The following is a 144,179-nucleotide window of genomic DNA, read 5'->3' as shown; positions in this document are numbered from 1 at the left end:
TTGTTAATATGTAAACAAATAGGGCAAAAAAAAAATGAGCACCACTCCTGGATAACTAGTGACTTAAACTAAACCAGCCAAATCTACCAAATTCTGTAAAAAAGAAAAAGGTTTGTATTTTAAACATCCAATGTACTCAAAAACAAAAAAGAAATACTAAAAACTATTATGATCCCATATGCCATCATAAGAAACATATAGAAGATAGTTTCCAGAAGTGGGCTAGATCAGAAACCAAAACAGAGACACGGACAACATCTTCAGTTGACCATATCACCAAATGCCGCAGATTCTTGCCCTGAGCTTTCTATAACCTAAATTGAATCTCAACATTAACCTCCATTAAGAAAAGCGTGGAAAGAGCTAATCATGAACCTCCACGTAACTATGAGCTAATCTCAACATTAACCTAGATTGTTGATTTTTTCATTATAAACCTCCACGTATGAAACCCGAATTCTAAACTCACCATCTGTTGTCTAGTTTCAGAAATACAAGCAAACATCAGAAGAGAGACACCAGTCTACCATTTTAAAGGTTGGTCTTCACAGCATTCTAGCAGTTATTCGTGTGAAAAAACAACATGACTACCAACTGAATATGCCGAAAGACTTTCTTGGACAGCCAGATGGATAACTCCTGGATTGTTTGAAGAACCTTACCTTGTGAAAGTTTTCCCATTGCTGGTCTGCCCATAAGCGAAAAGAGTTCCTGCAAGAATTGGGTACCACTTTTTAGAACAGTCAAACAACGAAGCTCTCAGGCATGAGACTTCCTAAATAACCAAAACTAGTGTCGTTTGCGCTCGCAGCAGTTCAAACAATGATTTAGATCACAACGATGTTACAAAGGAAACGCGGATGTGAACATGACCAAAATCGTCCAATCCTTGAAAATACTAAAAGAACAAAAACTAATTCAAGAGGTACCATTGAATCCCTTGACTGCCGGTTGGTTGACATCCTCAAGTTCGTGCAAGTCTCGTCGAACACGTGATCTGCACAGTCGGACCAAGAGCCCCGCTCAACGCTTTTTGCACTGTAAGAGGGAACCGCAGAGAAGAAAAGAACCTGCAGGACGGGAGGGCAAAAGGAGTTTACCGAAAGCGAAGGAGACGCCTGAAATGGGACCAGAACAGTGCGATCGTTAAACGTACTTGTAAGGTTCTGTACAATCTAAGAAAAAGATTGACCGATCGATCGATCACTAAGTGTTGAAATCGCGAACAATGAGGGACGGTGAACTCTCTCTGGAAACCTCCCTATTGCCCTCGATCTCCGAACGCTCTTCTGTTTGTCGGCTTTCGATGGATCGATAGATCGACGAGCGAGGGCCAAGGCCGATCGAACTCTTCTCGACTTCGTTCCTCTGTCTCTCGACCTTTTAGATGCCCCCTTCCCTTCCAAGCAGTGGACCTAGCGATCGAGCAACATTGTTCTTGTGGGTCAAAAAATACCCTAATGAGAACAGAAAAAACAGAAAGAGCTAATGGAGAAGGGAGGAAACGTAGTCTTACTCTGCCACCAGAGGCAAGTGGAGAATCTGGTCCAGCGGGAGGATGATGGATAGGAGCTGCTGCTTGCAATTCCTAATGATGAACTGCGGCAACCCACGCCCGCAGTCTGCATCCTCCTTCCATCGTCGGCGCCATCGAGGATCCAGCCTCGCTGCCCGAGAGAGAGAGAGGGTGCTTTCCCTCCCTAGAACTCGGCGGGAAAAAGGAAAGCCTTTCTCGAAACATAACGGTTGAGAAGTTGCGTTTCTTGAATTTATAACTGAAGATTTAAAGGGTCGGCAAACACAAAATTCCCAAGCCGCAAATACAAAATGTTAAAAAAAAAAAAAAAAAAATCATTGCCGCCTTATTTTTCATTCATCCATTAATGAGTCACCGATAATTAGTATCAAAATATCAACGGATCAGATTTGAAGATGATGTATCTTTACACACTTGTTTAAATTCCACTTCGAAATCAAACCTGAATGCATATATTATATTTGAGTCCAACTTTTAATTTCACAATTAAACCCGAGCTGGGATCCACTTTTAAATTCATAACCACATCTATTTAAAATGATGATATGCTCGGAGCTAGTTCCAAGTTATATTTAAAATTGAATCAAAAACCCATATTTTTCTGATCGAATGTATTTTTTTCTCTTATTCGGTAGATTTAAAGCAGTGTAGCCGGATATCAGATCCAAATTCAAATGTCGATCATAAGATTCGGGTCATTATTGTTTGGAATGACGCGTGAGCATATTCTAGTAATCCTTGTTGCTTAGATCATAATGTATGGGCTGATTCCCTCCATTTTTTATTTTTAAATCAATTTAAAATATTTTAAACTATTTTTTAATTTAAACAAGAAGTTAGCCCATCTCGATCTATATTGGATTCCCATATTCAGAAATAATTTGAGAAAATTAATATGTTTGAATGGTGTTAATGTTCCTATGAAAAATTAATTTTCTGACTAATTGATTTCCTAATGGACCCGCTTTTTTTACCTACATTTCACACTAAAAGCTAAAAACGACATGCAAATCAAGAATCTTTGTTCCGGAGAGTCGTAGTTTACTTTCTCAAACTTGCCAAAATGAGAGGAGTAATTTCTTTTTATAGGGATCGCATCTTTTCCCAACCATGGGTAATAAAAGTATGTTTTGTGGGTATGCCAAACTTTTAAAAAAATGGAATTGCATGTTATAATGCTCTATTCTGATTTTGTCTTATTATAGATCTCCTATAAATTAATCAGTATTACCTTGAAAATGTTTTGGTTGTGTAACAAAGTACACCAAAGTCCGAACTTGAACTCTAGAGCTCCATTTGTGTTTGAGGGAATGTTCGATTACCAACTATCTTAAAGTCACAAAAGATGGATCGTGGTGCATCAAGCTAAGGATCTGTTGGCTAAAAGTGATTATTTTATATTGGCATACTTAATGTAAGGTAGAAAAAGAAGAGTCTTATCTCAAATTCATTTATCTCACATCTAAATCATGGGGTTCCAATTAGATGTAAGTTTGATTTAACATGTTTCTGATTGGGGTTTCTTGAATAATCCTAGTTTAAAGTTGTGTGTCAATTTCCTGAGGTGGACTTGATTTTGTAAAATGATATTTATACGGCAGCTGCCTCCAGTTGTGTGTCATCTTATAAATTGTTGTTACATATATATTTGTGTGTGTTTGTGCGCGCTTGCTCATTTTTATAATCGAACAGCATAAGGAAGGTAAATCAAAAGAATTTTTGTTTTCATTCTTTGCTAGATGGATGGTCATTGATATGTGAACACTTGCTAGATTGTGAACTCTTTTTATTGCCAAATTGACAAGGTGATATAAGGCGTCATTTGCAGGACTGACTAAATGGGTAAGCTTGAAATGGAAGATAATTTCTATAAGTTGAACAATGTTTTCCGGTTTCTTTCCTTCTTTTCCCCATAGAAGAGTTGAGAAAGGTACAAAGCTTTATATTGTCACAAGAATTGGGTGCTTTTGTCAACTTCCCTCGCCGCCTATGTGACTCCACTTACTGCGGCTGATAACAAAAATCATTCGCGGTTAGATTAATGGCCCAAGTGTTGCAACTTGATATTGTTATTCGAGGGTGTATGGCAACAGTAAAACTATGTTTCATTGATTCAATGAACACATTAAAAAAGTATTTTACAAATTCTGCCTATTTTTTAGTGCAGGTGCGCACAGAATGATAATGTAAGAATAGTAATATAATGTCACTTTTTCCAAACAGCCTCCCAAGCGAGTAAACTTAGCTGCCAACCCAATAGACTTGATTAAAAGGTTACCATTTAACTTGAAAGAGGAAGATCGATAGGTCAATATCCAATGGCGCATCTTTTAGCATGACCATGGATCTATCGAGCAGCGAAACTGATGGGAAAGGAAAAAACCAAAGTGAAATTAAGATAACATCCAAGGTGATGTAAGGTTTTGGCATGATATGTTTTAAAACTTTAAACCTGTTATCGTTAACAAGAATGTCAGAGGACATCTATATGAAAGGTGTGCGGACTACCATGTGCTTTTGCTGTCGAGCAGAAATTAGACGACATGTCGGCCAAAAGAACGGCGTCCCCGGGTTTGCAAGACTGATATTGACTCATAACTAGACCCAAGTCTGACCACCGATCTATACTCACAACCAAATCCAAAGCCAACAATTTTTGAATCATCCTACAATTTTTGAATCATCCAACAATTTATGGCCCACAAAAAACCATCTCAAACTATTGGCCAACCAACAATGATCATTGATTGAGACTCACAACCAAATTCAAATCCAATAATTTTTGAATCAGTTAAGACCACTGGTCTAGGCTGACGAGTAGGTCCAAATCCAACAATTTCTGGCCCAGAAAAAACCACTGATCTTACCTACAACGAGATTATGTCAGACTGTTGACTGTTAAAGTCCAATAATTTTTAGATCAGATTAGACCACTGATCTATAGCCAAATCCAACAATTTTTGGATAAGATAAAATGTCTGATCTAAAATCCATGGCAAGATCCAAATTCAACGCAATGAAAGTCTGATATTTTTTGGATCAGATAAGATCACTAATCCAAACTCACAAACAAATCCAAATCGAACAATTTTTGGATCAGATAAGACCGTTGTTGTAAAGTCATGTCTAGATCCAAATCCAACAATATTTTGCTTAGAGAAGACCACTGATCCAAACCTTCAGCGAGATTATCAAGTTATTGGTCAACCTAGACCGATATTGATGTCCAATAATTTCTAGATCAGATACGACCACTGATTTGCAGCCACATCCAATAATTTTTGGATTAAATGGGACCACACATCTAAATCCATGGCTAGATCTAAATCCAACAAGATTGAAGTCCAATAATTTTTTAATCAGATAAAACCATTAATCTAGATTCACAACAAAAATCCAACAATTTTTATATGAGATAAGGCCGCTGATCTAAAATCATGAGTAGATCCAAATCCAATAATTTCTTGCTCAGGAAGATCACTCATGGAGACCTATAATGAGATTATATCCGACTATTGGCTGCCCTACAACGATACTGAAGTCCAAAAATTTCTAGATCAAATGAGACCACAGATCTATATCCAAATTCAACAATTTATTCACCAGATAAGACCACTTATCTATTCCCATGGCTAGATCCAAATCCAATGAGATTGAAGTCAAATATTTTTTGGTTAAGATAAGACTACTAATCTAGACTCACATCCAAATCCAAATCCAACAATCTTTGGATTAGGTAAGATCATTGATCTTAATCCATGGCTAGATCCGAATCCAACGTGATTGAAGTACAATATTTTCTGGATCAGATACGACCACGACCACTGATCCAGACTCACAACAAAATCCAACAATTTTTTGGATCAGATAAGACCACTGATCTAAACTCAAGACTAGATCCAAATCCAAAAATTTATAGCTCAGGAAAGAACACTTACCAGACTTACAACGAGGTTGAAGTCCAATATTTTTTTAATCAGATAAGACCATTGAAGTCCAATAATTTTTTAATCGGATAAGACCATTGATCCAGACTAACAATCAAATCCAAATCCAACAGCTTTTAGGTTAGATAAGACGACAGATTAAGCTCATGACTAGATCCAAATCGAACAATTTCTTGCTTGGAAAAGATCACTCATCTAGACCTACAATGAGATTATATGAGACAATCGGCTGGCCTATTTAAATCATCATATCCGACCAAACTGTTGTCTCATTAATTTATGTATGCAAGTGTCTCCAAGTATATGCATCCTATGTTGGTTTAATCTAAGATCTCAACTATTGTTGTCAAAAATCAATTTTAATCGGACGGTATTTCAATTGGATAAGACATTGAGGGCATTAGATTCATCGAGTGTACCTATTGCCAAACACCCATTCAAAATCATCAGCCTTTGGATTTCATTTAAAGTGGAATTCAATTGTGCTAAGTGTCATTTTATATATTCATTAGTTTTTAAGGAATTCCTTTTGTTTCTTTATTGAATTTTATATAAATATTTTATCATAATCCACAAAAGATACAGTTGAATCACTCTATAACATTGTTTGATACAATTCAATCGCTCTATTAGAGACAAAACTATCTCACAAAGACTAGGTCGGTAAAGTTTTGTCAGTCTACTTTAAGACTTTCCTTTTCCCACAATTGTCGGTTTCCATTTCTCTGACGAGGTCAAAGTTCAAATGTTTTAATTCAAATAAATTGTTATTCCAGTTCTTGATCAGATAGCGGGTAATTCAAGAAAGAGATCTCCCCACGCCGCTTCCCTCACATCATCATTTTCGTTCGAGAGAGAAAGAAAGAGAGAGAGGGAGAGGAAACGCGTGATCGGAGATGAGAGGAAGGGAGCGGGGTCGGTCTGCCGTCTGCACACCCACCACCGGTAGGGTCCGGCAAGGTTTCGATTGCCGGTCGTCGGACAGGGATGGAGATCGTGCATGACCCTGGGAAGGGTGCGCTGTTCGCTAGGGTGACCTTTCATTACGACCATCCGAGGGAGCTAATGATCACCACCGGATGTCGACAGGTCGGGTCATCTACTGCGACAAGAAGGCTACCATCTCTGTGGCAATGTCCTCCCGCTCCAATCCATTCCTGAGGAAGCCGTCGTGCGCAACATCGAGCGCCATGTAGCCAACCATGGTGTTTTCGCTCGATCCTTCGGGAACTACGCACCTTTCGAAACGCATGATCAGAGATGAGAGGAAAGGTGCGGGATCGGTCTTCCGTCTGCACACCCACCACCGGTTTTGCGGTTTATTAGTATTGCTGTTTCTTCTTTTATTTGGTTATATTGATTGCATATTGGTTGTTTTTCATCATTTGATTAGTGTAGTGAGCCCAATATGTTCTTCATTGATGTTGTGATGGATCTGATCTAGGATATTGAATTGGTGTTTTTGATCTGATCTCGTCTTTGGTGTTTTTTTTTTTTTGTTTTGTGATCTTGGTTAAAGAAATCAAAGTTTACGAAGTTAAGAGACATAATATCCCAATTGATTGAGTTGTAAGGTTTTTATGCTAGTTAAGTATATGGTATATGCTTGGTAACTTTAAATGCTATTTGGTTTTAACTGCATAGTCACAGAAACGAGGGAGACGCCATACTTGTGGGAAATCTTGTTGGTCATTGAAATTTGGTGAAAAAAATATACTGTAGTGGTATAAAAGAAGTGCAGTTTCTTTTTTCAGGAGAAGAAGTCGATGTTGTTGATACTTGATATGATACAGATATTTGAAAAGAATTAAAAATGTTTTAGAGAGAGCTAAGTTAATCCGATACGTACTAAGCATCAAATGGTCTTGTTAATACCAACCTTATCATACTCGGCTTCATCCGACCGATACAAATTGAAATACTGGCAAATGGATTTGAATCAGCAATTTCAAGAGTACCGAGTGTCGCCTTTTGACTATTTTTAAATATTTTAAGAATTTTCATTAATTATAAACATTTTCATTTATTCTTTAAGATTGTTTTTTAAAATTTCTTTTACAAAACTCTGGTAAAAACTGGAGATTTGATGAGAGTCCTCAAAATGTCAATGGATCTGGATCTTGTCCAGTTTTGGATCACGTGTGTTGCGGCGAGGGTGTATGCTCACATCTGAATTCAGAATAAAGCAATTCAAAAACTGAAGAAAAATAAGCGCGATATCTGTGACGATCATGGGCATAATTGTCTTTTCAGAGAAAAACCGTCACATGAAGCCAGCGTTGAGGAGGCAACTTGTCCAATCATCCCATTGTCGAAAAGTGATGCGTGGGACCCCATCCCATTTGAAAACACTAGAAAAACCGTGGGGAATTGCAGTTAAAACAGAAAATCAAGAATCCGGATAGCACTAACCAAGGATGCGCTGAGGAGGTTCCCCAAGAAGCAATTCGCCAGGACTCGACATTCCACCCTTCAGTGGTATGCCGTTTCCCCTGCTTCTTGCTGCCATCCTTTTGTTTGTTTCCTCTCGCTGCGGTAGTGATCGTGAAATCTCGATTTGCTGGTCCTTTTCCTCTCGCTGCGGTAGTGATCGTGAAGTCTCGATTTGCTGGTCCTTCTTCTGACTTGGCGCGTCTTTTTTATCGTTGCCACGGACGTGATTGTAGGTATTCTTGGATTTCTCGGTTTTGGTTAGGTTGACGCTTCGTTTTGTGGTGATTCTTCGAATTTGGTCTTGGTGGTTGCGTTGTTTGGGTCAGGAAGAACGATGCGAGAAGTTGATCACAACGGATCTTGATTTCATGTGCCTGTTCCTGTTCTATTTGTAGTCGTTCTGTTTGCTGCATCTTGATGCAGTATTGTCGTATCTCGTTCCTTTTCCCACGCTGATTGCTTGGAGATGGTCCTTTTAGTTCTTTTGATTTCAGAGAAAATTGCGGTTGTTTTGATTGATTGTTTGTCTAGACCTGTCTATTCAATTTCAATTTGTCGGATGGTAGTTTCTGGACTTTACTTTTGGTGGCAGTTCTGGATTTTCTCCTTTCTTTGCTCAATTATGGTCTCCTGTCTTCCTTGATTGAATTTGGTTGGGAAATAAAGTAACTCGAGGTCGATTGTCCATGCCTTCATAAGAATCTGTTTCACCAGATGGGAGGCTTCTTTTACAGGACGGCGTTTGTGCAAGGCAACATAAGCAGCACCTTTCTCTTCTTGAAATGCTTGAAGGAACATCCCAAACTGTTGATTTGGGTGAACAATAATAGAAAGCAGTCTCAGAACGAGCATCATTCTGTGTGCATGCTTTGGCGAGCAGTTCAAATTTGAGGAGGTGGAGCCTCCTCTGTCACCAGAATCTTTCGCGACGAGAGATTTTTCGGCTGGTGGCATTTCCTCCAGGACTTTGGATTGGGATGCCAAGTGTTGCAGCGGAGAAGAAGAGAGTGAGAGAGAGAAGCTGCCGTGAGATTGAACCTTGAGAACCTTTTCTTACGATAACCCTCATCTCTCTTATAAAAGAGATTAGGGTAAAAAGGGATTTACAAAATAACTCAATGGAAAATAAGAAAAATATTAAAGAGATCTTATAACTCTTTAATATTACAAAGAACCTCCTAAAACATAAAACTTTTCTTGTTTAACACTCCCCCTCAAGCTGGAGCATACATATTAAACATGCTCAGCTTGTCACAACATCTAGAGAAATCACCAATAGGAAGAGCTTTGGTGAAGATATCTGCAGCTTGATCTTCTGAAGGAACATGAGCAGTGGCAATGGTTCCTGCTTGAACGAGATCTCGAATGTAATGGCAATCCACCTCAATATGTTTAGTTCTTTCATGGAAAACTGGATTGTTTGCAATGTGTGTGGCTGCTTGATTGTCACAATACATCTTCATGGGAAGTGTGATTGACACACTTAAGCTGGATAGCATGGATCTAGCCCACGTCATTTCTGCTGCTGTTTGAGCCATAGCTCTGTATTCGGATTCTGCACTAGATCTTGACACCACACCTTGTTTTTTGCTTCTCCACGATATGAGGTTTCCTCCCACAAATACACAAAATCCTGTGGTAGATTTTCTGTCATCTACTGAGCCAGCATAATCAGCATCACTATAGGCTTCCACTTCCAGAGTCTTGCCTTTTGTGAACAAAAGGCCTTTGCCAGGAGAAGATTTCAGATATTTAACCACCATCAAAGCAGCATCCCAATGAACTTTCCTTGGTTTTTCCATAAATTGACTTAGTTTTCCCACTGCAAAACTAATGTCTGGTCTTGTCACGGTAACATAGAGAAGTTTTCCAATAAGGGATCTGTAAGATCTAGAATCCACTAATTCTGTTTGGTCATCATGAAGATGTATACGTGGATTCATAGGTAAATTTGCCGGTTTAGCTCCTAGCATCCCTGTGTCCTGCAATAAATCAAGAACATATTTCCGTTGAGAGAGAACAACACCCTCACCATTGCGAGCAACTTCTATTCCCAAGAAGTATCGTAGAGGACCTAGATCTTTCGTCACAAAGTGTTTTTGAAGAAACAACTTTGCATCAGAAATTTCTTGATCAGAATCACCTGTCAGGATAATATCATCAACATAAACCACGAGAACAGTTATACCTCGGGAAGCCTTCTTGATAAACAAGGAATGATCAAGAGGAGATCTCACAAAGCCACACTGTGAGACTACCTCGGAAAACTTGTGAAACCACGCACGAGGACTCTGTTTGAGTCCATAAATAGCTTTCTTCAGCTTGCACACTTTTCCACACTCCCCCTGTCGTTCAAATCCCGGTGGTTGTTGCATATAGACAGTCTCATCAAGATCACCATACAAAAAGGCGTTTTTGACATCCAGTTGATACATGTGCCAGTCATGGTGGACAGCCACAGAAATAATAAGACGAATGGTTCCCAACCGAGCAACTGGAGAGAAGGTCTCAAAGAAATCCACACCGTAGGTCTGCGTGTAGCCCTTAGCAACCAATCGAGCTTTGTATCGTTCCAAAGAACCATCAGAATTATACTTAACTGTGAATACCCACTTTGAGCCAACAATATCACATCGAGGAGGAGGATCAACAAGTTCCCAAGTGCCCCTCTGCACTAAGGCATCCATCTCATCTTGCATAGCCCGTCGCCATTGGGTGTCTAATAAGGCCTGCTGGTGACACGTAGGAACTGTATGAGCAGCCAAAGCATGAATGAATTGTTGCATATTTTTACTAACCCCATCAGTAGACACAAAATGAGATATAGGATGTAAAGTACATTGTCGTCTGCCTTTGCGAAGAGCAATAGGTAAGTCTTGACAAGGATCAGAATGAGTAGGGCTATGCGCTTCAGATGTACTTACCTCCTGAGAAACGGTTGGCAAAAGATTATGAGAAGGGTCCTGTCGACGTGTGTAGACCAGCGGTGGATCACGAAACTTGGACACAACAGACGAAGGAGATTCAACAGGGAACGACTCCAAAGGAATAGGAGGAATAGGCAGTGGGTCTGGAGACCGTAGCATCTCAGTAGACATAGGAGTGAGGCTATAATAAGGTTGAGACTCAAAGAAAGTGACATCCGCACTGATATACTCTTTTTGGGTCAAGGGATCAAAGCATTTGTAGCCTTTATGGTTTCTGGAGTAGCCAATGAAAATGCATTTAATGGCTTGGGCTCCCAATTTGTCACGTGTGGGTCCAAGAATGTGAACAAAGCATGTGCAACCAAATACTTTGGGAGCCACTGGAAACAAAGATCTTTGTGGGTGCACAAGTTTAATGGGGATCTGGTTATCAATGGAGGATGATGGTAAACGATTGGTTAAGTAGCAAGCAGTAAGAATAGCATCTCCCCAAAAATATGCAGGGAGATTAGTATGAAGCATAAGGGAACGAGCCACATTTAAAAGTTGACGATGTTTTCGCTCAACTATTCCATTTTGCTGGGAAGTATGGGGACATGTAAACTGAGGAGAAATGCCATTATCTGAGTAAAACTTCATTAAGGTAGATGCCTTAAACTCAAGAGCATTATCAGTGCGAATGTTTTTAACAAGAATACCAAATTGGGTCTTTATTTCAATAATAAGGTTTTTGAGAGTACATACGACTTCAGACCTTTCCTTCAAAAGGAAAACCCAGGTGACTCGAGAATAATCATCTACGATGACAAGAAAATAACGAAATCTTGACCTACTAGCAACTCTGCTAGGACCCCACACATCAACATGAAGAAGATCAAATAGTCCACAACTGGACGTACTAAGACTCGATGAATAACTACTACGAGTGTGTTTGCCAAGTTGACAAGCTTCACACTGGAACGACTCTGGTAAGGAGAGATGTGGAAGGAGATGACGGAGCTTGGAGACAGATGGATGACCAAGTCTGAGATGCCACTGGAACGAGGAGGACAACGATGTGATCGATGATGCTGCAATACCCACGGGATCCGACAGGAAGTAGATGCCCCCTTTCTCATAGCCTCCACCAATCGTCTTCCCAGTAGGCAAGTCCTGAAATGAACATAAACCAGAGTCAAACGTAACACGACAATGTAAATCATTAACCAATTGTCCGACAGATAACAAATTTGTGGGAAACTTAGGAGCATATAACACATTGGGAATAGTCATAGATTGAGAGATCTTGATATCTCCATATCCCATAATGGGTGACAATCTACCATCTGCAAGTCTCACATGACGTATCTGAGGTAGTGAGTGTAGCACAGTAAACATAGAAGGCGTACTACAAAAGTGCCTCGATGCCCCAGAATCAATAATCCAAGTAGTACCTGTATCATGTGAGATAGTGTCAACAGACATAGCGCTGTCAGTCATAACTGTGGAGGCCGATGGCTGAGTAGATCTGTGTGCTAGAAAGTCCTCATACTCTGACTTATTGATACTCACAGTCATTGTCTCAGACTGAGAAGAAGATAAAGACCCATCTACTACTGATGACGCTGCTTGGGCCGCTCCAATAGAAGACTGTAAAGAGTTCTTCCCTAGCTTTGATGTAACATTTCTGCCTAAGGATGGCGCTGCAGTAGGACGACCATGTTTATCCCAACATCTGTCTTCCAAATGACCTATTTTCCCACAATAAGTGCACTGAAATCTCCCCCGACCTCCTCCTGACCCACGGCCCATGCCTCTTCCCCTGAATAAACCGCGTCCACGTCCTCCTGAAGCTGCTAAGGCAGAGGCATGGATATCACTGGCAGGTGAAGAGAGGGTCACAGCAAGACGACTAAGCCTGTTGTAGGCTTCAGCTAGATCAGGGATTTCTGCTCCAGTCAGCATCTGAGCCTTTGCTACTGCATATTCAGAGGAGAGACCCTGTAGGAATTTCGCAACCATAGACTGTTCACCATGGGTCTTATAACATGTTGGACATGGAGGACGTAATGCTTTAAGTCGCTCAGAGATGGACTTAAGGGAAGCGAAGTACTGAGCAAGACTTTGGTCACCTTGTTGCAGATTAAGTAGTTCCTCCTCTACCTGCAATATTTTGCTAATATTCCTGTCATTCGAGTAAGTCTGTTTCAAGAAATCCCACATTTGCTTAGCCGAGGTGTAGTATGCAATAGTTGATGCAATTTGGGGTTGCACACTATTCATGATCCATGACATGACAATATTATTATCTCCCTTCCATGAACTATATTTTCCACTCTTTTCAACAGGTTCGTTTTCTTCTATAACATGCTCCTTTTGATGTCCAATCACAGACATCATAAACACACGAGACCAAATCTCATAGTTAGATCCATCTAACTTTACAGTAGAACCATACGAAAATGGATTTCCTCCACTTTTAACTTCATGAGAAAAATCAGATTTATTACTTTCAGCCATCATAAATCTGTCCACAAGAGATCAACCACCAATAGCGAGAGAATATATATATATATATATATATATATATATATATATATATATATATTTCTATTGAGAAAGAAACTGATCAACAAGAACCGACGTCCCACACGGCAACGTTAGATGCGCAGAAACAATCAACCTGCTGTCCAACTGTTGACAGCAGTACCACAACAAAGAAGACTGCAATCTGAAGACAGAAAAACGCTGCTACCAGCAAGCCCACAACTGAAAACGAATCCCCACTGTTTGTATTGTTTGCGCTGACCAACGACTTATCTATTTATGCATCTAACGCTGTTGTACCACAGTTTATCCTTCACAGATCATGAATAATGACAGCAAATAAAACAATCAACATAAACTTGCCATAGACGTCATAGATAGCAGTCCTCCACTTGGCTGCGTTGATCATATAACATATCAAACCATAGGCGATTAATCAGCGCAGACTCCCACACAGCTGCAATACTATATATACTTCTGAAAAAATCCACGGCTGGAGTCTATTCACGCATCTGTCCTAACGTGAATAGACTCCTCCACACTGTTCCGTTGCTGGAAAACAGCAACTAGAACAGGCGAGAGATGAAGGAGAAAGAAGACGGAGGAAGTAGAAGAGATCAAGCCTGAAAGGAGACGGAGGATCGCCGATGGTGTGCGTCACGTCCGCGCGCTGGCTGTGTGCTTCAAGTCTCCAGTCACGTCCGTAGCTCTGATACCATGTTGCAGCGGAGAAGAAGAGAGTGAGAGAGAGAAGCTGCCGTGAGATTGAACCTTGAGAACCTTTTCTTACGATAACCCTCATCTCTCTTATAAAAGAGATTAGGGTAAAAAGGGATTTACAAAATAACTCAATGGAAAATAAGAAAAATATTAAAGAGATCTTATAACTCTTTAATATTACAAAGAACCTCCTAAAACATAAAACTTTTCTTGTTTAACACCAAGTTTGAGGATAATCATGTCGAAGAGGTTGAAACTACTCTGATGGATGCCCTCTCACTGAACTATGTGGTGCCTTTCTTCCCCTTTTTGGTTCTTTATTTTCCTCTTGACGGCTCCGTAGATGGTTGTTTTTAATATTCGTCAATCTCGTTTTCCTGCGCAGGAAGCGCGTGCTTTATTGGGACGGCTGGAGTACCAGAGAGGTAACTATGCTGCTGCTCTCCAGGTGTTCCGTGGGATTGATATACAGAGTTTGATGCCTAAGATGACTAAATCTGTCATTGAACTAGAATTTCAGCAGGAGCGAGATGTGCAGGTAGACTTCAACGCCAACTGCTAAGGAGGCTTTTTTCCTTTTTTGCGGCCTTCTTCTCTTTCCATATCTTTTCCTCTTTATTGCATTTTTTTATACTGACGCTTCAAATAAATGCTTTTCTCCTTCTTTTCATGTAATCTTTTACGGTCTGGACAGTTTCAACTTTCTGAGGTGCTCAAGTTCATTGACATGAATTCTGCGTTTGTTCACTTCTTCAGAATATTCGATCTTGCTTTTTTGTATGACATTTTAACTTACTTCTGTTGTAAAAGAACGTTACTATTAGAGTTAAATGAACAAATTGATTATATATTGCCTAACTTCAAAATTTCATGTGGTAATAAATATGTTGACAATTCCTATGAATGCTTGTGACATGTTTTTGTTCTCTTTCTGAGTTTTTATTTTCTCAAGACTTCTTCGCATGTTTGTTTGTTCTTTTTTTTCTTTTCTTTTGGGTGAATTGATTTAAGAATTCAATGAAATGTGAACCATAGAAGACTCACCTTCTGTTTGTGATTTGACAGAGGCTGCCAAAGAGTGCAATGCTATCCTGGACACAGTCAAAGATGCATTACCTAAAGGCTTGCCTGTTGGTGTTTTTGGAGACTGCAAATTCCAGGAGATGTTCCATATGGCACTGGAATCTTTTCCTGTATTGTGGAAGAAGGCTGGCTGTCTTGAAGAGGCCATGATTGAGAGAGAGAACCCAGAAGTGGCTTTTAGTCTTGGGTTGGCTGCTGCAGTATCAAGGGACATTAATAATTTAATGCAGCTTTGGAGAGTTCAAGAGATTACTTGCATATGACAATGGGAAGTTCTGTTGAAGGACGGAGGCTTTTGGCCCTTGTTGTGTCTGCTGGGCCATCTCTTACTGAAGCTGAGACAGTTGTAAATCTTGCTTTGGACGAGACCGTAGAGTTGGACCATATTTGTCTCTTGAGATTAAAGTGCAAACTTCAAATAGCTCAAAGGACGGCCCACACAGGCAATTGAGACGTATACATTTTTGTTTACTCTTATTCAAGCGCAAACAAGATCTCAAACTATGAAATCTGTATCTGAGGTACTCCATTGTGTGATAAAACTTAACTGCATATTCTTTCCCAAAGGAATAAATCTTCTTTGTTTTCTCTTTCCTGGTATTAATTGTTCATTTATTTTCAAAAGCTTGGTCAGATTGTTATCTTTCAAATGTTTGACAAGTGATGCTGCGTAAAAGATTAGAAGCAGAGGCGTTATCTCAAACTATGAAATCTGTATCTGTCCATTGTGTGATAAAACTTAACTGCATATTCTTTCCCAAAGGAATAAATCTTCTTTGTTTTCTCTTTTGTGGTAATAATTGTTCATTTATTTTCAAAAGCTTGGTCAGATCGTTATCTTTCAAATGTTTGACAAGTGATGCTGCGTAAAAGATTAGAAGTAGAGGCATGGCAAGATTTATCATACATATATACAGGACTTCGTTTATGGTCTGATGCAAGTATCTGTGTCAATAAAGCAATGTCATTTGGTGCACATCTCAAACTATGAAATCTGTATCTGTTCATTGTGTGATAAAACTTAACTGCATATTCTTTCCCAAAGGAATAAATCTTCTTTGTTTTCTCTTTTGTGGTAATAATTGTTCATTTATTTTCAAAAGCTTGGTCAGATTTTTCAAATGTTTGACAAGTGATGCTGCGTAAAAGATTAGAAGCAGAGGCGTGGCAAGATTTATCATACATATATGCAGGACTTCGTTTATGGTCTGATGCAAGTATCTGTGTCAATAAAGCAATGTCATTTGGTGCATATTCTCCTACCAATTGGCATGCAGCAGGTTGGTGCTTTTTCATTTGTGGCTACTTTCATATGTATTTGTTCACTTCTCTAATATGCAACTGTGCCTTCCCTTGTTATCAGACTTCTTCAATTTTTTTGCGAAGGTGAGAATGTCTTAGGTCTCATAGCTTCCATTCAGATCCTTATGCTTCTGCTTTTTTCTTTCCCCCTTCATAGTTTCTTCTACTCCTAATTATATACCTCAACAGGTGAAACGTATGGGCGTGCGCCTGCAGCTCCAACAGGCTTCAACAGCAGCAGTACCACCACCACCATCAAACGGAAAAGGGGAAAGGTAAGAACATAATTATTAGGGGGTTGACACAAGGCATACACGGATCTTTATTAGGTGACATATTAGGGGGCCCACTTAAGGCATAGGTGTATTTATGAAAGGCTGTGGTTGACGGCCTCGTAAGTCATAATATGTGTTGCTGCGGTATGTGTGGTAGTGCTTTGTTGGCAAAGATATTGCATGGTTTGCTGGTAGGCTTTTATGCATGTTATACAGTTTAGAGTCCTGTTCTTGTTGATTTTTAACGGAGATTATGTTGCCATGCTTGATGCTTGTCTGACTTCAAAGCACTTAACACTAACAGGATCAGGCAGTTTCTATTGTGACGGAGTTACTTGAGAGCGAAGGGGTACCCCAGATGTTCAGACTATGTGTCTTTTGCTGCTACAGATATCTTGAACTTTGTGTCTCAGAATTATAGGATGAGACCAGTTTCTGGGGTTGAAGATTTCTTCTTGTAGTTTAAAGGTTTGTGTTATTTTTCAAACTTCCATATGCACATGCATGCTTTTGCAATTGAATAACTTAAGTTTCACATGTAGCATATTCAACTACTTTTTTCATCGACGATTGCGACCACAAACCATCCTTATTTCAGAAGATGAAGGGCATAAATTATTAGAACCAGAAATTTTTGGCTAAGGAATAGTGACAACGTTTTTCACAGCTGACCAACTGCTGAAGAAGCCAGTGCCCTGCCTTTGATTCTCTCGGTACCAAACCTCCTTTTTCCTGAAGTACAAGGTAAAGAAAAAGAGTGAGTAGCTTTTTTGAGTGACCTGTATTATTTTTCTTTTTTCCCTTTCCGTCAAGAGTGTACCATTTTGTAATGTATCTGGCTTCTGTATAAAAGAAGATGATTTTTTTAGTTCAGAACGGCCAATTTTTCTTTTTGTCTACGTTGTTAAAAGCGGTACATGTAATTAAATGCTTCTCGTGTCTTGCTTTTGAAAACTTCAAAATGTAGTGTGGGATGAAGGCGTCCATGTTTGTCACACATTTGAAATATTTTGTAGAAATATTTTCTGGACTTTCCAAACTCAATCTGAGTCAGTTGAAAAAAAAATTCTTCCATATTATTTCATAAGTTTTTTTACATGGAACAAGATTTTTCTTCCCCATGCATCAAACCTACACTCTATATCCAGGAAACATTCCATGGATTTTTCCGGATGCATTTAATCCACTATTTTTTTTTCTTCTATGGTGAAAAATTGGTGCATGCATCGGTTGTTATCTCCTAAACCAAGAGAAGTTTTTTTCAATGGCGAAATCCATGGATTTTCTATCAAATGTTTCCACGATTTTTTTTTATAACTTGACTAAATCCACGAAATTTTTTCCTTGACTAAATTCACGAAATTTTTTCCTTGACTAAATTCACGAAATTTTTTCCTTGACTAATCCGCGAAATATTTTCCATGAAATCCACGTCCAAGAATTTTTTTCCATGACTAGAAATCTGAGAATTTTATTTCCATAACTAAAAACCCGAGAATTTTTTTCCATGACTAGGAATCCGAGAAAATTTTTTCCATGACTTTTTATCCATGACTAAAATCCACCAATTTTTTTTCAATGATCTTTCATGACTAAAAATCCAAGAAAATTTTATCCATGACTAAAAAATCCAAGAAAATGTTTTCCATGACTACAAATCCATTCCATAACTACAAATCCATGAAATATTTTTCCATGATTACAAATCCACGAATCTTTTTCCATGACTAGAAATTCACAAAAACTTTTTCCATGACTAGAAATCCACAAACCTTTTTCCATGACTTTTTCATCCATGAGATTTTTTTACCCATGACTTTTTATCCTAAGATTTTTTACCCTGACTTTTTATCCATGACTATTTTTCTCCATGAGATTTTTTTTACCCATGACTTTTTATCCATGACTAAAAATCCACTAATTTTTTATGATTAGAAATCCAAGATATTTTTTACCATGATTAGTAATCCTTTCCATGATTAGAAATCCATGAAATCTTGACTAGAAATCCATGAAAACTTTTTCCATCCGAAAAATTTAAGTGTGTTTTCTGTTTTACTGCCTTTGAAGCCATACCCATGTGTCTTCTGCCTGCTCTCTAAAACGAGGCATATCTGCCTGCTCTCTAAAACGAGGCATAAGTAAAACGAGGCATAAGGCTCATACAACCATGAGTATACCTGAAACGGTGCTTGCAATCAATCGATGATCACAATTCTTCCCAAACTTTTTCGGAAAGGTGATTATTTTGCTCCCAAATTTAAAAAACATTGATGGTCTTAATCTTACCGAACAACAAAGTGGTTGACTTGGAAATCATATCCATATGTGCAACTAGCTACTTAATGACACTTGCAATACATGAAGAAGATTTTACATTTTATTTATTTAAGTATCCTGTACCATGAAAATGTCTTTGCCTTCCCCTTGACGGAGTAACTCAAGCACCCTTAATTTACATGGACGAATCGAGGCGAAGGGAGGATTTCAGGATTGATTAAAGTACGCAGAAGGGAAGAGAGTCAAGCCTAATAGATGGAACTAATAATTTAAAAATCGCTACTATTTTTAATCAACCTGCACGGTCTTTTTTTGCATTGTCAAGACACCAACTCACCTCTCTGATCACTGATCCCACTCAAACCTATCCCAAATTATTAGTTTTCGTAAATTTATTATTAGTTTACCGTCTCTTTCTCTTTTATCTCCTTAGATCAGCACTTGTTAGCTCAATAAACATATGGTTCAACTATGAATCATGATAAATATGCATACTTTAGCTTTATATCACGAATTCATAATTGCATGTGCTAGTTTAATTGCAATTGTTTGATTGATTAATTATAGTAATAACGATTTGAAAAATGAAATAGAACACATTTTATGTTATTGTGATAAATTTATGAATTTGTTTTCAAGCTTCCGCTTCATTCCACCTCGACAAGCTCATCGCTTTGCTTCGCCTCATCACATTTCACAACACTGATGGGCTTCATCACTAGCTAGCCAGCAACAATAAGGGAGCAAAGAAAATTCTTAAAATGGATACAGAGGCACTTAAGTGTTGGATCCACACACAAGTCTGAACTTCAATATCACCTAAAAGATTTAAGTGAAACCAGGAATGATCCACGATTATTCATTGAATTCACTGTCTGGAACCAGGAATGATGGCGGCAACCTTGGATGTCAACTGTTGGAACATCTGAGAAGTGAGCAAGGGTGTCCACCCCTATATCATGTTCTCAGAAGAAAGGTAAAATTTGGCAAAAGCAGATAAATTTCAGAAATTATGAGTTTCTGCAACTCGAGAGCAGAAAACAAAATCTAATAAAAAATTCTATAGCTTCCATTCTACACGTCCAAGATTCTGAAATTTTGAAAGCACAAAGTTGAATTCAATCCCTAACTTTGAACAACCAAATGAAAAGTCCGCCCCTATCCTGTTCAAAATCGGTCTGCAACCTTCTGTCCACAACTAGCAGTATAGGAAAATAAATTAGAAGTTGAAAATTTGAAACAGAAAGACCCCCCATTTTACATACATTGAAGAAGTTCCAGATAAAAAAGCAGAAATTTGGAAGGCGGTTTTATATATATATTTATTCTTCCATGTGCTTTTAGTTCAAGAACAAGAATTCAAACAAAAAGAAAAACAATAAAAACAACTAGGAATATAAAAACATCAAGAAAATAAATAAGTAGGACTCAACTTTGTTTATGTTTATAATCACACACATCGTGATTACTACAGTAATTAATATATTCTGGACTTTCCTTTTTTTTTTTTTCTGATTCCCATATTTTTTATGTTGATTAACATAAAAACTAACTTTAAAAATTGAATGGCCAGATTCCTATGTTGTTATGTGGGTAAACCATAACAACCAGGTGCAGCTTGGATGGTGCCTGGACAAGACCTTATTCAAAATGTAATACTTTTAGAACGTTTAAGCTTAAAAAAGGACAGTCATTTTACCCTGCATCTATTCAGGTAAGTGAGCAAACGTGTGCACATGTTAATAGCATAAAAACAATGAAGAAAAGAGCATGGAATGGATTGGCTGCCATATCTGCCAGGCTGCAATGCATCTTCAAGTTCTTAGATTTGTAGACAAATTATGTAACGAGAAGAGGACAAAAAGAATAATATTGCTTGGAGAAACAGAGGTAAAACAACACCAAGATACATCATTTAAATGCAAGGAAATGAATAAGCAAAATAATCACCTCCATGGTGCTGTAAGTAGTAAGAGATATCACCAACAGGAATAAACATGCCACCTACATATTCAGATTCCTTCCATTTCCCAAGAAATTTCAAAGGTACCTGCAACAAAAAAATACACAGGAAGAAATGATAAAATGCTCCGAATTCCATTTCTTCAAAACCTCTTGGTTGAGCTTCATTGGCTAGTAATTTTCCTCAGTATGAAAACACAATGCATATAAAATGTAAGACATATCCATATGTCACACAAGATACATGATTAATGGCTCATGTTGGCTTCCAATAAAAACATGTCCTTTTTCACGCTAATCCCTTTCTTCACAACTTTTCATGTTTGGTTGAGCTTCACCAGCAAGAAATTTTCCTCGGTATAAAAATCCAACAAAAACTATAAAATTTCACAAAACATTCAGAAAAAGTAGAATTGAAAAATCTCATTAATAGATAGAATTAAAAAGACGAGAACTGAGCTTGGTTTTCAGAATTTTAGTTCATGAGAAACAAAAACAGGGAATAGCTTAAAAATCTATCAAAAATAACTGGAAGTTCAAAAAATCCTGAAATTTTTGGGCTAATTTTCAAACAACACCAAGAATTGAAGAAAGAAAGAAGAAAGAGATCATTGTGATGGTGCTGGTATCTTGAAGGCCTCATCGAGGCTCTATATTGGCATACAACTAGTGCTTCCAAGTGTTTGAGGACAGAGCTAAGCATACACCTTAGCAGCAAGGAAGGCTAAGCATGAACAGAGAGAAAAAAAAAAAAGAGAAAGATGATTGTGATGGTACAGATGCACGTACCTTGAAGGTCTCAAAGCAGTGTTTGAAGACAGAGCTAGACATACACCTTGGCAGCAGGTAGAATATAAAGCATTTTGCCAACAACACTATTACCTGTGTATATGTGAATGGTGAAACACACAAATCTTGTCTACCAAACAGAACAAAATGAAATTTATGATGATCCCAAACAATATTGAAAAGAGGACTACGTTTGCACCCATGGTTGGACCCTTTAGGCGTAAAACCTTTTTCAGGGTTTTCTTGAAATGATTATATATTCTAGATTTACCTAGATCCCATGGTGTTCTAATATTTATTTTTTCATTGTCAATCGAGGGAAGCCCAGCAATTAACGTTGCCTCAATATTAAACAAGTGGAAATGCAAACTAGCTGAACAATATGTGGACATGATAACAAAGAATACTCACCACCTTAAGAACCAGCACCCATATGCTGAAAAGAAGAGAATTTTTTATTGGAAGGAGACAAAGAGAGATGAACATGGCAAGTAAGGAGAAGAAGCATGAATGCACTTCAAAAAAATAATTAAGATGAGAAAACTTTCCAAAGAGAAGAAAAAGACAATTGAATATGACAAGAGAACAATACTCACCTAAAGAGGGAAATCAATACCATGGTGAAACACAGAGAGAGAGAGAGAGAGAGAGAGACCCAAACTTGAGAAGTTTTTGGCAGCTAACCCTCTACGTAAACCATGCAGACCCTTCACAAACAAAAAATGGAGAAATCATCCAAGAAAATTCCCTTTTCCAACAAACCCCATACAAACACAGAAAAGTCAAAGCCAAGCATGGCCTAAATTTAATTCCAAACTAAACCAAACTCAACTAATTTCAGTCTGCCATAAGAGAAGTTAAAAAGAGGAAGGGAAGTCACCAAAAAAAAAAAGGTTCCTTCCTGCACCAAGGTGTCATGCCAAACTACTTGGCCATCTCTTTTCCATTCCCCTTAACACATGGTTGCTTCTCATCAAGGAACCCTTCAAGCATCAGGGTGTTGTCATTGATTCAAATGAAGGTTATGATTTAATATTCTAATAAAAAATCCTCCTTTGGTGAGACAGCAGGGATTAATTGTGAGGAAGATAGTTCGATGCAACAATAATACTAGGGGGATGAATTTTGTTTGAAAACTTTGTTTACACTTTTTCATGAGCAAAAGGTGAGCAATATATCAATCAGATCACAACCTTATTTGCCATAATCTCTAAGAATTTCAACTTGAGCTTTGTGAGTGCAAGTGTTTGTGTGCAGGAGATATATTCTTTTTTACCCAAAATATTTCATGAGTATTAAGATGTACCTCATAGCAATGCTATCAAGCTTCTTGAATGGAACTCTTTACATCTCTAGGATATGAACATAGAGGAGTAATTCTCAGCCTCATAGAAAAGCACAAAAAAGGAGAAAACATTGACTTGGAATCTCGCATGTGCAAAAGATTTTTGCAATTGATACTTGAGATTTTGGGCCCATAACTTTATAATTCCTGATCCTTTTTTTCCCTTTTCTTTTTTTTTTTAGCACTTATGAGGTTTGCTTGGAGGAAAGACCATGCCATCACCTTCAGCTTAGTGACAGTACAGAAATTCCCCCCCTCTTGATGCCTTTTTTTTTAAGCACTTTTGAGGTTTGCTAGGAAAAAGCCCATTCCATCACCTTCAGCTCAGTGATAGTACAGGAATCCTCCCTCTTGGTGCCCCATATTTTTTTTTTCTTTTTTTTTTATAAGCACTTTTGAGGTTCGCTAAGAGGAAACTCATTCCATAACCTTCAGCTCAGTGACAGTAGAGAAATTCCCCCGTGAGGAAGCCCATTCCATCACCTTCAGCTCAGTGATAGTACAGAAATCCCCCCTCCCACTCTTGGTGCTTCCTTTTCTTTCTTCTTTTTCATTTTAGCACTTTGGAGGTTGGTCTGAAAAAAACTCATTCCATCACCTTAGCTCAATGACAGTAGAGAAATCCCCCAGCCCCCCTCCTCTAGGTGCTTTTTTTTTTTTGATATCTTGTCAGAATCTTATAGAATATGAGGGTTTCTTCTCATAATATTTCATTGTTGAACCCTTGCAAATGCGTAATTGCCAAAGTCAATGTAATATCCTTTCCCAAGCTTTCTCAACTTCATCGAACTTCTCCTCATTGCTCATATCGAAGGTCTTCCAAAATTCCTTTCAGCCAACTGATAGCAAGAACATGAAATTTCTCCTCTTCCTCAAGGAAATATCAAAGGTAAATAAAGATATATCTTGATGTAGACATGGCACAGTGATGAAGCTAGAGTAGAATTCTTAGAGATTCCTAACAAAAGAAAAGCTCTCGACCATAGATTGGTATACTGCTCAAGAGATTATCTCTGCTCGTGAAATTAGAACTTTATAAAATCAAGATTTCGATGGCAACCAAAAAAGAAATTTAAGAAACCTTATTGGAAAGTGGGTTCCAAAATATTGAAACCGACCAATTTTGAGAAAATTCACTCATTAGTCGGACTTCAAATTATATAATATATACAAACTTTCTCAAGGCAAGCTACATCGATGCAGAAACTCTCCGCCTCAAGGCGGAGGGTTTTTCTGAAAAATCATCCACCCGAAGAGAAAGTTTCAAAGAAACTCTCTCAACGCCTCCGCGTTTGCTGGTCAGAAACCCTCGCCTCGAAGCAGAGGGTTTTCTCTGAACTCTGAAACCTCCGTTTGAGAGTGTTTCAGAGGAAACCCTCTGCCTCGAGGCAGAGGGTTTCCGCTGGTTTCAGAAACCCTCCGCCTCGAAGCAGAGGGTGGAGGAATAGGGCTTCGATATTGATGTCACACAGGCATCCATGCAACATATTAAGAGGAAAAGGGAAAGGACAAAACCTACCAGATAATGCTCGAGGAAGCCCATGCCTCCCAGCTCCTTGAATTGGTGACCGTAACAGACCTGTAAGGCCCTGAAGAGAGATAATTCATCAACATTTAACTTTCAATCAACATTTAACTTTCAACAAACTAAGCAGCACTGGGAGACGATGCATATGTTAGAAACTAAGAAACTTGAGAAATCTTTTCATTTCTCACTTGCAACCTCAATTTGTCATGCACGTTTGCAGCGTTCATAGCACATCAGCAAAGAGGATCTCACATCAGTATCATCTCTAGGACTGAAAACCTAGTATCGACTAATAATAAATTGAGAATTCCAGAATTCTAGTTTTGAATTTAGACCACCGGTAAAAAAAGCTGCACACAAAAATTCATCTAAGAAATATAATAGAACTATATAAATATATATATATATATATATATATATATATATATGTATATACATATATATTATTATATATGCATGTCATTACTTCATTTTATGCGGCTTCTTATGCATGGATTGAAAAAGAACCTGTGCTACATTCCAAAAAGAAAATGCAATACAAATCAACTATGAAGGACCATCAGAAAATGATAAGAATCTGTGTCCTGAAAAAAGGTAGAACTTCAAGGAGAATAAGATGATGGTTAAAACATTTTAAGTTAAACTAATAGAGGACAGATGCAAAACTAATGATTGTTAATTTTCAAACTTTGTTTATGCTTATAGTCACAAGCTTTATCTTGATTACTTTAGTAATTCTATATTCTGGATTTTCCTTTTTCCTATTTTTTTATTCCCTGATTTTTTTATATTTATTAACTTAAAAATTAACTTTCCAAATTTTTACATTACATTCTAAGTCACAACAGTAAGCAATAATGGCCAGATACCTGTGTTGTTACGTGGGTACGCCATAACAACCAGGTACAGCAAGACCTTATTCAAACTGTAAAGCTTTTAAAACGTTTAAACTTTAAAAAAAGGCAATCATTTTTCCCTGCATCTGTTCAGGTAAGTGAGCAAAAGTGTGCAAGAGAGAAAGAGAGAGAGAGAGAGCGAGATGAAGAGAGAGAAAGTTTTGGGGCAAGAGAGTATCAACAAGGAAAAAAGCCAAGAGCAAGTTCATCATCATTCATCACCTACTTCTTCCTCTTTTTGCTTTGTTTTTTTAATCATTTTTTCTTTGCTTTATATTTTTTGTTCTTGGGAGCGCCTTTTCCCAGCAGTTTGCATCGAGGAATCCCCACCCTTATTTGATTAAGTTGCTTCTTTTTTTTTCTGTCTTGAAGTGTTGAAGATTTTTGTTATGTTTTCTTAATAGGGTAAAGGCTTGGTATATAGACTTCTATTTGGCATCAAATACCTATTAATTAGTTTATCACATATGGTGTGTTTATGTATAGACTCTTATGTGGTATCAAATACTTGACTTATAGCCCTATCATGCCTTTAATTCAAATTAAATGAACAAAAAGGGAAAGACGTACAGTAAGATGAAAATTATTAGTCAAAAGCAGCAAAAAAGCAATAGTCACAAGACAAGCACATACATGTCCATTAAGTCCTAGGAAACCACACAAGTGAGTATTATCACAACTATAAAAGTCAAAGAATCATATCACATGCAGGCTCAGCATAGTGCTGAAAGAGGACACAATCACAGGTGTGCAAAACAAGACCACACAAGTGAGCATTAGTGAAAGAAATTTCATATAAATTCTGATCTTTCGGATACATGCACAGCATAATGGCGAAAGAGGACACAATCATATATGTGCAAAACAAGACCCATTCTCCTCAATAAATGTAAAATTGACATTCTACTATCCTTCATGTTTTAACTATGGAGGGCAATACCAGCAGCAAGCAATAAGAGATATTGATCATACCATAACTCCTAAGGTTCACATGCATTCCAGCACATATGTTGACTAGCACTCCATAGAAAATGGGTGCTGCCGGCACATCAGTTATTCATACTGAATAAGCAAAAGCTGCAACTTACAACCATAACCTCCATTCTCATGAGCACAGATAACTGAAAACCAATCGCATTACTGATCAAAAAGTTTCTAAAAATGGTTACAATAACAAAACAACCATAGAAGGAGAAAAAATACAAACAAAGATCACATATAAATCTGAATAATTTTTATAACCAACCAATAAAACGAAATCAATAAAATGTTATATTTACAACAAATGGCTGACTCCATCCCAAAATACCATATATACATTACTGATCACAGAGAATTTCATTTGCTATAATCTTCCCTTGTGCGTACAAAAACCATTTCTCAGGATCAATGTACTCAGCGGCATCTAAAATAGAGGTGAATTTTACACGAACATTATTTTCTCTTTTGATTTATGGTTAACGAAATCAGTTGTGGTAATAGTTTAGCATCTAAAATGATAGGTCCATGTAAAACGACAGGTAAAGTTTCCCAAAGACAATAAGTGAGGAATATGAATTACAACAGTACATCACTAACACATTCAGATCCTGGAAATGGCAGACAATTCCCTCAAATAAACTTATGCATATAACCTGCAAAGAATTTTAAATATGTCCCACCTATTAAAACTTATTTAAAATCCAAAACATGAGACTGGAAACACATACAATAAGTAAGCACATCTGCAATATATTGTAATGGGCATCCACACAAAAAAAAAAAAAGAGAGAGAAAAAAGAAACACACACACACACACACCCCATAGATAACACGACATGCAAACTTATTTCTCTATGTGTGAGTATTGCTATCACTAGGCCAAGTGCAAAGGAATTACATTAAGACCAAAGAGATGTGGTGTGCTTCACAAGATAGCAAGTTCTATAAACAAATACCATTTAGTCTATACAAATTACAGCCTTGCTTCACATCCATCACTACCTTAAACTAAAATATGCCAAAACAAGCAACAAAGGATATCAATATGTATAAATTATGCATCTGCCCATCCAAGAAGTTTTTTTTTTTTTTGTAAATCTTAATGGTATAAAATTAAGAAAAATCAAAACAAAACAACACTACGATCAAGAAATGTGAAGGCAGGATGTGAAAGACAAAAGAAATGCGTATTGATGAACCAAAAAAAGGTTTCAGAGAAGCCCACATTAAGTGGGACGGTGGGACAACCTGTCCCTTATTTATAGTACAAGTCATGTAAAAGAAAGGCATGATGGGCAGCTGTAAATAGAGCCGTTTGAGCCTATGTGTGTGTCTAAATATATATATATATATACATATATATATATATATATACACACACACACATACACACAACACACAATATATATATATATATATATACACATACACACAACACACAATTAATTAACTGTTGTATAATTTTTTAAAAAACATTGTAAGTACACCTTAGCCCTTGTGTCATTTTTAAACCTGGTCACCTCTTTCAAAAGGAAGACCTGGATGTCGTCCCTTTTCTAGGATGACCAGGGTTTTCATTCAAAAGGGAAACCCTGGTGGCCCTTTGGAAAAAGGATTGTCCTTTGCATGACTCGATTGAAAAAGGAGGAGGGATAGGAGGGAAAAAGGGAGGGATAACAGAAACAAAGAGAGAAGATGGAGAAAAGAAAAAAAGATAGTGGGCATGCATATTGGACACTTCATGTTTCAAAAATGAAAGGCCAAAGGACTGTCAATGTGCGTAGGCGTCATGTATGTAGGTGTCGGGCCATCCAACACTGACAGTTCATGTTTTCAGAAGTGTCCATGCAACAGAGTTTGCATTCTTTTGCCTTCTCTGCATGGATTCCTCTAATTCACACTCACTTGGTAAATTTTTGTGTAAAAAATTTTGTAAAATCAAAAAACGATGTTATGTTCTGCAAAATTTCAAATTATGCACATATTTCACCAAAACATATAAAGAAATGCAATTTCGACAGAATTTTTTTAAAATGCCACCATTCATAATCAACTGGTGCTTTTCGAAAGAAATACCCCAAGTCGGGGTTATGCAGGTTGAAGATACTCGATGAGATAACGCGCCAGGTTTAATCTTCTATCCCAAATGGTTCGTCCTATTTTGAGACAGAGGAAACGATGGAATTCACACTCAATATGAGCATACTATGTTTGAGGGGTTTCATCTATTCTATGAATGGACTAGTATTTTGGTAATGAAATGGGCAAACATCTTTCAAGACCAAAGGGGGATTGGTTAGTTCCTCCTATGCTTACAAAGCCTAAAAACATAACAAGAGATGTCAAGTTTTTACACTGAAATAGTTCAAAAATGATCAACTTAACTCATACGCTTGTGTGCTCGTGTTGTACAAATAATATGACCTTAATTTACCCATAGTACCATACAAGCATCAGGCTTCATTTCGCATCAATGTTGTCAAATCATAAAAGAGGATGTCTTTCAATTTCCAAAATATGAACACAAAGGAATCATCCTCGACATCCTAGATAATAAAAAAAGGAGCTGATATTGACCCCAGAACCAAACAGCCGCGAAAGATAGTCGCATTCAATTCCTGAGAGTTTAGCCTTCGTGTCTTTCATCTCTTGGCAAGCATTTTTTGCTTTTTTTTTCCTTTTTTTCTTTTTTCTTTCTTTGGCATTCGGCTTTTTGCCTTTTTTTCATTTGATTTTTTTTCTTTTCAGGCCGACCTTCACCTTTGAGGGAACACCTCACCACCTCAAAGGCTACTACGAAGCTCCACCGCTTTGGTGGTTATGCATAGCTTTGTCACGTGTCCAACCCGCTTCACCTTACGAGTTTTCGACGATCCAAAGGTTCATAAGTCATTTATCTTCGCGAAATAGACATAAATCAACTTTATGCCTACCCGGTACTCTCGATTACTGACTCAGAGGAACGACTACACAAGCCCCGAGCCCATCCCTCAACTCTCATTTTTTTACCTGTCAAGATCTTATAGAGCATTGTGGCTTCTCTCTCAGGATATTTTCATGCTAAATCCTTGCAAATGCTTGAACACCAAAGTCAATACATTTCCTAGTCTTGACTTTCTTAGCTTCATAGGATTTTTCCTCACTGTTCATATCTAAGATTTTTTCAGCTTCCCTCTTCCATTGATTGACAAACAAAAAATTGAAATTTTCTCCCGCTACATGGTGAGATACCAAAAGTAAAGAAAAGACATATCATTGTGTGAGAAAACATTTTTAAAATGTTTGTAAACAAAAAATTAAAAATTTTATCCAAAAGTCCTTGACATCAAATGGTATATCATTAGGAGGCAAAAACAATAAAACCTAAAGAGATGAGTGAATGCAAAACAAGATGGTTTGGCTGGGTAGAGGAATGAACTTCACCAACTCTATCCTAGAAATAGGATATTTTACATGCACGATTGGTTTAAGGGTGACGAGTTCTCATAAGTGTTGGGTCAGCAACTAATTGAAAGTTTTGCAAAAGGTTTGGGTTAAGCACTTTTCTTTTCCCGAACAAAGCCCAAGACAAACAGTCCTATGTGTTGGCTTTTGTAAAATCAAATGGTAAATGTTAACGACAACTATGGGATTGGACTTTGTTAGACTCTGGATGTAAGACTGTCCACCAAAATTTAACTAGTACTGTGTCCCGATCACATGAGAACTTTGTGAAATTCTGATTTTGCAAAAGGATAACAACACAGGGGACAAGTTCATCTTGAACTTTCTCATAAAAATATAACCTTGTGGCAAGCAAACTTCCACAAATTCTCTTATTGTAAGGTATTCTTTGAAGAGGGTTGGATGATGGATCATTTATTAATAAAGGAAAATTGCTACTTCCATAGCTCATTTTCCTACATAGCTAAAAGACCATTTCCAGGACTAAGTTGGATTGGCTTTAATGGATTAAGATGATTTTAATCACAAGCTTAGGTCTAAGATCAAATGCAACAAGAGGCTGCAAGGATTTCTTCACTCGTGCATATACTTACAAAGGTCCTAAATATACGACTCAAATTGTGGTTTTCATATCTAAAATACAGCTAAAGGGCATACTAAACCAGAGGCCACACCTCTAGATAGCACAAACAAAACTTGATAAGAGACAATCCTCTTAGCATTAATACACAAAAACAATACGCAGACATCAAAACAAAAACACCATACATGTCCTAAGGAGCCTTCATCTCCCTAAGTGGAAATTCTTTAACCTGTAAACAGGTTCAGAATTTTACTCTATTTGTTAGATCTACAAAGGCCTAAAAGTTAAAGAAAAATCAGAAATAGGAACTAGAAAGATTGAAAAAACACTAAAAAAAGGTACAATTGATAATATCTTTTCTACAGGGCATTAATAATCTGAGAATGGAGCAGAAAATTCTGGTTTTCAGAATCATAGTTCCCAAGAAACAGAAACGAGGAACAGGATAGAAATCTGTCAAAACCACTAAAAGCTCAAAAAGTCCTAAATTTTGTGGGATGACATCAGAGATAGTAGAGAAATATCATACCAAAAATCAGACCCACATTCAGACTTTAATTCATAAAACGAAAGTAAAAAAATGTTCCACCTAAAACAGGGGCAGACTTTTCCAGTTCTGATAGGTTCACATACCCAGGTTAATAAAAAACATTATATTGTAAAGAGTTTATACCAAAACTAAGTGCTTTTTACCTCTACAGAAAAAGAGGATATCAGAAAACCAAAATTCAAATTTTTTTGAACAATTTGGGTATTTATTTCGGGTTTTTCAATTTAGCATAGTTTCTATACAAAAGTAGAACATGTTCACAAAAACATTTTTTTTTTCACAAGAAAGAAAATCAAAACATAAAATATTTATACTCTATTAAGTTTGCAACCAAGATGAACATGCAACGCTCAAGCACAAAGGGCAGAATAACACAAATAACAAGAAAAACAAATGTAAAGTACTTATTGGAAAAATCAAAACATGTTCGTCTAAAACTTACCTGTGTATTCGCTCCCCACCAGTGCAAATTCAAGAAAAAGTTAGACAAGTGAGCCGAGAACAACATGCAAGTGAATCCTATGCATACTAACTATGTTAAAAACCTATATTTTCTAACTAAAGGAAAGCGATTAAATTAAAATCATAAGTCATGTGCAGACGACCCCCACAAAGCATGACTATTAAACTAAATAGACCAACAAAGGGGTTGTCTTTCATTTTACCCAACGGATTGAAACTTTTAGTGCTGCCAAGATGAAGATCCAGAGAAACCAGGCTTGAGAGGGTTTCCTCTGGTTTCAGAAACCCTCTGCCTCGAAGCAGAGGGTTTGTAGCTTAAGAGAGAAAGAGAGAGAGAGAGAGAGAGAGAGAGAGATAGAAACCCCTTACCATGGTGGGTGGTCGTCGGCGATGCTCCGGTGCGTCGTTGCTTGCCGGAGCCACCCCAAACAGTTGTAGCTCTCGGCAGAATCGAGAGATGAGAGAGGCCTCGAAAGATCGAGAGGTGAGAGAGAAATTGACGTTGAAATGAGAAAAGAAAGAGATGAAAGTATTTATCAAAGGAGATTACCGCTGCGATGCTTTTTTTTGGTTTCCAAATTTAACTCATCAATTAAATGGAAAAACCATAAAAAGAAAGTAAAAGACTCCCATAAGTATATATAACATCAGTGTGAGCGCAACGATTTAACCACGCTTTTCATTTGTTTTTTCACTGAAAATTAATGAAAATGGGTTAGAGGTCCAACGGCAAATTAAGAACAAGATTCCAGTTTTGTTTATTGTACATAGAGGAACTGAACCTGAATCAATATTTATCTACCACGTACAAACGGGAAGAACATGGGTTTTCTTACTCTCCCTTTAAAGATTGATGATCTGAATCTAATGCTCCTTCATCACAGCCTGATCTGAGTCTGGATCACCAATTTACCAATTTTGGTGACACAATTATTTTTATTTATCCTTAAACGATGTTTTGACCAATTGTAAATGAAAGAACTGATTTCTCTCATCCACTGATTTCTCTCATCGAGACCAAGTGATTACACATAAGGCTAGGCATCCAGCCAGGCACCCATGCCCAGCCCAATGGGGCGCAGGTTTGGGCCAGAAAAATGCATACCAGGCCGGCCCAATAACGGGCTCAGTCTAGCCCAGGTTGGTTCGGTGGGACTCGGTTTGATATGATTTTTTTTTATATTATTTTGTATTTAAATATATATTTATAAATTATTTTATATTTAAAAACATATGTTTTTTAACTGAGCTGAGCTTAAGCTTGGGTTTAGGGTGTTGGGCCGAGCCAGCCCGATCCTTGGCCTGATTGCCTTCTTTAAAATAATAACGATGATGCTTATAAAATACTAGATACGAGACGAGAGGACATAATTCAATAGTTTATCTAGTAAAAACTGGAGGTATTTTATTTAGCATGGCAATTCCTATATTTTTCATTTGGGTTACATAGATGTGATGTCGTTTCCATTTTTCCCACTATGATAACTCCAGATTTTGGTAGTACTCTATCTTTATTAGATCTACATGCCAAGTGTCTTTGCCTTACTGTTTTACTGCTTTGAAGACATAAGAAATGTGAACTTTTAGAAACTGAAAACAAACCATCCAAAACCATTAGCAACTCTAAAAAAAAAAAGGCAACAGTCCCATCATGCCCAAGAACATGTAAGATTTGAAAAATTCAAAAAACTTGAATGCTTACAAATTTTATGAGTCCAAAACAATATTTACAAATTTAAAAGATTTGTAAAGTTTGTAAAAAACTATATAAAACTTTTATAGGTGCAATTCGATCTTATAGGTGTGATCTCTATAGTAGTTTGTTAGGGAACATATTTTAATCTAATCTTCCTCAATCTAGATGTGCTTTTAAATTATAAAATGTTAACGGTCAAAGCTAAAAAGTAAAAATGACCAACATTCCCAGTTTTACAAACCGAGTTGGGGCGGTGTCTCAGTTTTATGAGTGGGCAGGAAAGGCGTCTCGGTTTAGCGAACTGAGTAGGAGAGGCGTTTTTAAGTTAAACTAATAGAGGCCAGATGCAAAAACTAATGATTGTTAATTTTCAAACTTTGTTTATGCTTATAGTCACAAGCTTTATCTTGATTACTTTAGTAATTCTATATTCTGGATTTTCCTTTTTTCTATTTTTTAAAAATTAACTTTCCAAATTTTTACATTACATTCTAAGTCACAACAGTAAGCAATAATGGCCAGATACCTGTGTTGTTACGTGGGTACACCATAACAACCAGGTACAGCTTGGATGGTACCTGGGCAAGACCTTATTCAAACTGTAAAGCTTTTAAAACGTTTAAACTTTAAAAAAAGGCAATCATTTTTCCCTGCATCTGTTCAGGTAAGTGAGCAAAAGTGTGCAAGAGACAGAGAGAGAGAAAGAGATGAAGAGAGAGAAAGTTTTGGGGCAAGAGAGTATCAACTAGGAAAAAAGCCAAGAGCAAGTTCATCATCATTCATCACCCAAGAGAGAGAGAGAGAGTTGGAGCAAAAGGTTTTGTCCCTTTCACTGCTTTTTAAACACAACATGTAAATTTGCAATGTTTTTTGTTTTTTAAAAGCATGCAAATCAATGGTAGCCATACTTACAATTTTTTACTTGTTTTTTGCTTTTGCACTTTTCTTTGTAGTTGATAAGGGGTAGAGTGGTCATTATAGGATGGTCACACACCTACTTGCTGTCCTGAAAATAGAAAAAATCATGCAAACGGAAGCAAATACCATCTTTGTTCACAGTCTGCCATCGCCGGTCGCAGTCTGCCGTCGCCGTCTGCCCTCGCCGATCGCCGCCGTTCGTCCACCCAAGTCGTGAGTGAAATGCATCCAAGGAAGTCGTCGCAGGGGTTTAGGGTTTTCGAGCATTTTAACGTGATAAGTTAGATGATGTTTAAAACGTTAAAAACTTAAAAAGTTAAAATAAAAAACTGAACAACTTTGGACTCAGGTCAAAGTTGACCGATTCAGAAAATGGACGAAATTGATCACGGGTATGTTGACCATACTCGGTGCTGTGGACCGCACCACAGCCGCACCCAGGGCCGTACTGGTACCATACCGGTATCGTTCGGTACTCCTCCTTAACAGGAGTACTCATGTGACATAGCTTGCCACCTTTCCATCTCCCCAACAAATTGCTCATCACATGCAAACGCAACAACACCTTGTGCAGAGAACAACTTATTTTAGTAAGCAAGTGTGAAAGTTTTAACGGTTAAAGATCATCTTCATAGCAGACCACAAACCTACCTTGCAGGCAGCACTGCTGAACTGTGTTGTAGCATTACTGATTGCATAAATGGTGTTGCCAAGCAGACTCTGAGTACCATACAGAACTCCTTGAAATAGTCCACCAGGACTCTGAAGGACTGATATAAACAGTAAAGCAGATGAAGAAAACCTCAGGATCATATTAAGCATACCACATAAGTGCATGAACGTTGAACAACAAAAAAAAGTTACAAGTAATGGCACTTTCTTGAAAACTTATACACTTTTCAATAATCAATATAATGCTAACGAAGAAGCGAAATCATGAGGGCATTGAAAACAAAATTTGAAAATAAAATTTGCACTTTCCTTGTGAAAAGTAGCTGCCTTTCTGAGAAGTCTGTTGGCTCCACCAAAGTCATTGGGGCAACTCAACTGCCCGGCAGGCAACTTTGGTAAGCTAAGTTTTTTTGTTTAGATTAAGACAAATAAATGATCAAAAACTTAATTCATCATACGTGACCTTGGAAATTAGAATGTAAATGAGTCGTAATTATACAAACTATGCACACACATCGTTTCACTTTTTAGAATATGAGTAAATATAAAATATGAATACTAGTGTAGAATACCATAGGCACTGGCGATTCCATGAGACTCGTAATTACAAGCAGTAGCTGCTGAATTAAGAAGCCAGTCAAAGAGAAATGGCCCGCCCAGAACTAGTACGAACAATTTTCACCCTCTCAAACGCACTGCCACATATATTTGGATGTGCTCAATCCACTGTTTTCTGTGGAATGCACACAAGAACCTATAACTGCAGTAAAAAAGCAACATCCTCCTCACACAGTGCACCATCAATTACAGCAAGCTGGGGCTTCTGCAGATACGTTTCTAAAAGTTGTTGACTACGTACATTATGAAACTTAAGCCAATGATACATGAAAATTTAAAACCTACATAACATTCGCTCTTTCCAACAGTTGCAACATCTGTTGCCCTATCAGTTTTCTTAGACAACAGGCCTTTTTAAGTTTTAATCTATACACATCCAAACATGCAATTTCCCACACTATAAATTCTTGAATTTTGTTGTTAACCAGGACACAGCACAAAGATGTCGGCTTGCTCCTTTATCTAGCATGACAGTGATCTTCATGTTAATTTCACATAACAATATGTGTGCACCCGTGTGCGTGTGTGCATGCATGAGCAAGTATTTGTGTGCCTGAAGTGTGTTGATAAAGCTTTGTCTACTTTCAAACCTTGTATGTCACTTGATAGGGAAAGTGTATATTGTAATCCAGAAGATTGGAGACAAATCTCAAGTGGTTAGAGGAGGAGAAATTAAAGGCAAGAGATAATGTGAAACCAAAAGCAGAGGACATGTAACTCTTGTTTGGGAAAATGACCAGTTTCTATTGGTTGTGGTTCATATCCGTTTATTGTACTTATGCATTACTCATGTACATTATCTGCGTATATCATGCTTTAGAAGGCAAATGTGAACAATGATAATCCATTGAAGCCCATTGAGCTTCTCTTATGATTATGTTTGCACATCCACATCTTTGCAGTCAAATCTTCACTAGTGGGTTGTATTCATATATCAACTAGTATTCATGCAACAATCAGCCTGACCCTTAAGTCAGGGACTAGCTTCCAATTAGCCATCTAATTGACTGGTTTGCCTTCAAAAGACCATAATAGAACAAAATTGTAGGTGTTCAATTCAATCATTTTCTCTTTCTCCCTCCCAACCAACAGGCATATTTCCTTCTTGATTCCATTTTCCCCTTCATTTCCAGTCATCCTCTTGCAACTACATTATAGTTCTCTCATCCAGCTTTCTTTGCTTTATATTTTTTGTTCTTGGGAGCGCCTTTTCCCAGCAGTTTGCATCGAGGAATCCCCACCCTTATTTGATTAAGTTGCTTCTTTTTTTTTCTGTCTTGAAGTGTTGAAGATTTTTGTTATGTTTTCTTAATAGGGTAAAGGCTTGGTATATAGACTTCTATTTGGCATCAAATACCTATTAATTAGTTTATCACATATGGTGTGTTTATGTATAGACTCTTATGTGGTATCAAATACTTGACTTATAGCCCTATCATGCCTTTAATTCAAATTAAATGAACAAAAAGGGAAAGACGTACAGTAAGATGAAAATTATTAGTCAAAAGCAGCAAAAAAGCAATAGTCACAAGACAAGCACATACATGTCCATTAAGTCCTAGGAAACCACACAAGTGAGTATTATCACAACTATAAAAGTCAAAGAATTTTCATATCACATGCATGCTCAGCATAGTGCTGAAAGAGGACACAATCAAGGTGTGCAAAACAAGACCACACAAGTGAGCATTAGTGAAAGAAATTTCATATAAATTCTGATCTTTCGGATACATGCACAGCATAATGGTGAAAGAGGACACAATCATATATGTGCAAAACAAGACCCATTCTCCTCAATAAATGTAAAATTGACATTCTACTATCCTTCATGTTTTAACTATGGAGGGCAATACCAGCAGCAAGCAATAAGAGATATTGATCATACCATAACTCCTAAGGTTCACATGCATTCCAGCACATATGTTGACTAGCACTCCATAGAAAATGGGTGCTGCCGGCACATCAGTTATTCATACTGAATAAGCAAAAGCCGCAACTTACAACCATAACCTCCATTCTCATGAGCACAGATAACTGAAAACCAATCGCATTACTGATAAAAAAGTTTCTAAAAATGGTTACAATAACAAAACAACCATAGAAGGAGAAAAAATACAAACAAAGATCACATATAAATCTGAATAATTTTTATAACCAACCAATAAAACGAAATCAATAAAATGTTATATTTACCACAAATGGCTGACTCCATCCCAAAATACCATATATACATTACTGATCACAGAGAATTTCATTTGCTATAATCTTCCCTTGTGCGTACAAAAACCATTTCTCAGGATCAATGTACTCAGTGGCATCTAAAATAGAGGTGAATTTTACACGAACATTATTTTCTCTTTTGATTTATGGTTAACGAAAGCAGTTGTGGTAATAGTTTAGCATCTAAAATGATAGGTCCACGTAAAACGACAGGTAAAGTTTCCCAAAGACAATAAGTGAGGAATATGAATTACAACAATACATCACTAACACATCAGATCCTGGAAATGGCAGACAATTCCCTCAAATAAACTTATGCATATAACCTGCAAAGAATTTTAAATATGTCCCACCTATTAAAACTTATTTTAAAATCCAAAACATGAGACTGGAAACACATACAATAAGTAAGCACATCTGCAATATATTGTAATGGGTATCCACACAAAAAAAAAAGAGAGAGAGAAAAAAGAAACACACACACACACACCCCATAGATAAGACGACATGCAAACTTATTTCTCTATGTGTGAGTATTGTTATCACTAGGCCAAGTGCAAAGGAATTACATTAAGACCAAAGAGATGTGGTGTGCTTCACAAGATAGCAAGTTCTATAAACAAATACCATTTAGTCTATACAAATACAGCCTCGCTTCACATCCATCACTACCTTAAACTAAAATATGCCAAAACAAGCAACAAAGGATATCAATATGCATAAATTATGCATCTGCCCATCTAAGAAGTTTTTTTTTTTTTTTGTAAATCTTCATGGTATAAAATTAAGAAAAATCAAAACAAAACAACACTACGATCAAGAAATGTGAAGGCAGGATGTGAAAGACAAAAGAAATGCGTATTGATGAACCAAAAAAAGGTTTCAGAGAAGCCCACATTAAGTGGGACGGTGGGACAACCTGTCCCTTATTTATAGTACAAGTCATGTAAAAGAAAGGCATGATGGGCAGCTGTAAATAGAGCCGTTTGAGCCTATGTGTGTGTCTAAATATATATATATATACATATATATATATATATACACACACACATACACACAACACACAATATATATATATATATATATATATATACACATACACACAACACACAATTAATTAACTGTTGTATAATTTTTTAAAAAACATTGTAAGTACACCTTAGCCCTTGTGTCATTTTTAAACCTGGTCACCTCTTTCAAAAGGAAGACCTGGATGTCGTCCCTTTTCTAGGATGACCAGGGTTTTCATTCAAAAGGGAAACCCTGGTGGCCCTTTGGAAAAAGGATTGTCCTTTGCATGACTCGATTGAAAAAGGAGGAGGGATAGGAGGGAAAAAGGGAGGGATAACAGAAACAAAGAGAGAAGATGGAGAAAAGAAAAAAAGATAGTGGGCATGCATATTGGACACTTCATGTTTCAAAAATGAAAGGCCAAAGGACTGTCAATGTGCGTAGGCGTCATGTATGTAGGTGTCGGGCCATCCAACACTGACAGTTCATGTTTTCAGAAGTGTCCATGCAACAGAGCTTGCATTCTTTTGCCTTCTCTGCATGGATTCCTCTAATTCGCACTCACTTGGTAAATTTTTGTGTAAAAAATTTTGTAAAATCAAAAAACGATGTTATGTTCTGCAAAATTTCAAATTATGCACATATTTCACCAAAACATATAAAGAAATGCAATTTCGACAGAATTTTTTTAAAATGCCACCATTCATAATCAACTGGTGCTTTTCGAAAGAAATACCCCAAGTCGGGGGTTATGCAGGTTGAAGATACTCGATGAGATAACGCGCCAGGTTTAATCTTCTATCCCAAATGGTTCGTCCTATTTTGAGACAGAGGAAACGATGGAATTCACACTCAATATGAGCATACTATGTTTGAGGGGTTTCATCTATTCTATGAATGGACTAGTATTTTGGTAATGAAATGGGCAAACATCTTTCAAGACCAAAGGGGGATTGGTTAGTTCCTCCTATGCTTACAAAGCCTAAAAACATAACAAGAGATGTCAAGTTTTTACACTGAAATAGTTCAAAAATGATCAACTTAACTCATACGCTTGTGTGCTCGTGTTGTACAAATAATATGACCTTAATTTACCCATAGTACCATACAAGCATCAGGCTTCATTTCGCATCAATGTTGTCAAATCATAAAAGAGGATGTCTTTCAATTTCCAAAATATGAACACAAAGGAATCATCCTCGACATCCTAGATAATCAAAAAAAGGAGCTGATATTGACCCCAGAACCAAACAGCCGCGAAAGATAGTCGCATTCAATTCCTGAGAGTTTAGCCTTCGTGTCTTTCATCTCTTGGCAAGCATTTTTTGCTTTTTTTTTCCTTTTTTTCTTTTTTCTTTCTTTGGCATTCGGCTTTTTGCCTTTTTTTTCATTTGATTTTTTTTCTTTTCAGGCCGACCTTCACCTTTGAGGGAACACCTCACCACCTCAAAGGCTACTACGAAGCTCCACCGCTTTGGTGGTTATGCATAGCTTTGTCACGTGTCCAACCCGCTTCACCTTACGAGTTTTCGACGATCCAAAGGTTCATAAGTCATTTATCTTCGCGAAATAGACATAAATCAACTTTATGCCTACCCGGTACTCTCGATTACTGACTCAGAGGAACGACTACACAAGCCCCGAGCCCATCCCTCAACTCTCATTTTTTTACCTGTCAAGATCTTATAGAGCATTGTGGCTTCTCTCTCAGGATATTTTCATGCTAAATCCTTGCAAATGCTTGAACACCAAAGTCAATACATTTCCTAGTCTTGACTTTCTTAGCTTCATAGGATTTTTCCTCACTGTTCATATCTAAGATTTTTTCAGCTTCCCTCTTCCATTGATTGACAAACAAAAAATTGAAATTTTCTCCCGCTACATGGTGAGATACCAAAAGTAAAGAAAAGACATATCATTGTGTGAGAAAACATTTTTAAAATGTTTGTAAACAAAAAATTAAAAATTTTATCCAAAAGTCCTTGACATCAAATGGTATATCATTAGGAGGCAAAAACAATAAAACCTAAAGAGATGAGTGAATGCAAAACAAGATGGTTTGGCTGGGTAGAGGAATGAACTTCACCAACTCTATCCTAGAAATAGGATATTTTACATGCACGATTGGTTTAAGGGTGACGAGTTCTCATAAGTGTTGGGTCAGCAACTAATTGAAAGTTTTGCAAAAGGTTTGGGTTAAGCACTTTTCTTTTCCCGAACAAAGCCCAAGACAAACAGTCCTATGTGTTGGCTTTTGTAAAATCAAATGGTAAATGTTAACGACAACTATGGGATTGGACTTTGTTAGACTCTGGATGTAAGACTGTCCACCAAAATTTAACTAGTACTGTGTCCCGATCACATGAGAACTTTGTGAAATTCTGATTTTGCAAAAGGATAACAACACAGGGGACAAGTTCATCTTGAACTTTCTCATAAAAATATAACCTTGTGGCAAGCAAACTTCCACAAATTCTCTTATTGTAAGGTATTCTTTGAAGAGGGTTGGATGATGGATCATTTATTAATAAAGGAAAATTGCTACTTCCATAGCTCATTTTCCTACATAGCTAAAAGACCATTTCCAGGACTAAGTTGGATTGGCTTTAATGGATTAAGATGATTTTAATCACAAGCTCAGGTCTAAGATCAAATGCAACAAGAGGCTCGCAAGGATTTCTTCACTCGTGCATATACTTACAAAGGTCCTAAATATACGACTCAAATTGTGGTTTTCATATCTAAAATACAGCTAAAGGGCATACTAAACCAGAGGCCACACCTCTAGATAGCACAAACAAAACTTGATAAGAGACAATCCTCTTAGCATTAATACACAAAAACAATACGCAGACATCAAAACAAAAACACCATACATGTCCTAAGGAGCCTTCATCTCCCTAAGTGGAAATTCTTTAACCTGTAAACAGGTTCAGAATTTTACTCTATTTGTTAGATATACAAAGGCCTAAAAGTTAAAGAAAAATCAGAAATAGGAACTAGAAAGATTGAAAAAACACTAAAAAAAGGTACAATTGATAATATCTTTTCTACAGGGCATTAATAATCTGAGAATGGAGCAGAAAATTCTGGTTTTCAGAATCATAGTTCCCAAGAAACAGAAACGAGGAACAGTATAGAAATCTGTCAAAACCACTAAAAGCTCAAAAAGTCCTAAATTTTGTGGGATGACATCAGAGATAGTAGAGAAATATCATACCAAAAATCAGACCCACATTCAGACTTTAATTCATAAAACGAAAGTAAAAAAATGTTCTACCTAAAACAGGGGCAGACTTTTCCAGTTCTGATAGGTTCACATACCCAGGTTAATAAAAAACATTATATTGTAAAGAGTTTATACCAAAACTAAGTGCTTTTTACCTCTACAGAAAAAGAGGATATCAGAAAACCAAAATTCAAATTTTTTTGAACAATTTGGGTATTTATTTCGGGTTTTTCAATTTAGCATAGTTTCTATACAAAAGTAGAACATGTTCACAAAATCATTTTTTTTTCACAAGAAAGAAAATCAAAACATAAAATATTTATACTCTATTAAGTTTGCAACCAAGATGAACATGCAACGCTCAAGCACAAAGGGCAGAATAACACAAATAACAAGAAAAACAAATGTAAAGTACTTATTGGAAAAATCAAAACATGTTCGTCTAAAACTTACCTGTGTATTCGCTCCCCACCAGTGCAAATTCAAGAAAAAGTTAGACAAGTGAGCCGAGAACAACATGCAAGTGAATCCTATGCATACTAACTATGTTAAAAACCTATATTTTCTAACTAAAGGAAAGCGATTAAATTAAAATCATAAGTCATGTGCAGACGACCCCCACAAAGCATGACTATTAAACTAAATAGACCAACAAAGGGGTTGTCTTTTCATTTTACCCAACGGATTGAAACTTTTAGTGCTGCCAAGATGAAGATCCAGAGAAAATTTTACCAACCTGCCTTAGTATCACCATAAAAAACAAGAAGATTAGGAATCTTTTTTTTTGGAAATAACTGAATATCATCATAAGTACCACAACGGAAACATCATCATACAATAAGTATCACAAAATATCAAAAGTTCTAAAATCAATACCAGTACATCCACAGATTTTTTTGTTTTTTTTTTTTTTGACAAATTCTAAAATCAATACCGGTCCATCTACAACCATTCCCATCTTCGGTCGATTGCCTCTCTCTTCTTCTTCCTCCTCCTGAGCCGCCTTATGCTTCCATCGATCCTTCCCTGCGACCACCGGCGGTAGAAGAAGCGGAGGCTGCGTCTTCCGCCAAAGCATTTAGCAGATCCAAGCCCAAATGGGCTTTCTATTTCGTCCCACCCCCGTTGTTTCCTAAAATATGTTTACAGAAACAGAACCAACGGATATTTTTTTTTAATGTAACGTTTGATGGGCAGGAAAAAATTTTATTCCCATTGCTGCAAGGAATTTCCTACCGATCAAACATGGTACAAAAGGAAATCACATTGGTTTTACATTGCAACGGAATTTATGCTTACCACCCGAATCGGATTTATATTTAAATAAATAAAGTAAGCAAAGTCCGCTTACCACCCGAATCGGATTTATATTTAAATAAATAAAGTAAGCAAAGTCCATACATATTGAAAGTCTGTTGTTAACATATTGGTTTGGATTTGGATTGAGATTTAGCATAGGGTTCACATTACGAATGGAATTCAGATATGGTATGTACGTATATATATGAAAACCTTTTTTTTCCATTGCACTTGAATTAGAGCCTATTTTTAATTTAAATTATAAACCAAATATCTGAATCCCGTAAATGAGGTTGGGGAATAAGATTTGTTGACATCGCTACCAATAATTAGTTTGTTCGTTTTAACAAGGAGAGAATTCAATACCAAATAAATGCCCGTTCGTATCCAACTCATTTTGGCCACCCACCAAAATCGATCTATTATATGACAGATGGGATGCTTTAAGGTGATTCTTTTGTTTCCTTTGAGCTCTGAACTTTCTTTTCTGCATTCATCACCATGCTTCCTGTTGTTCTTGACTGTCTATCTTGTCTGGGGTTTTGGAATTTTGTGGTTCACACTTCAAGCTTAGCTGTGAACTCAGCGACTAGTAGGTCCGTCTAATTGCCTAGTTGTCGTAGGTGCTGGTGAACAGATTAATCTCAAGGTATCAGTTGGTTCGGCCCATCACCAGTGATAGGGACTAGTTTTTGACCAACTAGTTTCCAAAGTGCATTTTCTTGTAAAAGATATGTTTAGAACCATGAACCATCAGACATAAAAATTTAGGAAGTTTCTTCTTTTCCTTATAGTTTCCCTTTAGCCTACCCCCGAGGCTCCAACCCTTTCTTTAGTGCCCTATCAATATTATTTTAGTGAACCATCTTAGACTTGACTCAGATCAACTACCCCTGACGAGTCTTTTGAGGGCCTTGACCAACCTGACCAACCTGAGTTCGACTTCTGATCTTGATAACTAAGGTTCAAAATAGGATGGTCCCCTGGCCATCCAAAGCTTAGTCAAGCTATTGAAAGTATTATTAGTTTTTTTTTTCAAAGCAAATTTTATAATGTTTTTAATAAAGAAACCTTTATAATTAAAAAAAAAATATTTCATAACAATTTATTCATGTGGTCTTGCGCGTTGTCTTGAGTTCCTAATGTAATCGATATGTTGCTTTTTGCTTGCAGGGAAGCATTGTTGGACCCTCTACTATCTAAGTATTCAGTTGTCATTGTTGATGAAGCTCATGAGAGGACAGTCCACACAGATGTGGTATTAGGCATTTTGAAAGGTGTTCAAAAATCAAGGTCACAGCAAGTCATGAACAAGGACAATGTCAAGAAAATCGATAATATAGACTCCAATGAAGACACATCAATTGGAAGTGGAAGTGGTTGGAAGGGCCAAGCATCTCCCTCAGGTTGCCCTTTAAAGTTGATTGTCATGTCTGCTAGTCTTGATGCAAGGGGATTCTCTGAGTGCCTTGGTGGTGCAAAAGCTGTCCATATCCAAGGACGGAAATACCCTGTGGACATCCTGTATACTTACACTCCTCAGCAGGACTACATAGATGCAGCCTTGATTACCCTATTTCAGGTACTTATGGATTGAAATTTATTTGTACTTATTTTTTTATTTCTTTTGTTTGAAATTCAAGGAATTTTTTTTTGAAGGCGTTTATAGTACAACCTCTTATGAAGTCTTCTTCCATAACTAAATTCTGTTTCCTGTCTGCGGCAAAACAAAGTGGTATCAGTATAATATACACAAAAAGTATTCTTTCCAATGGACAAGTCTTACCTCCCGTTGAAGTAAATTACATTCACATTTGGGTCCATTTTTACAGAGAAGCGGTTTTCCATTTGTATGGTTCAGCTTCAAATTTTCCTCTAATGGGATTCCAGCCATCAATTTTGTTTCTTCAGGAAATGGACACAAACTGAAGACTGCAAGAGAAGCAAAAACAAATTTTAGTTGAAAATCGTCTTGCTACTTTCTTGCAAATGCTTTTGTTGATATTTTGTGGGTGTAAGAAGTTGGCATAATGGGTTTATACTCCCTGAGTTTCTAATTGGGAAGTGTGAACCACAAAATTTTTCAACAACGAAATGGTGTTTTTCTAAGAATTTGATGTCTGTAGTGCAAAAGGTGCACGGTAAGTTGGCAACATGCTTCATAAAGCTGAGCCTTTCTTGAAGCCTTCGTATACGTTATTTCTTCCTGCTTATGTGATTACACCCTTTTCTTTACTCAAAACTCAAAAGGCAGCTTTCTGTGCCTGCATAAACTAAGGGATGGGATCCAGTAATGTGAGACTTGTCGTTTTGAAGGCTGACATAGTAAGCATATTTCAGCAACAAGAGATTTTTTTTTTTTTTTTGGTTTTGGTAGTAATTCTTTTATATGTTGTGCAGTATGGTTGTGTCCTGTGTCTTTCGACATTTTCTCCTTTTGAAAACTAGGTTTTGATAAAATTGGGTTTTTCTTTTTCTCAAACTCATTTTTTAATGTCACCTGAAAACTATAAGAACTCCACTTTGAAAAGAGTGCTAATCGAAACACGTTGTTAGGGGTGGGCAGATTTCTTTTAGGTGTATTGTTGCCATCAAAGTACTCTCGTCTCATTTGAGTAGAAACAATCACTTTAAAAGGGAGCGATAAGATCATGCACAACCAAACAAAAGAGAGAGAGAGAGAGAGAGAGAGAGAGAGAGAGAGAGAGAGAGAGAGAGAGAGCAACATGAGTTTGAGATTACCTTCATCCAGATTGGATAGTACACCTGACCTGCACTTGATGACATCTTCACCACCATCAGCATGAGCAGCACTTGATCACAACTTCACCACCACCAGCACTACCACTCTTGCTCTATCCACTGCATCAATTGCAGGGAAGCGTCTTCTAAAAACATGAGCAATGGTTACAGGGGCATTATAAAAGTTTGTAGTCATTATAAAAATATATAAAAAATCATGTAAAACAAAAACAATTGCTATCATGTTTAGAAAAAATAATGCAAAAAATAAACTCAAGATAATGGTAGCTTTAAACAGGCTGAAATAATTGCCAAAAGGTCTATGAAAGACAAAAATTTTACAAGTTGAAACCATACTTCCAAAATTTTCAAAAATTGTAAAATGTGTTAAGCTCATTAAATCCTATTATTTTACTTGTAAAATGTTAGAGTTTACAAAAACTTGTGAAAGTTGTAAATTTTGTAAATTAAAAACAATTTGCAATGTATGAGCTTTGTAAACTAGAAAAACTGATGATGAACTTGAAGGTCGCCTTACCAAAATTGTTCATCTGAATGATGAAACAAATGTCGAAGAACTCATCAAAGTGTTCATAATGATCCTCATGAGACAACCCATCAAATGATGGTAACATTTGAATCAAATGGGGTTCAACCTCAAAGTTGTATGTTGCAATCTTAGGTCTTCTGATTGCAGAAATTTGTTGCAGGATGCATGAACAAAATATTCTATGACAGGATGGATCTAGGGTCCTGGATTTTGTGTGAATCTCAACGTCACATTGTTCCCATTATTAGCAACACCTTCTTCACTTTAAATTGGAAGGCCTTTTGAGTGTCCTTGTCTTATCAGGACACTTTTTGCTTCCGATTCAAATTGATGAAGAATCGTTCCTAAAGTTTTTTGCCATAGCGTACATTACGAATACCCTTGGTGAATGAACCAGTTCCTACTTATGGCTTCTAGCCTAGCCTACCTCCTGTGAAAGGACAAGCCATAGTCCTAAGTCCTAACTCAGCGGGTTCACAACAAAATAACTTTTGCTAGGCATGAACAGTGCAAACAATACTACAAACAAAAAATGCACCAAAAGCAAGCAAACAAGAAATAAACAGAGTAAATATTTTCACCCTTGGCCACCCTGCACTTTCATGAGGTACAATTCATGACAAGTTCTGTAATGCAAAAAAATTACAAAGATACAGACGTCCAAATATCCACCATTAATATGAAATAAAAGATAATTCTCCTAAAGAAAACAATAGAATAAAAAAACCAACAGAAAATTAAAAATCAAGGAATTTGATTTAGAAAACAGGGAAAACATAATTCTGTTTTCACAGAGAAGAAACATGGATTTTGCCAGAAATTCAATCTCTCTCTTTCTGCAACTCCAAAATTTCCGAACTTTTTGGCACACTTCCCAGAAGTATTTAGAAAGTTACTGACCAAAAATGAGCCCAGAGTGCTAACTTCAACCTTCTAAACTGTGTTCAAAAAGCCTCTATTCTGTTACATCGACAAGCTTTCTTTGTTTTTGATAGTTTGAAATCAACATGTTAAAATGGGGATTCTTCTGAAAATATTTTACTTAAGTAGCCTTTGGTCTTTCTTTTAAACACATAAGATATGCCCAAACCAAAAATTAGAAATTTTCAACCAGATTCAATATTTTTAAATGAATTTAAATTTCAAACAACCTTCTGTTGAAGAATAAAACATGTAGGTTGGAAACCAGAGCTTTTCTTTTCTGTTTTTTATGGCTAGAAAGATGCACAAGGTACTCTAAAACATGCAAGCACTCAGGAACAACAAAAAACATACAAATAAACTTTAACAAAATGAAAGCTCAAAAAATTTAAAACAGAACTAGCACTTACCTGTCCACTCGCCCATTTTCATGCAATCACCATAACAACTTAAGAAAAGTGAGCCTAGAAACGTAATGCATATGAATCTACATGTAACTGACTATATTCAAAACCTATATGTAACTAACTAACTAATCTAACCTTAGAAAGCAATAAAAATATCAATAAAGTCATTCTAATACTTGGAAGTCCAAATACAACAAGCTTCATATATGATCAAAACAGCTTTAAAAAAAAATCAGATCCAAACAACTTCACAACAATCAATATTGAGGCATCAACAAATTCAAAACCCTATAGACAGGGACCAGACAACTTCATATATGGTCTGAGATTCTGAATGTTTCCACAAAAAAAAAAGATTGAACACTTCACCTTCCAACAACATGATCTTCTACAACACTTACGATCAGACCCACAATAGATCTCCCTCTCCACACACACAATCAGACACACTTTTGATTTCTATTCCACCACGAATGCTCTGATCCCCATCTGATTTTTCCAACAGCAATGCATCAGATATGTGCCCATATACACGATGTCCACAAGTTTTAGATTTACCTGGGCAATCAAGAGAAAGAGGCATTGCTGCATTGCGGTTGCAACTGATCAGATCCAAGATCACCAGATCTCCTAGATTATCGGTAGATTTTGGTGATTAACACATCCAGGAAGGAGACTACGACAATTAAGAAAACACCCACAATCGAGATATGTTAGATCACATCTGGAGATGGTGTCAGATGGCCTTCGATTCAAGCTACAGTTGATTCCATGTTGACAATGAAGGAGGAGAATCAGAAAAAATGTCCTTTATTAACTCTAAGACTATTAGTTCATTCTAATCTGGTTCCACATCAAGAAGTAGCATACTCCTCGTCCAGCTTGAGGCACGAACCATGTGCCTCATATGCAATCAAATTAAAATTTGAATAACTTAAAAAACAGTCACTTTAAAATAGAACTTTGGGGATGAAAAAAATAAAAATGGATGAGAACCAACATAATTTAGAGACAAAGCAATTCAACTTCTAGACATTCGATAGAAAAATCATACAAAAAAAGCCATCACCTTATAACAATCAAAGCCACTGCAGATACGAAACCCAAGCACGAATTCAGTGAACGAACGCATACACACTCAAAAGGGGTAAAAGGAAACCTTAGGAGAGTGTGGTTTTCAGCAACATTCAACTAACATTTTATGTCATTCATGGAAAAGCTCTCAACATAATAACATAATAGAGGAAGACTATGAACATAACATTGGATGAAAGTTGCGAAACAAATGAGAAATACACGACAAACAAAGGAAATCAAATACAAATCAGCCAAGCGAATCATCGATTTGTGGGTTCACGGAAGGAACTTAACAGAGCACAAAAGGCTATACTGCAACTACAGAGAATCGAGCAAAATGATGCATCCGCAGGAAAAATTTTACTCTGATGAGACGAAAGAAAAAGGTTCAAGAGAAAAAATGGCAAACAACATGAATAAGATGGAAATGTGAGAGAGAAAAAGAGAGTAGTTCATTTAATGGGCAGTGGTTTGGGTATGAAGGAAAGAAGGAAGAAACAAACGATACCTCAAAACCAGACCCTCCGATGGCTGCCAAGGAGGGGAGTAGGCGGCGAAGGGGTTCATTTGAGAAGGTTTAGGGCTGCCGATCAGCCGATCTTCGACGGCCTTTGCCGGCTGCGAGCGATTCAAAATTAGGTTCGTCGGATTCGCAAACCCAAGGAACCTGAGAAAAGGGTCGCCGAAGCCGGAAAAGCTCGTTGCATTCAACCGGCTCTACCTCTGCTTGAAACCACAAGCCCCACCCACGACAACGACCAGTGCGGGCTCTCTCTCTCTCTCTCCCTCTCTCTGCATTATCTCCCTCTCCCACACTATCGGCTTTCAAGAAAGAGATCTTCTGCTCTCCCTTTCCCGCAGCATTGGCTTTCAAGAAAGAGGCCTTCTGCGCTCTCTCTCCCGCGGCATTGGCTTTCAATAAAGCGGTCTTCTGCTCTCTCTCTCCCGCGGCAATGGCTTTACCCGCGAAACATTCAAGATGGCCGTTAAACTTCGAAGTCGGTAAATAAAATAAAAGGATAACATTACAGCTGTCCGTCTAAAAAAGGGAACTTCCTAAGTAGCGGAACGGAAAGGCGGTTAAGTCCAAACTAGCCTGCTCTAAAGAATATAAAAATGGAACCGAAATAACTCGCTTTCCATCCATTGGCACAAAGATCAAAGTGCATCTTGCAAGTGTCCTAATTAACAACAAAATATACTCGCACATACCACCATCTTCAATCTCATTGATAAATTAAGACGGCCACATTAAAAAATGAAGGACTCTGGTCGTGTATCGTCCCCATGTACTTGGAAGAAAAAAGATTGAAGTTTCTCAATTTATGAGGACAAAAAGAATTCACTTATTTTTTTTTAGATTTCGTATGTGCGGTGCGCCTCTTGTAAGCTGCAAATTAAAGTATCAAAATAAGCTTAGCAAAGGAAGCCTCTTGGAGCTGCACTATGAATCTTTGCCTCTTAAATGCCGTTTGAGTGTGTCAATAAAGATCAGCTGGGAGCAATTTCTTATTATCGCCAATGATGCCAACAAATCTAATTTAGATCTGATCTCCAGGCAACCAAGCGGCTTCAAATACATCATATATGGGAGACAAGAAAACAAATTGAAATTCGAATAAGAAATCTGATCAAATTCAGATTGGATTAGGGTTCAAATTCATATTTAAATAATGCCTGGCTGGATTCAAACTTGGATACACATCAAATTTAGTTTTAGATAAATATCATATATTGATGTCAACTGGATTGGGCAAATCTCCCCATTTCCCATGTAAGTGAAAATCCTCAAAGTGGTAAGCAAGTTTTGCCTATTTGGCTCTTGATATTAGCATAAAGAAAATGACATTCTTATTGTCATTTGTTTATAACTTAACAAAGACTACATTTAAACTTAGATGACTATGATGAAGTAGAAGCTCTTTCAAGATACCATCATTCAAACTGGAGAGTTCTTTTAGTCCCATCATCTCTTGAAATTATGGCCAAAAGTTAGCCCCTTACATGATACTTCCTTTTTATCTTTTCTTTAATTTGACAAGTTAACTTCAGTATATCAGTAGTAAGATTGTGCCAAGGGATTCACTGTTTTTATCGGGCGATTGAAGGAGACGTTCAAACTGAATCGCACGACGGATGGTTCATGGACAACTGAGATGTACGTTTCTTGTCGCAAAGGGTACTCGACGAGGGTCCGAACTCGGAAGCAGAATTCGGTTAGCATTTTGCATTTGAGGTTGGATTGTAAATCAGTGTTTCTATCGTCTCATCAAAAACTTTGGGTTGGAGAACGGAGAAGGTACTCCGTCTGATCAGGTTTTTATGCAATTAGATTGAAAGAATCATGATTTTGGGATTACTTGGGTGTAAAGATTTGTGTTCTTCTTGTTCGGAATCGTTCCGATTAGGCTAGGGTTTAGGTATTGCCAGGAAGATGGGCGGCCAGGGTCAGAGGCTTAACGTCGTTCCGAATGCTCGGGGTCATGAAGGCCCGCCTAATCGGTGCCATGAGGGGCCACGCCCTACTCAAAATGAAGAGCGACGCCCTGACCGTTCAGGTCCGGCAGATCCTGAAGAAGATCGTCTCGGCCAAGGAGTCGATGGGCGACATCGTGAAGACATCCGCTTTCGACCTCACGGAGGCCAAGTATGTCGCCGGCGATAATGTCAAGCACGTCGTCCTCGAGAACGTCCGATCTGCGACGCTGAAGGTTCGTTCCCGTCAGGAGAACGTCGCCGGCGTCAAGCTCCCGCGGTTCGAGTATTTCAGCGACGGTGAGACCAAGAATGATCTGACCGGGCTAGCGAGGAGCGGGCAGCAGATCCAGCTCTGCCGCGCAGCCTACATCAAGGCCATCGAGGTCGTATCGAGCTCGCTTCTCTGCAGACGTCGTTCCTGACGCTCGATGAGGCGATAAAAACGACGAATCGGAGGGTCAACGCTCCCGAGAACGTGGTGAAGCCGAGGCTCGGGAACACAATCAATTACATCAAGGGTGAGCTCGATGAGCTAGAGGGGGAGGATTTCTTTCGGCTTAAGAAGATTCAGGGGTACAAGAAGAGGGAAATCGAGCGGCAAATGCTAGAGGCCAAGCAGTGCGCGGAGGAGCAGGAGGCGGAGAAGATTTCTCTCAAGAAGGGGATCTCAATCAATGCCGCGCACCATCTGCTGGCAGTGGAGAAGGATGAAGACATTATCTTCTAAGAGGTTCTGTTTGATCCTGTGCTATATTTCTTTCCAGGATATTGTTTTCGAGTAATGTTGGAATCAGTAGCTTTCCTGGGCTGGAAACGAGGCCTTCCTTTTTCTACTTGAAGGGTGTTCATTTTGGTTCTTCCAGCACGTGATGAAAATAAATTAAACTTTGAGTTAGCATAATGTAGCATATGAGAGATTTCGATGTGTTGTATTAGAGCGTATCTTATGGAATAAGCTATAGTTTTGAAGATGATATCTTGCCCGATGCAAAATCTTTCTTCCTAATTTTCTTGGCCAATTTCCCCGTTTTCCCTTTTCAGGTGAACTTGTTCATTCTTCGTTTTGCTTTTCGATGTTTACTTTTCTCAGTCCAGCTGTTCTCCTTGCTGTGCTTTGGATTATTTTATAGCCTAAAGCATTGCTCTACAAATTTGTCATTTAATCTATATAGATCGGTCTGAAATCTGATTTAAATATAATGTAGTACCTACAACTCTGTATCAAATCTAGCAACAAAGACTTGGTAATTCTACTTCCAATCACGGTTCATTATTGTCGACTCCTTGTGTAGCTGCAGTTCCTTCATGGCACTTGTTCTGAAGGTGTTTAATATTAAAAAATTTTCTAATCCAGCTATTTCTGAAGTGATGGGGCAAAGGCATCTAGTGAATGAATCGCGACAATAGGTGCAATTTGTTTGACAAGCGAATGCAAAGCTAATATATAAGCAATTGATAAAATTTTTGTGGGCTGCTCGAATGTCAATTGATCTTGGTCACGAATTTTTAATTCTTTGGTCATTCATATGCCTTGCTGTCTTTACAATGATTGCATATTTTGAAATTGGGGAAGAGAGGAAGCGTCACATGAGAAACTTGTGCCTTCTACTATGAAGGCACAGCAAATGAACTGTTGCAAACAAATTCAGGTATTATTTAGCAATGGTCTTTGAACAAAATTTTCCTGCTAAAAATAGCAGGTTGGCTTGAATTTGGGTCAGGTTTCTGTTGTATGTGATGTGTGTACTTGCTTGGCTTTAACTCTGCACCTTAGCTTTGAGTGTATGTATGTCATCTAAACATGCTTACCATGTTGGTTGCTGTCTTTTTTGGTGCCACCTTAGTTGTAAAAATGCGCCTACGAGTGGCTATGCCCTACACTGCCACCTTCTCGACTAGGCTGGGTCACTTGGGCACTCAAGTGAAAAAGATATCTTAGAGTTCCTTTTCCCCCACTGTTCTTCTTCCAGTTTCACTTTTCTTTATTATTTTGCTTCATTTTATTTTTATTTTTTTCTCCTTCTTCCTTTTTTTTTTTTCATTTTCTGTTTTTGGCCTTCACCAAGGCTATCTTAGCACTTGTAACTACTAAGGATACCACATGCACATCTCATTAGGTCTATAGCATTGAAGGACTCGCATCCACAGGGAAGGAAGCTAGTCTTCTACCCAGATGTGTTATTGGGTCTATAGCATTGACTGACAGACATCCAGATGGAATGAACTTAGTTTTCACCCAGATGATATCTAGATGATCCCTGACTTCAGAAAATCTAGCAAGAAGCCGTGTCCTGTCTCCCAGTTATCCGTCCTTTCCAATACTTTCTGCGAGATGTAACAGAGATCCTGCTGCTGATTGAGCTCAATCCTCTGGCAGCTCCTCAATGAGTTCCTGGCCGTAACAGCTTGGTACCATCCTTCCAAATAATCCCCTTGAAAACTTGCCCAGTTGAATCAACTAACATCTTAGTTACAAACAAAGCCTTGGTCTGGATTCTTGCTGCGACATTGATTTGATGACACGCATGCCTCCTTCAGTGCTAGTGCTGCTAAGCCAAAATCCCACGTACACCCAAATCTTAACCTTCAATTGGAGCACATCATCCATCTTTTGTTTAAATAACAATTAACAATTTTACGGGATGTCTGATGTCACTCGTGATCTGTTAGAAAAGAAAACCAACAAGGTTTCAGAGAGAGGAAATTGAGGGAAGTCACAAGTTGAAGCCGCATTCCAACTTGTCTGAAAGACATCAAGTTACCAATATGTAGCAGCCTTTCCAAATGTTTGTAAGGATGTTATGAGATATTTAAGTGTTGAAGATTACTGGTACCTCAGATACAAGCTGGGGGCATAGCACCTATGCTATTTCTGTCAAGGTCGAGGTATCAGCTTCTTCAACCTATGTACCTTTTCTGAATATCTGCTGATTTAGATGAATTAAATTGCAGAGCTGTAACTGAATGAGAATGCCCTGGTTACTTGCACCCAGACAACCCTAGTGTTTAACCTTCTACAGGTAACATTTAACCTGAGCACTTTCTTCAGCTTCATGAAGACACCTGTTAATGGTCTTTTCCAGAAAATACCTGTTAATTGTGGTGTTTGAGATTGTTCAAGGGTAGTGCAATAAGTTTTGAATTTCGAGAGAAAGCTAATGCTGAAAGGTAATTTCTTGAGTGTCTAGATAAGAGCCTGCCTCAGTTATAGGGAACAACGACTAGGTTGTATTTTGTTCATCAGTTTCGCTGGAAGATTCAAGCGTTTTATGTATCACATTATTGCAAGATAAAGCAATCTGCACAGTGATGCACGTAAGAACCATTGGAACCAAGCAGCTGAGGCCGTTGACTTACATGTTTGTGATCTGCGAGTAGAGGAGGTCGAGAGCAGCAAAGGGACTGAACCGGCGAAAGTTAGTCATGCAGTGCTACACACCCTTTCGCACAAGGTTTCTAACTAAATCTAGAAGGCTGCCCTTTAGCTTGGTGGGGAAGATTCTAATGCAAAGAAATCCCACGTTCTCTCCTACGTCAAAGAAGATGTCTGTTTTGCAACCTGTGCCTGTTTAAATTTAAGCCTGTGCAAGTATGTATTTCAAGAACCATCAGAAAAGATAGGTAAAGAGTAATTTACTGGCAAATGGGGAACTATAGTTCAGCTAATGAAGCGAAACTGAAATTCATAGTCTATAGCGTACAAGAGCCAGTCAATTAGGCTGCAAGAACGATTGAATAAACTGCAGACAATAATAATAAAATAATCATCATCGTCAACATCAACTGCTGCTGCTGCTACTACTATATGGTTCTCAGTAGTTCTCGTCGTTGAGTTATTGAACAAAATCCAGAATTGAGGATGGCGTTGGAGAGCATCTGAGATCATGCCTCCAATGCTCCACATTTGATCATGATTCTTGATCCTGTGGTCCCTTTGTAACTCAAAAGCTCTGCTAAATTGCATGCCCATGATTCTAGCAGAACTCAGAAGGCATATTACTTTGATAAATTCCAGCTCATTTTAAGTGGTATTTGCAAAGCAAGAACAGGGAAGACTCAGACGAGACAAATAATTCCCATATCGACCGAAATTGCTCCCCTACATACAAGATATAACATTCCTTTTTAGAACCTTTTGAGACCATGAAAGACTACTTACACAAAGCTCGTTTGAGAAGCATGAGATAACAGGGTTCAAAGCTTATTGACAAACTCGCTTCGACTGGAGTTTTTCCTTCTTGGTGAAAGATGGCTTCTTTCACAACAGGGCAGCCCTTCCCGTGGCAAAATCATGGCAGCTTTTTCCTAAATTCTTGCTCCTGGACACAAGTCTGTTGCCGAGAACCCATATACGTGACACAGGTATGAAGGTAAAAGAACTTGAAATCCTTCTTAAAACAAAATGAACACATTTTAATTTCTTTTTGGCAGTAATTTGTCCCCACAGGCATTTGTTGTCCTGACTACTGCCTACGTGCTTTTACAAGTTTCCCGCTGCTTGCAAGTAATTTTTTAATAATTCGCCTCCTAGAATAGTCTTCATCATGGTGTGACCACACACCAAACACTTAATAGGATGATTCTACAACATTAAAAACAATAATGGAAAAGAAAAGCGAAACCAACAGAACCACCATGTAACCACTATCATCCTCTTGCCCAAAAAGCTGTAAAACCATCATTCTTTTGCCTTTCAAAGGGCTAAAGAATCACAACTTGTGCTTCATCAGCATATGGAGATCACGCATGTCATTGAGAATCACAAGTTTCAGTATCACAGTCTGTTTTTTCATATTCTGTGACGTCTGTGACATAATAACAACGGCCTGTCAAAGTTGAGGAATCTTCTTGGTTCTGTGAGATTTAACAAGAAATCAAGCACACAAATTACTGTCCAGGATAGCATTGCACACCTTGGCAGCCTCTGTCAAATCACAAACAGAAGGTGAGTCTTCTATGGTTCACATTCATTGAATTCTGAAATCAACTCACCCAAAAGAAAAAAGAAAAAGCAAACATGTGAAGTTTATAGAAAACAAAAACTGAGAGAGAACAAAAACATGCTCACAAGCATTCATAGGAATTGTCAACATATTTATTACCACATGAAATTTTGAAGTTAGGAAATATATAATCAATTTTGTTCTTTTAACTCCAATAGTAACGCTCTTTTACAACAGAAGTAGTTAAATGTCATAAAAAAAAAAGCAAGATCGAATATTCTGAATAAGTGAACAAACACAGAATTCATGTCGACGAACTTAAGCATTTCAGAAAGTTGAAACTGTCCAGACCGTAAAAAATTACATGAAAAGAAGGAGAAAAAGCATTTATTTGAAGCGTCAGTATAAAAAATGCAATAAAGAGGAAAAGATATGGAAAGAGAAGCAAGCCACAAAAAAAGAAAAAAAGCCTCCTTAGCAGTTGAAGTTGAAGTCTACCTGTCAATGACAGTCCCAACATTATTCCCTTGGTGTTATAGTGCTGTTACTGCTGTATAAACTGTGTAATTGGATAATAGTTCCAATCCACCAAGGAAAGAGAATGTTCAAAGTTCTTGATCAAGTTCTGTCTGCTTTCAGAAAACTTGACTGCATGTCGGGTTGCAAATACGATATGGTAAAAGAAAATTGATTAGTATATCTACACATCGTAAATACCATTAAACATAGTGTTACTAATCATGCGCAGCATGCTAAATGATTAAGACATACAAACAAAGTAAGACAGTCAAACAAATCCAGACATGTCTGCTAGAAGACTAAGAACTCCATTTTCAAACAGAAAGGTGATTACACAACTAGATACTGTACCTTTTCTTAAACCAAGCTGTTCCAGTGATCTTGCTTTAAGTAAAATAGCTTCAAGCAAGAGACTCACAGAATGCATAGACATTGTATTTTTTTTGCACCTTCTGGCTTTTAAATCGAGCTTTTTGACGCTGGACCTTATCAGCTATAGATTTAGTCATCTTGGGTATCAAATATCAATCCCACGGAACACCTGGAGAGGAGCAGCATAGTTACCTCTGGTACTCAGCCATCCCAATAAAGCACGCGCTTCCTGCACAGGAAAATGAGATTAACGAATATTAAAAACAACCATCTATAGAGCCGTCAAGAGGAAAATAGAACACCAAAAAGGGGAAGAAAAGCACGTGCTTCCTGCACAGAAAAATGAGATTAACGAATATTAAAAACAACCATCTATAGAGCCGTCAAGAGGAAAATAGAACACCAAAAACGGGAAGAAAGGCATCTCATCCATATGTGCAACTAGCTACTTTTATCAAATGACACTTACAATACATGAAGAAGATTTTACATTTTAGTATCCAAAATGTCTTTGCCTGCCTTCCCCTTGACGGAGTAGCTCAAGCACCCTTAATTTACATGGACGAATCGAGGCGAAGGGAGGATTTCAGGATTGATTAAAGTACGCAGAAGGGAAGAGAGCCAAGCCTAATAGATGGAACTAATAATTTAAAAATCTTACTCAATATAATTACTGGCTACTATCTTTAATCAACCTGCACGGTCTTTTTTTGCATTGTCAAGACACCAACTCGCGCAACCTCTCTGATCACTGATCCCACTCAAACCTATCCCAATAATTTATTATTAGTTTTCGTAAATTTTCAACAGAGCTGCTGCCCAACTGAAATAAATTTGATAGGTGCAATCTGATCTTATAAGTGTGATCTCATAATAGTTTGATAGGAATCTTCCTCAATCTAGACGTGTTTGTAAACAATCATATATTTTGAATTAGACACTTATGTGTCAGACAGATAAAAATAATCTCAAACCGGCTCTTGATTGAGACAAAAGCAAAAAGAAAAAGGACATTAAACTTGATCTGCAAGGGAACAAAAAATGCAGAAAAATGAACTAATCATGAAGGGTTTGCCATGTAAAATGTCATGATGCAGTTGAAACATGAAGTGAGTATTTTTCACCATTGCCTTTTCTTTCTTTTTTGCACTTTTGAAGATTTAAGATATTTCCTTGTTATAATGTATTATATATCTATATGGATGGTTCTATTGCCTTCCCCTTGACGAAGTAACTCAAGCACCCTTAATTTACATGGACGAATCGAGGCGAAGGGAGGATTTCAGGATTGATTAAAGTACGCAGAAGGGAAGAGAGTCAAGCCTAATAGATGGAACTAATAATTTAAAAATCGCTACTATTTTTAATCAACCTGCACGGTCTTTTTTTGCATTGTCAAGACACCAACTCGCGCAACCTCTCTTTCTCTTTTATCTCTTTAGATCAGCACTTGTTAGCTCAATAAACATATGGTTCAACTATGAATCATGATAAATATGCATACTTTAGCTTTATATCACGAATTCATAATTGCATGTGCTAGCTTAATTGCAATTGTTTGATTGATTAATTATAGTAATAACGATTTGAAAAATGAAATAGAACACATTTTATGTTATTGTGATAAATTTATGAATTTGTCTTCAAGCTTCCGCTTCATTCCACCTCGACAAGCTCATCGCTTTGCTTCGCCTCATCACATTTCACAACACTGATGGGCTTCATCACTAGCGATTACTAGCTAGCGAGCAACAATAAGGGAGCAAAGAAAATTCTTAAAATGGATACAGAGGCACTTAAGTGTTGGATCCACACACAAGTCTTGGATCCACACACAAGTCTGAACTTGAATATCACCTAAAAGATTTAAGTGAAACCAGGAATGATCCACGATTATTCATTGAATAACATGGGAGAGAGAAAAACTTTACCCTGCACGATTATTCACTGAATTCACTGTCTGGAACCAGGAATGATGGCGGCAACCTTGGATGTCAACTAAGTGAGCAAGGGTGTCCAACAGTTGCATTTTTCCTTGCCCACACTCTCTTTGTGTATTCTGTCTTTGTTTTCGAGAAAGCGTTCAAGTGATCTGCGCCCACTTGAACGAAACGAAGGCTTGCGGCTTACTGGCGAGAGCTTGACGCGCCGCGCAGTCCGGAGTAGTCGGGCCGTGACAGTGCAAGTCGCTTCATCAACATCCTAAAGTCACCCACACGTCTCACAAGACTACTTTCTCTTTTGTTGTATGGGGTTCATCGTATCTTATGCGCTCAAAATGAGACGATCACATATAATTCACATCACATGCCTTGAGCGCACTTGTCTAGTATTGCATGCTTTTTATGTATTTTCCTCTCGTCAAACGAGTAACCACCTAAAACTGACCATCATACCAATGCATCTAGTTGGCCATGCATTGGTCGTGTCAACTAGTCAGCCATTTATTTCAATTGCATCTAACTGACATTTTTGTTGCTTCATCAATATCCTAGAGGAATTCCTAGGTCTCACAGGACTGCTTTCCCTTTTGTTGTATGGGGTTCATTGTATCTTTTGCGCTCAAAATGAAACGATCACATATCATTCACATCACATCCCTTGAGCGAACTTGTATAGTATTGCATGCTTTTCATTGACTTCCTTTTGTCTAACGAGTAAACCTCGTAAAACTGACCATTATACCAATGCATCTAGTTGGTCATGCATTGGTCGTGTCAACCAGTCAACCATTTATTTCAGTTGCATCTAACTGACATTTTTAACTTGATGGTGTGCATGTTGCTTCATCAAGATCCTAGAGCAGTCCTCATGTCTCACAGGACTGCTTTCCCTTTTGTTGTAGGTTCATCGTATCTTTTTCCCTCAAAATGACACGATCACAGATCATTTACATAACATCCCTTGAGCGCACTGGTCATGTATTGCATGTTTTTCATTGACTTTCCTTGTGCCATACGCATAAGCTCCTGAAACTGACCATTATACCAATGCATCTAGTTGGTCATGCATTAGTCGTGTCAACCAGTCAGCCATTTATTTCAATTGCATCTAACCAACATTTTTAACTTGATGGTGCGCATGTTGCTTCATCAAGATCCTAGAACAGTTTCCACGTCTCACAGGACTGCTTTCCCTTTTGTTGTAAGGGGGTTCATCGTATCTTTTGCACTCAAAATGAGACGATCACATATCATTCACATCACATCCCTTTAATGCACTTGTCTAGTATTGCATGCTTTTCATTGAGTTTCCTTATGTCTAACGAGTAACCTCGTAAAATTGACCATTATACCAATCAATCTAGTTGGCCGTGCATTGGTCGTTTCAACCAGTCAGCCATTTATTTCAATTGCATCTAATTGACATTTTTAACTTGATGGTGCCCATGTTGCTTCATCAAGATCCTAGAGCAGTTACCAGGTATCACAGGACTGCTTTCCCTTTTGTTGTATGGGGTTCATTGTATCTTTTGCGCTCAAAATGAAACGATCACATATCATTCACATCACATCCCTTGAGCGAACTTGTATAGTATTGCATGCTTTTCATTGACTTCCTTTTGTCTAACGAGTAACCTCCTAAAACTGACCATTATACCAATGCATCTAGTTGGTCGTGCATTGGTCGTGTCAACCAGTCAACCATTTATTTTTTTATTTTAATTGCATCTAACTGACATTTTTAACTTGATGGTGCGCATGTTGTTTCATCAAGATCCTATAGCAGTCCTCATGTCTCACAGGACTGCTTTCCCTTTTGTTGTAAGGGGGTTTCATCGTATCTTTTTCGCTCAAAATGACACGATCACATATCATTTACATAACATCTCTTGAGCGCACTTGTCAGGTATTGCATGCTTTTCGTTGACTTTCCTTGTGTCATACGCATAAGCTCCTGAAACTGACCATTATACCAATGCATCTAGTTGGCATGCATTAGTCGTGTCAACCAGTCAGCCATTTATTTCAATTGCATTTAACCAACATTTTTAACTTGATGGTGCGCATGTTGCTTCATCAAGATCCTAGAGCAGTTTCCACGTCTCATAGGACTGCTTTCCCTTTTGTTGTAAGGGGGTTCATCGTATCTTTTGCGCTCAAAATGAGACGATCACATATCATTCACATCACATCCCTTTAGTGCACTTGTCTACTATTGCATGCTTTCCATTGACTTTCCTTATGTCTAACGAGTAACCTCGTAAAACTGACCATTATATCAATGCATCTAGTTGGTCATGCATTGGTCGTCTTAACCAGCCATTTATTTCAATTGCATCTAACTCACATTTTTAACATGATGGTATGCATGTTGCTTCATCAAGATCCCATATCAGTCCTCATGTATCACAGGACTGCTTTCCCTTTTGTTGTAAGGGGGTTCATTGTATCTTTTTTCGCTCAAAATGACACGACTACATATCATTTACATAACATCCCTTGAGGGTCCTTGTCAAGTATTGCATGCTTTTCATTGACTTTCCTTTTGTCTAACAAGTAACCTCCTAAAACTGACCATTATACCAATGCATCTAGTTGGCCATGCATTGGTCATCTCAACCAGTCAGCCATTTATTTCAATAACATCTAACTGACATTTTTAACTTGATGGTGCACATGTTGCTTCATCAAGATCCTAGAGCAGTCCTCATGTCTCACAGAACTGCTTTCCCTTTTGTTGTAAGGGGGTTCATCGTATCTTTTTTCGCTCAAAATGACACGATCACATATCATTTACATAACATCCCTTGAGTGTCCTTGTCAAGTATTGCATGCTTTTCATTGACTTTCCTTTTGTCTAACAAGTAATCTCTTAAAACTGACCATTATACCAATGCATCTAGTTGGCCATGCATTAGTCGTATCAACGAGTCAGCCATTTATTTCAATTGCATCTAACCAACATTTTTAACTTGATGGTGCACATGTTGCTTTATCAAGATCCTAAAGCAGTTTCCACGTCTCACACGACTGCTTTCCCTTTTGTTGTAAGGGGGTTCATCGTATCTTTTGCGCTCAAAATAAGACGATCACATATCATTCACATCACATCCCTTTAGCGCACTTGTCTAGTATTGCTTGCTTTTCATTGACTTTCCTTATGTCCAACGAGTAACCTCGTAAAACTGACCATATTACCAATGCATCTAGTTGGTCGTGCATTGGTCGTGTCAACCAGTCAGCCTTTTATTTCAATTGCACCTAATTGACATTTTTAACTTGATGGTGCCCATGTTGCTTCATCGAGATCCTAGACCAGTTCTCAGGTCTCTTCCCTTTTGTTGTATGAGGTTCATCATATCTTTTGCGCTCAAAATGAAATGATCACATATCATTCACATCACAACCCTTGAGCGTGCATGCTTTTCATTGACTTCCTTTTGTCTAACGTGTAACCTCCTAAAACTGACCATCATACCAAAGCATCTAGTTGGTCATGCATTGGTCGTGTCAACCAGTCAGCGATTTATTTCATTTATTTCAGAGTTGCATCTAACTGACATTTTTAACTTGATGGTGCACATGTTGCTTCATCAAGATCCTAGAGCAGTCCTCATGCCTTTTGTTGTAAGAGGGTTGATCGTATCTTTTTCGCTCAAAATGACACGATCGCGTATCATTTACATAAGGTCCCTTGAGTGCACTTGTCAAGTATTCCATGCTTTTGATTGACTTTCCTTGTGCAATACGCATAAGCTCCTAAAAATGACCATTATACCAATGCATCTAGTTGGCCATGCATTAGTCGTGTCAACCAGTAAGCCATTTATTTCAATTGCATCTAACCAATATTTTTAACTTGATGGTGCGCATGTTGCTTCATCAAAATCCTAGAGCAGTTTCCACGTCTCACAGGACTGCTTTCCAACAAGGGGGTTAATCGTATCTTTTGCGCTCAAAATGAGACGATCACATCACATCGCCAATGCATCTAGTTGGCCACGCATTGATCGTGTCAACCAGTCAGCCATTTATTTCAATTGCATCTAATTGACATTTTTAGCTTGATGGTGCGCAACAAGATCCTAGAGCAATTCCCAGGTCTCACAAGACTGCTTTCCTTTTTGTTGTACCGGGTTCATCGTATGTTTTGCACTCAAAATGAGACGATCACATATCATTCACATCACATATTTGGGAAGAATGAAAAAGATCACAAAGCTAGTAAAACTTTCAAAACAATTTATAAGTGTCTAAAAATTTCAAATTAGTAAGTACGAGAGAACAGTTTGAAACCATTTGCAATTGTAAAAAGAAAGCCAAAAAAATCATCAAATCGTAAAACTGATAAGAGCCGTATGCCTTGGAAATTTTGAATGTTTCTTACAAAGTAATTAGAGATTTTCAGAATATTTGTACCACACCATTGATTCATCCTTTACAGACATATATGTTCCACAAGTTTCCTTCGTCAAAAAGCTCATGTCTAGTCAAGGGAGCATAAATGATATTTCCCAAGGCCAATTCTAATCTTCCTCCCTGACAGCTGATCATGTACAATACAATCTGCAGGAGAAAATGTGTATATAATTTTATATGTAATTTGACCAATGAAAACTAGATTTACGACAAGAGAGGGAACATGGTAAACATAATCAATACGTCACCTACCACCAAGACAAGAGTTGGAAGTAATCTAACCATATTTAGTTATGTACATAGAAGAACAATTTGCCGTTTTAAAAAATCCAATACAAGAATAGCAATTAGTTAAGATAGTCTTATTTGCAGTCTATGTAACACGGGTACTGCTCCAAAGTACCAGCACCCTACCGGTATGACACCGATACGGGTGCGGCGTTGACCATGTCGAGTATGATCAACATACCCGAGGTCGAATCCGACCATTTTCGGACTCGATCAAAGTTCACCGAGTCCAAAATGGTCCATCGCATGTTTTTAAAAAACCATTTTTTCCCTCTCTCGCACGATGTCTTCGCCCTCTCGCCTCCCCCTGTCCTCGCCGCTCTCGTCCCTTGCCCATTCGCCCTTCTTGTCCTGTGTGTGTGGTTGTACCCCCACACCCAAGTTTTTGGAAAATGGTTCGTATCCATACCCGCACTGGCACCCATACATGTACCTATGTGACATAGTTTGCAGTCATATGAAAAGAGGCACCAGGAGAATGGAAGCTACCAAAGTACTATGACCAAAAAGCTTTTGAATGCTTTAAAGGATGTTACCACAAAACTATGACCAAAAAGCTTTTGAATGCTTTAAAGGATGTTACCACAAAACTGATTGTCTCCAGTTGAGGAGATTTCTTTTACTTGCACTCATGTTAGGTGTCTTCCATCTCATTTTCATCCCCACAAGAGCTAGCAACATACATTCCTTTTATTTTTCTTTAGCACTAAGCAATTGAATTTCATGTGTCACAGTTCTTTAATTACAATAGTTGCACCGAATATCGTTCATCCCTTCTCATTTCAAATGATTTCCCACTAGGGGTGGGTATCGGGCCGGGCCAGGCCGGGTACCGGGCCTGGCCACCAAAAATTAGGCCCGGCCCGCCGACCGCCCTCCTCCAGCCGCCGACCGACCTCCTCCTGCCCTCCTCCTGCCCGCCGACCTCCCTCCTCGCTCGTCGTTCTCCTTCTTGCAGAGACCGTGCGGCGTTTTCCCCTCCCAAAGCCCTAAACCCTCTTCCTTCTGCGCCTTGTCGACGTTGTTGTGCAAATCCCTCACACCGTGGTCGCCTGATTCCGGAGATGAAGTCGGATACTTCGTGTGAAGTCGGTTACAGCAAGGGCGTCGTGTGAAGAACAAAGATGGAGTGCAGGCTGAGCGGAGGCAATGGAATGGGGGGGGGGGGGGAAGATGGGCTGCCCAGTTGAGGTTTTGGTGAATCAGAAAACGAGAAAGAGAGAGACGATCGAGGTGCAGGTGGGTTGGGGCCTTCGAAAATGGGGACAGTGATAATCTGGGTTCCAATTAAAGCCGGAGGAGGGTGGTGATGTTTCAAATGGCAGCGATTGAAGGAATGACCTAAAATCGATGTCGATAGGAAGGGGAGTCGATCATCCGAATGAAATTGGTGGCGATGAAGACATCTGACGACTTGTGCTGCTAGTAAGAGCTCGAGCAGGTGGCGATGCTATTGAAGTAGAACAAAGATCAGCAAGTAGGTGGCATTGACGAGCTTTGATGATCCGCGGATGGCCAAACCAGAGGGTGAAGCATGTTGGAGCTGGGTTGCTGTGCGGGTCGCCGGGAAGGGGAACTGGGAAGGGGAAAGAGAGACGAGAAGGGGGAGGGAGACGGGAAGGGGAACTGGCCAACTGGGAAGGGGAAGGGGGAGGGAGACGGGAAGGGGAACTGGCCAACTGGGAAGGGGAAGGGGGAGGGAGACGGGAAGGGGGAAGGAGAGACGGGAAGGGGGACAGGAAGGGGGGAAGCAGGAAAGGGGGAGGGAGACGGGCCGGCCCGAGTCGGGATTTTCCCGGCCCAAACCGGGCCAGGCCGGGGCGCGGCCCGGCCCGACGCCCAGCCTTATTTCCCACTACCTCATCTTCTACCAAATGATTTAGACAGCGCAAGCGCAGAGTCTTCTACACAATTTCCTCCCAATGACTTATTTTTAACGTATTCTGCCATAAGTTTGGAAACAATTTGAACTAAAGAACACAAGCTTTTGGCAACGAATTCAGATCTGAAGGCCATCAAAAATTCTATGACATATTCTTGTTCCCTTGCTTCTATTTCCATCTTTTTACACTCAGGATACTCGTTAGTCCTTACATCTTGTGCATCTCAAAGGAGTGGATAGATTAATTTCCTTAACTTAAACCTCTCAAATCTTGAGCTAGTTGGTATCGTCTTGTCCAATTTGACTGAGCATACATTAATCTTAGATACTTTAAAATGCCTTCAGCACTTTTAAATTTAACTATACTTAGCTATATTTGGTTCATAGCTCGAAGCAACCAACTTCACCTTAGAGTTATTTTTATCCCATTCCCCAAAGGAAGTTACAAAAACTACATCATCTTGCCCAGGTTCTCCCTTAGAACTGTCAACATATTGTCAATATCCAAGAAGCCCCTTTAAGACAGCCTTCATGTCAGTTCTAGACCATAATTGTATGTCTCAACAAGCAACACACAACATTCTTAACTTAGCTTAATAATAAAAAGTTAAGACTTACAAGAACTGACATAAATAGAGTGCATTAACAAACCAAGCAGCTTCAACAATAACAAGCCACAAACCATAAGCATACAGCTTTCCAATGGTAGACTATTCTGCAGCATTTCCAATGTAAGATAGTACAATCTCCACAATGTCATAGTCTGTGACTTATGTCTGTCATATAACTACCATACCAGCAGTTCAAAAGGTTTTCTCAGCATCAAAGATTGCTAGTGGAAATAATCATTCACCAGTAAAGCCAATCATGCTTTACAAGAGTGCAAAAGTATCAGCCTACTGTACAACAAGAAGTGCCTTAAGCAGAACGATGTTGTTGTGACTATTGTGTCTCAACAACACAACTATGATTGATACATAAATGACCTTAACTATCCCATGATAACATGCAGCAACACTTAGAAAGCAAGATTAAGTCATTAAACCCTTAAACAAACTTCAACAACAACATATTTCTTTCAAAACAAACCTGAACAAAGACGTCCAACCAAACAACACAGCCACTGAAAGAGTACAAACAGTCTTATTTAGGAAAAACACTGTGATCGACCCCCTCCTACGTCAACAAAAGGTTCAATAGTGTTTCAACCATAAAAGAAGAGCTATGCCGAATATAAAGTTCAAAATCCACAAGAGTAGTAAATTTTACAAACTTTGAATGCTATTTTCAAAGTAATCAGAAACTTTCCATAGACTTAGCCTAACCAGATGTTAAATTTTGTAAAAATTTTGTGAAGTCCATAAAAGGTCAAAATAAAGAGGGATCTACTAACCGCACCCTTGCGTGTAGGTCTGCCCAATCTGATGTTGTATTGCAGATTCTAGATGGCTAGAGTATCAACAAAACGAATTCTCTTCTCAATGACACAATATGCTTATATAGATGTTTTACCAGCCTGATTATAAAAGGCATAGTTAGGGATGTGGCAGCTATTCCAGGTTGTTGAGATCTGATAGAGACCCTGATTATATTCTTGACATAGCCCACTACACTTGACATAGACAAGATAGGCTCAATAGTATTAGCCAATGATTTCACTTGTAACATATTAATTATAGAAAATTATTAACATTGATGAGTGTATAGGACATTAAGCACTTATATGGGTCGGACTGCTGCTGCTAGAAACAATGAAAAATGACAGGCGACACTAAGGTTCCAGAGTCTTTTCAAATACTTACCGCACAATACGCCAAATAATAAAACTATTGAAAAAAGATTAAATCAAATGATTTACCATGCACCCAATGAACTACCCTTATTTTTTCAATACGCCAAATAATAAAACTATTGAAAAAAGATTAAATCAAATGATTTACCATGCACCCAATGAACTACCCTTATTTTTTTCCTTCCTTGATATACAGAAACATAGAATTTTAGAACAAGGAATTTTCTTTTTCTTGCTTCCTTTGCAAACAGGAAGAGTGCATCATTGTGGGTGTCCAACTGCGAACATGCATGTGAGTGAGCAAGCAATCAAAACAAGGGAGGGAGAGAGAGAGAGTAAGGGTAGGTATGGGGCGTTATGTTGGGATACCTTAAGTAATGAATATTGTGGTGACCATTTGAGCTGTAGCCCTCGCATAATCACGAAGAACTTCCAAAACAGCATATGGCTTTTGAGATGTAGCTGCATTGTCTAAATACACCAAGCTGGAACCATTTACCTCATATAAAATTTATGTAGTCAGTCTCAAATCCAAAATGAGAAATCAAGCCTCCACCATGTAGAGGCCTCTTGGAAATAAAAGACAACCAAAAGACAATTCAGGATCATGTCCAGTCACATATAAATTAAAATAAAGGGACCACCCAAGCTAGAGGAATAAAAAAAATTCAAGCCCTAGATTGATGACATAAAAATGCATGGATACGAACATGGGTGGAGCGAGAAATTAGTAAGGTGGGGAAAGAGGGAGGGGGCACAAACCAAAGGGCTGAATGCCTCAACTGATCCTTTTATTAAAGAGCTATAACTACATAAAAGATTTTAACAGCAGCTAGAATGAAACAAAGGATAAAGATCAAACACATGAAATTTATACAACTCACAAAAACAAGATTAGGTGGACATATACCACTATGCAACTTCGATAGAACTTTTGAAAAATATCACCTAGAGTCAGCTTAATCACTTGTCCCACCAAAGACAAAAGGAAAGGATGGATAATTCATCATGCTCAGCATAGTTGAACTAGGTTTGAGGGGTTTCATCTATTTCACAGAAGGACTAACAATTTGGTAACGAAATGGTCAAACATTTTCAAGACTAAAGGGGATTGGTTAGTTATTGCTATGCCTAGGAATCCTGGAAACATACAAGAGACGTCAAGTTTTTACATTGAATTTTGAAATAGTTCAAAAATAATCAATTCAACTCATAAACTTGAGTGCTCGTGTTGTGAAAATAATATAACCTTCATGTACCGTTAGTACCATACAAGCATTTGGTTTTATTTCGCATCAATGTTGTCGAATCTTTAAAAGGAATGTCCTTCAATTTCCAGAATATGAACAGAAAGGAACCATCCTCGACATCCTAGATAATCAAAACAAGGAGCAGATATTGACCCCAAAATCGTACATCCACGAAAGATTGTCGCATTCAATTCTTGCGAGTTCAGCCTTCATGTCTTTCATCTCTTGGCAGACACCTTTTGCTTTTTTCTTGTTTTTTCTTCATTTTTTTTCTTTTCCATTCAGCTTTTTGCCTTTCAATTTTTTTTCTTGTGCTTTTCTTTTTTTTTTTTTTGGGCCGACCTTCACCTTTGAGGGAATACCTCACCACCCCAAAGGCTACTACGAAGCTCCACCACTTTGGTAGTTATGTGTAGCTTTGTCACGTGTCCAACCCGCTTCACCTTACGGGTTTTCAACGAGTCAAAAGTTCATAAATCATTATCTTCGCGAAATAGACATAAATCACCTTTATGCCTACCCGGTACTCTCGATTACTAACTCAGAGGAACGACTACACAAGCTCCGAGCCCATCTCTCAACTCTCATTTTACTACCTGCCAAGATCTTATAGAGCATTTTGGCTTCTCCCTCAATATATTTTCCTGCTAAATCCTTGCAAATGCTTAATCGCCAGAGTCAATAGCATTTCCTAGTCTTGACTTTCTCAACTTCATAGGATTTTTCTTCACTGCTCATATCCAGGATTTTTTCGATTTTCCTCTTCCATTGATGGACAACAAGAATTTGAAATTTCCACCTTCCACTTGGAAAGGTACTAAGAATAAAGCAAGGCACATCATTGTGTGAGAAAACACTTTAAAAATGTTTTTAAGCAAAACTGAAAAGTTCCTCTTTTACAAAAGTTCTTGACATCAAATGGTATATCACCAGGAGAAAGGAACTGTACTCCCTAAATAGATGGGTGAATGTAAAACTTGGCTGGTTAAAAGAACGAACTTCACCAAATCTCCCATAAAAGTAGGGTCTTCTGTACAAAAGATTGGTTTAAGGGTGAGGAGTTCCCAAAAAAGTTGGGTATTCAACTGATTGAAAGTTTCACAAATGGTTTGGGTTAGGTTCTTCTATCAAAAAACACTAAAAATTCAAAAAGAAGGATAAAACTTTAGTACGTAAAAAAAGAGGCATCGTAAGCTAAGGTCTCATTTTTATGATACAAAAATCCAATGCCGTAAACAACCCCAAGCATCATAACGTTGTTGTTTACGACCAGTTATGAACTTAAATCAAATTAGACATTGACCCACTAATCAGCTTACATGTGAATAACCAAAGCTAATGCTTCTACAATCAACTCGTTTTTTAGCATTGAAAAAGGGAAGAAAGAAACATCTCCAAGTCAAACTAATTATGTAGCTTTAAGTCCTGAACACTAGAAAACCAATTACACATGCAAATACATGAACAAAAACAAGGGTACTTACACAGATGTTTTTTGTTAATTTTACTATACTCTTTAGTATGCTTTCTTCAATGAGAGAAGAAACTACAACTATACCAGCAATTGATGCCAGCATGACATCAAGATCCAAATCAAGGCCAAACATGAGCAAATATAAAAGCATGAATCGTATGGCAGAAGCATAGAGATGCTAGGGCTTTTTAAACGATATCCAAGTTTAATAGGAGCAGCACAGAAACATGGAACAAGTGATGACAGAACATATTCATAGAAATTTTGAGTTGGACATGCCTGGACTCGAGAAACATTTGTGGAGTTAGAAGTGCCTCCAAAAGAGTCCACATTGTCATCAGGACGGGGTCCACAAAATTGTGTGACATTGAACTGGTTGGCACTTGAACACAAAGGATTCCTTGTAGCCTGAGCAATTCAAACAAATGCAATCCAATAAGACATATTGTATGCTAAATGTGAAATTTATCTAAATGAAGAACAAGAAAACTGATCCCGTAAATTGAAAAGTAAACACACTGTAATCAGCGCATTGTTGAATACACCAATTTGCTAGGCATTTAAACATGGTTTCAAATAATTCACTTGTAAAAGTAAAGTTGCATTTTTGGTTAGTATTAATTTTAATCAATCATCCTTTGTTACATGCGATAAAAAGCTAGTAACTTTCTAATACTTTCCGCATAGTTAACGACATCACAATTCTTATGGCATAGTTAGCAAGAAACGTGAAAGTTTATATTTTAGTTATTGTCATTTTAACGATAAAAAAGAACGAATTTTAATGCTTCCTTCCAAGTAATTAACAAATTTTTAGAAATTATAAGAATTTTTGAAATTATGTTTCACTGGCAAAATGTATTTGACATTAAATATTTGAAAAGTATAAAAACTCTGGGAAGTACGAAAAAGATCACAAAGCTAGTAAAACTTTCAAAACAGTTTATAAGTGTCTAAAAAAGTTCAAATTAGTAAATATGAGAAATATTTAACATTTAGAAAAGGTAAAGAGTCATAATCGAAACAATATAGTCTTTCCAAAAGATGTGAAAAAGTGCAGCAATTTTGTAAAATTAGAAAAAAATGAGCAATGGTTACAGGGGCATTATAAACGTTTGTAGTCATTATAAAAATATGTAAAAAATCTTGTAAAACAAAAACAATTGCTATCATGTTTAGAAAAAATAATGCAAAAAACAAACTCAAGAGAATGGTAGCTTTAAACAGGCTGAAATAATTGCCAAAAAGTCTATGAAATTGACATAAATAGAGTGCATTAACAAACCAAGCAGCTTCAACAATAACAAGCCACAAACCATAAGCATACAGCTTTCCAATGGTAGACTATTCTGCAGCATTTCCAATGTAAGATAGTACAATCTCCACAATGTCATAGTCTGTGACTTATGTCTCATATAACTACCATACCAGCAGTTCAAAAGGTTTTCTCAGCATCAAAGATTGCTAGTGGAAATAATCATTCACCAGTAAAGCCAATCATGCTTTACAAGAGTGCAAAAGTATCAGCCTACTGTACAACAAGAAGTGCCTTAAGCAGAACGCTGTTGTTGTGACTATTGTGTCTCAACAACACAACTATGATTGATACATAAATGACCTTAACTATCCCATGATAACATGCAGCAACACTTAGAAAGCAAGATTAAGTCATTAAACCCTTAAACAAACTTCAACAACAACATATTTCTTTCAAAACAAACCTGAACAAAGACGTCCAACCAAACAACACAGCCACTGAAAGAGTACAAACAGTCTTATTTAGGAAAAACACTGTGATCGACCCCCTCCTACGTCAACAAAAGGTTCAATAGTGTTTCAACCATAAAAGAAGAGCTATGCCTAATATAAAGTTCAAAATCCACAAGAGTAGTAAATTTTACAAACTTTGAATGCTATTTTCAAAGTAATTAGAAACTTTCCATAGACTTAGTCTAACCAGATGTTAAATTTTGTAAAAATTTTGTGAAGTCCATAAAAGGTCAAAAACCAAGTAAAACATTTAACATGTTTATAAGTGTACATAAACGTTACAACTAGTTTTTGACATTTTGCAGAAAACGTGAAGAGTCATAAATTTTCGAGAAGTAATAGTGTTCACAAAACATGTGCAAAAGAGCAAGAATTTTGTAAAACTAGAAAAAAATTGATAAAGTTTACCAATACTTCAAATTACGCACATATTTCACCAAAATGCATAAAAAAGGGTTAACTTTTAGAAATCCAAAAAAAAGTCCAAAACCATTAGCAACTGTAAAAAAAAAGGCAAAAGTTTCATCACGTCCAAAAACTTGCAAGTGTTGACAATTAAGAAAAACACCAATACTTACATATTTTATCAGTTCAAAACAATACTTACAAATTTAAAAGATTTGTAAAATTTGCAAAAAGCTATATAAAACTTCTAAACAATTTATAAGAGATCAATACTGCTTTTGCAAATTTAAAGAGACATAAACTTAACAAAACAATAGTCCTTCCAACATATGAAAAAGTGCAACCATTTTGCAAAACCAGAACAGCTTTTGATTAAGTTTTGCAAAATTTCAAATAGCACATGAATTTGACAAAAACCCATAAAAATGTCATCTTTCCAAAACCAAAACAATGTAAAGCTTTCTCAAACATTCAAAAATTTTATGGGATCAAAGCAACATTTGCAAAAGATTAAAAGAGTTCAAAAGTGCTTCAACCGTAAAAGAAAAGATATGCCAAATATAAAGTTTTAAAACCCATAAAAGTAGTAAATTAACAAAGTTTGAATGATACTTTTAAAGTAATTAGAAACTTTCCATAGATTTAGTGTAGCAAGATGTTAAATTTTGGAAAAGTTCAAAAATTTTGTGAAGTTCATTAAACGTCAAAAACCAAGCAAAACCATTAAAAAGTTTATAAGTACATCAACGATGGTCGTAGTCTTTGACATTTTGTAGAAAACGTGAAAAGTCATGGTTTTCAAGAAGTAAAAGTGTTTGCAAAACATGTGCAAAATAGCAATAATTTTGTAAAACTAGAAAAAAATTGATAAGCAGCTAGAACTGAGGTCTCCTCTCTAAGGTCTAGATCAGAGCTCTCATCTAATCCGGTCTAGGATGTTGGATTGCGGATTTTGGAGGTCTCATTTTATCCGGTCTAGGACGTCGAATGAATATTTTTTTGAAAATGGATGTGAATTTTAAAAAATTAAACCCAAGTCTAGACCATGTTTAAAATCATTTTGAAAAATTATACAATCCAATGGTATTTAGAAACTTGAAACTTGAAAGTATGAAGGTGCATTTACAAGTTTGAGAATTTAGCACAGATTTAAGAAAAGTACGAAATCAAATCCAAAACAATTGAAGATCTCAAAATAAATTGAGAAAATTCACAAAAAAATGAATCATAAGAATTTGAATTCAATTTACAAAATTTTGGAAAACTTAGAGAGTGGTTTCAAAAATGTATATAGACAAAGTAAAACACTGGAAATGATTTCAAATACTCATAAGGGATTTGAATCTGTTCAATGATGTTTGATTTAGGATTTGGATGCAAGAAATAGATCAGAGGTCTAATCTCATCTGGTATGGGATTCATACCTACGGTTTGGATAAGAGGTCAGCTCTCATCTGGTCTAGGATGTTGTAGGTGGGAATTAGACCAAAGCACTAGAATAGATGTCCAAACTTATACCGTCTCAGAAGTTGGATTGGTAATTCGAAATTGGATTTCAAATTTAAAAAATCTGAACCCGAGAGTTCAGACCATGTTTAAAATCGTTTTACAAATTCGGACAACCTAGTGTAATTTAGAAACTCTAGAATAGAAAAGTGCAATTAAAAACTTGAGAATTTAACATGCATTTAGAAAATGTCGCACATCAAATACAAGAAATTTAAAGATACAACAAGAAATTGAGATGATTCTAAGAAAATTAAAAGAATTTGAAGCCAAATTGCACAACTCTGGAAGATTTGACAATGATTTCAAAGACTTATATACACAAACTAATATTCTTCAAGTGATTTCAAAAATTCCTAAAGGATGTGAAAAGAATTTGCAACAAATCAGAAAATCACTCATTTTTTTATGTGATCAAGTATATGATGTTGGATTTGGGATTTTGATCTTGGAAATAGATCATAGGTCTGATCTAGTCCCCTACGCGAAAATTGAAGTTGGTGATTCTACCCTAAGATTTCAATTATAAGTCTCATCTTATCCGACTTGGGATGTTGGATTTGGGATTTTGACCTAAGGTATGGATTAGAGATCTCATCCAATCTGGTCTAGGATGTTGGATTGCGTTTTCAACAAGCATCTAGAACGGAGGTCTCGTCTCTAAGGTCCAGATCAGAGGTCACATCTAATCCGGTCTAGGATGTTGGATTGCGGGTTTTGAACTAGCATTAAGAACGGAGGTCTCATTTTATCCGGTCTAGGACGTCGAATGAATATTTTTTTGAAAATGGATGTGAATTTTAAAACATTAAACCCAAGTCTAGACCATGTTTAAAATCATTTTGAAAAATTATACAATCCAATGGTATTTAGAAACTTGAAAGTATAAAGGTGCATTAACAAGTTTGAGAATTTAGCACAGATTTTAGAAAAGTACGAAATCAAATCCAAAAAATCTGAAGAACTCAAAAGAAATTGAGAAAATTCACAGAAAATGAATCATAAGAATTTGAATTCAAGTTACAAAATTTTGGAAAACTTAGAGAGTCGTTTCAAAGATGTATATAGACAAAGTAAAACACGGGAAATGATTCCAAATACTCAAAAGGGATTTGAATCTGTTCAATGATGTTTGATTTAGGATTTGGATGCAAGAAATAGATCAGAGGTCTGACCTGATCCGGTATGGGGTGTTGAAATAGGGATTCATAACTATGTTTTGGATCAAAGGTCAGCTCTGATCTGGTCTAGGATGTTGTATGCAGGAATCAAACCAAAGCTCTAGAGTAGAGGTCCAATCTTATACGGTCTCTTGGATTGGTAATTCGAAATTGGATTTCGAATTTTAAAATCTGAACCAGAGAGTTCAGACCATGTTTAAAATTGTTTTACAAATTTGAAAAACTCGAGAGTAAAAAGTGCAATTAAAAACTTGAGAATTTAACAAGCATTTAGGAAATGTCACACATCAAATACAAGAAATTTAAAGATACAACGAGAAATTGAGAAGATTCTACAAAAATGAAAAGAATTTGAAGCCAACTTGCACAATTTTGGAAGACTTGACAATGATTTCAAAGACTTATATAGACAAACTAATATTCTTCAAATGATTTCAAAAATTCCTAAAGGATTTGAAAAGAATTTACAACAAATCAGAAAATCACTCATTTTTTTATGTGATCAAGTATATGATGTTGGATTAGGGATTTTGATCTAAGAAATAGATCATAGGTCTGATCTAGTCCCCTACGCGATCAAAGGTCTCATCTAATCGGGTCTAGGATGTTGGATTGCGGATTTTGAGCAAGCAAGTAGAACTGAGGTGTCATTTTATCCGGTCTAGGATGCCGAATGCATACATGTTTTTGAATGCAGATGTGATTTTTAAAATATACAAAAGTCTAGACCATGTTTAAAATCATTTTGAAAATTTATAAAATCCAATGGACTTTAGAAACTTGAAAGTTTAAAGTTGTCATTACTTTGTATACATGAATGACTCCATTAAACTCTGGGACTAGGCTAACTTGGCCAAAACTATGCTGTCACGGCCAAAACTTGGATCACTCAGCCTGGTCATTCGAAGCCAAGTCTTCCCATTTCCTGATTCTTCCATTTTATTGACCAGATTGGAGACTAAGCTAACAGGTCTTAGACAACTCAGTTGGTTCGATCAAGCTATTAAACATGCATAAAAAAATCAAGACAAAGGTAAATGACTATCCTGCACAATTAAAACAAGACAAGGAAGAGATAACCTCATTCACTTGAACACAATTTGTGATGCGCTTAGCTCTACCAGTGAACTGCAAAGTCCCCTTTGTTTCATCAACATGAACCTATATATAGATAATTGATTGCATGTAACTATGAGGTTTAATGGAATTGATTGAAAGAAAATACCTAGAAAAACCAGATTTAAGTTTGACCTCTTCATGTGCAACAGTACAGATAATCATTGCCACCAAGAGCAGCATGAAGAATTGCGGTGAGCTTGCTATCACGGTAAGGAATATGTCCTCTGCAAAGATGATATACCAGTGAGAAATTAGAATCCTAATAATTATACTGCTAACAATAAAAATTTAAGAGGACAAACGGCTACCTATGCCAGACCTTTGCCTAACACCACTATCACTAATTCTGTTGATAACATTTCCAATGGGCTATTCAGCTTTTATTTATGTATTTCCCTTCCTTCAAACGTATGCCACCAGCACCAGTCTTGGATCAGAAATCATAACTTATGCATAATGGTTTTGACACAGATGATGCTGGTGGCAGCAAGAATGATCCGATAAACGAAGAGAACAAACAGTCCCCCCTCTATTATTCCCCAAACCATGCACTTAAACTTGAAAATAAAAGTGCTAAGCAAGCATAAAATTTGTGTATTTTTATATCAACAAATGAGGTTCCAGGTTTTGTCATGTATACATATCTCATGAAAGTGACAAGTTCTCACAAAAAGCCAAACAGAAGAAAGGGGAAAGTGGAAGAGTAACATTGCAAAGAACAAGTGAAGCTTACCATTTTCTGATGCAGCTCTGATAGCAATCATAGCATTAATATTTGCAGTTCCATTGACTTTATACATATGAGAGTTTGAGCCAAAGCCTCCAACACAAGATACCTAAAAATGGTCAGAATAACATATCTCATCTCTCTTGAATAATGAAGGTGAAATCATTGCCAAAAAACACATTATTCAAGCTTAATCTTCCAGGAACACAATAATAAAAAAAAAAACACTAGCAACTGGATGAAATACATCAGCAACCCTTTGAATTTTACTCATTCACTAACTTTTATATGAGATGATCCAGAAACTCCAAAGACACAACTCAGCAGGTCTCATCTTCCATATATCAAATAACAGCTTTTTACCTGTGACTTATTTGTGCAGTCTATAAATTTATGACTGATTAACAGTACAGCCTGCATAAATAGTTTGCCATCAAACAAATCTTAGCAGCTGGGATGCCGAAGGAAGTCCAACCTATTTTTTATCTATGATAGTCATGCATACGCTGTTTAAAGTTTAAACATTAACCAGGTCTTCCTAGATACTGGATCAGGTTCTTATCTTGCAAACATAACAACTTTTTATCCACAGCTTGTGCGTACACTTTATAAATGGTTAACTAACTAATAATAAGGTACAGTGGTACACCACTCATTTTGCCGTTAAATAGTCTTAGCTGTACAATGTCATGAAGGACCGATCTCTTTTTTCATTCAAAAATGCTTTCTTACCTAAGTTGACCATAAATACCTTGTTTATTTAGCAATTGTGTCTTCCTAGAAACTAGCAATAAGATTCTGAAATTATATATAGCCTTTCTCAATAGTCCAATTTCACCAGAAAGAACCATCAAATGTGGTATAAATAAATAGGCAGAAATTTTGAGAAAATACTTCCAAAAAGTAAACATTCTCAATAACAGTAAAAATTTCTTCAACCAAGGAAAGGAAGCAATGTTATCTTAAGTGACATCAATAAATGACATTTCAAATGAAGAATGATAAGTGTGGATTCACATACCACAGCAGTAACTCCATCAAAGGCATCCTTAAGTGAGTCGGGTACAAGCAGGTCTCCTGAGAAAAGGATATCATTATACTTGGACCATAGTTGAAAGTTTGAAACATAGAGGATATGTATTAATTACCAACCTTTACCTTTGAACCATGTCATATTGTCTGCCCACGCACCACGTACAGATGTCTTTCCAGTCCTAAAGATAAAAAGTAAAAGACAAATCAAGCAGATAGAAAGATGCTTTTACACTGCACTTGCCATTAACCAAATGCAACCAACCACTATATAGCAACTTTGTGTAAGATAATCCAAAACCTGGATTATATTGCAATAGAACATGGAATTTTTAGCATAATAGGTGATATTGCTAAAGCATATCCTAGCTCATGCAAAACATTATGGGAAAGGGCTAAGGAGAGAGCTTCATAGAACAAATATTGTCCAGTCACTAGAATCTAAATTCTAAATATCATCAAGGTCTCCATATTGTATCATATTGTGTACTTTTAAAACTCAACATGCAAGTTTAGAAACATCGAACTGCACCAATGGCCTCAGTAACCATATATGCCGACAGACGTATCATTGGCACATCCTTGGACCCGGCATTGGCTGGATATTGGCATCATTAGGATAAGAGAATATCCTAAATTGTCCAGTTAATATTCAACTGCCAATTAGGGCATCACTTAAAAGGGCAATGGAATAGGTCCCCAATCTTTTATTTGCCAAGAAAGGACTTCAATAAACTGTTGTCCTAGTTAAGCATACTTCAAAGTTTATCCTCCTAGATACTATGATTATGTGATCTATTAATAGGCTTGTGAATAATCGCTTTTACTTGCACATATGGAATTTGAAATTTACTTTAGGACCATTATGGGATTTCTCATATATTATTTTTTCTTCGATTTCTAAATATTTATGGATATATATATACATATATATATGTGTGTGTGTGTGTGTGTGTGTGTGTGTGTGTGTGTGTGTCTATATGTGGGGGTGGGGGGGCAGGGGGATATGTGTGGGTGTGTATTTATTTAGATAATCGTGTACGTATTGGCAAGATTGCCACAAGAAGAATACAGAAAAATAACAAAATATCCTAGGGAAATTTTATAACAAAATATACTTGGACATATTATTCATATAGGTTTTGATTTTCACTAAGAGATATTCCACAGACGAATCTAAACCAGAACAAAAAGAGGGAGGTCTAGTTGAAGTACCCTTAATGACACCATGGCCTGGCAATCTAGCATAAATAGTTCTCTGGAAATAAGAATATTTAAGGACTTAGTGGTTTCAATATATGGGAATCTGAGAGTCTATGCACCTACATGTGTGTGTGTCCTATAATACATACAATAGTGAATAGACAATATATATGGCGTATACACTTGAATTTGTAATATTATTTTGTTAATATGTAAACAAATAGGGCAAAAAAAAAAATGAGCACCACTCCTGGATAACTAGTGACTTAAACTAAACCAGCCAAATCTACCAAATTCTGTAAAAAAGAAAAAGGTTTGTATTTTAAACATCCAATGTACTCAAAAACAAAAAAGAAATACTAAAAACTATTATGATCCCATATGCCATCATAAGAAACATATAGAAGATAGTTTCCAGAAGTGTGCTAGATCAGAAACCAAAACAGAGACACGGACAGCATCTTCAGTTGACCATATCACCAAATGCCGCAGATTCTTGCCCTGAGCTTTCTATAACCTAAATTGAATCTCAACATTAACCTCCATTAAGAAAAGCGTGGAAAGAGCTAATCATGAACCTCCACGTAACTATGAGCTAATCTCAACATTAACCTAGATTGTTGATTTTTTCATTATAAACCTCCACGTATGAAACCCCAATTCTAAACTCACCATCTGTTGTCTAGTTTCAGAAATACAAGCAAACATCAGAAGAGAGACACCAGTCTACCATTTTAAAGGTTGGTCTTCACAGCATTCTAGCAGTTATTCGTGTGAAAAAACAACATGACTACCAACTGAATATGCCGAAAGACTTTCTTGGACAGCCAGATGGATAACTCTTGGATTGTTTGAAGAACCTTACCTTGTGAAAGTTTTCCCACTGCTGGTCTGCCCATAAGCGAAAAGAGTTCCTGCAAGAATTGGGTACCACTTTTTAGAACAGTCAAACAACGAAGCTCTCAGGCATGAGACTTCCTAAATAACCAAAACTAGTGTCGTTTGCGCTCGCAGCAGTTCAAACAATGATTTAGATCACAACGATGTTACAAAGGAAACGCTGATGTGAACATGACCAAAATCGTCCAATCCTTGAAAATACTAAAAGAACAAAAACTAATTCAAGAGGTACCATTGAATCCCTTGACTGCCGGTTGGTGACATCCTCAAGTTCGTGCAAGTCTCGTCGAACACGTGATCTGCACAGTCGGACCAAGAGCCCCGCTCAACGCTTTTTGCACTGTAAGAGGGAACCGCAGAGAAGAAAAGAACCTGCAGGACGGGAGGGCAAAAGGAGTTTACCGAAAGCGAAGGAGACGCCTGAAATGGGACCAGAACAGTGCGATCGTTAAACGTACTTGTAAGGTTCTGTACAATCTAAGAAAAAGATTGACCGATCGATCGATCACTAAGTGTTGAAATCGCTAACAATGAGGGACGGTGAACTCTCTCTGGAAACCTCCCTATTGCCCTCGATCTCCGAACGCTCTTCTGTTTGTCGGCTTTCGATGGATCGATAGATCGACGAGCGAGGGCCAAGGCCGATCGAACTCTTCTCGACTTCGTTCCTCTGTCTGTCTCTCGACCTTTTAGATGCCCCCTTCCCTTCCAAGCAGTGGACCTAGCGAAGCAGCATTGTTCTTGTGGGTCAAAAAATACCCTAATGAGAACAAAAAAAACAGAAAGAGCTAATGGAGAAGGGAGGAAACGTAGTCTTACTCTGCCACCAGAGGCAAGTGGAGAATCTGGTCCAGCGGGAGGATGATGGATAGGAGCTGCTGCTTGCAATTCCTAATGATGAACTGCGGCAACCCACGCCCGCAGTCTGCATCCTCCTTCCATCGTCGGCGCCATCGAGGATCCAGCCTCGCTGCCTGAGAGAGAGAGAGAGGGTGCTTTCCCTCCCTGGAACTCGGCGGGAAAAAGGAAAGAAACAGAATGGTTGAGAAGTTGCGTTTCTTGAATTTATAACTGAAGATTTAAAGGGTCTGCAAACACAAAATTCTCAAGCCGCAAATACAAAATGTTAAAGCAAAGGAGCCTGGAGGCAGAGGATTTGCAGTCTGCAGAGGGAGCCCCTTTTGCCTCGAAGCAAAGGGTTTTCTCTCAGCTCTGAAACCCTCCGCTTGAGAGGGTTTCCTCTGGTTTCAGAAACCCTCTCCCTCGAAGCAGAGAGTTTGTAGCTTAAGGGAGAGAGAGAGAGACCCCTTACCACGGTGGGTGGTCGTCGGCGATGCTCCGGTGCCGTCCCAAAACAGCTGTACATCTGGCAGAATCGAAAGATGAGAGAGCTTCGTTGAGAGAGAAATTGACGTTGAAACGAGAAAAGAAAGAGATGAAAGTATTTACGTAAGCTTTTTTTAGTTTCCAAATTTAACTCATCAATTAAATGGAAAAACCATAAAAAGAAAGTAAAAGACTCCCATATTGAGCGCAACTATTTAACCACGCTTTTCATTTGTTTTTTCACTGAACATTAATGAAAATGGATTAGACGGCAAATTAAGAACAAGAAACGTGAAGAATCATAATTTTCGAGACATAATAGTTTTTGCAAAGCGTGTTCCAAACAGCTAGAATTTTAATATAACTACAAAAAAAATTATGAAGTTTAGCAAAATTTCAAACTCTACACACATTTCACCAAAATACATAAAAAGGGTTAACTTTTAGAAACCGAAAAAAATACATTCCAAAACCATTGGCAATTGTAAAAAAAAAAAGGCAAAAGTTTCATCACGTCCAAGAAGTTCTAAGATTTGAAAATTTTGAAAAACTTGAATGCTTACAAATTTTATGAGTTGGAAACAATACTTACAAATTTAAAGGAATTTTAAAGTTTGTAAAAAGCTATATAAAACTTTTAAACAATTTATAACTGCTTTTGCAAATTTAAATAGTCATCAACTTAACAAAACAATAGTTTTTCTAACATATGAAAAAATGCAGCCTATAAAACCCGAACACCTTTTACAAGCTCGTACTGAACACATCAAATTTCCTCATGCCCGTATATCATAGCTTTAAGTAACTATTCCAGCTTATGAAATAACAAGAATTTTTATCAACCCCAAGTCGATTTCAAATTTACAATAGTCCAACAGGCCAACTTGAAGGAGTTACTTACTGGCTAGTACAACATCTTGTTGTTTCTTGGTAGGGAGTAAAATCTGCTTATTCCTCTGAATTTGAATGCCCACAAAGAAGTAAAATCTCTGTAATCAAATGATAGGATGGATTGGGATAATCACTTACTTCTGAACAAATTCCATGATACATGCAGTCAAGGTCAACTTGGGATCTTGCACTAAATGCATCGTTACAACCATAAACCAATATACTGGTATACATCACATGGAGACCTTGCCATTCTAAAGTGCAGCTTGAAAAAGAGCTTCAGAAAAAAAATTCAATTGCCTTTGGCGGCAGCAGATGCAGCCCAGAAATCACAATGAAAGACATTTTGAAGTCTGTTATCCACAAGAAACTAGGACATGAACATGAATTAGAAACACTGAGCACGGCAACAATGGGGAACCAAAAAAGACAAACAAAAACATAATATTGGCTCGGTGAATGGGTAAAGAAGCCCAGCCATGGAGAAAATGCCAAAAGGAGGATGGCAATAACACAAACATGACAAAAATTGAGCAATTTTAGTACAAATTGATGCAAACAGAAAAAGAAGAAAGCTGCAAAGCGTAAAATTATATCTTCAGACTTTATATGGCCTTTCCCAACATGTTCGGCAGATAATGAAGATTGGATTTAAGGGTCTGGACTTGTATATAAATACCTTGAAAATGTATGAGTAGGAAAATACTTAGGGCCGGCTGACTCCCAAATCAGCACATTTTCAACACCCATCAGTAACTTAGAAAGAAAGAAGACAACCGGACAAGAGGAACATTAACAAGAAGGACACACTGACAAATAAATGGGACAAGGGAAAGGGAGAAGGAGACAGAAAGATTAACGCTCCATAAACCAGTCCTAACCAATGCCTGACCCATCCCCTTGAAACCCCTCAACCTCGCCATACTCAACAGCCTCTCTCCCCAAGTACTAAATCAAAACCAAAACTAGCAAGACCGACAGACCCCCATCCCCCATCCACTAACATAATGTGGGTACATTTGAATGAGCGATGTCTGTACTGTCTGTACATCCCATCAAGTGCTTTCAAACCTTTGCTAGTCGGAATGGTCATCCTTCATGAAGTGAGACTCACCTATTAATCAAAGGAAAGCAAATCTTGCTAACCGTCATCATCATCCTATTAGGTCTACATGTTGCACATGACCTTCCAACAACATCAATATGCTTAGTATAGCTGCCATGAAGTACTTGAAGCTATACAAAACCAAGTCATAAGGCAAAACAGCCTGCAGCTATAATCAAACTTTGGAGGGAAAATTCTAAGCGATTGAAACAGACACTGAAGACTAGTATCCAACTAAATTTAAAGCAAGACCATTTCAGCTATGATTTTCAAGTGTCAAAACTGATGTTGTGATCAGCACGGGCAACTGAACAACCATAATGATCTGTTATATTAAGACGGGTTGCAGCTGACAAATTATCACAACAAAACTTATCTTGATGTTGACATGCCATCTCTTTGAATTCTCCAAATTAATCCAACAATCCAAGTAGTTGTGCTTCTTCAGCAATTCTCGTGTTGTACCTCAACGTATTGGGTATTCTTGTTTGAAGAGGCATCTTATTTCCATTCTCATTTTGTCTCAGAAGACCACGTAGTCAACGTCAACCCCGAAATCGTCAGCATCTTCTCATACTCCCCCCATATAAACATGGGGCTTGAGCAGACCTGCAAAATCATAAAATTTCTTCCTTGTCTTGATCTTCCTCATTTCTCCTTCTCGTTACTCCTTAGACAGCAGCTTTCAGGAAAAGGTAAAAGCTCACAATCTAAGACCTTTTCGCCTGAATTCAGCGGGCAACAGTTTATGTTGGACTTTCTAGCTTATGCCATTCAAGATCTAATGCTCATAATTGAGGATAAAAATTAGGCAGTCATAAACCATGTGGCTTCAAATTTTGCCAGAAACCAACAGCCAACCCTTAAAAAACACCCACTAACCTACGAACTGCAATTCTCAATATATTAACCACTTACTTCTGAAAAAATTCCATGATACCTGCAGTCAAGGTCAACTTGGGATATTGCATTAAATGCATCGTTACAACCATTTTCATAAACCAATATACTGGTATACATCACATGGTGACCTTGCCATTCTAAAGTGCAGTTTGAAAACGATCTTCCAAAAAAATATTGAATTTCCTTTGGTTATTGGCTCGGTGAATGGGTAAAGAAGCCCAGCCATGGAGAAAATAACAAAAGGAGGATGGCAATAACACAAACATGCCAAAAATTGAGCAACAGTAGTACAAATTGATGCATACAGAAAAAGAAAAGAAGAAAGCTGCAAAGCCTAGCATTATATCTTCAGACTTTATATGGTCTTTCCCAACATGTTGGGTAGATAATGAAGATTGGATTTAAGGGTCTGAAATTGCATATAAATTCCTTGCAAATGTATGACTAGGAAAGTACTTAGGGCCGGCTGAGTCCCAAATCAGCACATTTTCAACCCAGCAGTAACTTAGAAAGAAGACAACCGACAAAGGAAAAGATGAACATTAACAAGAAGGACACGATTGACAAATAAATAGGACACTAGATAGGGAAAGGGAGAAGGAGACAGAAAGATTAACGTTCCATAAACCAGTCTTAACCCAATGCACAAAGCACACATTAATCCCAATGGACCTGACCCATCCCCTGGAAACCCCACTACCTCGCCATACTCAACAGCGTCACTCCCCAAGTACTAAATCAAAACCAAAACTAGCAAGACCGAGACTCCCACCCCCAAACAGGAAAGTCTAGCTCAATTTATAAAGAAGGCGTTCAACAACCCATGAAGCACGTGGAAGAACAGAACTACTATTTAAGATTCAAACAAGCATGGAACCACAACAACTACTTTAACCCATGTTCCTAATATGCTAGACTATACACAATAAGAACTCTAGTCAACTAATTCACTATAGAAAACTGACTCAAACTAGCCATGACATTAATAAATATTGAACATGGGTCTCAAAGTCTAAAGACTCTAAACCAAGTAGACACTCAACAATAAGACCAAACCTCAACTAAAATGATTTAAAGAGAAGTAGTATTGCCTCGAATACTCACCAATTAGGAATATAGCAAAAGACGTCAAATTTTCTTTTCAAAGCATTGATCTTTGAAAAGGCTTGTTATTTTCAAATTTTTGCCCATAAGCTTTTAGTGCATGTTGTGTTCAAAAGATATAACCTTCCTTTACCTGCGATGAAGTATTAGGATTTGGAATCGCGCCGATGCTATCGAATCTCACAAAGGGATTTCCTTCCATTTTCAAGGTATGAGCATGAAGAAATTGTTCTCTGCTTCATAGGAAACCAAAGAAAAGGAGCGGATATTAACCTCAAATCATTCACCCACAAAGGATTTTCAATCAATGCTAGAGACTTCAGCCTTCATGTTCTTAATCCCCTGGCAGACACTTTTTTTGTTCTTGCTTTCTTTTGTCTTTGATTTTCTTTTTCTTTTTCTTGCTTTTTTTTCCTGCTTGTCTTTTTTTTTGTTTTGATTTTTTTTTTTAGGCCGACCTTCACCTTTGAGGGAAATCCGTCACCACCCCAAAGGCTACTACAGAACGCCATCTCTTTGATGGTTTTGTGTAGCTTTGTCACGTGTCATACCCACTTCAACTCGTGAGTTTCAACGAGACAAAATGTTCATAGGTTGTTATCTTCGTGGAATATACATAAATCACCTTTATGCATACCCAGTACTCTCGATTACTAACCCAGAGGAACAACTACACTCGCCCCGAGCCCATCTCTCAACACTCATTTTGCTACCTGCCAAGGTTTCAAAGAACACTCGGGCTTCCACCTCATCGCACTTTCATGTTTGATTCTTGCAGATGTTTGATTGCAAAGGCGAATAGCAGTTCCTAATCCTTGAGCTCCTCGACATCACTGAACTCATCTTCATAGCTCACACAAAGAATCTTTCCAGTCTTCTCCTTCAATTGACTGACAGCAATGGCTTGAAACTTCCTCCTTTACCCTCAAAGGAATACCTAAGACAAAGCGAAGGTACATCCTAGTGCAGCAAAATTGCTTTTCAAAATGGTAGGTTTACTAAAAATTCTTGACATCAAGCGATATATTGCCTAGATTATTTTCCCTTTTCCTTCAAAAAGAGTACGTTTATAAAACCAAGTGACCTATGGTTGGAAGTAGAAAAATGACTAGGATGGTCTTTGCAATCTAAAGATCACAAGAAATCATTCGCCTTGGAACTCCCCTAAAAAATATAGGACTTTGTGAAGGAAGGGTCCATATGGACGAGATATAACACACTAGGAATGAAAAACACGACAGTTCAATCCTTTCAACCTAATCAGCAGCAGCAAGTTTCAATCTACTTGCCGTCAAAAACTGCAACATATACAACCAGTCTTCTAATTGCCACAGCAATTGGTACTGACCCAGATCTTCAAATGAGTCAACAACTAATTTAGAATCAATCAAGAAAATTTATAGCAGCAGGTCGTCTCCTTTTTTTTTTTTTTGAGAAAGAAGCCCCAACTTGACAAACAAAACAAATCACACATAGCCAAGCTACGATACCGTGTGAACAAACGAAATATCTCACAAACAGGTATCACACTTGTGAATTGCAAAATTGATTTTCTAAGAATCTCACAAAATAGCTCTTTAAGAGCTTGATCGGCCAACAAACAGAGAACAACATGAGCTGTTGGGATCTCCAACAACTTGAAACAAAGCCGTTGTAGAGCTCTCGGCTCTCTATAGCTAAGATATTCAGCTGGGAAAGCAGAAAATATAAAAAATAAAATATTACACAAAGCAAAAAAAAAAAAAAACATACTGCTGACTTCCTAACATAGTAGATGTCATCTAAAGTAAAAAAATATTCAGTGTTTCATAGCAATATTTGAAAATCATGTCCACCACAGTAACTTACGTACATATATGTTCACTCACTCTAACAACTACAAGAAAAAAAATCAATATTGATTTAAATAATTCTGCTTCTCCTCTGACGCCTCAAAGAATAACATGAAAAAGGGGGAAGTTAAAGAATTAAATTGGCTGAGAATACACTTATGAAAGCTAATGACGGACTTAACGTACACCATTGTGAATGAAATGCAAAAAAGTGTTGTTGAAGCATAAAAAAACTAAGTGTACATACAGACAAAAATTTCATCAAACAACTTGAGGAGTAGCATGTTGAAGATAGCAAATGAGTGAGAGAGACAGGAAAAGATAACAAACAAGAGCTGCGTCGGCCATGTCAGGCGCAGAGCCTTAGCCAGAGAGAGAGAGAGAACAGGTTGACATAGATGTCTCAAACGACCTCATATGAGAACACCCACCAGCGATTAGGGCTGGGCCACCTTCGTTCCGCAGGTCTGGCCTATTCAGAACCTGGTGTGAGCGAGAGATAGAGAGAGGGAGTGGAGAAAGACGGTTTAGTGCATACCTGGAAGAAGAGCAGGAGCTCGGAGGGAGACGGGTTGCTTGCATCTGAAGAAGAAGAGGGGAGACGCAGGGGAACGGTTGAGAGGTTTAATCGAGAGGAAAGGGAGAGAATGTGTGGGCGAGGGTTTTCATCGAGAGGGAGCTTGAAAGTTTGTCTGGATTTACAACTTAAGGAAAGGAAAGCAAATAATTCTAAATCCCATGACCGTTGCGATAACTTTTTGGTTTCTTAAATTAATTGTCTTCCTTTTCATTAACGAATAACGGATAGTCCAATGTTAGAATATTCCTCATATTAAGTTGTTTTATTTGTTCAGATTACCAAAATTTGGATCTTGACCCAATTAGGATAAACCATTGTCTAGATGGATTGGATCTCAACGTGGAATCTAGAAAATAATTTGGTTCTTAACAAGAATGAACTGAGTTGCAGGTCGACTAAAATTCAGATCCCACATGACTAGAATTGTTTATGCATCGGCTCAGTTTGAGGTCTAGTTGGAGATTTCGAACAGAATACCCAAACTGAGACGATGGATATGACCTGGATTGAGTTGGATGAGAGTTAGATCCTTAACAGCTCTGGATTTGAACCTTATTGTCTCGGCTCGGAACCATAACTCCGTGTTGGGTCTGATAAAAGGAACCTGATCATTGGTTGGCCACCAAAATAACAATCAAGATTCATTCACTTAATTTGGATCTAATTAAATAAACCCAGAATCCAGATTTTAGACTTCAAAGGGATTTAGATCGGGTCCTCAATCCAATGGACTTGAATACCAAAAAATAGTATCAATGCTTTCCTCGTCTCTTCTTCATGAGTCATGACTACAACAGAGCTCACACCTGCTAGGCGATCGAAAGCCTCGTCGAGTATCCTGTGTTTGTGTTTGTGTTTGTTTCCTACATTGAACTCGTTGTCAGAAATATCATTTAGGGATTTTAAACGGCAAATTTTGTTTGGTGTATAATACAGGCAAAGTTTAAAATCTAGGAAAATCTCAACAAATTTAAAAAAAAAATAATAAAATAAATTGTAAAAGTAACATACGAAGAACATGAAAATAAAATTTTTTAGTAAATGCAAGAAAGAATACAAAGGTAAAGTTTAAAATCTCAGGAAAATCTGGGCAAAGTTAAATGCAAAAAAATACAAAAACAAGTTTTTTAATAACAAAAATGCCAGACAATCTTAGAAGCCAGCGTCATCCCTCACAATGAGCGGCTCCAAAATCTTGTGGGGATCGATTGGATTTCGGAGCCATACAGTTATTTTGTTTATTACAAGAAAGCTCGTTTTTGAAAGAGAGAGAAGGAGGGGGCGAGAGAATAAGAGGCCATGCCTACACTTGTCTGCTCCCTCACTAGGATGGAAGGTCGACAGAAGAAACACTATAGCTATGGAGAAGATGAAAATGGTGCGAGATCGTGGTCAGTACCATCCAGGGGGGCGTTCATCAGCACTCGAATTGTGAAATTTAATAATCGAATTACTTTTCTTCATCGGCACTCGAATTTGAATATATGAACATCCAAAAGAGGACAAACCCGGGCCGGGCCTTCCATGGGCCTTGATTCTGAACCCATCGCTTTCTATCCAGTTAGCAACCTACTTTGACAGCTCGCCCTTATCGCTTGAAAGGGAGAGCTAGAACCACATTTTGTAATTATCAGAATTCAGAATCGGCCTTCTATTTTTCGATACTTACAGATTCACCCCTACCTGTCTGTCAATAAGTAGGGTTGGAGGAGTGAGTTTGTTCGCCATCACAAACACAAATGGCATCCAAGAGCACCAGCCGTCTTCTCCCAGTCCCTGCCTTCCTCCTCCTTGCTCTCCTGCTCCTCTCCTTCGGTACCCTCTCCCTTTCTCTCTCTTTTATATATATATAACATACACACACAAACTATTGTTGGGCGCATTAAAGCAATTCTTTCGATTTCCATCCTGATTCAATGTCCATTACGGATATTGTTTGAGAAAAGAGATACAAAATGTATTAATTGTTAGAATTTTAGTTGGTATCTAGGACGAAGCAAATCATGCGAAACCCTTGAAATATGCACATTATCAAATAATATGCACTAAACCAAATCGTTTGAAAAGTCTAGAAATGGATTATATAGGAATGACCGACTTAACGACTACTGTCCCTCAAATCACAACTTCCTAATCGAATTCACAGCCTTTAAAACCGTAGGGTTTAGAATAATCTTCTCGCCCACTCATGATCGAGCAGCGCTATGTATACCATTTGAATGTTCGAATCGATCTCAAAGAGATGAAAATTCTGAATGAAGTTGTATCCGTTCCATGGTGAAATTAAACAAAGGAACAAATTACTGTGGAAACTATGGACATCCCACTTCTTCCGTAGATTGTTTGTTGTTAACTAACTTCGCTCTAAGGCTGGACATCTAACATGTTTTTAAACTTCCATTTCAAAACAGGGGATGTGGAGAAAGCAGAGGCGAGGATCTGTTCGACTCCCAGCCTCAAGTTCCACGGCCTGTGCTTCAGCGACACGAACTGCGCAAACATCTGCCGCACTGAACACTTCCCTAAGGGCTCCTGCCAGGGCTTCCGGAGGCGATGCATGTGCGAGACGCCATGCCCATCTGAAAACTAGTTACTTCCTCGTTTATAGGCCCTTTTTTCGCCGTTACGAGAGGCCTGGTCCGAGAAAAGCGGCCAGTACTGTCTGTGGTGGGGATGCAACCAGCTAGTAGTAGTGATGTCTTTGATGCCTGAATTCCTATCCTTCTCTCTCTCTTGTCAAATGCTGTTTTCCTCTTTCCGTTCCTCATGTGGAACAAATAAAATGAATTTGGCAGCATTTTTTTGTGCAAACTTTAAATCTCACCAAGATAAGTTGAGCAATCGAAATTTGGGATTTGCGAAAGGCAAATAGACACAGCGGCAGCGCGACTTATTTGGCAGCGCCTCGTTAACGGATGCATCAATAGCAGAGCGAATCAAACTTGGATCAGTAGAAGGGTGGGCTGAACCGATGTTGAGTCCACATGACACACTGGCGACCCCTCTTCGTCAGTAAAACCGTGCTCTAGGCCTAGCTCTCCTTCTTCTGGCCTCTATTTTACCACTCGGCAATCTCCGGCGGGATTAGGGTTTTCTCCCGGGATGGCGACCGTCGCAGCAGCAATCAACCAGGTCGCCGGACCGGAAACCGTAGACGCGTCTCTCTGGTGGGACTTCTCCTCCGATCTCGAACGCCTTCTTCTTTCGATTCTAATGTCGCTCCCTCCTTTCTCTGTGGGCTTAGTCGAGGAATGATCTAAGCGAGAAAATTCCCTTGGCTTATCTGGTACTCTCGCTGTCTCTCTCTCTTTCTTCTGTCAAACGTTATCCCCAAAGATTAAAAATCCATCCTAAAAGATCCACGTAAAGTGTTTTACGTGAAAAAAAAAATCCATCCTCAAAATCCACTAGAACTTTTTCCATGATTAAAAATCCGTCTTCATCCACTAAAAGTTTTTTCCATCGAACAAAATCCATCCTAAAAATCCACCAATTTTTTTTTATGATTAAAAATCTTTCAAAAAAGACCCACCAAAATTTTTTTCCATCCTAAAAATTCACGAAAATTTTCCCATGATAAAAGATCCACGAAACGACTATGGTAAAAATAATCGATGGATTTTTTTTCTGGGTTAAACAAATCCACGAGTTATTCTGCAGGGTAAAAAAAATCCATGGATGTATCAAACGTCCTAAAAGGGCTGAATGCCTCAACTGATCCTTTTATTACAGAGCTATACTACATAAAAGATTTTAACAACAGCTAGAATGAAACAAAGGATAAAGATCAAACACATGAAATTTATACAACTCAGAAAAACAAGATTAGGTGAACATATACCACTATGCTCAGCATGGTTGAACTAGGTTTGAGGGGTTTCATCTATTTCACAGAAGGACTAACAATTTGGTAACGAAATGGTCAAACATTTTCAAGACTAAAGGGGATTGGTTAGTTATTGCTATGCCTAGGAATCCTGGAAACATACAAGAGACGTCAAGTTTTTACATTGAATTTTGAAATAGTTCAAAAATAATCAATTCAACTCATAAACTTGAGTGCTCGTGTTGTGAAAATAATATAACCTTCATGTACCGTTAGTGCCATACAAGCATTTGGTTTTATTTCGCATCAATGTTGTCGAATCTTTAAAAGGAATGTCCTTCAATTTCCAGAATATGAACAGAAAGGAACCATCCTCGACATCCTAGATAATAAAAAAAAGGAGCAGATATTGACCCCAAAATCGTACATCCACGAAAGATTGTCGCATTCAATTCTTGCGAGTTCAGCCTTCATGTCTTTCATCTCTTGGCAGGCACCTTTTGCTTTTTTCTTGTTTTTTCTTCATTTTTTTTCTTTTGCATTCAGCTTTTTGCCTTTCAATTTTTTTTCTTGTGCTTTTCTTTTTTTTTTTTTTGGGCCGACCTTCACCTTTGAGGGAATACCTCACCACCCCAAAGGCTACTACGAAGCTCCACCACTTTGGTAGTTATGTGTAGCTTTGTCACGTGTCCAACCCGCTTCACCTTACGGGTTTTCAACGAGTCAAAAGTTCATAAATCATTATCTTCGCGAAATAGACATAAATCACCTTTATGCCTACCCGGTACTCTCGATTTCTAACTCAGAGGAACGACTAACACAAGCTCCGAGCCCATCTCTCAACTCTCATTTTACTACCTGCCAAGATCTTATAGAGCATTTTGGCTTCTCCCTCAATATATTTTCCTGCTAAATCCTTGCAAATGCTTAATCGCCAGAGTCAATAGCATTTCCTAGTCTTGACTTTCTCAACTTCATAGGATTTTTCTTCACTGCTCATATCCAAGATTTTTTCGATTTTCCTCTTCCATTGATAGACAACAAGAATTTGAAGTTTCCACCTTCCACTTGGAAAGGTACTAAGAATAAAGCAAGGCACATCATTGTGTGAGAAAACACTTTCAAAATGTTTTTAAGCAAAACTGAAAAGTTCCTCTTTTACAAAAGTTCTTGACATCAAATGGTATATCAGCAGGAGAAAGGAACTGTACTCCCTAAAGAGATGGGTGAATGTAAAACTTGGCTGGTTAAAAGAACGAACTTCACCAAATCTCCCATAAAAGTAGGGTCTTCTATACAAAAGATTGGTTTAAGGGTGAGGAGTTCCAAGAAAAGTTGGGTATTCAACTGATTGAAAGTTTCACAAATGGTTTGGGTTAGGTTCTTCTATCAAAAAACACTAAAAATTCAAAAAGAAGGATAAAACTTTAGTACGTAAAAAAAAGAGGCATCGTCAGCTAAGGTCTCATTTTTATGATACAAAAATCAAATGTCGTAAACAACCCCAAGCATCATAACGTTGTTGTTGACGACCAGTTATGAACTTAAATCAAATTAGACATTGACCCACTAATCAGCTTACATGTGAATAACCAAAGCTAATGCTTCTACAATCAACTCATTTTTTAGCATTGAAAAAGGGAAGAAGAAAACATCTCCAAGTCAAACTAACTATGTAGCTCTGAACACTACAAAACCAATTACACATGCAAATACATGAACAAAAACAAGGGTACTTACACAGATGTTTTTTGTTAATTTTACTATACTCTTTAGTATGCTTTCTTCAATGAGAGAAGAAACTACAACTATACCAGCAATTGATGCTCGCGCAACCTCTCTGATCACTGTTCCCACTCAAACCTATCCCAATAATTTATTATTAGTTTTCGTAAATTTTCAACAGAGCTGCTGCCCAACTGAAATAAATTTGATAGGTGCAATCTGATCTTATAAGTGTGATCTCATAATAGTTTGATAGGAATCTTCCTCAATCTAGACGTGTTTGTAAACAATCACATATTTTGAATTAGACACTTATGTGTCAGACAGATAAAAATAATCTCAAACCGGCTCTTGATTGAGACAAAAGCAAAAAGAAAAAGGACATTAAACTTGATCTGCAAGGGAACAAAAAATGCAGAAAAATGAACTAATCATGAAGGGTTTGCCATGTAAAATGTCATGATGCAGTTGAAACATGAAGTGAGTATTTTTCACCATTGCCTTTTCTTTCTTTTTTGCACTTTTGAAGATTTAAGATATTTCCTTGTTATAATGTATTATATATCTATATGGATGGTTCTATTGCCTTCCCCTTGACGAAGTAACTCAAGCACCCTTAATTTACATGGACGAATCGAGGCGAAGGGAGGATTTCAGGATTGATTAAAGTACGCAGAAGGGAAGAGAGTCAAGCCTAATAGATGGAACTAATAATTTAAAAATCGCTACTATTTTTAATCAACCTGCACGGTCTTTTTTTGCATTGTCAAGACACCAACTCGCGCAACCTCTCTTTCTCTTTTATCTCTTTAGATCAGCACTTGTTAGCTCAATAAACATATGGTTCAACTATGAATCATGATAAATATGCATACTTTAGCTTTATATCACGAATTCATAATTGCATGTGCTAGCTTAATTGCAATTGTTTGATTGATTAATTATAGTAATAACGATTTGAAAAATGAAATAGAACACATTTTATGTTATTGTGATAAATTTATGAATTTGTCTTCAAGCTTCCGCTTCATTCCACCTCGACAAGCTCATCGCTTTGCTTCGCCTCATCACATTTCACAACACTGATGGGCTTCATCACTAGCGATTACTAGCTAGCGAGCAACAATAAGGGAGCAAAGAAAATTCTTAAAATGGATACAGAGGCACTTAAGTGTTGGATCCACACACAAGTCTGAACTTGAATATCACCTAAAAGATTTAAGTGAAACCAGGAATGATCCACGATTATTCATTGAATAACATGGGAGAGAGAAAAACTTTACCCTGCACGATTATTCACTGAATTCACTGTCTGGAACCAGGAATGATGGCGGCAACCTTGGATGTCAACTGTTGGAACATCTGAGAAGTGAGCAAGGGTGTCCAACAGTTGCATTTTTCCTTGCCCATGCAAGGATCCCTCTAGGGGAGTTTGGCAACAAGAACACCAACAGAGTGTTCCAACCAGCCACTTGAATATATCATAATTCTCATAAAGGTAGCCCAATTAAGACCTAACAGGAACAAAGAGGAACATAGTTCTACGTCCATGTTTTCGGATAAACTTAAAAAAGACTTGTTATCAATCATTGCAATACCTGGATTACCGCAAACAATTTTTGGCTCAAATCAATACAAGCAACACTCAAGTTCATAGAAGCTGGGGAAAATTGTAAGATCAAATTATATTATGTCGCAACTGCATCAAGTAGGAATTTTCTACGCCTATTCCCTGACACGTGCAGTTTTTTTCTATGCTAGCAATCTACTCATCTTTCTTCTTGCAACAAGCTGCGTTAGTAAAGCTCTTATGTGACACTTTTTCCATGTCAGTAAATAGTGAAGTTCTTGTAGCGAGGACAAGAAGCCGATGGATCAATTTGCTTATATTAATCTCAACGTGAAACAAGAGGTTCGTAAATGTGGTGACAAAAGGAATATTTATTATTATTCTTTGCAATTCATAAAAAAAAAAAAAAAATAGAGCAGCACAATAACTGTGAGTTTTCACCTGAGCTTATGATGGTCTACTCATGTGTTTAACCCTAACCTCTAATTGGTATTTTATTTTCAAATGGTCCATTTTTTTTACTTTAAATGGTATTACAGTCGGAGCCTTGATGAGTGTCCAAAAATTTGGCTTTGCGGTGAGTGCATAATTTCTTTAAGATTGTCAGATCCAACAGTTGTTAGATCGAAATGAACAACTAACAATTAAATGACAGTAGAAAGGACATTTTTCTTAAAAAACGAATAACAAGAAAGTTTTTTTTATGAATTGGATTTTAATCCGATCAACTTAAATTGAATCACCCCTACGGGCTGTGCTGCATGGTGTTTTCAATGTCTTCCTCTATTAAATGGAATTAACACTCATACCTATTCCTGGTTGCTCCTAGAAAAGGAGGCCTTTATGTTATAAGTTGAAACCGAATGACACCAACGCTCCAAAAGGTCTGCCTGCAAGGTACAAGAGAGCAGATATGGACGAGATATTTTAAAAGCAATTCAGGTACACCGGAACAGACTCTAGAATACAGCAGGCCTGTTGTCATTGGCAAGAGACAAGCAGTCCCACCTTTGCATATGTACATATTGATATGTTGAAGATACTGAGACTGACATCCATAGTTGACGTTTTTTACTGAAGTTGACCCATCAATTTGCTATTAGAGCCAATGTAACGATGCATTACCTACTCTCATGTCACTATTTGCAAACCTCATCTTACACATTGAAAGGAAGAGTAGACTAGCCAAACAAATTTATGAATCCAATACATCAAGCAGTCATACCCATGTGGGGTCAGACAAAAGAAATTGATGATAGTACAACTTAGACCATGCATATACAGTTAGAGGTTGTATGACGTGAACCATAGTCACAAAAAACTTTTTGTGTGTTTTAAACAACAAGGTTTTTCTTGGGTCTAAGGCGAGCTTGAAAAAAAGGAAAAATACGGAAAATCTGGTGAGTTTTAAAAAATTAAAAAAAAACTAAAAATGAGGGAAAATAAAATAAGTGATAGACCAATAATACAAACATCAAAAAATAAGTACATTTGCAACAAATAAAAATTAGAAAATGACAAAAAACAGTTTGTCATTAAGAAAAACATGAACAAGTGAATAAAATGAAAAAAAAAAATGCAAACAAACACATTTGTTGTGTTTTTTTATGTTAACATTAAAAAAGGCTTTTTACAATTTTAAACGATTATTTTATTTATTGCACTAAGAAAAACGTGTTTATTGTGACTATGACATGAACATAAAATAATTACATGTTCATCATGTAGGATTCAAACAAACAAATCATGAACGAACACATGACGTCCTTATTATGTCTGTCAAGAACTATAGATAAAACCAAGAAATAAAAAGGTCAAGGTAAACACTAAGTATTTATTTTAAAGGAAAAAGGGTCAACAGAAAGGACCGAAAAAAAAAAGCTATAGGAAGTGCAAGCTTTATTGCAGCATCAATTTAGATCCTTGAAATTGGAAATAAAATACCAATCCAGGAAAAAAATGGGTCACATATTTCAGCTATAATTTACAACACAATTTAATTTACATATGGCAACGAAATCTTTATCTTAGCATATTAAATATGAGCATTTTTACTTCAGTTAACATCCAAGCATTGCTTTTTGTGTTCTTTTATGCACTTTAAGTAATTTTCACATCCTGTTGATTATATGGTAATTTTTCTGTTCCTTTATGCACTTTAACTAATCTTGACATTGTGTTGATTATATGGTAAGGGCACCTGATAAATGAAATAATTATTAAATATGAACATGTTTTTCTGCAACAACATAAAATATGAAATGAGTGACCAAAAAGCTCAAACATTTGCAAAATTATTCAAAGTAGAGAAAGCATAACATCACACCACTATCTATTGCATATGTACCTGTCAGTGAGACCTGCAAAAATGTACCATCAGTGACCATGGAGACAGGATATTTGAGATTTTTCCACATGAACTCAACTGAAGACTTGCACCCACAGGCTACTAGTAAAGGTAAAAATAGCTTAATCTATAGTTAACAGGTTCCTATTCCCAAACAAATATTTTATTCTGGATGTAAGCAATAGATTGCCACTACTTGCAGCAGATAACCCTACTCCTACTAAGCTTTTTCTAGTGAAATCATAAGGCTATTTCCCCTTCCTAGTTTGGCTTTATTGATGAATGATGATAAGAACCTCCATTCTCTAGTAAAAAACCTAAACATTACACAGTTTCAACGACAACATATGACTAGTTAAACAACTACTATGCATTATAGTGGATTATCATTTGCCACATTTGAATGCATTGATGAACCCAGCATACATTCACTCTGTTGAAGTCTTTGCCATAATTCATTATCAGCAAATGAGTGTAAACAAGAGTTATCCTTGTTATTTTATTTCTTTTGTGGACCTTTATTGTAATTTTGTTTAGCTGCCCCTAATCCTCATTAATATGGAATTAGGGCGAAGAAGATCAATTCCCTTTCAGAGCTGACAAGCCCACCTTGGCCTGACACCACCAGGTCTTCTACTTCTTTTTCTTCTTCCTCACTTCTTCGTCCCTCTTCCTTCTTTACTTTCTATTTTTTTTTCTAGGTATACATCTGATTTCTGCAAGGAAGTAGCCATTGGTGGATGATCAGGGATCTGATTGCTGCTGAAGGTTATGGAGCATGGAGCATACTCGTCTATTTGGAGTTGTTGTTGTCAATGATCATGGATCGCAATTGGTGAGCTACAAGAAGATTTCTAAGTCACGGAAGATCTGAAGTCTTTCAAACAAGTCCAAATTGGGTGAACAAGTCCTCTAGAGCAGCCCTCACATGTTGTTGACGATGTTAGTTCAGTCATTTTATATCTGAAATTTTCTTCATGAAATATACGTCAGGTCTAGAGGATTTCTGTTAGTTGTTGCAGTAAACGTCTTGTTGAAGCATGTAAAGATGGGTCTTGGGACCGGGTCTGGATCTAGACCCGATTCAGCTTGTAGCCCTTGTTGGGCCTTAAAGACGTGTAACCCTAATTTCTGGTGTTAATGAAGTTCTAAGAGAGAGAGAGAGTCTGGCAGCTAGTGGGCACCAGACCTCCTCACCCGTGGTTTTTCCCTCTCGTTGAGGGTACATCCGTGTACGATCTTTATTTCTCGTGTTTCTATTGTTTCTACATGGTATCAGAGCCAGGTTCTAGTTTGTGAAATTTTTTGCCAGCCGTGAAGTTCTGGCCCTAACCGTTCCATTGCTCGCTGCCTTTGTTCCATCGTCGCCGCCGCTTCCATTGTTGCCACCGATTCCGACTGCGAGAGATCTGTGGTTTCATCGTTCAGGGTTGCCGTCGGTACTAGTTGGTGACCATGGCTGATTCTTCTTCCTCTACAGTCAATACTGATCATGCTTTTCATTGACTTTCCCCTTTCAAGTTACTACCATTCGGCTCACCAAGAAAAATTACCTTCAATGGTCCGCTGCCATCACCATAGGGATTGCTGGTCGAGGCCGTATAGCCTATCTAAATGGGAGAAAGGTTGAACCTGTTGCGACTAGTGCGGGGCTTGGGATACCTGGTTCCTTGAAGACAACCAAGTAAAAACTTGGATTGTCAATTCTGTATCTTCTGATATTCAACCTTTCATTCTTCGTAAGAAGACTATGGCCAGAAGAAGAGGAAGATTCGAGTGTATCAACTGATGAAGGATGTGTATGCTCTTCGGCAAGGGGATCTCTCGGTCATAGATATTTATGCAGTCTTAAAGTCCCCAAGACCAGATGCATTATGTGGCCGAAGAATGGGAGAATAGGATATTCCTATTCTTAGCCGGACTGAACGATGAATTCGAAAATGTAAGGAGTCAAATTCTTAATTCTGAAGAAGCATTTAGTATTGAAGATGTCTACTCCCGTGTGGAAGCTGAAGAACAAAGGCGTCTTCCGTGGGCGACACCGAGCACGGGTCAGAAAGTATGAAGGGCCATTTAATGTGGTCAAGAGGATGGGGAAGCTGGCGTACAAGTTAGATATCCCGCTAGACTTCAAGGCGCATCCTGTGGTTCACGTCCGCAACCATCAGCCCTTCTATGCCGACGATGAAGACCGAAGCAGAAGCAGAGTACCAAGCTGCGAGCGCGATGACACTTGTTTTGAAGGGAGGAGCATGTTTCCCTGTGTCTACAGTCTGTACAATCCTTTGTTTTCCAATGTACTTTCTTTGCTTATGTAAAGTCTTGGTGTAAGCTTGTATGTTCACCTGTGTCTGAGTACCCTCCCAAAAACGGCCCCAAGTGCAATATTGGGATTCCTTGTTTTGGATGGTCGGCATGGGAAATCTATAAGTGGCTTCGGCTATCCTGTAAAGTGTAAAAGCTTACTTGCTTTCCCTCGTTATGTACTCATTTTTCTGAAGTGAATATATTACGAGTTTTCTTTCCACACTCTCTTTGTGTATTCTGTCTTTGTTTTCGAGAAAGCGTTCAAGTGATCTGCGCCCACTTGAACGAAGCGAAGGCTTGCGGCTTACTGGCGAAAGCTTGACACGCCGCGCAGTCCGGAGTAGTCGGGCCGTGACAGTGCAAGTCGCTTCATCAACATCCTAAAGTCACCCACACGTCTCACAAGACTACTTTCTCTTTTGTTGTATGGGGTTCATCGTATCTTATGCGCTCAAAATGAGACGATCACATATAATTCACATCACATCCCTTGAGCGCACTTGTCTAGTATTGCATGCTTTTCATGTATTTTCCTCTCGTCAAACGAGTAACCACCGTTTCTTTTTCCCTCAAAATGACACGATCACAGATCATTTACATAACATCCCCTTGAGAGCACTTGTCATGTATTGCATGTTTTTCATTGACTTTCCTTGTGCCATACGCATAAGCTCCTGAAAACTGACCATTATACCAATGCATCTAGTTGGTCATGCATTAGTCGTGTCAACCAGTCAGCCATTTATTTCAATTGCATCTAACCAACATTTTTAACTTGATGGTGCGCATGTTGCTTCATCAAGATCCTAGAACAGTTTCCACGTCTCACAGGACTGCTTTCCCTTTTGTTGTAAGGGGGTTCATCGTATCTTTTGCACTCAAAATGAGACGATCACATATCATTCACATCACATCCCTTTAATGCACTTGTCTAGTATTGCATGCTTTTCATTGAGTTTCCTTATGTCTAACGAGTAACCTCGTAAAATTGACCATTATACCAATCAATCTAGTTGGCCGTGCATTGGTCGTTTCAACCAGTCAGCCATTTATTTCAATTGCATCTAATTGACATTTTTAACTTGATGGTGCCCATGTTGCTTCATCAAGATCCTAGAGCAGTTACCAGGTCTCACAGGACTGCTTTCCCTTTTGTTGTATGGGGTTCATTGTATCTTTTGCGCTCAAAATGAAACGATCACATATCATTCACATCACATCCCTTGAGCGAACTTGTATAGTATTGCATGCTTTTCATTGACTTCCTTTTGTCTAACGAGTAACCTCCTAAAACTGACCATTATACCAATGCATCTAGTTGGTCGTGCATTGGTCGTGTCAACCAGTCAACCATTTATTTTTTTATTTTAATTGCATCTAACTGACATTTTTAACTTGATGGTGCGCATGTTGTTTCATCAAGATCCTATAGCAGTCCTCATGTCTCACAGGACTGCTTTCCCTTTTGTTGTAAGGGGGTTTCATCGTATCTTTTTCGCTCAAAATGACACGATCACATATCATTTACATAACATCTCTTGAGCGCACTTGTCAGGCATGCTTTTCGTTGACTTTCCTTGTGTCATACGCATAAGCTCCTGAAACTGACCATTATACCAATGCATCTAGTTGGCATGCATTAGTCGTGTCAACCAGTCAGCCATTTATTTCAATTGCATTTAACCAACATTTTTAACTTGATGGTGCGCATGTTGCTTCATCAAGATCCTAGAGCAGTTTCCACGTCTCATAGGACTGCTTTCCCTTTTGTTGTAAGGGGGTTCATCGTATCTTTTGCGCACAAAATGAGACGATCACATATCATTCACATCACATCCCTTTAGTGCACTTGTCTACTATTGCATGCTTTCCATTGACTTTCCTTATGTCTAACGAGTAACCTCGTAAAACTGACCATTATATCAATGCATCTAGTTGGTCATGCATTGGTCGTCTTAACCAGTCAGCCATTTATTTCAATTGCATCTAACTCACATTTTTAACATGATGGTATGCATGTTGCTTCATCAAGATCCCATATCAGTCCTCATGTATCACAGGACTGCTTTCCCTTTTGTTGTAAGGGGGTTCATCGTATCTTTTTTCGCTCAAAATGACACGACTACATATCATTTACATAACATCCCTTGAGGGTCCTTGTCAAGTATTGCATGCTTTTCATTGACTTTCCTTTTGTCTAACAAGTAACCTCCTAAAACTGACCATTATACCAATGCATCTAGTTGGCCATGCATTGGTCATCTCAACCAGTCAGCCATTTATTTCAATAACATCTAACTGACATTTTTAACTTGATGGTGCACATGTTGCTTCATCAAGATCCTAGAGCAGTCCTCATGTCTCACAGAACTGCTTTCCCTTTTGTTGTAAGGGGTCATCGTATCTTTTTTCGCTCAAAATGACACGATCACATATCATTTACATAACATCCCTTGAGTGCCCTTGTCAAGTATTGCATGTTTTTCATTGACTTTCCTTTTGTCTAACAAGTAACCTCTTAAAACTGACCATTATACCAATGCATCTAGTTGGCCATGCATTAGTCGTATCAACGAGTCAGCCATTTATTTCAATTGCATGTTGCTTCATCAAGATCCTAAAGCAGTTTCCACGTCTCACACGACTGCTTTCCCTTTTGTTGTAAAGGGGTTCATCGTATCTTTTGCGCTCAAAATGAGACGATCACATATCATTCACATCACATCCCTTTAGCGCACTTGTCTAGTATTGCATGCTTTTCATTGACTTTCCTTATGTCCAACGAGTAACCTCGTAAAACTGACCATATTACCAATGCATCTAGTTGGTCGTGTCAACCAGTCAGCCTTTTATTTCAATTGCACCTAATTGACATTTTTAACTTGATGGTGCCCATGTTGCTTCATCGAGATCCTAGACCAGTTCTCAGGTCTCTTCCCTTTTGTTGTATGAGGTTCATCATATCTTTTGCGCTCAAAATGAAATGATCACATATCATTCACATCACAACCCTTGAGCGATTGCATGCTTTTCATTGACTTCCTTTTGTCTAACGTGTAACCTCCTAAAACTGACCATCATACCAAAGCATCTAGTTGGTCATGCATTGGTCGTGTCAACCAGTCAGCGATTTATTTCAGTTGCATCTAACTGACATTTTTAACTTGATGGTGCACATGTTGCTTCATCAAGATCCTAGAGCAGTCTTCATGTCATGTCACACAGGACTGCTTTCCCTTTTGTTGTAAGAGGGTTGATCGTATCTTTTTCGCTCAAAATGACACGATCGCGTATCATTTACATAAGGTCCCTTGAGTGCACTTGTCAAGTATTCCATGCTTTTGATTGACTTTCCTTGTGCAATACGCATAAGCTCCTAAAAATGACCATTATACCAATGCATCTAGTTGGCCATGCATTAGTCGTGTCAACCAGTAAGCCATTTATTTCAATTGCATCTAACCAACATTTTTAACTTGATGGTGCGCATGTTGCTTCATCAAGATCCTAGAGCAGTTTCCACGTCTCACAGGACTGCTTTCCCTTTTGTTGTAAGGGGGTTAATCGTATCTTTTGCGCTCAAAATGAGACGATCACATCACATCGCCAATGCATCTAGTTGGCCACGCATTGATCGTGTCAACCAGTCAGCCATTTATTTCAATTGCATCTAATTGACATTTTTAGCTTGATGGTGCGCATGTTGCTTCATCAAGATCCTAGAGCAATTCCCAGGTCTCACAAGACTGCTTTCCTTTTTGTTGTACCGGGTTCATCGTATGTTTTGCACTCAAAATGAGACGATCACATATCATTCACATCACATATTTGGGAAGAATGAAAAAGATCACAAAGCTAGTAAAACTTTCAAAACAATTTATAAGTGTCTAAAAATTTCAAATTAGTAAGTACGAGAGAACAGTTTGAAACCATTTGCAATTGTAAAAAGAAAGCCAAAAAAATCATCAAATCGTAAAACTGATAAGAGCCGTATGCCTTGGAAATTTTGAATGTTTCTTACAAAGTAATTAGAGATTTTCAGAATATTTGTACCACACCATTGATTCATCCTTTACAGACATATATGTTCCACAAGTTTCCTTCGTCAAAAAGCTCATGTCTAGTCAAGGGAGCATAAATGATATTTCCCAAGGCCAATTCTAATCTTCCTCCCTGACAGCTGATCATGTACAATACAATCTGCAGGAGAAAATGTGTATATAATTTTATATGTAATTTGACCAATGAAAACTAGATTTACGACAAGAGAGGGAACATGGTAAACATAATCAATACGTCACCTACCACCAAGACAAGAGTTGGAAGTAATCTAACCATATTTAGTTATGTACATAGAAGAACAATTTGCCGTTTTAAAAAATCCAATACAAGAATAGCAATTAGTTAAGATAGTCTTATTTGCAGTCTATGTAACACGGGTACTGCTCCAAAGTACCAGCACCCTACCGGTATGACACCGATACGGGTGCGGCGTTGACCATGTCGAGTATGATCAACATACCCGAGGTCGAATCCGACCATTTTCGGACTCGATCAAAGTTCACCGAGTCCAAAATGGTCCATCGCATGTTTTTAAAAAACCATTTTTTCCCTCTCTCGCACGATGTCTTCGCCCTCTCGCCTCCCCCTGTCCTCGCCGCTCTCGTCCCTTGCCCATTCGCCCTTCTTGTCCTGTGTGTGTGGTTGTACCCCCACACCCAAGTTTTTGGAAAATGGTTCGTATCCATACCCGCACTGGCACCCATACAAGTACCTATGTGACATAGTTTGCAGTCATATGAAAAGAGGCACCAGGAGAATGGAAGCTACCAAAGTACTATGACCAAAAAGCTTTTGAATGCTTTAAAGGATGTTACCACAAAACTGATTGTCTCCAGTTGAGGAGATTTCTTTTACTTGCACTCATGTTAGGTGTCTTCCATCTCATTTTCATCCCCACAAGAGCTAGCAACATACATTCCTTTTATTTTTCTTTAGCACTAAGCAATTGAATTTCATGTGTCACAGTTCTTTAATTACAATAGTTGCACCGAATATCGTTCATCCCTTCTCATTTCAAATGATTTCCCACTAGGGGTGGGTATCGGGCCGGGCCAGGCCGGGTACCGGGCCTGGCCACAAAAAATTAGGCCCGGCCTGCCGACCGCCCTCCTCCAGCCACCGACGACCTCCTCCTGCCCGCCGACCTCCCTCCTCGCTCGTCGTTCTCCTTCCTGCAGAGACCGTGCGGCGTTTCCCCCTCCCAAAGCCCTAAACCTTCTTCCTTCTGCGCCTTGTCGACGTTGTTGTGCAAATCCCTCACACCGTGGTCGCCTGATTCCGGAGATGAAGTCGGATACTTCGTGTGAAGTCGGTTACAGCAAGGGCGTCGTGTGAAGAACAAAGATGGAGTGCAGGCTGAGCGGAGGCAATGGAATGGGGGGGAAGATGGGCTGCCCAGTTGAGGTTTTGGTGAATCAGAAAACGAGAAAGAGAGAGACGATCGAGGTGCAGGTGGGTTGGGGCCTTCGAAAATGGGGACAGTGATAATCTGGGTTCCAATTAAAGCCGAAGGAGGGTGGTGATGTTTCAAATGGCAGCAATTGAAGGAATGACCTAAAATCGATGTCGATAGGAAGGGGAGTCGATCATCCGAATGAAATTGGTGGCGATGAAGACATCTGACGACTTGTGCTGCTAGTAAGAGCTCGAGCAGGTGGCGATGCTATTGAAGTAGAACAAAGATCAGCAAGTAGGTGGCATTGACGAGCTTTGATGATCCGCGGATGGCCAAACCAGAGGGTGAAGCATGTTGGAGCTGGGTTGCTGTGCGGGTCGCCGGGAAGGGGAACTGGGAAGGGGAAGGAGAGACGAGAAGGGGGAGGGAGATGGGAAGGGGAACTGGCCAACTGGGAAGGGGAAGGGGGAGGGAGACGGGAAGGGGGAAGGAGAGACGGGAAGGGGGACAGGAAGGGGGGAAGCAGGAAAGGGGGAGGGAGACGGGCCGGCCCGGGTCGGGATTTTCCCGGCCCAAACCCGGCCCATACCGGGCCAGGCCGGGGCGCGGCCCGGCCCGACGCCCAGCCTTATTTCCCACTACCTCATCTTCTACCAAATGATTTAGACAGCGCAAGCGCAGAGTCTTCTACACAATTTCCTCCCAATGACTTATTTTTAACGTATTCTGCCATAAGTTTGGAAACAATTTGAACTAAAGAACACAAGCTTTTGGCAACGAATTCGGATCTGAAGGCCATCAAAAATTCTATGACATATTCTTGTTCCCTTGCTTCTATTTCCATCTTTTTACACTCAGGATACTCGTTAGTCCTTACATCTTGTGCATCTCAAAGGAGTGGATAGATTAATTTCCTTAACTTAAACCTCTCAAATCTTGAGCTAGTTGGTATCGTCTTGTCCAATTTGACTGAGCATACATTAATCTTAGATACTTTAAAATGCCTTCAGCACTTTTAAATTTAACTATACTTAGCTATATTTGGTTCATAGCTCGAAGCAACCAACTTCACCTTAGAGTTATTTTTATCCCATTCCCCAAAGGAAGTTACAAAAACTACATCATCTTGCCCAGGTTCTCCCTTAGAACTGTCAACATATTGTCAATATCCAAGAAGCCCCTTTAAGACAGCCTTCATGTCAGTTCTAGACCATAATTGTATGTCTCAACAAGCAACACACAACATTCTTAACTTAGCTTAATAATAAAAAGTTAAGACTTACAAGAACTGACATAAATAGAGTGCATTAACAAACCAAGCAGCTTCAACAATAACAAGCCACAAACCATAAGCATACAGCTTTCCAATGGTAGACTATTCTGCAGCATTTCCAATGTAAGATAGTACAATCTCCACAATGTCATAGTCTGTGACTTATGTCTGTCATATAACTACCATACCAGCAGTTCAAAAGGTTTTCTCAGCATCAAAGATTGCTAGTGGAAATAATCATTCACCAGTAAAGCCAATCATGCTTTACAAGAGTGCAAAAGTATCAGCCTACTGTACAACAAGAAGTGCCTTAAGCAGAACGATGTTGTTGTGACTATTGTGTCTCAACAACACAACTATGATTGATACATAAATGACCTTCACTATCCCATGATAACATGCAGCAACACTTAGAAAGCAAGATTAAGTCATTAAACCCTTAAACAAACTTCAACAACAACATATTTCTTTCAAAACAAACCTGAACAAAGACGTCCAACCAAACAACACAGCCACTGAAAGAGTACAAACAGTCTTATTTAGGAAAAACACTGTGATCGACCCCCTCCTACGTCAACAAAAGGTTCAATAGTGTTTCAACCATAAAAGAAGAGCTATGCCGAATATAAAGTTCAAAATCCACAAGAGTAGTAAATTTTACAAACTTTGAATGCTATTTTCAAAGTAATCAGAAACTTTCCATAGACTTAGCCTAACCAGATGTTAAATTTTGTAAAAATTTTGTGAAGTCCATAAAAGGTCAAAATAAAGAGGGATCTACTAACCGCACCCTTGCGTGTAGGTCTGCCCAATCTGATGTTGTATTGCAGATTCTAGATGGCTAGAGTATCAACAAAACGAATTCTCTTCTCAATGACACAATATGCTTATATAGATGTTTTACCAGCCTGATTATAAAAGGCATAGTTAGGGATGTGGCAGCTATTCCAGGTTGTTGAGATCTGATAGAGACCCTGATTATATTCTTGACATAGCCCACTACACTTGACATAGACAAGATAGGCTCAATAGTATTAGCCAATGATTTCTAGATGGCTAGAGTATCAACAAAACGAATTCTCTTCTCATGGTTTACGTTCATGCTGCAATCAATGGTTGTCTGTCAATATATGCAAAGCTTCACTAAATAATGACACAATATGCTTATATAGATGTTTTACCAGCCTGATTATAAAAGGCATAGTTAGGGATGTGGCAGCTATTCCAGGTTGTTGAGATCTGATAGAGACCCTGATTATATTCTTGACATGGAAAAACACTGTGATCGACCCCCTCCTACGTCAACAAAAGGTTCAATAGTGTTTCAACCATAAAAGAAGAGCTATGCCTAATATAAAGTTCAAAATCCACAAGAGTAGTAAATTTTACAAACTTTGAATGCTATTTTCAAAGTAATCAGAAACTTTCCATAGACTTAGCCTAACCAGATGTTAAATTTTGTAAAAATTTTGTGAAGTCCATAAAAGGTCAAAATAAAGAGGGATCTACTAACCGCACCCTTGCGTGTAGGTCTGCCCAATCTGATGTTGTATTGCAGATTCTAGATGGCTAGAGTATCAACAAAACGAATTCTCTTCTCATGGTTTATGTTCATGCTGCAATCAATGGTTGTCTGTCAATATATGCAAAGCTTCACTAAATAATGACACAATATGCTTATATAGATGTTTTACCAGCCTGATTATAAAAGGCATAGTTAGGGATGTGGCAGCTATTCCAGGTTGTTGAGATCTGATAGAGACCCTGATTATATTCTTGACATGGAAAAACACTGTGATCGACCCCCTCCTACGTCAACAAAAGGTTCAATAGTGTTTCAACCATAAAAGAAGAGCTATGCCTAATATAAAGTTCAAAATCCACAAGAGTAGTAAATTTTACAAACTTTGAATGCTATTTTCAAAGTAATCAGAAACTTTCCATAGACTTAGCCTAACCAGATGTTAAATTTTGTAAAAATTTTGTGAAGTCCATAAAAGGTCAAAATAAAGAGGGATCTACTAACCGCACCCTTGCGTGTAGGTCTGCCCAATCTGATGTTGTATTGCAGATTCTAGATGGCTAGAGTATCAACAAAACGAATTCTCTTCTCATGGTTTATGTTCATGCTGCAATCAATGGTTGTCTGTCAATATATGCAAAGCTTCACTAAATAATGACACAATATGCTTATATAGATGTTTTACCAGCCTGATTATAAAAGGCATAGTTAGGGATGTGGCAGCTATTCCAGGTTGTTGAGATCTGATAGAGACCCTGATTATATTCTTGACATGGAAAAACACTGTGATCGACCCCCTCCTACGTCAACAAAAGGTTCAATAGTGTTTCAACCATAAAAGAAGAGCTATGCCTAATATAAAGTTCAAAATCCACAAGAGTAGTAAATTTTACAAACTTTGAATGCTATTTTCAAAGTAATCAGAAACTTTCCATAGACTTAGCCTAACCAGATGTTAAATTTTGTAAAAATTTTGTGAAGTCCATAAAAGGTCAAAATAAAGAGGGATCTACTAACCGCACCCTTGCGTGTAGGTCTGCCCAATCTGATGTTGTATTGCAGATTCTAGATGGCTAGAGTATCAACAAAACGAATTCTCTTCTCATGGTTTATGTTCATGCTGCAATCAATGGTTGTCTGTCAATATATGCAAAGCTTCACTAAATAATGACACAATATGCTTATATAGATGTTTTACCAGCCTGATTATAAAAGGCATAGTTAGGGATGTGGCAGCTATTCCAGGTTGTTGAGATCTGATAGAGACCCTGATTATATTCTTGACATGGAAAAACACTGTGATCGACCCCCTCCTACGTCAACAAAAGGTTCAATAGTGTTTCAACCATAAAAGAAGAGCTATGCCTAATATAAAGTTCAAAATCCACAAGAGTAGTAAATTTTACAAACTTTGAATGCTATTTTCAAAGTAATCAGAAACTTTCCATAGACTTAGCCTAACCAGATGTTAAATTTTGTAAAAATTTTGTGAAGTCCATAAAAGGTCAAAATAAAGAGGGATCTACTAACCGCACCCTTGCGTGTAGGTCTGCCCAATCTGATGTTGTATTGCAGATTCTAGATGGCTAGAGTATCAACAAAACGAATTCTCTTCTCATGGTTTATGTTCATGCTGCAATCAATGGTTGTCTGTCAATATATGCAAAGCTTCACTAAATAATGACACAATATGCTTATATAGATGTTTTACCAGCCTGATTATAAAAGGCATAGTTAGGGATGTGGCAGCTATTCCAGGTTGTTGAGATCTGATAGAGACCCTGATTATATTCTTGACATGGAAAAACACTGTGATCGACCCCCTCCTACGTCAACAAAAGGTTCAATAGTGTTTCAACCATAAAAGAAGAGCTATGCCTAATATAAAGTTCAAAATCCACAAGAGTAGTAAATTTTACAAACTTTGAATGCTATTTTCAAAGTAATCAGAAACTTTCCATAGACTTAGCCTAACCAGATGTTAAATTTTGTAAAAATTTTGTGAAGTCCATAAAAGGTCAAAATAAAGAGGGATCTACTAACCGCACCCTTGCGTGTAGGTCTGCCCAATCTGATGTTGTATTGCAGATTCTAGATGGCTAGAGTATCAACAAAACGAATTCTCTTCTCATGGTTTATGTTCATGCTGCAATCAATGGTTGTCTGTCAATATATGCAAAGCTTCACTAAATAATGACACAATATGCTTATATAGATGTTTTACCAGCCTGATTATAAAAGGCATAGTTAGGGATGTGGCAGCTATTCCAGGTTGTTGAGATCTGATAGAGACCCTGATTATATTCTTGACATAGCCCACTACACTTGACATAGACAAGATAGGCTCAATAGTATTAGCCAATGATTTCACTTGTAACATATTAATTATAGAAAATTATTAACATTGATGAGTGTATAGGACATTAAGCACTTATATGGGTCGGACTGCTGCTGCTAGAAACAATGAAAAATGACAGGCGACACTAAGGTTCCAGAGTCTTTTCAAATACTTACCGCACAATACGCCAAATAATAAAACTATTGAAAAAAGATTAAATCAAATGATTTACCATGCACCCAATGAACTACCCTTATTTTTTCAATACGCCAAATAATAAAACTATTGAAAAAAGATTAAATCAAATGATTTACCATGCACCCAATGAACTACCCTTATTTTTTTCCTTCCTTGATATACAGAAACATAGAATTTTAGAACAAGGAATTTTCTTTTTCTTGCTTCCTTTGCAAACAGGAAGAGTGCATCATTGTGGGTGTCCAACTCTGAACATGCATGTGAGTGAGCAAGCAATCAAGACAAGGGAGGGAGAGAGAGAGAGTAAGGGTAGGTATGGGGCGTTATGTTGGGATACCTTAAGTAATGAATATTGTGGTGACCATTTGAGCTGTAGCCCTCGCATAATCACGAAGAACTTCCAAAACAGCATATGGCTTTTGAGATGTAGCTGCATTGTCTAAATACACCAAGCTGGAACCATTTACCTCATATAAAATTTATGTAGTCAGTCTCAAATCCAAAATGAGAAATCAAGCCTCCACCATGTAGAGGCCTCTTGGAAATAAAAGACAACCAAAAGACAATTCAGGATCATGTCCAGTCACATGTCAATTAAAATAAAGGGGCCACCCAAGCTAGAGGAATAAAAAAAATTCAAGCACTAGATTGATGACATAAAAATGCATGGATACGAACATGGGTGGAGCGAGAAATTAGTAAGGTGGGGAAAGAGGGAGGGGGCACAAACCAAAGGGCTGAATGCCTCAACTGATCCTTTTATTAAAGAGCTATAACTACATAAAAGATTTTAACAGCAGCTAGAATGAAACAAAGGATAAAGATCAAACAGATGAAATTTATACAACTCACAAAAACAAGATTAGGTGGACATATACCACTATGCAACTTCGATAGAACTTTTGAAAAATATCATCTAGAGTCAGCTTAATCACTTGTCCCACCAAAGACAAAAGGAAAGGATGGATAATTCATCATGCTCAGCATAGTTGAACTAGGTTTGAGGGGTTTCATCTATTTCACAGAAGGACTAACAATTTGGTAACGAAATGGTCAAACATTTTCAAGACTAAAGGGGATTGGTTAGTTATTGCTATGCCTAGGAATCCTGGAAACATACAAGAGACGTCAAGTTTTTACATTGAATTTTGAAATAGTTCAAAAATAATCAATTCAACTCATAAACTTGAGTGCTCGTGTTGTGAAAATAATATAACCTTCATGTACTGTTAGTACCATACAAGCATTTGGTTTTATTTCGCATCAATGTTGTCGAATCTTTAAAAGGAATGTCCTTCAATTTCCAGAATATGAACAGAAAGGAACCATCCTCGACATCCTAGATAATCAAAACAAGGAGCAGATATTGACCCCAAAATCGTACATCCACGAAAGATTGTCGCATTCAATTCTTGCGAGTTCAGCCTTCATGTCTTTCATCTCTTGGCAGGCACCTTTTGCTTTTTTCTTGTTTTTTCTTCATTTTTTTTCTTTTGCATTCAGCTTTTTGCCTTTCAATTTTTTTCTTGTGCTTTTCTTTTTTTTTTTTTGGGCCGACCTTCACCTTTGAGGGAATACCTCACCACCCCAAAGGCTACTACGAAGCTCCACCACTTTGGTAGTTATGTGTAGCTTTGTCACGTGTCCAACCCGCTTCACCTTACGGGTTTTCAACGAGTCAAAAGTTCATAAATCATTATCTTCGCGAAATAGACATAAATCACCTTTATGCCTACCCGGTACTCTCGATTTCTAACTCAGAGGAACGACTAACACAAGCTCCGAGCCCATCTCTCAACTCTCATTTTACTACCTGCCAAGATCTTATAGAGCATTTTGGCTTCTCCCTCAATATATTTTCCTGCTAAATCCTTGCAAATGCTTAATCGCCAGAGTCAATAGCATTTCCTAGTCTTGACTTTCTCAACTTCATAGGATTTTTCTTCACTGCTCATATCCAAGATTTTTTCGATTTTCCTCTTCCATTGATAGACAACAAGAATTTGAAGTTTCCACCTTCCACTTGGAAAGGTACTAAGAATAAAGCAAGGCACATCATTGTGTGAGAAAACACTTTCAAAATGTTTTTAAGCAAAACTGAAAAGTTCCTCTTTTACAAAAGTTCTTGACATCAAATGGTATATCAGCAGGAGAAAGGAACTGTACTCCCTAAAGAGATGGGTGAATGTAAAACTTGGCTGGTTAAAAGAACGAACTTCACCAAATCTCCCATAAAAGTAGGGTCTTCTATACAAAAGATTGGTTTAAGGGTGAGGAGTTCCAAGAAAAGTTGGGTATTCAACTGATTGAAAGTTTCACAAATGGTTTGGGTTAGGTTCTTCTATCAAAAAACACTAAAAATTCAAAAAGAAGGATAAAACTTTAGTACGTAAAAAAAAGAGGCATCGTCAGCTAAGGTCTCATTTTTATGATACAAAAATCAAATGTCGTAAACAACCCCAAGCATCATAACGTTGTTGTTGACGACCAGTTATGAACTTAAATCAAATTAGACATTGACCCACTAATCAGCTTACATGTGAATAACCAAAGCTAATGCTTCTACAATCAACTCATTTTTTAGCATTGAAAAAGGGAAGAAGAAAACATCTCCAAGTCAAACTAACTATGTAGCTCTGAACACTAGAAAACCAATTACACATGCAAATACATGAACAAAAACAAGGGTACTTACACAGATGTTTTTTGTTAATTTTACTATACTCTTTAGTATGCTTTCTTCAATGAGAGAAGAAACTACAACTATACCAGCAATTGATGCCAGCATGACATCAAGATCCAAATCAAGGCCAAACATGAGCAAATATAAAAGCATGAATCGTATGGCAGAAGCATAGAGATGCTAGGGCTTTTTAAACGATATCCAAGTTTAATAGGAGCAGCACAGAAACATGGAACAAGTGATGACAGAACATATTCATAGAAATTTTGAGTTGGACATGCCTGGACTCGAGAAACATTTGTGGAGTTAGAAGTGCCTCCAAAAGAGTCCACATTGTCATCAGGACGGGGTCCACAAAATTGTGTGACATTGAACTGGTTGGCACTTGAACACAAAGGATTCCTTGTAGCCTGAGCAATTCAAACAAATGCAATCCAATAAGACATATTGTATGCTAAATGTGAAATTTATCTAAATGAAGAACAAGAAAACTGATCCCGTAAATTGAAAAGTAAACACACTGTAATCAGCGCATTGTTGAATACACCAATTTGCTAGGCATTTAAACATGGTTTCAAATAATTCACTTGTAAAAGTAATGTTGCATTTTTGGTTAGTATTAATTTTAATCAATCATCCTTTGTTACATGCGATAAAAAGCTAGTAACTTTCTAATACTTTCCGCATAGTTAACGACATCACAATTCTTATGGCATAGTTAGCAAGAAACGTGAAAGTTTATATTTTAGTTATTGTCATTTTAACGATAAAAAAAACGAATTTTAATGCTTCCTTCCAAGTAATTAACAAATTTTTAGAAATTATAAGAATTTTTGAAATTATGTTTCACTGGCAAAATGTATTTGACATTAAATATTTGAAAAGTATAAAAACTCTGGGAAGTACGAAAAAGATCACAAAGCTAGTAAAACTTTCAAAACAGTTTATAAGTGTCTAAAAAAGTTCAAATTAGTAAATATGAGAAATATTTAACATTTAGAAAAGGTAAAGAGTCATAATCGAAACAATATAGTCTTTCCAAAAGATGTGAAAAAGTGCAGCAATTTTGTAAAATTAGAAAAAAATGAGCAATGGTTACAGGGGCATTATAAACGTTTGTAGTCATTATAAAAATATGTAAAAAATCTTGTAAAACAAAAACAATTGCTATCATGTTTAGAAAAAATAATGCAAAAAACAAACTCAAGAGAATGGTAGCTTTAAACAGGCTGAAATAATTGCCAAAAGGTCTATGAAATTGACATAAATAGAGTGCATTAACAAACCAAGCAGCTTCAACAATAACAAGCCACAAACCATAAGCATACAGCTTTCCAATGGTAGACTATTCTGCAGCATTTCCAATGTAAGATAGTACAATCTCCACAATGTCATAGTCTGTGACTTATGTCTCATATAACTACCATACCAGCAGTTCAAAAGGTTTTCTCAGCATCAAAGATTGCTAGTGGAAATAATCATTCACCAGTAAAGCCAATCATGCTTTACAAGAGTGCAAAAGTATCAGCCTACTGTACAACAAGAAGTGCCTTAAGCAGAACGCTGTTGTTGTGACTATTGTGTCTCAACAACACAACTATGATTGATACATAAATGACCTTAACTATCCCATGATAACATGCAGCAACACTTAGAAAGCAAGATTAAGTCATTAAACCCTTAAACAAACTTCAACAACAACATATTTCTTTCAAAACAAACCTGAACAAAGACGTCCAACCAAACAACACAGCCACTGAAAGAGTACAAACAGTCTTATTTAGGAAAAACACTGTGATCGACCCCCTCCTACGTCAACAAAAGGTTCAATAGTGTTTCAACCATAAAAGAAGAGCTATGCCTAATATAAAGTTCAAAATCCACAAGAGTAGTAAATTTTACAAACTTTGAATGCTATTTTCAAAGTAATTAGAAACTTTCCATAGACTTAGTCTAACCAGATGTTAAATTTTGTAAAAATTTTGTGAAGTCCATAAAAGGTCAAAAACCAAGTAAAACATTTAACATGTTTATAAGTGTACATAAACGTTACAACTAGTTTTTGACATTTTGCAGAAAACGTGAAGAGTCATAAATTTTCGAGAAGTAATAGTGTTCACAAAACATGTGCAAAAGAGCAAGAATTTTGTAAAACTAGAAAAAAATTGATAAAGTTTACCAATACTTCAAATTACGCACATATTTCACCAAAATGCATAAAAAAGGGTTAACTTTTAGAAATCCAAAAAAAAGTCCAAAACCATTAGCAACTGTAAAAAAAAAGGCAAAAGTTTCATCACGTCCAAAAACTTGCAAGAGTTGACAATTAAGAAAAACACCAATACTTACAAATTTTATCAGTTCAAAACAATACTTACAAATTTAAAAGATTTGTAAAATTTGCAAAAAGCTATATAAAACTTCTAAACAATTTATAAGAGATCAATACTGCTTTTGCAAATTTAAAGAGACATAAACTTAACAAAACAATAGTCCTTCCAACATATGAAAAAGTGCAACCATTTTGCAAAACCAGAACAGCTTTTGATTAAGTTTTGCAAAATTTCAAATAGCACATGAATTTGACAAAAACCCATAAAAATGTCATCTTTCCAAAACCAAAACAATGTAAAGCTTTCTCAAACATTCAAAAATTTTATGGGATCAAAGCAACATTTGCAAAAGATTAAAAGAGTTCAAAAGTGCTTCAACCGTAAAAGAAAAGATATGCCAAATATAAAGTTTTAAAACCCATAAAAGTAGTAAATTTACAAAGTTTGAATGATACTTTTAAAGTAATTAGAAACTTTCCATAGATTTAGTGTAGCAAGATGTTAAATTTTGGAAAAGTTCAAAAATTTTGTGAAGTTCATTAAACGTCAAAAACCAAGCAAAACCATTAAAAAGTTTATAAGTACATCAACGATGGTCTTAGTCTTTGACATTTTGTAGAAAACGTGAAAAGTCATGGTTTTCAAGAAGTAAAAGTGTTCGCAAAACATGTGCAAAATAGCAAGAATTTTGTAAAACTAGAAAAAAATTGATAAGCAGCTAGAACTGAGGTCTCCTCTCTAAGGTCTAGATCAGAGCTCTCATCTAATCCGGTCTAGGATGTTGGAATGCAGATTTTGGAGGTCTCATTTTATCCGGTCTAGGACGTCGAATGAATATTTTTTTGAAAATGGATGTGAATTTTAAAAAATTAAACCCAAGTCTAGACCATGTTTAAAATCATTTTGAAAAAATATACAATCCAATGGTATTTAGAAACTTGAAACTTGAAAGTATGAAGGTGCATTTACAAGTTTGAGAATTTAGCACAGATTTAAGAAAAGTACGAAATCAAATCCAAAACAATTGAAGATCTCAAAATAAATTGAGAAAATTCACAAAAAAATGAATCATAAGAATTTGAATTCAATTTACAAAATTTTGGAAAACTTAGAGAGTGGTTTCAAAAATGTATATAGACAAAGTAAAACACTGGAAATGATTTCAAATACTCATAAGGGATTTGAATCTGTTCAATGATGTTTGATTTAGGATTTGGATGCAAGAAATAGATCAGAGGTCTAATCTCATCTGGTATGGGATTCATACCTACGGTTTGGATCAGAGGTCAGCTCTCATCTGGTCTAGGATGTTGTAGGTGGGAATTAGACCAAAGCACTAGAGTAGATGTCCAAACTTATACCGTCTTAGAAGTTGGATTGGTAATTCGAAATTGGATTTCAAATTTAAAAAATCTGAACCAGAGAGTTCAGACCATGTTTAAAATCGTTTTACAAATTCGGACAACCTAGTGTAATTTAGAAACTCTAGAATAGAAAAGTGCAATTAAAAACTTGAGAATTTAACATGCATTTAGAAAATGTCGCACATCAAATACAAGAAATTTAAAGATACAACAAGAAATTGAGATGATTCTAAGAAAATTAAAAGAATTTGAAGCCAAATTGCACAACTCTGGAAGATTTGACAATGATTTCAAAGACTTATATACACAAACTAATATTCTTCAAGTGATTTCAAAAATTCCTAAAGGATGTGAAAAGAATTTGCAACAAATCAGAAAATCACTCATTTTTTTATGTGATCAAGTATATGATGTTGGATTTGGGATTTTGATCTTGGAAATAGATCATAGGTCTGATCTAGTCCCCTACGCGAAAATTGAAGTTGGTGATTCTACCCTAAGATTTCAATTATAAGTCTCATCTTATCCGACTTGGGATGTTGGATTTGGGATTTTGACCTAAGGTATGGATCAGAGATCTCATCCAATCCGGTCTAGGATGTTGGATTGCGTTTTCAACAAGCATCTAGAACGGAGGTCTCGTCTCTAAGGTCCAGATCAGAGGTCACATCTAATCCGGTCTAGGATGTTGGATTGCGGGTTTTGAACTAGCATTAAGAACGGAGGTCTCATTTTATCCGGTCTAGGACGTCGAATGAATATTTTTTTGAAAATGGATGTGAATTTTAAAACATTAAACCCAAGTCTAGACCATGTTTAAAATCATTTTGAAAAATTATACAATCCAATGGTATTTAGAAACTTGAAAGTATAAAGGTGCATTAACAAGTTTGAGAATTTAGCACAGATTTTAGAAAAGTACGAAATCAAATCCAAAAAATCTGAAGAACTCAAAAGAAATTGAGAAAATTCACAGAAAATGAATCATAAGAATTTGAATTCAAGTTACAAAATTTTGGAAAACTTAGAGAGTGGTTTCAAAGATGTATATAGACAAAGTAAAACACGGGAAATGATTCCAAATACTCAAAAGGGATTTGAATCTGTTCAATGATGTTTGATTTAGGATTTGGATGCAAGAAATAGATCAGAGGTCTGACCTGATCCGGTATGGGGTGTTGAAATAGGGATTCATAACTATGTTTTGGATCAAAGGTCAGCTCTGATCTGGTCTAGGATGTTGTATGCAGGAATCAAACCAAAGCTCTAGAGTAGAGGTCCAATCTTATACGGTCTCTTGGATTGGTAATTCGAAATTGGATTTCGAATTTTAAAATCTGAACCAGAGAGTTCAGACCATGTTTAAAATTGTTTTACAAATTTGAAAAACTCGAGAGTAAAAAGTGCAATTAAAAACTTGAGAATTTAACAAGCATTTAGGAAATGTCACACATCAAATACAAGAAATTTAAAGATACAACGAGAAATTGAGAAGATTCTACAAAAATGAAAAGAATTTGAAGCCAACTTGCACAATTTTGGAAGACTTGACAATGATTTCAAAGACTTATATAGACAAACTAATATTCTTCAAATGATTTCAAAAATTCCTAAAGGATTTGAAAAGAATTTACAACAAATCAGAAAATCACTCATTTTTTTATGTGATCAAGTATATGATGTTGGATTAGGGATTTTGATCTAAGAAATAGATCATAGGTCTGATCTAGTCCCCTACGCGATCAAAGGTCTCATCTAATCGGGTCTAGGATGTTGGATTGCGGATTTTGAGCAAGCAAGTAGAACTGAGGTGTCATTTTATCCGGTCTAGGATGCCGAATGCATACATGTTTTTGAATGCAGATGTGATTTTTAAAATATACAAAAGTCTAGACCATGTTTAAAATCATTTTGAAAATTTATAAAATCCAATGGACTTTAGAAACTTGAAAGTTTAAAGTTGTCATTACTTTGTATACATGAATGACTCCATTAAACTCTGGGACTAGGCTAACTTGGCCAAAACTATGCTGTCACGGCCAAAACTTGGATCACTCAGCCTGGTCATTCGAAGCCAAGTCTTCCCATTTCCTGATTCTTCCATTTTATTGACCAGATTGGAGACTAAGCTAACAGGTCTTAGACAACTCAGTTGGTTCGATCAAGCTATTAAACATGCATAAAAAAATCAAGACAAAGGTAAATGACTATCCTGCACAATTAAAACAAGACAAGGAAGAGATAACCTCATTCACTTGAACACAATTTGTGATGCGCTTAGCTCTACCAGTGAACTGCAAAGTCCCCTTTGTTTCATCAACATGAACCTATATATAGATAATTGATTGCATGTAACTATGAGGTTTAATGGAATTGATTGAAAGAAAATACCTAGAAAAACCAGATTTAAGTTTGACCTCTTCATGTGCAACAGTACAGATAATCATTGCCACCAAGAGCAGCATGAAGAATTGCGGTGAGCTTGCTATCACGGTAAGGAATATGTCCTCTGCAAAGATGATATACCAGTGAGAAATTAGAATCCTAATAATTATACTGCTAACAATAAAAATTTAAGAGGACAAACGGCTACCTATGCCAGACCTTTGCCTAACACCACTATCACTAATTCTGTTGATAACATTTCCAATGGGCTATTCAGCTTTTATTTATGTATTTCCCTTCCTTCAAACGTATGCCACCAGCACCAGTCTTGGATCAGAAATCATAACTTATGCATAATGGTTTTGACACAGATGATGCTGGTGGCAGCAAGAATGATCCGATAAACGAAGAGAACAAACAGTCCCCCCTCTATTATTCCCCAAACCATGCACTTAAACTTGAAAATAAAAGTGCTAAGCAAGCATAAAATTTGTGTATTTTTATATCAACAAATGAGGTTCCAGGTTTTGTCATGTATACATATCTCATGAAAGTGACAAGTTCTCACAAAAAGCCAAACAGAAGAAAGGGGAAAGTGGAAGAGTAACATTGCAAAGAACAAGTGAAGCTTACCATTTTCTGATGCAGCTCTGATAGCAATCATAGCATTAATATTTGCAGTTCCATTGACTTTATACATATGAGAGTTTGAGCCAAAGCCTCCAACACAAGATACCTAAAAATGGTCAGAATAACATATCTCATCTCTCTTGAATAATGAAGGTGAAATCATTGCCAAAAAACACATTATTCAAGCTTAATCTTCCAGGAACACAATAATAAAAAAAAAAACACTAGCAACTGGATGAAATACATCAGCAACCCTTTGAATTTTACTCATTCACTAACTTTTATATGAGATGATCCAGAAACTCCAAAGACACAACTCAGCAGGTCTCATCTTCCATATATCAAATAACAGCTTTTTACCTGTGACTTATTTGTGCAGTCTATAAATTTATGACTGATTAACAGTACAGCCTGCATAAATAGTTTGCCATCAAACAAATCTTAGCAGCTGGGATGCCGAAGGAAGTCCAACCTATTTTTTATCTATGATAGTCATGCATACGCTGTTTAAAGTTTAAACATTAACCAGGTCTTCCTAGATACTGGATCAGGTTCTTATCTTGCAAACATAACAACTTTTTATCCACAGCTTGTGCGTACACTTTATAAATGGTTAACTAACTAATAATAAGGTACAGTGGTACACCACTCATTTTGCCGTTAAATAGTCTTAGCTGTACAATGTCATGAAGGACCGATCTCTTTTTTCATTCAAAAATGCTTTCTTACCTAAGTTGACCATAAATACCTTGTTTATTTAGCAATTGTGTCTTCCTAGAAACTAGCAATAAGATTCTGAAATTATATATAGCCTTTCTCAATAGTCCAATTTCACCAGAAAGAACCATCAAATGTGGTATAAATAAATAGGCAGAAATTTTGAGAAAATACTTCCAAAAAGTAAACATTCTCAATAACAGTAAAAATTTCTTCAACCAAGGAAAGGAAGCAATGTTATCTTAAGTGACATCAATAAATGACATTTCAAATGAAGAATGATAAGTGTGGATTCACATACCACAGCAGTAACTCCATCAAAGGCATCCTTAAGTGAGTCGGGTACAAGCAGGTCTCCTGAGAAAAGGATATCATTATACTTGGACCATAGTTGAAAGTTTGAAACATAGAGGATATGTATTAATTACCAACCTTTACCTTTGAACCATGTCATATTGTCTGCCCACGCACCACGTACAGATGTCTTTCCAGTCCTAAAGATAAAAAGTAAAAGACAAATCAAGCAGATAGAAAGATGCTTTTACACTGCACTTGCCATTAACCAAATGCAACCAACCACTATATAGCAACTTTGTGTAAGATAATCCAAAACCTGGATTATATTGCAATAGAACATGGAATTTTTAGCATAATAGGTGATATTGCTAAAGCATATCCTAGCTCATGCAAAACATTATGGGAAAGGGCTAAGGAGAGAGCTTCATAGAACAAATATTGTCCAGTCACTAGAATCTAAATTCTAAATATCATCAAGGTCTCCATATTGTATCATATTGTGTACTTTTAAAACTCAACATGCAAGTTTAGAAACATCGAACTGCACCAATGGCCTCAGTAACCATATATGCCGACAGACGTATCATTGGCACATCCTTGGACCCGGCATTGGCTGGATATTGGCATCATTAGGATAAGAGAATATCCTAAATTGTCCAGTTAATATTCAACTGCCAATTAGGGCATCACTTAAAAGGGCAATGGAATAGGTCCCCAATCTTTTATTTGCCAAGAAAGGACTTCAATAAACTGTTGTCCTAGTTAAGCATACTTCAAAGTTTATCCTCCTAGATACTATGATTATGTGATCTATTAATAGGCTTGTGAATAATCGCTTTTACTTGCACATATGGAATTTGAAATTTACTTTAGGACCATTATGGGATTTCTCATATATTATTTTTTCTTCGATTTCTAAATATTTATGGATATATATATACATATATATATGTGTGTGTGTGTGTGTGTGTGTGTGTGTGTGTGTGTGTCTATATGTGGGGGTGGGGGGGCAGGGGGATATGTGTGGGTGTGTATTTATTTAGATAATCGTGTACGTATTGGCAAGATTGCCACAAGAAGAATACAGAAAAATAACAAAATATCCTAGGAAAATTTTATAACAAAATATACTTGAACATATTATTCATATAGGTTTTGATTTTCACTAAGAGATATTCCACAGACGAATCTAAACCAGAACAAAAAGAGGGAGGTCTAGTTGAAGTACCCTTAATGACACCATGGCCTGGCAATCTAGCATAAATAGTTCTCTGGAAATAAGAATATTTAAGGACTTAGTGGTTTCAATATATGGGAATCTGAGAGTCTATGCACCTACATGTGTGTGTGTCCTATAATACATACAATAGTGAATAGACAATATATATGGCGTATACACTTGAATTTGTAATATTATTTTGTTAATATGTAAACAAATAGGGCAAAAAAAAAAATGAGCACCACTCCTGGATAACTAGTGACTTAAACTAAACCAGCCAAATCTACCAAATTCTGTAAAAAAGAAAAAGGTTTGTATTTTAAACATCCAATGTACTCAAAAACAAAAAAGAAATACTAAAAACTATTATGATCCCATATGCCATCATAAGAAACATATAGAAGATAGTTTCCAGAAGTGTGCTAGATCAGAAACCAAAACAGAGACACGGACAGCATCTTCAGTTGACCATATCACCAAATGCCGCAGATTCTTGCCCTGAGCTTTCTATAACCTAAATTGAATCTCAACATTAACCTCCATTAAGAAAAGCGTGGAAAGAGCTAATCATGAACCTCCACGTAACTATGAGCTAATCTCAACATTAACCTAGATTGTTGATTTTTTCATTATAAACCTCCACGTATGAAACCCCAATTCTAAACTCACCATCTGTTGTCTAGTTTCAGAAATACAAGCAAACATCAGAAGAGAGACACCAGTCTACCATTTTAAAGGTTGGTCTTCACAGCATTCTAGCAGTTATTCGTGTGAAAAAACAACATGACTACCAACTGAATATGCCGAAAGACTTTCTTGGACAGCCAGATGGATAACTCTTGGATTGTTTGAAGAACCTTACCTTGTGAAAGTTTTCCCACTGCTGGTCTGCCCATAAGCGAAAAGAGTTCCTGCAAGAATTGGGTACCACTTTTTAGAACAGTCAAACAACGAAGCTCTCAGGCATGAGACTTCCTAAATAACCAAAACTAGTGTCGTTTGCGCTCGCAGCAGTTCAAACAATGATTTAGATCACAACGATGTTACAAAGGAAACGCTGATGTGAACATGACCAAAATCGTCCAATCCTTGAAAATACTAAAAGAACAAAAACTAATTCAAGAGGTACCATTGAATCCCTTGACTGCCGGTTGGTGACATCCTCAAGTTCGTGCAAGTCTCGTCGAACACGTGATCTGCACAGTCGGACCAAGAGCCCCGCTCAACGCTTTTTGCACTGTAAGAGGGAACCGCAGAGAAGAAAAGAACCTGCAGGACGGGAGGGCAAAAGGAGTTTACCGAAAGCGAAGGAGACGCCTGAAATGGGACCAGAACAGTGCGATCGTTAAACGTACTTGTAAGGTTCTGTACAATCTAAGAAAAAGATTGACCGATCGATCGATCACTAAGTGTTGAAATCGCTAACAATGAGGGACGGTGAACTCTCTCTGGAAACCTCCCTATTGCCCTCGATCTCCGAACGCTCTTCTGTTTGTCGGCTTTCGATGGATCGATAGATCGACGAGCGAGGGCCAAGGCCGATCGAACTCTTCTCGACTTCGTTCCTCTGTCTGTCTCTCGACCTTTTAGATGCCCCCTTCCCTTCCAAGCAGTGGACCTAGCGAAGCAGCATTGTTCTTGTGGGTCAAAAAATACCCTAATGAGAACAAAAAAAACAGAAAGAGCTAATGGAGAAGGGAGGAAACGTAGTCTTACTCTGCCACCAGAGGCAAGTGGAGAATCTGGTCCAGCGGGAGGATGATGGATAGGAGCTGCTGCTTGCAATTCCTAATGATGAACTGCGGCAACCCACGCCCGCAGTCTGCATCCTCCTTCCATCGTCGGCGCCATCGAGGATCCAGCCTCGCTGCCTGAGAGAGAGAGAGAGGGTGCTTTCCCTCCCTGGAACTCGGCGGGAAAAAGGAAAGAAACAGAATGGTTGAGAATTGCGTTTCTTGAATTTATAACTGAAGATTTAAAGGGTCTGCAAACACAAAATTCTCAAGCCGCAAATACAAAATGTTAAAGCAAAGGAGCCTGGAGGCAGAGGATTTGCAGTCTGCAGAGGGAGCCCCTTTTGCCTCGAAGCAAAGGGTTTTCTCTCAGCTCTGAAACCCTCCGCTTGAGAGGGTTTCCTCTGGTTTCAGAAACCCTCTCCCTCGAAGCAGAGAGTTTGTAGCTTAAGGGAGAGAGAGAGAGACCCCTTACCACGGTGGGTGGTCGTCGGCGATGCTCCGGTGCCGTCCCAAAACAGCTGTACATCTGGCAGAATCGAAAGATGAGAGAGCTTCGTTGAGAGAGAAATTGACGTTGAAACGAGAAAAGAAAGAGATGAAAGTATTTACGTAAGCTTTTTTTAGTTTCCAAATTTAACTCATCAATTAAATGGAAAAACCATAAAAAGAAAGTAAAAGACTCCCATATTGAGCGCAACTATTTAACCACGCTTTTCATTTGTTTTTTCACTGAACATTAATGAAAATGGATTAGACGGCAAATTAAGAACAAGAAACGTGAAGAATCATAATTTTCGAGACATAATAGTTTTTGCAAAGCGTGTTCCAAACAGCTAGAATTTTAATATAACTACAAAAAAAATTATGAAGTTTAGCAAAATTTCAAACTCTACACACATTTCACCAAAATACATAAAAAGGGTTAACTTTTAGAAACCGAAAAAAATACATTCCAAAACCATTGGCAATTGTAAAAAAAAAAAGGCAAAAGTTTCATCACGTCCAAGAAGTTCTAAGATTTGAAAATTTTGAAAAACTTGAATGCTTACAAATTTTATGAGTTGGAAACAATACTTACAAATTTAAAGGAATTTTAAAGTTTGTAAAAAGCTATATAAAACTTTTAAACAATTTATAACTGCTTTTGCAAATTTAAATAGTCATCAACTTAACAAAACAATAGTTTTTCTAACATATGAAAAAATGCAGCCTATAAAACCCGAACACCTTTTACAAGCTCGTACTGAACACATCAAATTTCCTCATGCCCGTATATCATAGCTTTAAGTAACTATTCCAGCTTATGAAATAACAAGAATTTTTATCAACCCCAAGTCGATTTCAAATTTACAATAGTCCAACAGGCCAACTTGAAGGAGTTACTTACTGGCTAGTACAACATCTTGTTGTTTCTAGGTAGGGATGTTAATAAATCCAATTTAGATCCAGTTTCTGACCGAACCACATAAAAAGTTGGATATTGTTATCTGATTAAGATTTAAGATCGACTTGAATATAAGAAATGACATATGATTTAGATTCAGATCTAAGTAAATATTCAGTGGATTCTGATTCTGATCAGATATAGCTTTACATAAATATCACATACTCAATGTCTATGATATGGTTTGGATTTGATTTAAAAGTTGGATTCGGATTCAGATGTTATTCTAAAAATCGGATCCAGATAAGTTACAGATTTTATTCATTTTCATTGAATTCCAATATGACTATACAGATAACCAAAAGTAGATTGATAAATTATACATTCAATTAGAATAAGATCCATTGACATCACTATTTTTAGGAGAACTATTTGGTCATCAAGTTTCAACCTATGGCGAGCATAAATTAATCAAACAACCTACAGCATTTCTAAGAAGATGCTGATTAGTTGCAACTCTATAGGTAAGCGTTTACGTCAATAAACTTTGACCTGTTTCAACGCTTGCAGTTGCTGTGCAACACGCTGGTCGTCCTCATCCACAAGGTGGTGATCTGGTGTTCATCTGGAAGCGACAATCTGTCTCACCAACGACGATAGACATGGCCACAGCAGAGATCTTCTTTTCGTCCTCTCAATGCATAATAAATGTTTGGGTGGCCGAATATACCTGCAAAGCTTCCTATAAAACAAAGAAGAAATGTCCCCAACGCACGCCACGGTCTCAAATATAGCTTAATCTCAAACGTCATATACAGCCTTCCCTTTAGTACAAACCCAAGGAAAGTGCAGCAGCTCTGCATGGATAAGGAAAGCGTAAGATTTCGTGGAAATTTTCTTTGATGGCTACGTACGTCTTCCTTTCCTTTCATATTTTAAATATCGGCACGCCGTGTTTGGTAGGACACTTATCCGATTATGCCGATCGAGAGTGAGAAACGCAATCATGTATTTATCCAACGGCTGACGTCTTCTACCTTGAAACTCTTAAGTAGAAGTCTTTAACCATTGATAATCCGCAGTAAGAATTCATTGATAAGAGCAACCAATTGGGTATACACTATCTCTTTCCCCGCATGGATAGATATATACAGTAAATATGATTTGGAAGAATTGCCTTGTCTTTGTTTAGGGACGACCGAACGGTAAAAATGCTTCACGTCGTGAGGAAAGTCACGAAAACCACAAGAAAACATACAAAAAAAAATTGGAAGTATCATAATGAATTGATTTTTAGCTTGTTAATTAAATGAGACATTTACTTGCACACATTGTTCATGCTGTTGAGCTTGGGTGCATATGGTCAAAGTAGAGGCTGCCAATCGTTGACCAAGTTCAGCCCATAGTATCTAACTGGCGGGTCCCACATGAAAGTTTTTCATCTACGGCATTTGCTGACAACCGGTGGAGCCCACGTGGTAGCCAGTGGGCAAGCAGCAGGTTCCTGGAACCTTCCTTCCCAATCTCTCAAGACTAGCGATCGGATCATCTGATGCCTCTCACCTCCTCCTTCGTGCATGTGTCGGTCTCCCTCCCTATATATATGGAAGCTCTCCCCGCTTAGCGGCTCAGATCAAGACTTACTAGTCTCTCTTGCTTAAACACAAGCACAATTTCAAGTTCCCCAACTCATCCTTTGGCTTACAGTGCTACTTCTGCAGTTTCATAATGAAGGTATGAATATTCGCTCGATTTCTTATGTGTTCTTTTCTTTTCTTCTACTGAAATTTGTGCATCTAATGTTAAAGCCAAACTCCCCAGATCAAGAAAATGCTTGCATTTGTTCACAAAAACCCTGTCGTAAATCTCTGCGTGCAATACTGTTGCTTCTTTCTGATGGAGGCAAAAGAACCAATTAGCTTATTAGTTGCTAGCTTGACTAGCACTTGCCCTCTTTGGCATCACTTTTCATCTACCCTCCATATTTTCCAATTTCCTCTATACCTCTTCCCTCATTCCCTATGTCTTTCCATATAGCTTCAGCATGCACCATTGCTGCCAACAGTTCGGTGTCTTTTTCTTTTTCCCTTCCTTATTTCTTCCTTTTACTGCACTGGATGTGATCTGAATACTTGCGACCTGTTTACGACCAAACGAAGCAGTGCATGGAAGCTACCAATAACCATCTTTGCGTGATCCTAGAATTGCATCATACGCCTGTGGTTGATGTCCTATCAGACATTTTAATATATCTTCATACGTGAAAGCTTCTAAGCCAGTATATTTTTTCATGGCCCTTGACAAAGATATTTACAGTTCCTGTCTTCTTTATATGTATGCAGCAACGGCTGGTGCTCAGCTTTGATACATATTATGATGACTACAATAGCAGGTCTAAGGCCATGAAGACTGTTGTGAGTGCCGATGGTACGTACAATCTCCTTCCTCTTTCCTTTTACCTTTGTTTTCTGTCTAGATTCTCCCGATCTACATAAATCCCGCTCTTGTTCTCTTACTTCTCTCGCATTGCACTTGTTTTCATAAAAAACCCCATCTAATATATTTCCAAAAGATTTATTTAACTAGTTTTTGATTTGTGTGTCTCCTAACTGGGTGGTGTTGCTTTGTAATGAAGGTGTGACGTCTGTAAAATTAGATGAGAAGGACGAGAGCAAGATGGTGGTGATAGGTGAGGAGATGGATGCCTATGGGCTGCTGAACATTCTGAAGAAGAGGAATTTCAAAGCCCACATGGAGAGCTTAGAGGAAATAAAACATGGGAAACAAGAGCATCATGAGAAATATAAGAAAAAGGAGCATCACAAGAAAGAGGAGGAGAAAAAACATAAGAAGGACAGGAAGAAGAAGGAAAGGAAGGATAAGAAGAAGCACGGGCACTCAGACTCCGACTCTGATTCTGGTTCAGGCTCAAGCTCTAGCTCCAGCTCGGACTCGGAATCGGACTCAGATAGGAAGAAGCGAGGACATCATCATAATCGGTCGAGCTCCAGCTCGAGCTCGTCCAGCTCCGACTCGGACTCAGACTCAGATAAGAAGAAGAAGCAAGGACACCACCATCGTAATCGGACGACATACGTTTACATGCCGACATATCCGCCGCAAATTTACCCTGCACCTGCACCATACGACGACGGCTATAACTACAACTATTCCACCAGCCGTTACTGAGAGAGTGACAACCAGGACAATTGCTTCATATGTGGTATATAAGCTTGTCAATATGCCAGGCACTAGGCTTGGATGTTTTGCTTTTGATAAATAAAACTGTGTATTTTTTTCCTTTTCTTTTTTTTTTTTGGGTAGAATTTTTGGATTCTCTCAAGGTGGACTTACTCTGTATTTCCTTCGGTGGAAGGTCTTGCGCTTGCCCGGTGTAGAGAGCCTTTAATGGCAAAGCATGTACCTAATTAATTTGGTCGCGTTTGTAAACAATCAATGCACGTATAGCACGCACTCTTTTATATTACAAATGTTGAGAAAAAGATCAGAGAAGAATATTGTTGGTCAACGCAGACGTTGGCTGTTTTTACTCCTTTCTTTTCATCCACCAGAATTTGCAGATATCGTCCCATTTACTCCTCTCTTAACTACATCTAATGCTGCACGTGAGACGAGAGAGAGGTGATGGGGAGAATAGGGAGAAACAAAAACGGGTCTACTTAGTTCAACACTTTTCAAAATATCATCAAGATAGCACCTTCTTTTCAAGAATTAAACCGAGGACGTGGCTATGACATACCACCCAACTAAACAAGTTGTGTTACCTATTATTTAGAGAGAGAAATATATTGTATGTGTTCCTAATAAAAGGAATTTGTTCATTTTTGGAGGTCGCGTGGAAACACATAAGAACTCTTGAATTCTTGAATGGAAATTGAAAAGAGATGTAGCTCCAGTTCCTTCGGAAAAAGGTAAAATCTTTGGCGCAAAAAGAACGGGTTGATCCGTATCACCTTGACTTGGTTCTGCTTTCTCTTTTTTTTGTATTTTCTTTTCTATTTTAACAACACCGAGTCGGGTTCTTGATTTAGATTAGAAAAATCGTACGGATTTTATGAAACCATGTGCTATGACTCGAATCCGTAGTCTTCCGATAGAAGCATTCAACGAGTAAAATTTTGAGATTGGTTTGACCAGTCCTTTGTTTATCAATATCATTTGCGGTCTGCCTTGTGAATGTGATCTTCAAGTTTGAAACCAATGTTATAAAAATTGATTTGCATCTCGGATCAAATGCCTAAACAACTATATGCAAAATCGTCAGTGTGCGTCGGCTGGTCTCAAGTCTCAACCTGCGTGGCTGGTCTCAACCTGTATGAGTGATGAATACGCAGGTCTGAATGGCAGTAATATATTGTTCGCTGATATTTGAAGGGTTAGGGGCCTTAATTGGCGCGGGTCTCGTCGTAAAGAGGGGTTGATACGACGCTTATCAGCCGACACAAACCGATACGGATCAATATTATTATGACATTGTCCAAAACATTATCAAACATTTAAATTTTAGATTTCAAAATCAACGTTCTAAAGTTTTTAAACTTTTAAAACTCGTTCTTTTCATCGGTATGTAATTCGTGCAGATTCAAATCACATACGCATGGTTGATTTGAAAAAAAAAATAAAAAAATAAAACGTAAAACATAAAACATAAGGTCAACGTTCAACGTAAGTCCACTGTTTTTCCTCATATATAATATATATAAAGTAATGCTTTCTGAATGGACAATTGAATGACACAGGCTTCGTTTCATTGATTTAAAATTTGAAAATTGCCACTGGACTAAAATTCGTGATTGAATAAAAATTGATGAGATTTTTTCGTGGATCTCTAATCTCAAATATCATACATCGGAATAGACCGAGGGCAATCAAATGCCCTTAAAATCCCGATATCCATAAATCTCGTTAGATGTTTCTCTTGTCATTTTTAGCTTGAATTTGGCAATCTAACTTCTTCCCCACAGGGCCTACATATGCCAACTCCGTTTCGAACTCTAATGGAATTTGAATTCTAGTGTTTTTTTTTCCTGGACAACCAATGCCAACTCAGTGCACCGACCCTCATCTTCCGGATAATATTTTCTTTTAAGCGAGACGGCATGCCTAGGTTTTTAATTTGTCTCATATTTTCATGCAAAGTTATAAACTCGGTGCACAAGTAAATTAATATAGTCATAGAAAATATGGTTTTTTAAAAAAATGCAATAAATTAAATGACCATTTAGAACTTAAAAAAATGCATTAAAAAAACGTTAAAAACATGTTTTTAACACATTTTTTTTTTCATTTTTTCAGTTTTTTATGCCAAAACAATTTTTCTTTTATTTTTATTGCAAATTTATTTATCTTTGATGTTTGTGTTATTAGTTTCTAACTTAATTTTTTCCTCATTTTTAGTTTTTTAAAAACTTACTGTATTTTTTTCAATTTTTCAAGCTCACCGAACTAGCCATTTAAAACTTCAAGAAGTTATTTGTGACTATAGTTCAAACTCAAGGTTGAGACTACAAGTATGATTTGGCAATATTGAGATCACAACCACAATTTAATCTTGAACGCTTAGTTGATTTGACGACATAAATTTGATGAAGTTATGTCAATTAGTAGGCATGCAGTGGTGAATAGAATATACGCACACATATATTTGAGTCTCACAAGCAGCAGATTAACTAACTGGCAAAACAAGCTTAGTCGAGTTCAACATAGCTAATTCTATCCTGCTTGCAAATGTTCAGCCCATTAATTCTATTCTTGTTCAATAAAAATTTATCAACAAAAAAAGAATCCCTTTTGATAAACCAAATAAAAGGAATTTTCTTTAAAATAACAGAGAAAAAAAATGAGCGGCCATACAGGTAAAGCGATTACTTCAATTCTTCATAACATAAACCCATTCACTGCGCCGGCAAATTATGTTTGAAGACTATATTTGCTGATCACAATTTTGCAGGAACTGGTTTGTTGATTGCTTATGTAGTGGGAGACGACTTTAGAAAAGGAAAATGCAATGCGTGCTCCTTTTTAGATATTATATTGCAAACGGTACTGGTTGCTGGTGGTGGCTGTATTTTAATTAATATCCAACAAATGAAATATATTTGTAAAGTGAGTGCCAACATTTAGGTCAACTAGTAACCTGTAATTGGAATTGCCATACTCAACTAATTTTTTTGTCTGTTTGAAGAATATTTCTTTTTTCTATGTTCATAAATGATAAAATTAAGAGCCGTCATTGCTAAAAATCTTTGGAACGTCAACGTACTGCCATAGCGGTCAGGGGAGCCAAACAATTCAACCTCAAATTCGGGTATGGTCAAATTAAACCATTTAAAAAATATATTGCAAAACTAATTTTTTCATTTTTTTAATTAGTTGGGGTATAATTGTCAGAGTGATATATTAATATATTTAATTCTAATCTGTGAATAAATTGCCTGAACCCAAATAGAATAAAAACGATTTTTAATGAGATTTGTATTAAAAAAAAGAAAAAATGGATTTTTTTTAGAAAAAATCAAGAAAACAAGGAACGCTAAAAATGATAGAAACTGAAACGTCGAAACAAGAAATTAAGCTCCACAAGATCATACAAATGAAAGATCAAATTTCAAAAATCGACTGGCAGCCCTGTAACCCACGAATTTTCAGTGGACAAAATCGGCCGACTCAGAGTGAGTCGTCCGATTGAACACTAGCCCACCTGATTCAACCTAAAATTGGGTGATTTTGAAAACCCTCTGCATGGGGAATTATTGTTCGAATCCACAGGAATTAGGCCGATTCAGGCCAATTTTGCAACGATGGTGAGATCGATGCCACTGCCCTCATCGCTGCTTACCACTGGTTCGAATTTTCAGGCGGATTTTTAAACGAGGCTAACAGTTTAAGTGGGCGAGCGGTGAGTTTTGCAGAGCAATTGGTATTTTAAGACTGTTAGATCGTTTTACTGCATTTGGGCAGTAAGGTGATCTTACGTCTTTAAAAAAAAAAAAAAAAAAAAAAAGCTTGTATTGAAAGTCCGAAGTGGTAGTTGCCATGTTTTCTATGGATCCTAATAGGTTTCTAAGCAGCTTGACATGTAGTATAACAGAAGTGTCCTTTTGCGCATCAACGTTGAGAGTTGCTTCATTTGTTTATTTAGAGAAGAATAAATGCTTCACTGCTTAAAAATTTGAAAAGTATCTTCATTCATTCAATTCCGAATCTCCGATGTGATTCAGCAAAGCCACCATTGACCCAGTCCAGCTCCCGACATGTAATGCTCGAGGTTCCCACTTTCCACATCAAAGTTCTTCACGTAGGGGACCCATTAGAGCCGCGTTGCATGGCAGTTTCCCGGAATCTTTCTTCTCCGCCACTCTCGCCCGCGTATACGTGCCTATATAAATGGAAGCTCTTCCATTTAGCAATACCTCACATCAGGAGATCACTTTACTCTCTCCTGCTTAACCAGAAAGGGAGATTCATTCAAGTGTCCGTCTTCGTCAGACTTCTCCACATCCAAGGGGTAACGACCACAGTAGCCTCGTGACCTCCAGTGTTTTCAAGATGAAGGTATGTAAGAAACTCTGGACAAACTTCCTTTCTCTTTAATTTCCCGGTCTTGTGCATTTCTTGCTTCCGTTGTCAAATCCAAAAGCCACCGCCCATTTCCGTCAGTGCCTCTTTTGAAGATGACGGTTGTTGTCGACCAATTTTCCGGCGAACCCTTTCGCCCTTCCCCCAGCCCCCAGCATTAGCTAGAACATTTTAGCCAATTTGTTATAATGTATCTCCACATTTATCTGGAAAGCCGCAACTGTTTCCTGTCGATGGCCCAAGGAAATGACTAACTTTAATTTTGTTTTTCGCGGTGGAATTTACCTTTTCTCCTTTTCCCCATCTGCAGCAAAAGTTGGCGCTCCAATTGGACATGTTTGATGAGAAAAGGAGGGCCAAGGCCATGAGGACTGTCGTCGGTGCTCAAGGTAACAACTTTCTTTCACGATCTTTTTATGAATAAGAATATTCTTCTTCTCTTTGTTTGATCTCAAATTCTCGATGGTGTTGTAAAAAATCGGTCCCTCCACAAAGTCGGGGCAGGGCTGCCGATTCGGCGACTTGCCTACGAATCAATTTTTTTTTTTTCAATGAAAACTACAGAAACTAATTTCAAATAAATATAAAATATCTTTAACAATCGATGAAATGAAGCTGGCATACGACAACCGATCGAATCGGATAATTTTGCTAGTGTTTTTTACTTTGCATCAGTTGATTTTGACAACCAGAGCCAATATCAAGTCAACAAACTCAATTGACTAATTCATCTCTCTCTCTCTCTCTCTCTCTCTCTCTCTCTGTAAACTAATACAAGAAAAATAGGAATACAAGGAAAGCCTTACAAGAATTAATGCAAACAGGACATAGTGGTTGAATCACCAAGTGCTCGCTATTTAACTTCTGATAAAAGCACAGTGCATTGAATTGCCTCACATGCACATCTAAAGGAAAAATGTGCATTCCGATGTCACTCCAATCGGTACCAAAGTAAAAGCACCATCTGAACCCCATGCATGATGATTAATTATTCATATAATATACATATGATGCGCATATTACATAAACTAACCATGGAAATTGTTTGTGGTGCAGGTGTGTTGTCGGTGGCTTTGGATGGGAAGGAGAAAAGGAAGTTGGTAGTGGTAGGTGAGCACATGGATGCCTTTGAGCTGGTGAAGTCTCTGAAGAAGAAGAATTTCAGGGTGGACATGGAGAGCTTAGAAGAAGTGAAGAGCGAGAAAAAGTAACAATTTTGGAATTGTTTCTTTTTGCGTACCGTCCGGCGACGTATCGTCTGCCAAGCAGTTCATCCTGGAGCCTACAACGACGCCCACATTCAACCTGATCCTAATTTCTCCATACGGAAGCGGAGTCGCTTAAATTTTAACAATTTAGAAATTGTTTCTCCCACAAAATGGGAAACCATGTTACCTGTTAGAATCTATGAACATCTCTCAGGCATTGTATTAAAGTGTAGGTGTTCAGAAAAGTAATTAAGAAGGGCTCTAGTAATGACTTCCAGTCGAATTCATATTGGGATTCAGATTGAAGTAAATATTAAGCAGATCTAGATTCTGATTCGATATAGTGTTAAATAAATATCATGTACTCAATGCCTGTAATATGGTTTGGATTCAGACATTAATCTAAAAGTCGGATTGGACTCAGACATTAATCTAAAAATCAGATTTGGATTAGATTCAGATTGTGAATTCATATTTCGAATTCAGATATGTCGTAGATTTTTCTTCATCTGAATTGACTTCGAACCAGAATAAGTAGAGATACCCGAAAGCAGATATGGTAAAGTGTACATTCGGTTTAAATCAGATCCATTGACATGCCTAAAAAATCTAGGAGAACTACTTAGCCACCAAGTTTTTGGCTTTATGGGGAGCATAAACTAATCCAACAACCTATATCATTATTGAAATGAACTAAATAAAAAGGCATGCCTTGCTCCACAGGATCTAGGTTTAAATAAATTAATTTTTAGGAATGCTGATTGGTTTCAACTCTATAGGTAAGCGTTTACGTCAATAAACTTTGACCTGTTTCAACACTGGCTGTGCAATACGTTCATAACGCCCTCATCCGTAATTAAAGATGTCAACAGATCATATTCAGATTAGATATATCCTTAATCATATCCGTTTTTTGAATATTCACATATTCAGATTTGAATTCAGATTCAAATTCGAATAAAGAAAAGTCATATCCAAATTCAAAATCTGAATATGAATTTTGAACCGAATCTTGTCAATTTTTAAAATTTAATAGCATTAAATACATGATATTTGTGTAAAAATGAATCCGATTGAATATTTATGTATATCCGAATCCGATCGAATGTCATCCAAACGCAATCCGATTTCTTAATTGGATATATATATATATTTTCATATCTGATTTTTTTGGATCAAATTGTCAGATATGCGATTCAAGTCACATATATTGACATCCCTATCCACAAGATGAAGATCTGATGCAAATAGACATCGCCAAAGCAGATCTCTTTTTGTCGGCCCCGCCCTCCCCCAAATACCAACCAAGTGTTTGGGTGGTCGAAAATAGCTAAAACCTCCAAACTAAGCTTCCTATAAAACAAAGAATTAGAAATGTCTCAAATATAGCTCAATCAGAAACTTCACGCACAAGCAAAGTGCACTTCTTCACGTGATAAGGAAAGGCTAAGTTTTCGTGGAAATTAGCTCCCCTGACTTGGGTTTGTTTGATTGGTAGGTTTCCCTTTCCTTTTATATATATATATATATATATATATATATATATATATTGAATATCGGCAGGCTGAGTTGGGGAGTGAGAAACGCAATCATGTATTTATCCAACGGAATATGCCGGGCACTAGGTTTGGACGTTTAACAGTTCTGGGTAATGGTTTTCTTTTGATAAATAAGAATAGTATGTATTTCATCCTTTTTTTTTTTTTAGAATTTTTGGATTCTCGCAAGTTGGACTTACTGTGTGTGTACTAGCCAAGTCTGGAGTGGTTTTACTGACAAAGCTCGTATTTAATTAATTTGATCGTGTTTGTAAACAAGTAATGCAGGTATACCAAGCACTATTTTATATTACAAAAGCTGAGAAAAAGATCAAAGGACACGTTTGTCTCTCTTTGCTCCTTTCTTTTCATCCATCAAAGTAATTTTGCAGATGTCGTCTCATTTCTCTTAGCTAGATGTAATGCATGTGAGAGAAGAGAGAGAGAGAGAGAGAGATGCATTCAAGGAATAAAATTTCGGGATTAGTGTGACCAGTCCTTTATTTATCAATATCAATTGCGGTCCGCCTTGAGAACGTGATCTTCAAGTTTGAATTCAATGTTGTAAAAATCGGTTTTCCTCTCGTATCAAAGCTTAAACAAGATGCGATATCGTCATCGTGCGTCGGCTGGTCGCAACCTGTATAAGTTAAGGGATGAACCGCCTGGTCTGTACAGGGCTAAATGAAACTAATATATTATTCGCTGATATTTGAAGGAGTCTTAATTGGCATACGACACACACACAAAGTAGTGCTTTATGTTTAACATGGCGCATGGTTGCAATCTCTTGCTCTCAGGTTGATTCTTCGTTCCCCTTTTTTGTCTTTCGTATGCGTTTCCCTGTCATTTCATTTCTCTGGGGCTTCCGATGCGCCTGGATTATCCTTCTACCCTGCTTTCCAACATTTTTTGCATTTTGCCTTCAATAAATTGCATCTACCGAGCTTCCGCGTTTCAGAATAATTTATAACAGTAATACTTTTCTTACTAATGGCATTCACTGAAGTAGTTGCATGGAATCGGGTGTCAAACGAGGGACCTTTAAAATTTGATAACCCAGAATTTCTCTTTAAAATGACGGAGAAAACGTGGATGGTCGTACTGGTAAACTTTGGTTTGCTCGTCACAATTTTAACGACACGGTTTTGTCATTTGCGCATGCAGTGGGAGACGAATAGATGAAGAAAAAGCGTGCCTTTGTAGATACTACCGGCACCGGTGGCCGGTGGCTGCTGTAAAGTGAGTGCCGACAACTATTTCCTTTCTATGTTCATACATGATGATTGAAACTAAGAGCCGCCATTCAAGGCCAGGGAGCCTTATAATCGTTGGACCAAAAATAGTTAGGCCTGGTCTAACCATCCGACTTCTTTATAATCGTGGGCTTAATAATAGCTGGAGTTCTTTCGTCCCTTTCCTCCTTTGCCCAATAATCAAATGTTACACATCAGCTGCATGCTCTTCCTCTGTATTTTAAATTTAGCCTTCAAATTTAGACATGTAAAAATTGCTGTTCTCTCTCTCTCTTGGCCAGACACATTGATTGCACAGTATTTTATGAGATGCATACTTGGTTGGAATATATATATTATTTTCTGCAATAATTTGATTTCAAATTTGTTGTAGGCTCCAGTGTTGTCCTTGTTGCCAGAAACAAACAGAGCGGAGGACGTCCTTTTAGGAGAGCTACCTTTCCCTTTCTTTTTAATTATTTTTAAAGTTTTAAATGAAAAATAAGAAGGAAGCAGATCCGGACAGAAGCATCTTGTGTTGCATCGGCCATATTAAATGTCATAACAATAATCTTTAAAATTAAATCGGCCATATTAAATGTTATAACAATGATCTTTAAAATTAAATCGGCCATATTAAATGTCATAACACCAATCTTTAAAATTAAATCGGCCAATATAAAGATTTACGGTGTTTTGACAGCCTTGCATTTCCGCTCCGAGGACGACGCGACACCACATTCGTGGTGAGAAAGATTCTCTGCTTAAATAAACGCCCGGCTCTCAAATTCTTTTTAAATTGAAAAACGGCACATGATTTAAGTTTCACCGGAAGCAGAGTCAGCACCTCGGATCTGAGCCCCAGTAAATTTACTGAATCCCAATATAATCAAAATAATTTTTATCAGATTTATTATTTTAATTTTAAAATAAATAAACAGAAAATTAGTTTTTTTTTTTTCTAGAAAAACTGAAGAAAACAAGGAAAGCTCAAATGGATCGAAATTGAAACGAACAATAATTTGAACTTCGCATGCTCAAAGAAATAAAAGATCAAACTTCAAAAAGTGAGTGGTAGCTCTGTACCATGAAATTTCAGTGGATAAAATCGGCCGACACAGAGTAAGTCGTCCGATTGAACATTAGCAGCTGATTCAACCAAAAATTGGTTGGTTTTGGAAACCCTCTGCATCGGGAACATTAGCACTTCAAAAATTATTGACCTGTTCACATTTGACTCTTGATCAACTAGCCTTTGAAAAAGATCCAGTATGGTGAAATTAGGTTTATTCCGAAGTAATAATTCATAAGTGAAACAGGATGTAGCATAACAGAAGTGAACTTGTATGCATCAATTGTTGAGAGTTGCTTCATTTGTTCATTTAGTGAAGAGTAAGTTCTTCACTGCTTAAAAAATTTCTTCATTTAATGGATGTTTGACTCGTTCCGATTTGATACAGCAAATCCACCATTGACCCAGTCCAGATCCCAATATCTACTGCTTGGGATTCCCACTTTCCGCATCAATGTTCTTCTCGTAGGACCCATTAGAGCCTACAGCACGGCAATTGCATAGCAGTTTCCCGGAACCGTTCTTCTTCGCCGCTCTGCCCCGTCGTCCTCCCTTTCTTCTGCGCGTTTACGTGTCTATATAAGTGGAAGCTCTTCACCTCACATCAACAGATCAGTTTACTTTCTCCTGCTAAACCACGGAGAAATATTCATTCAAGTATCCGTCTTCGTCAGACTTCTCCACATTCAAGGGCTAACGACCACAGTAGCAGCCTCGTCACCTGCAGTAACAGTAGTTTCAAGATGAAGGTATGAAGAAACTCTGGGGTATCTTCCTTTCTCTTTAATTTCCTGATCTTGGGCATTTCTTGCCTCTCAAAGCCGAAGCCCGAAACGTTGGAGGAGTTGGGTGTTATATTGCCTCTCTTGTAGACGCCGGTTGTGGTCTACCAATTTTCCGGCGAACCTTTCGTCCTTCCCCCAGCATTAGCTACGGCCTTACGACCGCTTCAGTACCAACCAAGGGTGCCGCGGTTTTTCTCTTCTTTCGCATTTTCTCGTCAACTGTTGCCGGTTGACGGCCAAAGGAAATGAACTAATTTTAAATTTGTAGCAATTTCCGCGGTGGAATTTATCTTTTTTTTTGTTTTTTCTTTTTATTCATCTGCAGCAAAAGTTGGTGCTCCATGTGGACATGTTTGATGAGAAACGGAGGTCTAAGGCCATGAAGACTGCCGTCGGTGCTGAAGGTAACCATTTTCCTTCATACTATTTTTATTAATGAGAATATATATTCTTGTTCTCTTTGAAAGATCCCAAATTCTCAGTGGTATTGTAAAAATCGGTCCCCCACAAAATCGGGGTAGGGCTGCCGATTCGGTGACTTGCTTACGAATCAGTTAGTTTTTCCATGAAAATTACGGAAACAAATTTCAAACAAATATAAAATCTCTTTAAAAAAATAATTGAAATGAAGCTGGCATATGGCAACCGATCGGTTGACTTTCCTAGTGCTTTTTGTTTTTGAATCGGTTGATTTTGACAACTGCGATATCGGACTCAGCTGGCCATGATCAAGTCAACTCTTTCGAATCTGCTTGGTCTTCGATGAATCCAATCACATCTCTTCCACCAAACCCCATAGAAAGTCACGTCCCAGTACCAAAGTAAAAGCACTATCACAAAAAGACCTTAGGACTTTATGTGAACTCCATGCATGATGATTAATCATCCATATAATATACATGTGATACTTATATGTACATAAACTAATCAAGGAAGTTGTTTGTGGTGTAGGTGTGTCATCGGTTGCTTTGGATGGGAAGGACAAAAGGAAGTTGGTAGTGATTGGTGAGGACATGAATGCATATGAGCTGGTGAAGTCTCTAAGGAAGAACTTCATGGTGGACATGGAGAGCTTGGAAAAAGTGAAGAGCGAGAAAAATGAGGAGAAGCCAGAGGAAAAGAAGGCGGTCGAGCAATGGCCGTATGTTTACCAGCCTACCGTCCCGCAACACATCGTCTACCAAGAAGCTAATCCTAATTGCCCCATTATGTAATACCTTGCTATGCAAGTAGAGTGTAACAATTTTGGCATTGTTTTTTCCCAGAACTAGAGGAACCTTGTAAGAATGTATGAACATCTCTCAGGCGTTGTATTAAAGTATAGATGTTCAGGAGAGTAAGATCAGTTGTTCATTTGGGCGTCACCTGTTCGAAAGCTTTAATAGTGACCTCTTTGTTGCTAAGATCAGTTGATTGTTAAAAGGAACATAGATTTACACAAGGGAGATAAAAAGTTCAAATAATATTGTTTCTTCTTCTGCTAACATGATCAGTTGTTGTCGCACTTGAATTCGATCTTGTACCAACTGTAATGTGAAGCAAGCATGTACGTGAGGGACTTTGATCTAAGTACAGGGTCTAACATTGGTTTAAGTTGAACCCTTACAATTCACAATCCGAATCCAGATCTGATCTGATTAAGCAAGGCCCATTTGAATCAGATTCGGTAGCTAACTCTTCGGTCCAGTTCCACCTCCACACCCCGTCCAAGTTTCCTAATAACTGGAGATATGGAAGAATTTCATACCATGTGCATCGGCATGCAATATTTGTTTTGTTTATAAATGTTTAATTGTTTCATTTGTTTTGCTTGATGCATGGAATACCTAAGCAGGTTAATTATTTGTGCATGTATTTTCGATTTTCAAAAAAAAAATGTTCTAAGTGAATTAGAAATGAAGACACTTTCACCAATGCAATTTTTTGCGGTGATAAAGCTTAATAGCAATGTTTAACTGAACGTTGGTGTAGGCACCATCACCGATGTGCCAAAACTCGTATATAAACGTCGATTATTAACCCAGCGCATTGGCGATACTCATTTTTTACCGACATTACTACCAATGTCGGTAAAACTTTATCTCGGTAAAACCATTACTGACGCGTAGCCATGTTTCACGGGCTTGTTCTGGCTGACGATAATGCCTCGATTTTTTTGTAGTGGAAACTGATCTCTTGGTGTGGGGTATTGCTGAGTGGAAGAGCTTCCATTTATACAGACACGTATACCTGCAGAAGAGAGGGGAGGAAGCATAGCACGTATACCTGCAGAAGAGAGGGAGGAAGCATAGCAGAGTGGGGAGGGGAAGAAAGGTTCCGGGTATCTGGTAAGTAATTGCTGGGCTGGTGGATCCATCGGGTCCCGCATATTGCGACCCTTTAAGTGGGTCCAAAGTCTGAAATATTCCGGCAATTAATCAAACCTGGTTTAACCCAAGTCATTTCTATGATATTCAAAAGTTCCAGTATTTAAACCTGGTTTCAGATCGAGTTAACTTTGTATTACATTTGAAGCCTGAAGGTATATTAGCTTGGTTTCTTCGGCATGTCAGGTAGATTCAAACTTTTGACATTTGGGTGTCTGTCATTTTAGATATCCATCGATGTGAATTTTCTTTTTGGAACTTACTGCGCGAATTCTATTAACATCTCTAACGCGATTCTAGTAAATTTAAGCTAGGTCTGAACTCACGGCGCCTGCCAATAATCCTTTCCATGCATGACGACCCTAGTTGGTCGTCCCTTAACAATTCCGGCTTGTTCATCGTCGGTTTTGACTGAATTTTCTTGCCGAACGGACATCTTGCAATTAAGTCTTGATATAGGAGAGTCGGTGGAGGCCATTAATATTCAAAGCGGTACCAGTTTTCGGTCCCAGAATTCCACCAATGGCGACAAGAGACAAGTGCTATATTCTTGTGTGGAAAAGTTTGAAGTCAGCATCATTTCCTGCGTTCCAAAATCTGCAATATTCTTGTGCGACAAATGGTGCTCTTCTTCAATCATCAATATACTATTCTATTAATGCACTTGGACAATTAAGAATCTCCTATAGTTCGTAGTATCTAGTTAAATGCTTTTCATGACAAAGCTAATAAAGAACCATGTCCTCGAAGATATCGTCCTCCCTCCATTGCATGTTTGCTCACAAGATTGAGCAAGTAGGAGGGTCTACCCAATAAACAGGCGGCCAGTTGTGTTGGCATGCACAGCTACCCCCCGTCACGGTCGGAGGCTTGGTGTCCTTATCTTCGGTACTTTTATCACCTTCGCCTGCGTCCTTGCTCAGTGGCGCGAAATTAATCATCTGAGTGTAGCCTACTTTCTTCCTCAATGCTTTCACCAAGCAGACTGGGTCTACGCCTTCTCCGACCACCACCAGTTGCACTTTATTCTCTCCCTCCAAGGCCACTGAAGTGACACCTGTACCAGAATGCGGCGATGGCTGTGAATAAACAATGACATATAAAGCAGAAGAATTTTTCAAGTTCATCAAGGAATATGAAAGTTAAAATAATATTGTTTGTTCTTCTGATAACTGAAATAAAAGTAAGCTAGAAATCGCCTTTTTCAAATGGCGGCTCAACTCAGCATCATCTATGACTCAAGATGTATAAAAGTTAGAAGACCTAGAACAGATTTTTTAGTGGGCTTGTTAGGCTATATTGCTTTGTCTTGAAGCACGATTAGTTGTTACCAAGTTTTGCACTTGAATTCCACCTTGTACAAAGCTCAACGTGAAGCAAGTACCCGGGGGACTTTAATCTAGTACAGGGTCTGACATGGGTTTAAGTTGAAGAACCCCTTCAATTCAAAATATGAATCCTGATCTGATTAAGCAAGACCCATTTGAATCAGATTCTCTAGCTAATTCTTACGTCCTGTCCCAGCACCACACGCCGTTCAAGTTTCCAAATCAGAGGACGAATTGAAGAATTTCCTACCATGTGCAACGGCAGCAATTTTCAAGGCTTTAGTCCTGCACTTCTGGCAGTACAACGGGACATCCAGCACCAACTTTTGCTGCACCAGATTCACCAAAAAACTTCTTATTTACAAAAACAAGGGAATATCTAATGAAAAACTGCAAAACAAAAGATATGAACCAACTAAGCACAATTAGATGATAAGAATGTATACCGCCATTGTTGCAGATCAAGGCAAGCGAAGTGTTCACTTCTGGTTGATACACAAGTTGGAGAGAATGGCAAGCGATGTCGTCAATTTATATGAGTTCGGCAAAGGTAGGAATAAACATATTAGCGCTGGTAGGCATAGAATACATCTTGTTCATTAGTGTGAAGAAGGTGACAGGCGATTTCTTACGGTTACCAAATGTCAGCCTCAAGCAAATTTTCCACACGAGATATTTCCAGGAATCGGGACCTGGTGGGGGCAAAGCAGTGTGAATAACAAGGTCTCTTCCACAGATGGACTGGTGCATCGATCATTCATCGCATAGTCTACGTTGCATCAAAGTTTACTTTGAATCGCTAATTGGTCTAAGAAAATAGTTGACAACCTCCATTTGTTTGGTTTAAATTGCGCAGAAATGAGTAACACTAGGAAAAGCTTTGAAGGTAAGTGCCTTGATATCACATCACTGGTCGCTTATGCGATTCTTAAATCATGAGTCGTGGTGTGGCATAGTCTTCTCTCGACAGTCTTCTTCAACTTTTTTTTTTCTAACAACATAGAGAAGAATAAAAGCAGGGTCAAGAGAGGAAGTTATGACCACAGGCAGACCTGGCAATTACCAACCAGTTTACAATGTCAAGAGATGCAAGTATAGCATATATTTGCATATACTGTTACATATATAATAAGCCAATGTGGACAAACCCTTTCCTTGTTCTCAGCATCAGGATCACATCATCGATATATATTACGAGATATGATCAAGCTGGAGAACATTATATATATATATATATATATATATATATATATATATATATATATATATATATATATATATTGCTGAAAAAGATTACGGTCTAGATGTAGACCGAGCGAGAGAGTGAAGAAGTTTGACCCGTATACGATATGCGTGTTTGACTTCCTCTTAGCAGTTTAATTCCACTTCTTGTCGCCATTGTTGGAATTCTGTGACCAAAGACTGGTTCCCTCACATTCCACAGCAAAAGACAAACAGTACCATACGAAGGAAGTGAAAACCGACCGCAAGCACTAACCTGAATATTTAATGGTGAGGGGAAGACCAATGAGGGTCGCATGAATGGGGAAGTCGGCTATCGGTAGATGCAGTGAGTTCGGACCTGGGTGTACCCAGAGTTACTAGAATCGGATTAGAGATTTTAATGGTTCATAGGCATTAATCTGATATTGGACTCAAATTTGAGCTTGGTGAGATGGAAATTCACATCGATGGACATCTAGTTTTGACAGACATTTAAATCTGATTGCATGTTCAAAGTTTGGATCTAGTGTTTTATTTTTTTCATATATATCAATCAGCCACATTAAGTCCACCAGCAATCACTATATCATATCTGAATCCGATTCATTGACCTCCTTGGGTCTATGTCCTCATGCATA

At 37.6% G+C, this 144,179-nt stretch overlaps 6 protein-coding genes, 4 long non-coding RNA genes and 1 pseudogene across 19 annotated transcripts; 7 read left to right on the top strand and 4 right to left on the bottom strand.

Moving 5' to 3' along the window:
- Positions 1-960: 960 nt before the first annotated feature.
- LOC116251519 (uncharacterized) lies at positions 961-1,663 on the bottom strand. The gene is made up of 3 exons (XR_004171691.2): positions 1,507-1,663; positions 1,157-1,415; positions 961-1,070 (listed from the first exon to the last, which is right to left on the bottom strand). It is a non-coding gene; the product is annotated as an uncharacterized LOC116251519 (long non-coding RNA).
- Positions 1,664-6,259: 4,596 nt separating this feature from the next.
- LOC116250497 (uncharacterized) lies at positions 6,260-17,643 on the top strand. Of its 7 annotated transcripts, none has more exons than XR_007572739.1 (6): positions 6,260-6,756; positions 14,476-14,628; positions 15,156-15,694; positions 15,799-16,750; positions 17,055-17,218; positions 17,293-17,643. It is a non-coding gene; the product is annotated as an uncharacterized LOC116250497 (long non-coding RNA). The 7 variants fall into 7 exon arrangements; XR_007572740.1 differs by having other exon boundaries at positions 15,156-16,453; positions 16,537-16,750; XR_007572741.1 differs by having other exon boundaries at positions 6,261-6,756; positions 16,286-16,750.
- Positions 17,644-44,386: 26,743 nt separating this feature from the next.
- On the top strand, positions 44,387-53,663 carry LOC126409908 (pre-mRNA-splicing factor ATP-dependent RNA helicase DEAH10-like). Its single transcript, XM_050076787.1, has 2 exons — positions 44,387-44,815; positions 53,526-53,663. Exons 1-2 carry the CDS (start codon positions 44,387-44,389, stop codon positions 53,661-53,663), a joined length of 567 nt encoding a protein of 188 aa, XP_049932744.1.
- LOC116249892 (V-type proton ATPase subunit D-like) lies at positions 51,004-52,382 on the top strand (annotated as a pseudogene).
- A 16,561-nt stretch (positions 53,664-70,224) lies between the features above and the next one.
- LOC116251463 (uncharacterized) lies at positions 70,225-123,958 on the bottom strand. The gene is made up of 11 exons (XM_050076786.1): positions 123,783-123,958; positions 123,422-123,703; positions 123,196-123,335; positions 122,929-122,977; positions 120,983-121,044; positions 78,020-78,075; positions 77,005-77,107; positions 76,404-76,495; positions 76,233-76,313; positions 70,570-70,698; positions 70,225-70,248 (listed from the first exon to the last, which is right to left on the bottom strand). The coding sequence occupies exons 5-11, from the start codon at positions 121,002-121,004 to the stop codon at positions 70,225-70,227; spliced, it is 507 nt and encodes a 168-aa protein (XP_049932743.1). The 5' UTR covers positions 121,005-121,044; positions 122,929-122,977; positions 123,196-123,335; positions 123,422-123,703; positions 123,783-123,958.
- On the top strand, positions 89,526-90,671 carry LOC126409872 (uncharacterized). Its single transcript, XR_007572742.1, has 2 exons — positions 89,526-89,689; positions 90,286-90,671. It is a non-coding gene; the product is annotated as an uncharacterized LOC126409872 (long non-coding RNA).
- On the bottom strand, positions 90,824-109,210 carry LOC126409874 (uncharacterized). 4 transcript variants are annotated; one of them, XR_007572755.1, is made up of 3 exons: positions 109,101-109,210; positions 107,894-107,996; positions 90,824-91,188 (listed from the first exon to the last, which is right to left on the bottom strand). It is a non-coding gene; the product is annotated as an uncharacterized LOC126409874 (long non-coding RNA). The 4 variants fall into 4 exon arrangements; XR_007572754.1 differs by lacking the exons at positions 107,894-107,996; positions 109,101-109,210 and adding exons at positions 108,407-108,509; positions 108,588-108,697; XR_007572753.1 differs by lacking the exon at positions 109,101-109,210 and adding an exon at positions 108,588-108,697.
- Positions 123,959-126,825: 2,867 nt separating the features above from the next.
- Positions 126,826-128,655, top strand: LOC116251262 (suppressor protein SRP40-like). Its single transcript, XM_031625427.1, has 3 exons — positions 126,826-126,920; positions 127,529-127,613; positions 127,822-128,655. Exons 1-3 carry the CDS (start codon positions 126,915-126,917, stop codon positions 128,373-128,375), a joined length of 645 nt encoding a protein of 214 aa, XP_031481287.1. The 5' UTR covers positions 126,826-126,914; the 3' UTR covers positions 128,376-128,655.
- Positions 128,656-132,626: 3,971 nt separating this feature from the next.
- On the top strand, positions 132,627-134,280 carry LOC116251116 (heavy metal-associated isoprenylated plant protein 47-like). Its single transcript, XM_031625195.2, has 3 exons — positions 132,627-132,761; positions 133,096-133,174; positions 133,842-134,280. Exons 1-3 carry the CDS (start codon positions 132,756-132,758, stop codon positions 133,994-133,996), a joined length of 240 nt encoding a protein of 79 aa, XP_031481055.1. The 5' UTR covers positions 132,627-132,755; the 3' UTR covers positions 133,997-134,280.
- A 4,152-nt stretch (positions 134,281-138,432) lies between these two features.
- On the top strand, positions 138,433-140,107 carry LOC116251165 (heavy metal-associated isoprenylated plant protein 47-like). The gene is made up of 3 exons (XM_031625272.2): positions 138,433-138,587; positions 138,949-139,027; positions 139,575-140,107. The coding sequence occupies exons 1-3, from the start codon at positions 138,582-138,584 to the stop codon at positions 139,835-139,837; spliced, it is 348 nt and encodes a 115-aa protein (XP_031481132.1). The 5' UTR covers positions 138,433-138,581; the 3' UTR covers positions 139,838-140,107.
- Positions 140,108-141,704: 1,597 nt separating this feature from the next.
- On the bottom strand, positions 141,705-142,811 carry LOC116251118 (heavy metal-associated isoprenylated plant protein 47-like). The gene is made up of 3 exons (XM_031625198.1): positions 142,764-142,811; positions 142,568-142,646; positions 141,705-142,046 (listed from the first exon to the last, which is right to left on the bottom strand). The coding sequence occupies exons 1-3, from the start codon at positions 142,767-142,769 to the stop codon at positions 141,769-141,771; spliced, it is 363 nt and encodes a 120-aa protein (XP_031481058.1). The 5' UTR covers positions 142,770-142,811; the 3' UTR covers positions 141,705-141,768.
- Positions 142,812-144,179: the final 1,368 nt, after the last annotated feature.

This window comes from Nymphaea colorata, chromosome 3, assembly GCF_008831285.2.
Source record: "Nymphaea colorata isolate Beijing-Zhang1983 chromosome 3, ASM883128v2, whole genome shotgun sequence".
Lineage (NCBI taxonomy): Eukaryota > Viridiplantae > Streptophyta > Magnoliopsida > Nymphaeales > Nymphaeaceae > Nymphaea > Nymphaea colorata.
This window is presented reverse-complemented; position numbering and strand designations above follow the sequence as displayed.

Bases quoted from the DNA above. Each gene is read 5' to 3' on its own strand.
- LOC126409908 (XM_050076787.1), top strand. From the start codon at position 44,387: ATGTTGCTTTTTGCTTGCAGGGAAGCATTGTTGGACCCTCTACTATCT. The intron at 44,816-53,525 runs GTACTTATGGAT...ACATCTCATTAG, and splicing joins CCTTGATTACCCTATTTCAG to GTCTATAGCATTGAAGGACT.
- LOC116251463 (XM_050076786.1), bottom strand. From the start codon at position 121,004: ATGACATGGTTCAAAGGTAAAG. The intron at 76,496-77,004 runs GTAAGCTTCACT...TCATCTTTGCAG, and splicing joins CAGAGCTGCATCAGAAAATG to AGGACATATTCCTTACCGTG. The intron at 70,699-76,232 runs GTTATCTCTTCC...TGAATTGCTCAG, and splicing joins ATTGTGTTCAAGTGAATGAG to GCTACAAGGAATCCTTTGTG.
- LOC116251262 (XM_031625427.1), top strand. The intron at 127,614-127,821 runs GTACGTACAATC...TTTGTAATGAAG, and splicing joins GACTGTTGTGAGTGCCGATG to GTGTGACGTCTGTAAAATTA.
- LOC116251116 (XM_031625195.2), top strand. The intron at 133,175-133,841 runs GTAACAACTTTC...TTTGTGGTGCAG, and splicing joins GACTGTCGTCGGTGCTCAAG to GTGTGTTGTCGGTGGCTTTG.
- LOC116251165 (XM_031625272.2), top strand. The intron at 139,028-139,574 runs GTAACCATTTTC...TTTGTGGTGTAG, and splicing joins GACTGCCGTCGGTGCTGAAG to GTGTGTCATCGGTTGCTTTG.
- LOC116251118 (XM_031625198.1), bottom strand. The intron at 142,047-142,567 runs GTAGGAAATTCT...ATTCTGGTACAG, and splicing joins AATTGCTGCCGTTGCACATG to GTGTCACTTCAGTGGCCTTG.